Raw genomic sequence first — 142633 nt, 5'->3', positions numbered from 1 at the left:
GCCCTAACCCTAACGATTAATATTGTTTAGTACTAGAGGCAGGGTGTTTACAGTGCACATGCCCTCAAGCATGTCCCATGCTGCCTCACGTGTGGCCGTGGAAGTAGTCTAGGCCTGGACTGGGGGCCCCTTTCTCCCTGTGAGACCTTGGAAAGCCCTTTTTCCTCTCCTGGATTAGGCTGCTCCTGAAGCTGGTATTCTGAAGATCGGAACAGCACATCCCAAAAGGCCAGGGCAACGCAAAGTTAAAGCTAGCTGTTCATGATGACAGGTGGCCTTTGCCATCAGCAGGAGCCAGGGTTGCATATTTCTGGTGGGATGCCTGCCTGTCCTGCCCTTCATGGCGTGTCCTTTGCTAGCTCCATTTCAGATGTTCCCCAATCCAAGATTCTCTTTGTCCTGGACTGAGGGTTCTGGAGTGAATCTGAAGCTTGCGTTCCCCAAGGTCTCTGGTTAGTACAGTAGAATAAAAAAATCTTTTCCATATTTAATGTCTATTAAGGCTCTGAGGCCATTTAACACAGAGCCTCATTACAACATATTTTTATTGAATGAACAGAGTCACATTTCTCACACTGGTCTCATGTCTGGGATTTCCACAGAAGTGGTTGTGCAGGGGATGAACAATCTGACTCATTTAGTCTGAGAACTGTGCTGTTTGCATCTCTTGCAGAGCGAGAGGACGCTGCCCTGGAGGTGATGGAGAGCAATGCCACATCCATGGCAGATGGGGATAAACGGGTGAAACGGCGGCTGCTCATGGGTAGGTGCCTCATCCACCCTCCCCCGCCAGTGACGTTGTCCCTTTCCCTCCCCAACTTACTGCATCAGGCCTGAGCCTGGGGCCCATGTGCCCTCAGACCAGCTGAATTAGAGTCAGCAGCTCCTGTCCAGCCAGGGTGTGTCTGCTCTCCACTCACTGCTATTGCTTAGTCACCATCCAGGACCCCTGGTATTGTGGGAAGAGCGCCGGCCCAGCCATCAGAATAACTGGGTAAGCGTCATAACGCTGCTGAGACTTGCGCTGAGACTTGGGCAAACTGTCCCGAGCCGCTGTGTCCTGGTCTTGCTCTAAAATGGATGTAATACAGTTGACCTCTTAGGGTTATCAGGAAGCTCGGTTAAGACAATAATATGCAAAAGTGCCCAGAGTCCGCTGTCTGGGACTTAGTGGGTGGTCAGTGCATGTCAGACCACCCGCCCTCTGAGTAACTGTGATGAGAGAGGCATTTTGGGCAGCCCCTATTTAGCATATGGCAATTTGGCTGGGTTTTTGTCCACTGAGTCTTCTATTTTGGACTCAGCCCATGTTAATGGCAGAAGAGATGAATGGAGAAGAGTGGCACTTGGCTGGGGGACACAGGAAGGTCTGGCAGCCGGTCTGCTGGAGCTGGAGGTGACTGCAGACGTTCAGCGGTGGCTGTGAGGGTGGGCATCAGATCATTTGACGTTATTATTCTGGAGAAAGCTCAGCCTGGCCTCAACAAAACTGATCTTTCGATAGCTTCTGGATTTAATAGTCAGGTAAGATATTAAGCAGCCATTGGTTACCAGGCAGGTGACATTTCTGAGCTTTTTTCTGCCCTATTAAAATTATTATTTTTAATTGCCTTAAAATAGTACATATGAATAATATAAAAACCTTAAAAACTTAATTAGCACTATTAAGCTTGTAAAGCAATATATCATTTCCCTGTCTCCTAACTAGCCATTTGCCAGGGGCCACAATTTTCAATTCTCCTAGTTGTTTCTTCTTCTCCTGACTCCCCCTCCCACATGTTTCTGAAAAGGGAAGTGTATACAGTTATTCCTTTTTTTATAAATTTATTTATTTATTTTTGGCTGTGTTGGGTCTTTGTCACTGTGTGCAGGCTTTTCTCTAGTTGCAGCGAGCGGGGGTTGCTCTTCGTTGCGGTGTGCAGGCTTCTCGTTGCGGTGGCTTCTCTTGTTGCAGAACACAGGCTCTAGGCACACGGGCTTCTGTAGTTGTGGCACACGGGGTCAGTAGTTGTGGCTCACAGGCTCTAGAGTGCAGGCTCAGTAGTTGTGGCACACGGGCTTAGTTGCTCCGCGGCATGTGGGATCTTCCCAGACCAGGGCTCGAACCTGTGTCCCCTGCATTGGCAGGCAGATTCTTAACCACTGCACCGCCAGGGAAGTCCTACAGTTATTTCTTGATGTGTCAGGTTTTATTTGTTTTGTTTTGTTTTTGTTTTTCTTGGCCGCACTGCACGGCTTGTTGGATCTTAGTTCCCCGACCAGGGATTGAACCTGTGCCCTCGACAATGAGAGTGCGGAGTCTTAATCACTGGACCGCCGGGGAATTCCCTTGATATGTCAGTTTTAGATATTAGCTTTTGACTTCCTACCACAGAAGAATAAGTTATATCTCCCTTCTGTCCCCTTCCCCCATATCCTTAATATAGTTTTATCACAATTTACATATTATGAATATCTAAATATGATTCACCCCTGAGTCATGTAATGTGCTATGATTATCTTTTCTTTGTTTGCTTAATTTTCTTAGTACCTCTTACCAATTTTTTTTGCAAATTTCTGGCGGAGCTCTAAAACCTTTACAATATGTTCAGATACAGCAGATAACTTATCAATTCTATTTTCTTCTTAAAAAGTCCCTTCTGAGGCTTCCGCCCTGCTCTAGCAGGGCCTGAATCCTGGGCCAGCTGCACCTCTGTCATCCTGGCCTATCCCTGAGCCACAGCCTGGGAATTCCCTTACCCATGCTCCTGTTTTGGTGGATCCCATGTCTTCTCTTTTGTTAGTTTACATGGGTAGATATAGATTTTTTAAAAACTTTGCATACCTGAAAATGCCTTTATAGTCTCCCTTCACCCTTTCTTGAGAATTTGCCTCAGGATAGAATTCAAAGTTGGGAAAAATATTCCATCAGAGTTTTAAATAGCGCTCTATCGTTTTGAGCATTCAGTGTTCTTTCAAGAAGTCTAAGTCACTTTTAGTCTTGATTCTTTGTATGGAACCTACGAGAGCTTCTCTCTGGATGTTCTCAGGGTCTCCTTTTTGTCCCTGGTGATCTGAAATTTCACAACGATGTCCACACTGTGGGATTTGTCCCACTTGTTATTCTGAGCACTGAGTAGGCCTTTTCAAGAGGGACATTCGCATCCCCTGGTTCCGAGAAATTTTTCTTTTGATAACTTTCTTCACTTTTCTCTTTCTCTCCGGGACTCCTATTAGCTGACTGTTGTAATTCCTGGATTGCTCCTCAAATTTTCTTCTTTTTTCTCTTCTTGATATTTTTGTTCTACTTTCTAGGAGATCTTTCATTTTTTTCTTCTAATCCTTCTATAGGGTTCTTTTTAAATTTCAGCTTTCATATTTTAATTTTTTAAGAATTTTACTTTGGTCTTTTGTTGTAGGAACCTGTTCTTATTTCATGGATGCTTTTCTTACCTCCCTGAGGAAATTAATGATAAGATTTTCTAACTTCTCTGTTGTTCCCTGTATTATCTTTGCTTCCCTCAGGTTCCTTTTCCCTTGTTTGTTTGATTTGGTGTATTTATTTCATACTAGAGGCTTTCCTGAATGTCTGGTGATCCTTGGCTGACTTTTCTTATTTAATAGTGGAATATTGAAAAGCCACTTGGATATTCTATCAGCTGGTGGGCTTTATGCTTGGTTGACTAGGCAGTGGCTTAGTCATTTCATTTGGAGATCTTCAAATGCCAGAATCTATAGGTCTTTTCCCTTGGGCTGGTCAGTTTGGCTGGAGAGGAATCCTTCAGTCTCCTGCTGAGGGGATTTAGACTTGGCTGCCAGTGTCCTGGGAACTGGAGTGCAGAGGGGGTGAAAGTTTGAGATCTCTCTTTTCACAGTATAGACTTTCACCTGACAGCACCTCCTCTGCTGTTACTGGTGCCCTTTTCCAGAGAAGAAATTTATCTGCTTTAGTCCAAATAGGGATGTGCTGTGGGCTGTGGAATTAAGATGGGGATCTGGGAGCCTATCTGTTATACAGACTCTCAATCAATCTTCCTATTTTTAACTCCGTCCTCACCTCTGCCTCTAGACTAACTTTAGTACCTCCAGTTCCTGAGCCTCTCTGGGATTCTGTGGCTCAGATGAGCTTACCACTTGTTGGCATCACTCTGCAGACTGCTAGGTTTTTTTTTAAAAATAAATTTAATTATTTTATTTTTATTTATTTTTGGCTATGTTGGGTCTTTGTTGCTGCGTGCAGGCTTTCTCTAGTTGTGGCAAGCAGGAGCTACTCTTTGTTGTGGTGCTCAGGCTACTTGTTGCAGTGGCTTCTCTTGCTGTGGAGCATGGGCTCTAGAGTGCGTGGGCTTCAGCAGTTGTGGCACATGGGCTCAGTAGTTGTGGCTCGTGGGCTCTAGATCTCAGGCTCGGTAGCTGTGGCACACGGGCATAGTTGCTCCGCGGCATGTGGGATCTTCCCAGACCAGGGCTCAAATCCGTGTCCCCAGCATTGGCAGGCAGATTCTTAACCACTGCACCACCAGGGAAGCCCCACTGCTAGGGTTTAACTTTCTGCTATGCCAGTTACTGTTCCTGCATTGACATGCCACTTCCAGAAGATTTGACATCTTTCATCTGTTGTCTTTTATTTGTCCTTAAGGATTTATACTTTAAAAAATTTATTTACTCTCATTTTAATGAGTTTTGGTGAGGAAACAGAGATAAACATACATGTTCTATCTGTCATATTTAATCAGAATTAAGTTTACTGCCCCCCCCCTCCCTGCCCCCAAGGCTTTACAGAGGTAGCTATGGATGTAAAATCAGTTTCTGGATGCCTAAGTGCTAACCGTTGAATGAATGTTGAATAGCATTTGTGTATTACTTGGAATTCATGCATAATATACAGAAATAGAAGGCCATTAGCTTGTTATTCTTCATCTCTATAGATATGATTTAACAACTGCGGCTGCTTTTTCATGTAACTATGACAGGTCTTTCTCCTTTCAAGGAAAGGTAAACTTCTAATCTGAGTTACTTGGCAGTTGCCAGGAGGAAGTCATTGGTCTGCGGCAAGGGAATGGGTGGCGTGGGCAACGTTTACCCTCTCTTGCTTTGCCCATTACACATGGTGAATAGAGAAGGTTCAGGATAAAGGAAGGAACATCCCCCTTTGCTGTGTTCTGCATTCACATCTAGGCTGCTAGATGTGGTCATACTTGCAGGTCACTGGCTGTCGATCAACAGGAACTTTTAGTGGCTTCAAATCTGCCACTGAAAAGGCTCAGCAGGTTGGCAGAGGCATCTTTCCCCCTCTCTTACCCTGTCAGGCTTCCTCGGGAGATGTCACTTATTTAGATGGGTGCAGGGAGGAGCTGCCCCTGTTATCCCTCTAACTCACCTGCGGGTGGCAGCGGCTTGGGATATGACCATGAGGACCCCACACGCTTCCTGACTTTCATGAATTTTTGTCAAGTATTAACACTGCACCAATACCCCTTTCTTCCCAGCTGTGTGATCACTTCTTTAGGAAGCTAACTGCCTTTTTCTTACCTCCTTGGCAGAAACATGTGCTGTCAACAACGGAGGCTGTGATCGCACCTGTAAGGATACTTCGACAGGTGTTCATTGCAGTTGTCCCGTCGGATTCAGTCTCCAGTTGGATGGGAAGACCTGTAAAGGTAGCCTGTGCCTCTCCATGCGGCTAATGTGTGGGAGTAAAGCTCTTCCCCTCCACACCTCCTGAGTGACTCCAGATTTGCTTATGATTCATATTGATCAAAAGGAAGCTTTTCTTCCCTGGGCTAGTAGAAGGTTGTAACTGAGTAAGCTTAATTAGAACCAGCTTAATTTCACTAACTGTTGAGAAGGTCAGCTTCTACAAACATCAAATGATCCATTTCAGGCAGTGGCCTTATTAGAAGAAAGCAGTTGTTCAAGGGAACATTCTTTTGCAGGAGATAATATCATCATATCATAAATAACAGTCTAGAGATTATTATATAAATAACAGCCAAGATTGTTATCCAGAGAACAATGAATAACTGTACGATTAACTTGTACTGATGAATAGAGACCCCGATGACCTAGTATTTCATGGGCCCGAGTACAAAGGCTTAGTTCTTTAACGTGATAAAAAAGTAGATAACCAGTTACCAGTTGAAACTGAGAAAAGATAAAATTAATTGAGTGTCAGAAATCACTTAAAAGCATTGAGGCTATTTGATCGTGGTGTAATTTGCCAAAACAAATATTCTAGTTCCTTATAACTTTAATCATTAAACTGGAATGGGAAGTATAGGAAAGGAAGCCATCTTATCTTGAGAGACTTGTGCAAGGATGAGAATATAATAGGACATCACCGTTCTTTCCCATAGCTTGTTTCCTTAATGCTAGTCAAGGGAGGGGCAGTGTAAGTCAGAGTTCTCCAGGGGACCAGGCACTTGTCTTTCAAAATGGGTTAAACCAGACAAGAGAACATGTGTAAGTTTAAAAACATCAGCAAACATCCTTAAATGCTTTTATGGGTCTGTTTTGTTTCAGAGAATAATGAAGCACACACAATAGCACTTCAGGGATTTGTCGATAACGAGGCAAGTATCGCTGTCTGATTTGCCGATGCTTGACTGTTACAGATATTGATGAGTGCCAGACGCGCAATGGAGGTTGCGATCATTTCTGCAAAAACACCGTGGGCAGTTTTGACTGCAGCTGCAAAAAGGGATTTAAATTATTAACAGATGAGAAGTCTTGCCAAGGTATGTCCTGAAACATAGCTAGCTGTGCTGTGTAATGCCCACTGGTTGGATCGGAGAAGACGAAACCCTGCTCGGGCAGAGACTGGCTCGCTGGGCTTCTCTACGGAGTCATTAATCCAACCTCCACCCTGTGCTTCACTTATTTCATCTGTTAAGTAAAATAGAAACACTGAGGTAGCTCACAGGTATATTTTGGAAATTAAGCTGTTAATGATTAGAGAACACCTCAGTGAACCCATGTGGTGTGATTACAGCGGAGCTCGCTGCTAGAAATGGAATGGATCACAGAATGCAAGCAGGGTTGCATTAGGGTGTTGAAATTATGAATAATTTTCCCTTTCTAAAATTCCCTTTAATGTTATGGATTTTCTAACAAAATTTGGTGACAAAAAGTTGTTGATTTAGTTAACATACCTTTTCTCAGCAAAAAGTTGGGGTCAACCAGTTGGTCCCTTCCTTATAGGCCTTGTTTGAATGACCAGCCTTTGGTGTTTGGGGAAAGGGTAGGGGTGAGGGAGGGAGGGGATTAAGTTGAGGAAAGGCTGGGCAGTTCTTGGGCAGGATTTCAGACCCCTTCTCAGACACATCCTTCCCATATAAGGGGCGCAGCAAGGGAACTTCTCTGGGTAGCAGTTGTTGATATTAATAAGTGTTTTGCACAGTGATAAGCTGTTTTGGGTTGGGGGCATCATTTATATTTTCAGCTGAGCACATTTTATGCCCCACTGATATATAGAAAGAAACTCTCAGGAAAGATGTGCTGTCATTTATTTCTGATCCATTGCTGAGAATAAGAACAGCCTAACTTATTTTGTTAGAAATCCCAGAATTAAATCAAAATCAGAAAATAATATCTGATTTCACTTCATATAATAAAGATGCAACATTACCTTTCTATAATCTTATGGTGTGAATTAGGTTTCTCTCTTGTTTTTTTCTTCTTGGTATGTAATTTGTCAGACACTTCACACCCCTTTAAATTCAGCGAGTTCACTCTAGATGACTACTGCACAGTTTTCTTCTGTTTGACTTGGAAGGAAAATTTGCCGTTCCACATAATGTTTCATAATGTATAGAGCAAGAAATACTATTTAAGCTGTGTCAACACATTAAAAAGGAATTAGAAAGTGATCTGCTTATTTTTGACAAAGCAAAAGCCTGTTGTGAGCAGCCAAAGTCAGCTACTGAATGAGCCCACTTTCTCGGTAACTGGCTGATATTAATAAAAGAATTCATAGAATGATATCAATTACTACAGAAGAAGTGGACTTTTTCTCATTTTTCACTGATCAGTCTTGGTAGAACAAATATTTACACAGAACAAACTTACTAAAGAAATTGTCAGGACTTCTGGGAAAAGTTACGGATGAAGAGGTTTTGTAAGATTTTGCCCTCTTTTATTTCATGTTTTTCATTCCTCCAGTCCCTTCCAAATGTTTGTTTTTTGTTAACATAGTTTCTTGTGGCACGTTTGGTGTTGAAAAGGGATCTAGCAATGGTCTAGTTGGCTTCCACTGAGTCCTGGTTTATCCATTTGGAGATACAAGTCATAACTCTGTTAAAATCTTCCAAAGAGTTGAGGAAGTGAAGCACTGAGATTCTAGTGTACAGGAAAGATGTAAGAACCAGACCAGGGAAGAAGAGATGATTAGACTGACAAATGCAGCCTCCTGAGGCTAGTTTCCATGACCTCAACTGCAGCCAAGGATGCCTTCATGCTGAACCGGGAAGGGAGGGAACCATGGGGGAGGAACTGGAACGGAACCATGGGGGAGGAACTGGGACTGAACCATGGGGGAGGAACAAAGCCAAGGGATTGGCCAAGAGGATCCTGTTTGGTGCTTAAGCACCACATTTCAGTGTCTGCAATAGAAAATTACTGAGGATGTTAATGTTAATGCATTCTTTTAGTGCAGAGGGCATTAAAACCCTGGATCAACTGGCCTCCTGGGGCCAGAAGATGAATTCTGGCAAGACCCAAAAGAGATAGGAGCTAGATTTCTCTCCGGCTCAAGTGTTTTCTCCTTTTAATTGGCCATAGCTTATAAAATTACTATTGCTCCTTTACCAATTAGTAATAGAACAGTAATAATGCACAGGCAGCACCCTAATAGTTTACAAACCCCTTTTGGTTATGTTATCTCATTTGACTTCATTTAAATATTTTAAATTATTCAGCCCTGCAGATAAGCATGGGTGAGAGAGACCAACCGAGCTTTTAGGCAAGTGCAGTGTGCAACAGAATTTGGAAATAAGGGTCCTGGCTGTGAGTATACTTATTGTGGGCTGCTCAACACTTTGTTTAACACAAGTGAGCCGGGAGAACTGATAGATAATTTTCACTTTGTTGTTTTTGTTATTGGTCAGCAACTGGTGTTCTTATAAGTGTATTCTTCTCTCCACTGTCCCTCAGAGTTGGTTTCAGCTCCCCTCTCCCTTTGACAATTACAGATGTGGATGAATGCTCTTTGGATAGGACCTGTGACCACAGCTGCATCAACCACCCTGGCACGTTTGCATGTGCTTGCAACAAAGGGTACACCCTCTATGGCTTTACCCACTGTGGAGGTGAGTGGAATCCCTCTAGAGTCGGATGAGGCTGGGACTTATTCCTAAGGTTTCCCCAGATCAGGGCCAGTTTTTCTACCTTGGGGGCTGAACCGGACACACCAGGCCCTATACAGTAGTAGGGAGTCCATCGACTCGCGGGAAGCAGCTGCTATGGGAAATCGTCCCACATTGATCCCTTTAACTCGTCACGTGTGAAATGGAGTAGAGAGAAGAGCTGAGCTCTTGCAGTTGTGAATTCTTTATGGACTTTATTGATACAGTTGTACTCAGACAGTGGGTGGGTCTCTCAGGAGCTGGTGCCCTGTCCGCTGGAACTTCCCAAGATAGTAAAGTCATGGCCCTCGGAGAGGCTTGGCAGTGCGCCAACTGATTCCACAGCTCTGCTCTGCATAGGAACTGGCTGCGGAGCTTGGTTTGAGCTCTTTGAGCTGGTCTTTGTGCAGGTCTCTGAGCTGGAAGTGGGACCATGGACTCTGTCTCCCTGCTCTGAGCCCTTGCAGCAACATGTTCTGGTGTCTCATGACCTTACAGCTAAGTAAACTATGGCTTAAGTCAGATTTGGCATCACTCTGCTGTCTCTAATCATCAGATTCATTCAGCAATCTTTGAGAATACAGATTCTTATTCTAAAAGTCTAGGGCTTCAAGGTGATTTTGGGGATCTGAGGATGTGGGAACCACTGGCTTTAGTACTTCCTGCCCAATCCTTGTTTCCTGTGTCCTTAAGAAGAATGGATAGTAGTGATTTGCTGTAGATAGTGTTGTTTTTCTTCTCCTTTTCAACACATCCCTAGCATGGCTGAACACATGCCCTTCCAGTCCATCAAGAAACCCCGAGGAAATATTCCCTGAATATGGACGTGTATTTGGGTTTTAGTTGGAGTCACCTTCTGACCGGGACTCAGTCTCAAGTTGATGGGGATTAGTGCAACTCATTTTTCTTATCTATATCCCAACTATATGAACCGCCAAGTGGGGAGTCCTAATTCTCTCTGTCTCTCTTGGGATGTAGCCCAGGAGGATGGTGGAGTTTTAAACTGGAAGCCTGTGCAGTGTCTGAATTTGACACCTGAAAATAGAGTGTGACCCCCTTCTGAGTGTCCTTACTGGCGGAAATGTTTGGTCAAGAATGGAACTTGAGTCCATGCTGGTGAGGCTTGTGCCAGGAAGGCCACTGAGTGGGGAGTGGGTCAGCTCGTGCCAAGTGCACATTCTGAAGGCCGTCAGCACCTTCCCTTAGTTCAGTGAGCTTCAGCCGTGCGACTCACCTCCTGCTCCTTCCTTGATGGAGGGATCGTGTCAGCCAGGTCAGCAAATGGCTGCTGTGACAGGAGAGCGTTTTGCTCCACAGACACGAATGAGTGCAGCGTCAACAACGGAGGCTGTCAGCAGGTCTGCGTGAACACCGTGGGCAGCTACGAATGCCGGTGCCACTCTGCGCACAAGCTCCACTGGAATAAAAAAGACTGTGTGGGTAAGAGGCGCCGAGGCTCGGGCTCAGTGTGCGGGCTCACCGCTGGCCCAGTAGCACTCTCCCACGTCCCCCTGGTCCCACTGGACCCGGAGTGCGGCTGACCAGTCCTCCACTGCATTCTCCTCCCCCGAGCTGCAGCAGCCGTTCTTTAAATCCTTCAAAAACAGGAGATACTTTGCAGGCCCTTGGGAGTTTCCTTCTGTGCTTCTGTGTAGGTTGGAACTCACTTCTGTTTTCCTGGTTGCTTTTCTGCATGAAAAGAATAGAGTACAAGGCGCTCCTTTACCCTGGGGGAAATAAACATGGTGTCCGTGTTATGTGCTGGGCGTCGGCACTACCTTCCCTTCTTGGGGCCTTTGAGCATGGGACTCAGCCGTCCTTGTCACACCTTCTCTCTCTGTAAGTGTCTGTATTTTGTCCTGTCTAGAAGTGGAGGGTGTCCTGCCCACTAGCGTATCACCCCACGTGTCCCTGCAGTGTGGTAAGAGTGGTGGAGGAGACAGGTGCTTCCTCAGATGTCTCTCTGGCATTCACCTCTCTTCAGGTGAGTGGGTCCCAGGCCCTGGGGCAGGTCCTCATGCCAGGGCCAGGCCTTCCTGGCCTTCAGGTGTTAGATGGCTTCAAAGGGCTTCCAGGTCTTTGACCAGCTGCCCCCTGACCACTGGAGGCCCATGCTCTGAGACCCTGTATTCTGGGGGCTTTTCTAGTGGTTCACGTGGAGTGGGGTTGCGGGTGACTTGAGCTGCCACCGGGAGAGACTGTAACCTTGCTTACCTGCTGACGATCCACATTCTGTCTGTCAGGACTGCAAGAGGCCTATTCTGTCACCTGCGGCTCTTCCTCTCCTCTCAGGAGCAAACAGCAAAAATCAAATGACTCTGCTTTTGGGGGTAATTACCAAACCTGCGTGTTGTCTCTGGGGCTCACGGTGTTCAATGGGCTTCATTTGTGGGATACTGTTCTTGGGCGTTGGCTTTGTTTTCTTTTCTCCTAATCTCTTTGATGCCGCAAGCACGTTACAGGATGTTCTTACCTGTAGCCGTGGTGCCTGCAATCTGACTCGCCACATAACAGACACTTACTGAGTGTCCATTGTGTGCTGGAAGGCTCCATGCAGCCCTGGTGGGTCATCATATTGGGCAGAGGCCCACGTAGCTCTAGGACCAGGAGACGCAGGTCTTCCCAGCTCCCTGTACCATAGAGCACCTCAGAGGCTTGGCAGGAAATGTGGGCTTGGGGCACATGGCATCAGTGGAGACAGGGACATGACAAGGGGAGCAAGGATTCTGACCAGGGACAGGGGCCCAAACCCTTTATCAAAAGACAAAGAAGGACATTTAAAGCTTTTAAGAGGCCTTGTACTCCCAGATTTAGACAAGCATCTGTGATGATGTCATGTGAACATCTGAATAAGGAAATGGTTCTTGATGTCCATATTATGTATATAAGCAAAGATAGAGATGCAAAGCATGATAATAACAGCTCGTGTGAATTGATGGAGCAGTTAAAACATGCCAGCCACTGTGTTACATGTATTAGCTGATTTAATCCACACTACAGCCCTCTGGGGCAATTTTACTGTTATCCTCATTAACCAGATGAAGAAACTGAGGTTCAGAGAGGTGAAATAACATATCCAGAGCGACTCAGATAGGAAATAGTGGAGCCAGGATATTGACCAGGCAGTTTGGGTCCAGAGTCTTAAGCATTATCCTTCACTGCCCGTCTTGTCTGATGTTTGGACCCAGCCAGAGGGGACTTCACAGTCTGTTTCACCAAAATTCGTAGTGATGATCACTTGGAGATTAAGGCCACCCTAAGGTGAGCAAGCAAATAGTTAACAGTTATTCAGTTCTTACTATGTACCAGACAGTAGGCTAAACACTTTTTGTTTTGCATTATCTCATTAATCCTCACAGCAGCCCGGTAACGTAAGGACTGTAATTATGTCTATTTTACAGATGAGAAGACTGAGGCTTAGGGAGACTAAGTACCTTGCTCAAGTTCTCATCACAAGTCGAAGGGCTGGAATTTGAATCCTGGTCATTGGCTCCAGAGCCTAACATGATTAAGACTGACCATGGAAGGAGAACAGAATTTTCCATATGAGACCCTCAAAGTAGGGCTTGCTCCCTCACAGACCCTGAAAATCCTAGCCACGTTTAGTGAGTGCCATCCTTGTCTGGAATGGTGGCTCCCTCAGCCCTGTCCTCCCAGGACAGGCTTATTTAGGAGAATCTGCCCTTCCATTTCCCTCAGCTGTCTTGCTCAAATTTGAACTGGGGGATTCTGGCCTTCCTTCTTGGAAAGGCACAGAAATGACCTCATTTTTCATCTCACCGTTGAGGCTGTTTTGGGCCCTTCCTTTGTTATGTTTGAGCCCTGGATTCATCTCAGATGGAGCGATAAGTGTAACTCTTAGGAGGCTCCTGGTGCCCCCAGTCCAAGGGAACGGGCGCTCCCCAATCCCAAACTTTCTTGGTCTCAGCATAAGAGAGGGGCTCAGGTTGTACTTCCAGCAATGGACAGCTCTCCATTACCCACTGGTGTTTCCATTCCTTTGCCTCTGAAGGTAACATCTCTCACTTGTTTCTTTCTGAAGATGTCGCCACCGTCAGGACAAGTGTAACCTTTAAGCTAAATGAAGGCAAGTGTAGTTTGAAAAAGGCTGATCTGTTTCCCGAGGGTCTGCGACCAGTACTACCAGGTATGGAATCAGATGGCTGGTGCAGGGAGCTTGCCTGCATTGTGGGAAAGGGGCCTGTAATGAGCCGAGCCATTCAGATGGGATCAAACAGTTCAGAATCTCTGTGGACTCTCTTCACGAGATGAAGAAGAGCCTCACTTGGCACCTCCGTATGCTTCTGGAGTTATTCTTCAGGGTTTCCTTTGCAGGGTACAAAGAGTGAAGCTCTGGGGAAAGCTGTGAGTTAATAGGAATCAATGAGGGCTTAAGATGCATTAGTACCTTGTGATCATACTGGGTTAAATTTTCTAGACCCTAGAGTTTCCTTAAAATAATCCAAAATCCAAATCCAAAGAAATGAAAAAAAGGTTTGGCTCAGAAAGGGTAATCTTTGATGAACAAAGATGTAATATCCAGCTTTCCTGCTGGATTTAGTTTTGGGAGGCAGTGATGCCATTTGGCTTCAGCAGAACAAATACTCTCCAAGTAGACCTGGCCTTATGAAAAGAGCAGAATCCAACATTCCTCTTTCTTCCCCAGCTCACATTTCCAGTATTATTTCATAGAATAGTTTTAGAAAAAAAAAATCAGGAGTCATGTATTAGGGAGGGTTCTTTCCCCAATCTACCCTCAAATAAACTGTACAAACAAATAAATGCAAAACCACTTTAGTCACATATAAGTGCCTATTTTAAGTAACTAACCAAGATTAATTTGGGCACCTCCATTTGATGGAATATTATGCAGCTATTAATTATGGGTTTTCAAAGAATGTTTAATGACATTAGAAAATGTTCTTGTTATAATGCTAAGATGGAAAAAGAGAGAGTAACATTGTGTATATCTAATACGACCTAAATTGTATAAGAAAAAGCGTGAATAGAAGAAAAACAAAGAAAACTCACCATGTCCTTATTAGTGGGTTATATGTGGGTGGAAGGATGATGAGTGATTTTAATTTTTGTCCTGCATTTTCCAAATTCCCCACAGTGAGCATTTATACTTTTAATCAGAGGGGAAAGCATTATTTAAAAATAGATTTGGGGGCACAGTGGTAGAGAGTCTGCCTGCCGATGCAGGGGACACGGGTTCATGCCCCGATCCGGGAGGATCCCACATGCCGTGGAGCAGCTGGGCCCGTGAGCCATGGCTGCCGAGCCTGTGTGTCCGGAGCCTGTGCTCCACAAAGGGAGAGGCCACAACGGTGAGAGGCCCGCTACTGCAAAAAAAAAAAAAAAAAAGATTTGGTCTTTAGTTCACTTAATGGTATTGTACTAATGTTAATTTCTTAGTTTTGATAAAGATACGTGTAAATGTAGGATGTTAACATTAGGGGACACTGGGTGAAGAGTATATGGGAACTCTGAGTACTCTCTTAGCAACTTTTCTATAACGTCCAAGCTTATTTCAAAATAAAAAGTTTAAAAAATAGATATGGAAAAATGGAAAGGAAAACAGGTTCAGAATGAGCATCTGTTCAGTTTGAGATGTGAAGTTAGCCTTTTGAAAAGGTAAGATAGATCTTTAGGGAAAAATTAATTTGCCTTCTCCTTCCTTTGGTCCTGATGACCTGCTGATTTGAACATCCTTATAATGTTAGAGAAGAACACGATACAGATAATTCTTCAGTTCAATAAAGTAAGATTAGTTAATTGTGTGGATGGTATGCGGACCTGCTCTTTGGTTCTGGTTAACAATCATTAGTTAAAAGATTCACTGGAAGCCATGGAGGGAGGAGTGATGGCCAAAGTCAGGAATGAGGATGTACAAAGCCCTGCCTTACATAACACTTTCACTCCCATCCTACGTGCCTTCATGATATTGTTTGGTTCTGTTGATTCTTTGTGCCATTTATTGCTCCTGGTTATTTCAAACTGAGCCATCATTGTTGACGGGCTTTCCAGCTTTCCCTTTGGGTTGGAATTACTCCAAGGTCAGTTTGCCTGAAAGCAGGAGTTAATTTCCTTGCTACTCCTGTGCTCGTTCCTTACTTGAAGCCCCTCAGCCCCTGCTTGAGACATCATAGTCCAGCTTTAAAGAAACCAACTGTGAGAACATGAACACACCTTAACAAATTACCAGTCAGGAATGCAAGACGATCTTTGGTCCCCATCTTCCACAGGTGTGGCCAGTCAGTCGGAAACATCCAGCATTTATTCATGGAAATAAGTTTCAAGAGCTAAATTGTAAAGTTATATAGGTGGCAATACTGGTTCTTCAGGATTAAAGTGTCATCGTGCTGCAAGCTGAGGGCTTGCAGCGTCTTGGCATATGGAGTTAATCATCTAGTCCCTTGAGAGTTGTTCTAATGAAATGTTTACAGAGTTGTAGCGAATGTTCAGCTGAGTGCTTTGCCAGGATTTGGCTTCCGATAATTTTGTTTCTTCATACAGAGAAGCACAGCTCAGTAAAAGAGAGCTTCCGCTACGCAAACCTTACATGCAGCTCTGGCAAGCAAGTCCCGGGAGCCCCCGGACGACCGAGCACCCCTAAGGAAATGTTTATCACTGTTGAGTTTGAGCTTGAAACTAACCAAAAGGAGGTGACAGGTTGGTTTGAAAACAGTCTGTGGTGCCAGACTTCTTACGGCTTGCTCCTTATTTCTTTGCCTTTCACTTTTCATCATTCTTGCCGGGGGTGGGGGGGTGGCCGGAAATAGTGCAACCACTGAAGTATCTCCTGTTTTTTTTCACCCCCAAACTAAACTGAATTGTTTTGGAACCTGATGATTTTATCTGCTTCATCAAAACCCAAAGCTACCATTTTGGTCAACAAATTTCTGTTTGAATTGAATGCTGCCCAGCCTGCTAGGTGTCCAGCTCCAAGCCTCTCCCCATGCTGTGCACAGGGAGCTGTGGGTGTTTGTGGGTCCTGCAGTTGGTCTGGACATGCTCACATGCTGCAGCCTGACCCCTCCACTGCTGTCCCTCTCGTTTCTTCAGCCTCTTGTGATCCGAGTTGCATCATAAAGCGAACAGAGAAGCGGCTCCGGAAGGCCATCCGCACGCTCCGGAAGGCTGCCCACAGGGAGCAGTTTCACCTCCAGCTCTCAGGCGTGGACCTCGAAGTGGCTAAAAAGTCTCCCCAAACATCTGAACACTGGGCGGAGTCCTGTGGAGTGGGTCAGGGCCATGTAGGAAACCAATGTGGTGAGTGGCCTGCTGGCCGGGACATTCTTGCTAACAGAACTGTCTTGAGCTCCAAAAACACTAAGGGTAACCAAAAGCAAGTCTGTCCCATCCTTTCTCCCCAGGCTTCTTCCAGAGAACACCTGGGACACCCACGCTCATTTAAGAACTACATGTGGGTATTGGCCTTGCCTACAGGATCAGGAGCCCCCAGCACCTGGCATAGTGCCTGGCACTTAATAACTCTCTGTTGGGTTGAGGGACAGAATGGAAGAGGCAGGGTTGATGAGAAGAGGGAGTGTTGCCCCTTAAGGATCTGAGGGACCGTGGTCTTCAAAGCACTGTGGTCCCCCAGCTGGGGCAGGACTGCAAGTATAAGGCCTCCATGAGCCTTCTCGACACTCCACTATCACAGTTCCCCTATCATCCCTCTGGTGTGACACATGGTGGCAATGAACAAACTCCTGTCCATAGTTTTATGCAGAGGCAAGGCTGGGGGTCGCTCAGCTGCCTTATGAGATCCCTGAGCTATGGCCCAAGCTTTCTAGTAGTGTCAGTTCCAGTGTATGGTGGTGGTGGTGGTGGTGGTGGTGGTGGTGATGGTGTGTGTATGTATGCGTGTGTGTGCATGTATCAGAATTAAACTTGAGCAATATCAATTCTATTCCTCTGATGAAGTTCCAGGCAAGAGGAATCTGGGCAAGACGTTCCAAGGTGGTCAGTCTTGAGCTTTGTTTGTTGTGAGAGACTGTTCTGGGCAATTATGAGAGATTCTACCTAAAAAGTCTTAGATGGGGGGAAATTAGGGTCTCTCTTTACAGTAATACTGTAACCATTTGTTGAATCCTCATCTGTCACAAGCATAACACTAAGCATTATATCTGCATGACCTCATTCAGTCCTTCCAGTAATCTTACCAGGTAGGTATTATTATCTCCATTTTACAGATGAGCAAACTGGAGCTCAGAGGGATAAGTGCTCTTGCTCAAGGTCCCATGGATGGTCCCACTCCAAAGCCTGTGCTCTGGTCCCAAGAAAGGTGAATTTCGATAACCAGACCCCTCCAGAGTAAATTGGTGTCCTTTCTGTAGTGTCATTGGAATCATGAGGCCTGAGAAATGGTGCTTGAGCTAAGGAGTGATAAAGCAGTGTTTCTGAAGAAGCAAAGCTGAGCCCAGAGGCACTTGTTCAGAAGAATTGTCAGCAATAGGTCCACAGCCCAACTCTGTTGCTTTGCCAAAACATAGTGAAAATCATGTGTAAAATCAGTGTAACTGTCCACCAGGGGCTGGTTCTCAGATAGTCTTGACTTGTATTCCAGCTGACTCTCCTAAAAAAAAAAAAAAAAAGGTAAGAACAACCCAGCTGGTTGGTTGGTTCTCACTGAAAATTCTAAGAGTTCCAGTTTCCATACCAAAATGGTGATGAGAGTTGGCTGTTGCCGCCCTGCTTTCCAGGGTGAGTTGCAGAAACTGTCAGGATAGGCGGGCCAGCCTCCTCCTGGCCTCTCAGAGCTGAATTGCACCCCTTCCCCCAGCTTCTGTCCTGTGGGAAGAGGCCCTGCAGGCTCACCAGGAAGGTTTATGGGTCAGTTAAGAGTTCAGGAAAAGCTAGTGTCAAGGGCCCTGTGGAACAACTCCCAGTGAGAGTATTATTAGTACTACCATGGGGATGCTTCTGGGGAATAGAGGCCTCAGGGGGAGGATTAGGAGTTACTTAACAGAGGCCTCATGACCGTGACAGCTGGTGAAAAACACTCAGTACAAGGTTTGTGTAGCTGTTGTGTGTGTGAACGTGTCCCTGAGATGCTTATCACGCTGAGTTAAGTTGGATTTGCTTCTAAGAGAGGCCATGTATCCTGTCTCAAGAGCACCCTCTAGCACTGGATGAATTTTGTAGTCCACAACGTCAGGTTCACCCTGCCTGACAGCAGTGTTAAAGATTTTACCATGTCAAAGAAACAGCACAAGGAACTACCAGTGAAACTCCTTTCTCCTGCTGGAGGGAGGAAGTGGGTGTAAAGAGGAGTCAGGTGTGTTAGTTAGAAAGGCTTTTTACCCAGCAGACTCCTGGCATGGGCAAACCATGGTGTCTTTGTGTGTGTGTGTGTGTGTGTGTGTGTCTATTATTCCTGATCTATTTAATGGTGTTAGAACATCATGAAAAGCAGGCTTACTGGTATTTTCTGAGCTCTGATGGCACATGCAGTGGAGACAAACCTAGGGTAGTTCTTTTTAGAAATTGTTTTGTGTTTCTAGAAAAGAGCCCAAAGACTGCTTTGAGTCACTTGGAAGGAGAGATGGAACCATTATGTTTTTCCTTTAAAATATTTTTTATTTAGTTTTTAATTACCTAAGTGGTGCATATTCCAAATGATACAGAAATGTACACAGTTAGGATGGAAACTTTCCCATCAGCTCCCAATCCCACTCCCCAGAAATAATCACTGTCAATAGTTTGCTGTGTATCTTTCCACATCTGTTTTTATGCACGTATAAAAATGAAATTTTATTGACTCATTCAATAAATATTTATTGAGCACCTACTGTGTGCCAGATACTATTCTAGGTGCTGGGAATCCAATAATGAGACAAAAGAGCAAAAATCTCAACCCTCATTGAGTTTACATTTCTGGAGGTGGGAGACAGACCACAAACCAATAAAGAAGGAAATATATCCTGTAGCAAATGGTGGTAAGGGGGTGACGAACAGGTAAGCAGAGAAGTAGAATAGAAGATTCTATTTTGGCAAGGGGAGGGGTGAGGAGGAGTGTACTCCCCCAAAACATAGACTGTGTTCAGGGACAGTGGTCATTGGAAAGTGTCATTTGGGCAGAGATGTGAAGGATGGGAGGAACCAGCTATGGGGAGATCTGGGGGAAAGAGTCCCAGCCAAAGGCAACAGCAAGTACAAAACCCCTGAGGGCTGGAGAGAAGGCCAAGATGATGAGAGCTGAGGGAGGGAGGGCAGAGGAAGAAAGTAAGAGCAGTAGCAGAGGGCCAGATCATGTGGGGAGTGGAAATCCTGGTGAGGTCGCTGAATCTGAGTGAGAGAAAAGCCAATGAAGGGATTTGAGTGAAGAGGTAACAAGGTTCTGACTTAACGTTTCAAAAGGATAACTTTGGCTGCTGTATTGAAAATAGGCTGTAGGTTTATGTGTGAAAAAAACCAAAAAATATATCAATGCAGTTTTAATAGTGCTGTGTATTGTTTTTAACTACAGGGTAAATCATGGACATCTTTCCATGCTAACAGAGGAGCTACCATACTTCTTTTAAAGCTTCCTAATCTATATTTGTTTTAAGACACCAGTGTTTATTAGCCATACTCCTATTGGTGGACATTTAATCAAGTTATTCCTGATTTTTCTGTTACAAATAACGCTGCAGTGAATTTTCTTTTTGTGCACATGTCCAGTATTTCTGAAGGATAGACGTGCAGATGTCTAATTGCAGGTCAAAGGACATGCATATTTAAAACTGAATAGATGCTGCTAAATTACCCTCCAAAAAACATACTAATATAAACTCCCTCCAACATTGTATATGAGTGTTTTTTGCCCTGCCTCATTGCTAACATGGATTATATATTACTGATCTTTTTCTTTTTTAAATTTAATTTAATTTATTTTTGGCTGCGTTGGGTCTTCGTTGCTGTGCATGGGCTTTCTGTCAGTCGCAGCGAGCGGGGGTTGCTCTTCGTTGCAGTGTGCATGTTTCTCATTGCTGTGCCTTCTCTTGTGGTGGAGCACAGGCTCTAGGCGGGCGGGCTTCAGTAGTTGTGGTATGTGGGCTCAGTAGTTGTGGCTCGCGGGCTCTAGAGCGCAGGCTCAGTAGTTGTGGCGCATGGGCCCAGTTGCTACACGGCATGTGGGATCTTCCCAGACCAGGGCTCAAACTCGTGTCCCCTGCATTGGCAGGCAGATTCTTAACCACTGCACCACCAGGGAAGCCCTACTGATCTTTTAAATTTTTGCAAATCTGTTAAGTAAAAATAATAGTCATTTTAACTTGTTTTTCTTTGATTATTAGTAAGACTGAGCATGCCTTCATATGTCTGTGGCGATTTAGATTTCTTCTTCTGAGAATATCCTTATGCTTTGCCTATTTTTCCATTGAATTTTTTTGGTTTTCCAATATCATTTTTAAAAAATAAAATTTAAAGTCCCAAGTTATATCAAAGAACATAGTCACTTCTGACCAAACATTTTCTTTCTTATAGTCATTTTTATACAGTAAAGTCTCATTAATTTGACATTTAAGGACTTTGGGGACAGCCTGCTCTGCAGGTGACCTTTGTACCATCTGTGATCAATTTTAGCAATATGGCAAAAAAGAAAAATAGCTATTATATTCTCCAAGGAACAAATTCCTTAAGCTCACAGTAATTCATAAAGTCCTTCATATATAGAAGAAGAAAGAAAAGAAAAAATTAATGATGAAATGGATTTCGATTTTTCTTTCATAGCTGTTTATCCTTTCATAAAGGATACATTATTTAAGGAATATACTTGCTGAAGTATAAATTTTTTTTTTTTTTGCGGTACGCGGCCTCTCCTGCTGCGGAGCACAGGCTCCAGATGCACAGGCTCAGCGGCCATGGCTCACGGGCCCAGCTGCTCCGCGACATGTGGGATCCTCCTGGACCAGGGCACGAACCCGTGTCCCCCGCATCGGCAGGTGGACTCTCAACCACTGCGCCACCAGGGAAGCCCTAAAGTATAAATTTTTGTATTTGATTATTTTGAAAACTTGTTGAAATTTTAAAAAGACACAATCCAGGCAACTGGCAAACTGGGAAGTATCCTAGTGCCTGGGTTCTTGAGAGACTAGAAAAGTTTAATTCAACTTTTAATAGTAGTAGTGTTCCTCTGCAGTAGTTGAAAAAACTTAATTAAAACAGAATTTATTGAGATCCCACTCTGTGCCACTCTATGAACTTAGGTTGAATCAGTGAGAACATAATGGGTGAGAAGCCTGCTTTTATGAAGTTCACATTCTAATGGAAGGAGATGGACAATAAAAAAGTAAAGAGAAAGATAATTTCAGAAATTATAATTGTTATTGAAGATAATAAAACAGAAAGGGTCAGAGGGGAGGAGAGATTACTAGTCCCGACAGGGTGTTCAAGGGAGACCGTCAGAGCAGGTGACGTTTGAGCTAAGACCTAATTGAGAAGGAGGAGCTGGCCATGCAAAACTCTGATAGAGGCAGGGGGTGCTCTGATGGAGGGGATAGCAGCAAGTGCAAAGGGCCTGAGGCAGGAAGGAGCCAGGCATTTTCTTCTTAAGTTTTCAAAATTGAGAAATTATTTGGAACTGAACAGGCAGCAAATTTCTTTTCTGTTTTAAATCAAGGAAAATATAAAGTGTATATTAGCAATATAGACCAATATTAGACCAATATTTAGCACATGGACTTGGTAGGAAATGCTTTTAATTTAAAAAACATAATTTAATAAAATGTTGACATGTATTGAGCACTTAATGTGTTCAGCCCTGTGCTAAGTACTTTACATGTCTCATCTCATTTAGTCTCATCACAAGTCATTCTGCATCATGCCCTTTTTACAGATAAGGAAACTAAGGCATAAGAAGGTAAGCAGTTTTCCCAATGTCATGCAGCAAGTCAGTGGCAGAGCCAGGATTCGCATTCAGATCTGACTCAAGAGCCTATGTTCCTGACCATCTCAAATTGAATGCTCTCACGTCTCCCACATATAGGCTGTGCCCTGTGATTATCTTACTCATGCCGCACTCGTATGGAGTGCCCTGCGTGGGCCAGCTCTGTGGTGGGTGCTGAGGAGGTCTGAATAAATATGACAGCATCCCTCAAGTCGTAACCCTCCCAGGGAAGCGTCAGAGAAGCCTTCCCCAAAGAGAGAAAGCCTAAGTGAGTTTTGAAGGATGCCCAGATGAAGCATAAATGGGGAGGAGCATTCAGGCAGAGGAACAGCCTTAGGTAGTGAGGTTGAGCAAGATGTGCACAGGGCATTATTGGCATTTCAGTATTACTAACCCTGGAGTGGAAGGTAGGATGCAGTGAGCAGCTAGGCTAGTGGGCAAAACATGGCCAAGTCATGAGAGACCTTGAATATGTTGCTAAGGAGCCTTGACTTTATCTCTAGGTGACAGGTGTCATTAGAGGCTTGAATCAGGGAGCATAAAGTCATATTTACATTCTAGAAAGATCTCTCTAACTGAATTGGGGGTCAGGACTGGAGGCAGAAAAACCGATCTGGGAGCTTCTGAATGCTTTGCATAAGAGATATTGAGAACATGAAGGCACTAGATGGAGTAGAATAGAAGCAGTGGATTAGAGAAATATTTAGGAGGAAACGTGAGCAGCATTTGGTGATAAATTGGGTTGGGGACTGAGACGAGGAAAGAGTTGGGGTGAGCTCAGAGGTTTCTGACTTGGCCTCTGATCCTGCACTTGCTTCCCATATGTCCCTCATCTCACCCAGCCCTGTTTCATATGCAGGAGACACTGAGAAAAAGCCTGTGGGTTGGTTGAATGGCTAGATGAATGTGATCACTGGGGAAGAAATAATCAGAAAAGATTTATAGGAAAAGCAGAAAAAAATGGGCTCTTGAGAGGGCATGAGAAAGAACGAAAACTCAGATACAGAAAAGGGGACTAAAGGCTGAGTTTGAGAAGTGTAGGGAGGCAAGTCAAGGAGGTTTTTGAGCCAGGGAGTGAAGCAGTCAGAGAAGCACTTTAGGAAGGTGAATCTTTTTTTTTTTTTTAATTTTTAAAAAATTTTATTTGTTTTTTTTTTTGCTGCGTTGGGTCTTCATTGCTTCGCGCAGGCTTTCTCTAGCTGCGGCGAGAGGGGGCTACTCTTTGTTGCGGTGTGCGGGCTTCTCATTGCGGTGGCTTCTCTTGTTGCGGAGCACGGGCTCTAGGCGCATGGGCTTCAGTAGTTGTGGCATGCAGGCTCTAGAGCGCAGGCTTAGTAGTTGTGGCGCACGGGCTTAGTTGCTCCGCGGCATGTGGGATCCTCCCTGGCCAGGGCTTGAACCCATGTCCCCTGCATTGGCAGGCAGATTCGTAACCACTGCGCCACCAGAAGCCCCTAGGAAGGTGAATCTGATGGCAGCATGTAATAACAGAGCTGAGGCCGAGAGGAACACAGGCAAGGGAAATCACTGGAAGGTTATTGGAGTAATCTAGATACGAGATGGCGAGGAGCAAAGGACACTAGTGCCATGGGGATGAAGCATAGGGGATGGACAAAAGGGACACAACTGTAGGATGCTGCAGCAGGGAGGAGAGACGTCTGGGATAACTGTGGTTTGGAGCATTGGTGACTGGGAATATAGAGGTGCTGTTTAGAAAGAGAGTAAAGCCAGAGGGGTAGGAAGGCTTGGGAAGGGAAGAGAGAAGCATTCCCCTTGAGAAAGTTGAATTTGAGTTGCAACAAGACTCCCAGGCAGAAATGTCCATGGGCAGGTGGGAGTCTAGGAAAACGACTGCACCTCTCCATGTGCGGACTGACCCTCCTATCCTGCGTCTGTCCATACATGCTCTGACTCGCCTGCTGCTGAAATGGATGAACAGCCCACGCTCCTTCCTAAGGGAACTCCTGCACTGGGGCTCTGGAGCCCATTCCCTCTCATCATCTCAAAAACGATACTCCTGCTGTTGTCCCCACCGACCCCCATCTCAGAATTCTCCTTCTCTACTGGATCATTTCAAACAGCACGCAAACCTACCTCCTGTCTTAAAACCCACACAAATCCTCCTTTGACTTCCTGCTTCTCTCCAGATCCTGCCTCCTTTCTTTGACCCCCTTGTAAAGCAAAACTCCTTGAGGGACTTGTCCAAATTTGCTGTCTTTACTACCTCACTGACCATTTTCTCCTCCACTCTAGCCAATCTGGTTTTCATTCCCAACCTCTCCACTGAAACTGCTTTTCCCAAGATTTCTAGCAACTTCCACGTTACCAAATCCAGTTTCCAGCTGTCCCTCAGACTCTGCTGATCACTCCTTCCTCCTGGAAACCCTTGTCATGGGTTTCACACACCACACACCTCCGGTTCTTCTTCTGCTTCACCAGCTGCTCCCTTTTCATTTTCCATACTGGTTCTCCCCTAATTTCTTATCTCTAAACATCAGGGATCCCAGGGCTCAGTCCTCCATGCCCCTCGCCTATCTTCACACTCTCCTCGGTGACCTCATCCAGCGCCATAGCTTTAAATACCACCACATGCTAGTGACTCCCAAACTGCCCTCTCCAGCTCTAACCTCTATCTGAATCATGGACTTCTCTGTTCTAGAGGTGCTGAACATTTTTGATCACACATATACACACACACAGTGAAATACTTTTGAATTTGTGAATGTTTACTTATTTTAAAATTATATACTCTTACTATTGGCTAATATATTGTGTCCAAATAACAAGTAGAAGAATGAGATACAGTTTACATAAACAAAATTTCAAATAGCTGGCTAGTCTCTGAGGGACCATATTGACAACTTGGTAAGGTTCATTGTGAACAGTAGTGGTTGTAAATCATTTTTCAAATAGTCTTTTTGTTCATTACTAGTGTTTTGGCTTAACTCTTGTCAGATCTGATTAAATTGTCACTGTTTCTATCCCGTGATGTGGTTTGACAAGAGCTAGTACCAGGAGAACAAGCTGTGTCAGCGCTGCACTTCCCTGTGGTTCACCTGCACTTGCATCACTGGTTCTGCATCATGGGCCCAGGATTTCTACAGGAATTGTTTAAAGCTGCTTTCTACTTTGTGATGGTTCAGTTGGTTGAAACTAGATCATTTTAATCAGGAAATCTATTCAATGAGGCACAACTGAAATTCTTCTCGAGACACTGAAAAGAAGTGAGTCAGTCAGTACCTCCCCACCCACAGGTCTCTTTCTTGGGGACCTTGTGTCTTCACACGTGTCTCTGACTTGTGGAGATGTGGACTGACTAAGGGACTAATTTTTTTTTTGGCTGCATCGGGTCTTAGTTGAGGCACACGGGATCTTTTGTTGCTGCGCGCAGGCTCTTCGTTGCGGCGCGTGGGTTTCTCTCTGGTGTGGCGTGTGGGCTCAGTAGCACCGCAGCATGTGGAATCTTAGTTCCCCCACCAGGGATTGAACCCTCATCCCCTGCATTGGAAAGCGGATTCTCAACCACTGGACCACCAGGGTAGTTCCTAATCTTTTTTTCTTTTAAACAGAAGAACTTTAAAAAAATGATTTTTCTTTCAGTTTCATTGAGATATAATGGACATACAGTACTGTATAAGTTTAAGATGTACAACATAATGATTTGACTTACATGTATCATGAGATGATGACCACAGTAAGTTTAGTGAACCTCCATCATCTCGTATAGATACAACATTGAAGAAATAGAAAAAAAATGTTTCTCCTTGTGATGAGAACTCTTAGGATTTACTCTTTTAACAATTTTCATATGTAACATACAGCAGTGTCAATTATATTTATCATGTTATACATTACATCCCTAGTACTTATTTATCTTATACCTGGACGTTTGTATTTTTTGACCGCCTTTATCCAATCTCCCTTTCTCCCACCCCCAAGCCCTGTGCAGCTCTGGTAACCACAAATCTGATCTCTTTTTCTGTGAGTTTGTTTGTTTGTTTGTTTTTGAAATATAATTGATATACAACACTACGTTAGTTCCTGGTATGTGACACAGTGATTTGATATTTCTGTACATTTCAAAATGATCACCATGGTAAATCTGGTTTAATTGCTAAACCAATGAACCTTTCTTTACGTCTTATTTTTTAGATAAAAATTAATACACATAGATGTGAAAATGCTTTGCTCACACTCTGGATCATTTTGTAAATGTAAATGGTACCCCTGAGGTGTAGCGTTCTACCTTGGAGACCACAGGTATAACCAGTGCCTTCTCAACACCAACACTTGCGTGGCCAAAAAATATCTTAAACTTGACATGTCTAAACAAAACATTTTATTCTCCTCTCTCCCTCCAAAATAAAACCCACTTCTCCCTCATCTCCTTCATCCCTCATCTCCGTAACTGGCATCCCTGTTTGCCCAGTTGCTCAAGTTGAAAGCCTCAGTCTTTTTGGCCTCTCTTTGCTCTGTCATGCTCCTTACTGAATCCATTAGCAAATCCTGTCAGATCTGCCTTTACATTATATCCTGAGCCTAACTAGTTTTCTCTTCCTCTGTTATTACCACTCTGTTCCAAACCACCACCATCTCCTGCCAGTCTATTGCTATGGGCTCTGAATTGTTCTCCTTAGCCTTGCCTGTCTTCAGGCTGTTCTCCACACGGTAGCTAGAAGATCTTCTAGAAACATAAGTCAGATCATTTCACTGCCCCATTTGAAACCTCCAACACACTTTGAGTAAGGTCTAATTTCCTTACCATGACCTTCAAGAACCTCCGTAAGCTGGCCCTTGCTTGCTTTTAGAGTCCATATCCTATCACCCAGCCCCTTTCACTATGTTCCTGCTACATTGGCTCTTTTGCCGTTAGGCAATACCATCACAAGGCTGTTTCTCTCATTTCACTCTGCCGTCTGCTCAGAGAGGCCTTTCCTGGCTACTCTTCGAAAATAGCATTCATGCAAACTCCATCCCCACCACTCTTTGCCTTACCCTCTCTGCCTGTTTTACTTTTCTTCATTGCACTTACCTCTAGTTAGCATTCTACTATGTATTTATTTGTTTGCTCATTTATTGTTCATACCCTCCACTAGAATGAGAGCCCCGTTAGGGCAGGGCCCTGTCTGTCTCCTCTGCTGTATCTCCAGCCCCCAGAACAGTACTCTGCACATAATCAGTGCTAAGTATTTAACTGAATAAATGAGTAGATGAATCTTCACAGGAACAACAGATGAAATCCCAAGGATAGTTGCCGCCAACACTAAGAGAAAAGAGGGCCAAGGGCAAATCTTTGGGGAAATATTTAAACTGAGGGCAAAAGAGGCACTCTAGAGGAAGTGAAATCTCAGTCCCATTAACTAGGCATGAAGAAAACAGCACGCGCTGGGGAAACTCAGCAAGGAAGGTGTCAAGTCCGGCTCATCTCTCTGCCCCAACTCTAGGAATGTTTTCAAATAGCAAACTGAGCACACACCAAAAACCTGGACAGACGTGACAAATCAACCTCTCAGCCCAAGGGAGTGCTCTCTCCTGTTATCCTGAAACACTCATTTAAAAGGAGTTCAAACCAGGATCCTGAGGCCACAGCACCGCCACGAGCGCCATTGCCTCTGAGCCGTGACAAAGCAGCAGCTCCAGGAGACCCTGGGAATCCACGTGGGCTGCCTGTGGCTCTCCTTCAGAAGGCAAGGCGTGATTCTTAAGAAAACAGTCAGATGCTGGAGAGTGACCCCTTTTATTAGGTTCACCATCTTAGCCACAGAGAGACCATAGTGTTTGTCCATAGCCTGAAATACTCAAAGGCCGTGGTATTGAAAAGAGGGCCAGCCTTCAGGTCTCTTTGTCACCATTAATCCTGGTCCCCACTGGTCTCTCCCTTTTGCATCAGAAAGGCTTTCTTTTTTTGAAGGGGAGAGAAAACAGCTGTGCGGGATTTGAGAATGGGATTTTAATGGTCACTGAAGACACACAAAAGCTTTGCTGTGATCGCAAAGTGTTCTGGGGGCAATTGACTCCTTTGTCTGGGGCAGCAAAACAAGCTGGCTGCTCAAGGAGAAAAGAGAAGCAACTGGAACTGGCATTGAGGTCTCTTTAGGTCAGATCTTTAGCAGATTTGCAAAGAGCTGTTTTCAGGAGTCTCTTCATGACATTTCAGAATAGCTTTTTAGTGTTTAGCCCATTTTTACCTTGTGAAAGGAACAAATTAATCTGGAAGGTGCTTGCCATGGATTATTTCTGTACGTCTTTCTCTCTGGAAGGAAGATGGAAACTGTGAGTGACAAGATGAGCTTGTTTATGTGGAGCAGGCCTTTCACTGTGAGAAAAAAGAACTGGTGCCCTCTTTTCTGCAGGGCAGCCCAAGGGGCATTTCTCAGTCCTTTGCTCACTTGAGAAATTGCAACAGATGTGGGATATCTTGAGGCTTCACAAAACGTAACCTTGAAAAGGCTTTGCGGGGTTTCAATAGTTCTAAGAAGGAGTGGACAACCAGAGCAGCGGGAGTCCGTCCAGTTACTCTTCGCAGAGAGAACCAGGTCCATTCTTGTCCACCTATATGAAGGGGATCGTTTTCTGCCAGAGGAACAGTGATAAAACAGACCAGACTGATCCGACTCTAAGTTATGATTCATGGGGCTGTTGGAATCTTTGCCATCGTATGGGCACTGTCCCTTTAGGTGAATGAGTGTTATGAAAACAGCCGTTCCCAAAATGGACATGGCTTGGGCTAGAGGAGCTCCTAACAGCCCTGGTTTTATTTGCTTGCTGCCAGTCTTCATGACAGCTGGCTTGTTAGAGCCATGAAGGGGTTAGGCTCTCATTTACTGGCCTGCTATAGGCGCTGGGATAGTCAGGTGGAACACAGGATAAAAAGCCATGAATTCCTACTATATAATTCAGCCCAGCTTTTCATAGGAGGTGAGCTGAAACCAGAGTAATTATGGAAACCATTATCCTGTAGGGCTGCATTTAGAGACTAAGTCTGGAATTACAGGCTCTGTCTGCCAGAGCTCTGTGCATCATACCCATGATAATGTCGTTTGCCAAGAGTTTGGTTCACTTTTAATTTTTTAAAAAATGTCATTAAATGAATTAAAAATGATATGTGAATATTGTAAAAGAAAATCCAAACAATATAAAAAAGTATTAAGATTTAGACTTTAGAGTAGACTTTGACTGATATCATTTAATTGTAAAAATAATATTTGAAATGTGGCATGTTTCATCTTACTATGATTTTTTTAAAAAGCCTCAGTTTTCTTTAAATTATGGGGTAAATAATGAAAAGACATTTTTATTACTGGTAATAGAGAACTTTGCCATGTTTAACCCTAAAAGTACATATGCAAATTGCATTTGTAGGGTAGGATGAAAACCAGTATTCCCCCTTACACACATTCAAGAGCTATAATAGCTAATTTTATCATGTGATATTTTGTTTTCTATTTCTTAGCAGCTTAGGTATAAAAGAAAATGTGTTTTATTCCAGTCAGACTCCCCTAATGCCCCATAGAGAATCCTTGGCAAAGTCTGGAATTGTGATTCAGTCGGCACTTTTATTCAATGACCTTTTTCCTCTTTAAACTCAAAGCTCTTGATCTCATTGTAGGGGTATTTCACAGATTAGCTGTGGGACCTTGGCCAAATTATTTAATGTCCCTAAGTCTCTGTTTCTGTGAAATGGAGCTAATCATAGCGCCCAGCTCCTTTGGGTGTTTCCAGAACTAAATGAGATAAAGTGTGTAAAGCTCGTGGCACAGTATCTAGTAGATGGTACGTACTCAACAAACGTCAGCCATCAGAAAGCCTGCTTTGGTGGTTATGATGATGTTCTTTAAATATTATACTAGGGAACGCACTTCAGTATATTTATATTCATATCCTAAAATAAGATATGAGCCCATGTTTAACCGAGAACACCAAAATATAATCAAAAGCATAGTTTATTAATTTCCTTGTAGTTTATTCTTTCAGGAGACATTTACTAGGCTTTGCTCTTTGTCATGTATCAATTTTATTACAAATATGAAGCATGCTGTTTTGCAGAGGTCACATCTGTAAGACCCTTGAGATCACCCTCCCCACAGCCAACAGAGAGTGGGCTTTTTAAAACACAGCTTCTGGTCGTATTCTTCCCCTTTCAATGGTTCCTTTACCTGCAGGATAAAATCCAAAGGCCTGGCATTCAAGGACTTTTTCAGTCTATCCCCAACCTTCCTTTCTTCCCTGTCCTCCCATGTCAGGCGTGAATCTTTACAACCTGCCGCTCGTCCTATCTGGGGAGCTCCTACTCATCCTTCAAGGCCTGACACAAATGTGGCCTCCTCTAGGAAGCCTTCCAGGATGCCACCAGCCAGAATTAATAACCCCCTCCTCTCTATTCTTCTAGCACCAGTCCTGTGTTCAGTGAATGATTTTCACTTTTATACTCCTCCTGTGAAGTAGGGAATGTCATCAGTGCTTGTGTTCAAAAATAATTAGGACCACTGTGATCCCTGCCCCCGAGGAGCTCATGGTCTAGGGAGAGAGGACCTGTAAATGCCTCTAACAGTGGGTGACAGAGACCATGGCAGAGAGGTGTACACAGGGAACCCAGAGGTGGCACACCCTCTGTATTCAGGGGGGTTGTATGGGGGAGTGTGGGGTCAGTGCCATCTGTTTACCTTCATCTCTAGCACTCACATCATCCTTCCTTGGCCTCTGTGCCCTCACTGACAAGATCATTTCCCGCTTTGGCTAGTCAGTTGCAGGGCTGGAACATACTACGATGGAGTACAAGAACGCTGCATTTTATGTCCAAATGGAACCTTCCAAAATGAGGAGGGGCAAATCACATGTGAACCATGCCCAAGACCAGAAAATCCTGGGGCCCTGGAGACTCCAGAAGCTTGGAATGCATCTGAATGTGGAGGTGAGAATGCCCTCTGTCCCTTCTTACTCCTCCAATCTCCTGTATTGTTTAGCAGAAGGCATAAGTGCATTTCAGTGCAGACAATGCGTACTGCACCATGGAATTCCTACCATCAGGGACTGTATTGGGCTCATCATTGGCTCTCCAGTACCTAGCTCAATGCCTGACACATGCTGAACAAATGAATGAAGATCTGATAGAATACACTGACAGGAAAAAAATGTGTAAATGTTGCAATTGCATGTTTAATCACTGTAAATAAATATCCCCTGAGACCTGAGTGATCTCCCAGTGTGTAGGGACTAACTGAAAGTGTCCAAAAATGGAGGAAGTAGCACTGATTCTTTTTCTAGCTTTGGTCTCAAAGTCAGAGCTTATTAATTTTTTTAAAAAAAGTATCCATCTGGTTATTTTGTTAAAACTCTGTGAAGAGTTTGTGCGTGTGTGTTGCATTTTTAGTTTTTATTTGTTTTCTAATTGAAGTATAGTTGATTTATAATGTTGTGTTAATTATTGCTGTACAGCTCAGTTATACATGTATATACATTCTTTTTTAAAATATTCTTTTCTGTTACAGTTTATCACAGGATATTGAATATAGTTCCCTGTGCTGTACAGTAGGACCTTGTCGTTTATCCATTCCATATATACTAGCCTACATCTGCTAACCCCGCACTCCCGCTCCACCCCTCCCCCGACCCCCTCCCCCTTGGCAACCACCAGTCTGTTCTCTATGTCCGTGATTCTTTTGAAGAGTTTTTAATTGTCTCTTATAAAATGTTAACCCTGGAGCCATGCTTACTTAGGTTCTGTGGGCTTCTTTCCTATTTACTTTACTAGTAAATGTCTTTATTAAACAGGAGAAGGGCCAGCTGTACTGACACTCTGTGGGCTCAAAGGGAAGGTGTGATTTGGTGTGGCGATTTGTAGGTGATGTCCACGGCAGAGTGCGCCGGAGCTCTGGCAGCCCTGCCTCTCCTTCTAGTGATTCCCAGAGCCAGATTTAGTTCCCACCTAAATGACTTCAAACTCAAGTGCAGGACCTTTTCTGGTTTACAAATCAGATCCTCAGACTGACGGTGTGACTCCTAGCATACTTCGGCCTGTTATGAAATCCTGGGACTAACGGCAAGGTTGATAAGGAGGTACTTTGGGGCATCTGTTCACACTTGTGTGTGACCTTAATAAGATATATTTATAGTACATCAGAATATTAGTAATAATAATAATAATTGCTAACGCTTATTGCATACTTGCCTATACCAGGCATCATGCAGGCATTCATGAATAATTCCATGAGTTGTTCATATGGTTATTGTATCACTACAAAAACTTTATGGGGTTAAAGAGACTCATTCAAGGTCACACAGCTAAAGAGTGGAGGATTTGGAATCAACAGCCAGGTCTGACAGACGCCAGACTCCTCCCTCAGGTGTGTTTGTTAAATGCCATTATATCTGTACCTTATGGGTAGAAAGAAAACCATGAAAATTAATAGAGGAGAGATGATTAGGAATATAAGAGACGGCAGATTTTTATAGCATCTTGCCAATGCCAGGCCAATTCCTAAGGAATGTGTGCTTTTAGCAATCCTTTTGTTTATGGCTGTGATACTTGTCATAAACTTAAAAAATATAATAAAGTACAGTGTTTAAAGTCAATAAACGCCTCTGGGTCCCTCTGTCAATGTGGATTGGATCGGTTGCATTTAGTACACTAATTGAGGGAGGCCAGGACACGCCTTAGCATAAGGAGATGTAACTTAGTAAATATAATTGGTAAAAAGGGGAGACTCTTCCGTGACCAGAAGAGTCTTTATATCACTAGGATGTAATCAGCTGGGTGAGGGTGTACTTCTGGGTCGAATTATCACATGGACTGCAGGCAGAGAACCCTCTCTCTAGGGGCTCCTGCACTGCAGCAGCTGCCTGGGCCCTGGGTAGTCCTAAGCCTGCAGCCTACCCATGCCTGCTCCGTAATCCAGAAGGGTCCACACTTGTCTCCATCTTTGCGCTGTGCTGTGTAGCCCTGTGTGTAAACATCAGCACCCACATGCTACCTCGTCAGTGTCCGCAGCAGGGCTGGACAAAGTTTCTCTCACTGAGGTGGGAGCTGAGGTCCGCATGGGGTGACAGGCCTGACCACATCTCTCTGATCTCATCTGCAGAGAGATGGGAAAGGCTCTGCCCAGGGGCCTTGCTCACCTAAGGTCATTGATCCCCCCAGGTCTGTGCCAACCTGGTGAATATTCCGCGGATGGCTTTGCACCCTGCCAGCTCTGTGCCCTGGGCACATTCCAGCCTGAAGCTGGCCGTACTTCCTGCTTTCCCTGTGGAGGAGGCCTCCTCACCAAACACCTGGGAGCCACTTCCTTCCAGGACTGTGAAACCAGAGGTGAGGACTTGGCAGCTTGCCTCTTCCCGGAATTGAATTTCCCCTTTTGAGAACCGTGGTAAAGCCCCAGTCAAGCTCGGCCGAGGTGCCCTGTGTGGGCCCCAGTGGCAGGGAGGACAGGTCCCCACGGCCATTCGTCCCTGCTGGATGTGCAGGGAGCACAGGAACTCCCTAGATATGGTCCTCCCCTTCGAACGGGGCTGACTGCAAGACAGCCGGGGAGATGGGCAGGTTTAGTCCACAGGCTCCCTCTGCTCCTTGCTTCCAGGCCTCCTCTAGCTTCTCACCCTTCCCTAGAGTTCCCCACTCCAGAACAGGCCCTACGCCTTCTCCAGAGCCTCACCCCGCTGCCTTCTGCAGGAGCCCAGCCCCAAGCCCAGGGTCAGCTCTGCGCCCCTCCAGGCTCCCAGGCCCGCTGTGCATGAAGACAGAGCTGTGAGCATTCACGCCCGACGACATCATGGACAATGAACTCAGAAGATACACCCATACCTCGTTCCCTTTGTGTTTTTCTCAGTGTCATGAGTCACAAGTCGCACCCAAGCTGGCTATTTAGGGAATTAAATGTTGATTAGCCCCAGAGTAGTAGGAAAGCAGTACTTATTTGGGCATAGACATTTCTGTCCCAAACTGCAAAAGCTTTAGTGTTACATCTGATGAAAATAAGTCTTTTTTTTTTTCTTTTCGTTCTCTCCACCTTCCCCCACCCCTACAGTTCAATGTTCACCTGGACATTTCTACAACACCACCACTCACCGATGTATTCGCTGCCCAGCAGGAACATACCAGCCAGAATTTGGAAAGAATAATTGTGTTTCCTGCCCAGGAAATACCACGACTGACTTTGATGGCTCCACAAACATAACCCAGTGTAAAAGTAGGTCTCTCTCTAAGGCTTTTCACAGTCCTTGATTAAGAGGGCAAGCACCTGGGTCCACCTAGGGGGTGCGAGTTGGCAGGAGTCCCTGGTTCATTCAGGACCGCGGAGCCGTTGTTAGCCCTCCTCAGGGCTCTGCAGCTCAGTGCTGGACCTGCAGGCACTCACCTGTATTGGTGCAGGCTACTTCTCCAGGCACATTCACAGGCTGTACTTGCTGTAATTTGCTCCCAAGGGTAAAATGTCAGTTCAGCCCTGTTCAACAAGCACTGTTTGAGGACCTGTTATGTGCCAGGCAATGCAAGCAGAATCAGTACCTGGCCCTGCAGCAGCACAGGCTGCGGGACTGCAGAGGAAAGAGCTACTCCCTCTGTCTGGAGAGACGAGGAAAGGTTTTGATGGGGAGAGTTGGGGGAGAGTGGGAGAAAGAACTTCACGCCCAAGAGAGCAGCTGGGAGGAAGCACAGACTCAGAAAGGTGAAAGGCTTTATGGGAAGAGACCCCTGGACCTGATCATGGAATGTGCTGCAGGGAGTCTGAAGCAGACCAAGAAAGGAAGCCTTGTTGACTGAAAAAAAAAAAAAAGCACAACCTAAAAGTTGAGAGTTATGTTTTATTCGGCTCACAAAACTGAGAACTTAAGCCCGGGACACAGCCTCTCTGATAGCTCTGAGGGACTGCTCCAAAGAGGAAGGGGAGGAACCAGGATATATATGAGTTTTTGCAACAAAGACCAGGTAGTCGGAACATCAAGATTACTGTTAATTAAACAAGACCCAATATCTCAAGGTAAGGAAGTTAGCGCTTTTCTGTGTAAGGGAAGATACAAGAGTCTGGGCTCACTGAAATCGTTCCTTTGATCTGCACCTCAGCTATCTGGGGCCAGCATCCTGTGCTTTCTCATCCTGAGTCTCCTCAGGGTGCATCATTTGGGGTGGCTGCAGTGTGATGGCTTGATGGTCGCAACATCCTTTGTTTACTGACATGGCAGGCAACGTTTTTTCTTTTTTTAAATTTTACTTATTTTTATTTATTTATTATTTTTGGCTGTGTTACGTCTTCGTTGCTGTGCGCGGGCTTTCTCTAGTTGAGGTGAGTGGGGGCTACTCTTCGTTGCAGTGTGTGGGCTTCTCATTGTGGTGGCTTCTCTTGTTGCGGAGCACGGGCTCTAGAGCACGGGGGCTTCAGTAGGTGCAGCGCATGGGCTCAGTAGTTGTGGCTTGTGGGCTCTAGAGCGCAGGCTCAGTAGTTGTGGCGCACGGGCTTAGTTGCTCTGCGGCATGTGGGATCTTCCTGGACCAGGGCTCGAAGCCGTGTCCCCTGCATTGGCAGGTGGATTCTTAACCACTGCGCCACCAGGGAAGCCCAGCGTTTTTTCATTGACAGTCTTGACTGCCAGACTAGGGAGCTTAGTTTGTATTCTGTAGGAATGGGGAGGTAAATCATTCAAGGACTTGCTATTTGGACTTGGTTTGTTTGCTTCTTTGTTTTTAACTATTGTGTAAAATTCTCTAGTAAAGGCCAGCTGACAACCTCAGCTGGTTCAGCAATGTAGGGGAGCAAGAGGCCTCCCCAAACTGGAAGAGTAGGGGATTGAAGGGGGCAGTGAATCACTTGAATTTATGACTGGAAGCTTATCTGGTTTTCTCTCTATCCCAACGAAGCCCTTTTAACAACATCCTCACAAGTAGCTGTCTAGTCTCTTTTTCGTTAAATTAAAAAATTTTTTTAACATCTTTATTGGAGTAAAATTGCTTTGCAATGGTGTGTTAGTGTCTGCTTTATAACAAAGTGAGTCAGCTATACATATACATATATCCCCATATCTCCTCCCTCTTGCGCCTCCCTCCCACCCTCTCTATCCCACCCCTCTAGGTGGTCACAAAGCACCGAGCTGATCTCCCTGTGTTATGAGGCTGCTTCCCACCAGCTATCTATTTTACATTTGGTAGTATATATAAGTCCATGCGACGCTCTCACTTCGTCCCAGCTTACCCTTCCCCCTCCCCGTGCCTTAACAAGAAGCTTACTGCCGCTCATAATATCCTAGTCTGTTGGTGGATTACACTTGGGAAGTTCACAGTGTAAGAAGATTCTTTTCCCCGTCAAGATGAAATGTTTCCTTGCCTTCCCACCTCTGGTCCTTGGAGCTGCATGGCACAGTTCCTCAGGTAGCCGGTCAGGCTCGGAGACAGTTTTCTTGACTCCATGACTCTCTCCTCTCCCTCTTCTCTTCCAGGAACAAAAGGCTGTTTTTTTGGTTTTTTTGTGTTTTTTTCCTACTGGGAATAATAAATCCCAGTTACAACTAGAGAGGCCAAAGGTTATCCTTCAACATCTTCTCTTGAACAGGTTCACCTGACAGTTTTAAACATTAAGCTCCTTTAGGGCAAGAATATTTGTTGGATGAATGGAGATTCAGTGAGTGAAGTATGGCTGAGGTGGTGTGTGTGTGTGTGTGTGTGTGTGTGTGTGTGTGTGTGTACGCACAAGTGTATGCTCCTTGCCTTTGGTGCCAGAGGTGAGTATCCAGCATGACCTATACTGACTGATAGCTGAATGGAATTCTCTTCCCCACTTAAAAATAAAACATGGTCTTGACCAGAGAGGAAAGTGAAAGAGTATGGCTGTCATGTCTTCATCAAAGATCTCTAGGAAAGGGTCAAATATCCTTTGCTGAGCAGTAAGCTCTATTCTCCCTATTTTGACAGACCTACAAGTTCTGTGCCATGCATTCTCCTGGCACTTGGACTTTGTAAACAAAACAGTAAAAACTAAAGTTATCCTTTTGTTTCACAAACACCTGTCCCTGACCTTGAATGCCTTCAAGTTAATGAGAAAATGATGCCCTGGGAACCCAGAGGGGTGGGCTCTGTGTGGGAAGTTAATGTAGTCGGGCTCCCAGTGGGGGCTGTGGGCACTACAGGGCAGACTCATTCCTGCGATGATGTCATTTCCGGGGGCAATAGGGTTCTCCTCAGCCAAGCGGGGGCTGGCCATGACATCATTGTTATTATTATTTTTTGACCATGACATTATGACAGCTGTGCTGTGCCTTGGTAACTCACGGCATTTCCTCTTCCAGACAGAAGATGTGGAGGGGAGCTAGGTGATTTCACTGGATACATCGAATCCCCAAACTACCCAGGCAATTACCCTGCCAACACAGAATGTACCTGGACCATCAACCCACCCCCCAAGCGCCGCATCTTGATTGTGGTCCCTGAGATCTTCCTGCCCATAGAGGATGACTGTGGAGACTACCTGGTGATGCGGAAAACTGGTGCGTCTCACCTGTCTGCTCCTCTCCCCTTCTGAGGCCAGCTGGAAAGCCTGATGGCACGCTGCCTGGCTTTATTATTTAAAACATTTTTTATGGAAGTATAGTTCATTTACAATATCATGTAAGTTTCAGGTGTACAGCACAGCGATTCAGTCATATATATGTGTGTGTGTATATATATGTATATATATTCTTTTTCAGATTTTTTTCTCTTATAGGTTATTACATAGTATTGAGTATAGTTCCCTGTGCTAAACAGTAGGTCCTTGTTGGTTATGCCTGGCTTTAAATGGGAGAAGCAGGCCTAGAATGCCACCTCTTATTTGAACAGAGATGGGACATGAGTTTCTAGAGTTTGCCAAGAAAACAAAATTTAGACAAAAACCACAGGTTGAGGCCTCCTGTTGAACCCTAGAGGAAGCGATCCTGCGGGTCAGTCTTCCCTCTGTGCTCATTGGGAACCCTCTTCCACAAGGACACAGAGTGTCAGTGAAGCTCATGCAGGGCTGGCTTCAGGACCCCAGACACTTGCCTCACCCTGGGAAGCAACTCATGGCTTAGGGACTGACCAAGACAAAGGGCGTGGTCCAGCCAGGAGGGACCCGCCTCCCATCCTGATGCATGACCCAGTGTCCATAAAAGGATACCGTCACCAACGCAGCTTAGAGGCAGTGTCATGAGGGGGCTCTGCCTGGATCTGAATCCCAGCTCCACCTCTTACTAGTTCTATGATCTTGGGAATACGTTCGGGAACTTTCTGTGCCTCAGAGTGCTCATCTGTTAAAATGGGGATAATAATAGTTGCTACCTCATAGGGTTATCATGAGGAATAAATGCATTTTTATTTGTAAAGCACTTAGAATAATAATGACACATACTACTTAAGTATTCGCCATTCTTATTAGTGGTTACAATGTCTGGAGTCAGGTGTGGGTTTGAATCCTGATCTTTCCACATACTGGCTGTGTGATCCTGGGCAAGTAATTAATTTCTCCGTAAATGAGATAACCACTGCACCAACTTCCTCTGGGTTTGGGGGGTGGGGGCTAAGTGAGATAAAAGTCTATAAAGTGCAGAGCACACTGCCTGGTCTAAGGAACCATGCAGTGAATGGCGGAGATTATTACCAGGTTGCAGCAGGTTGGCCCTGCAATGTGAGAGCCCTGACCTCAGCTCCTGCAGTGAGTGCTGCACCCTGGGCTGCTGCCGTTTGCCAGCCATGGGCCTTGCAGTTAGCCTTCCCTGGGGCCCACAGTCACGACTGTGGCCCTTACGAGGACTCAGCTGGTCCTGAAGAGCCCTTGTACATAACTTGTTTTGTGGTGTGAGGATTTGAAAAGATGAGTGTTTATTATCTGCAGGCTCAGTGATGAGTCTTGAACCCCGTCCCCTCCAACTTCCCTTGGCAGCTTCGTCCAATTCTGTGACAACGTATGAAACCTGCCAGACCTACGAACGCCCCATCGCCTTCACCTCTAGATCCAAGAAGCTGTGGATTCAGTTTAAGTCCAATGAAGGGAACAGCGCCAGAGGGTTCCAGGTCCCATATGTGACGTACGATGGTAAGCACTGTGAAGCTCAGGCTGCAGCACGCATAAGAAGGTTCTCTGCTCTGAACAGAATCAACTCCTGGGCCAGCTGGTAGACTGCTGACAAGCACGCATGCTCAGAAAGGCAGGCAGGATACGGAGAAAGGACATCGCTGACTCACAGGTGCCAAGGTTTAAACAGGCATTTGGGGATACTGACTACAAGGATGAACAGATGTTTTAGAAAGTAAATGAACGCGAGCATAGTTTTGTGGGTCAGAACATGGGTGATGGCATCAGCCAGGTTGGGTTTAATCTCTTCTGCAACGTTGTGGATGTTACTTACCATCTCTAGGCTTCATTTTCTCAGTGTGTAAATAAGGATAATCGTAGACTTAATGTGAGAGTTCAGTAGGATAATCCATAAAGGACTGGGTGCCGTGTGTGGCACATAGTAAATACTCAATAAATATTAACCTACTACAATTGCAGCTTTTTTTATATAGAATCCCAGGGAATGAGGAAAAAGACCTGAGTTCTGGTCTTGTCTCTGCCACTAACTTGCTGTGTAACTTTGGGCAAGTTAGATGACTTCCCTGGTTTCATTTTCTTCTTGTTAAACGAAGGGGTGGCCTGTGTGAGTCCTGGGGCCCTACCAAGCTCTGAGACTTCGGTGACAAACATTGACTAGGAACACAAAATGAACTGGACCTTGTCCTGGAAGACCTCATAACCTAGCAGGGAAGAGTTATCTGTTCATCGTGAACTTATTCATTCATCCATGCCACAAATATTTAATGAGCATCTAGTATGCCAGGTATTGGGTGAGGTGCTGGAGACAACACGGTTAGTGACAGAGATACAAAAAAGAATATGGTGTCATAGATGCTACAACGGGGCATGTACAAGGCTCTGTGTGAGACAGAAAAAGGGGCAGCCATTCATTTTGCATGGGTTTTTGGAAAGAATAGAGCAAAGTCTCAAGAGATTTGGGTCTTGAAAGAATATGTAAGTTTTCTTATAAATGGGAGGAAGAACACTCAGGAAAAGGGAATGACATAGGTCAAAGGATGGAGTACCTGGCATGTTGGGGACTAATGATTTTGCCAGTTGGTAGGGTGCATGGGGCTCAGCAGTGAGAGATGAGATTAGAAGCAGGTGGGGTTAGGCTATGAAGAGTCTCGAGTGCCAAGCTCAGAAGGGTGGACCTAATCTTAAAGGGAGCCACTGAAGGTTTTTAGGCAGACAGGTGTGAAAAGTAGGTGTTTTGGAAAGACGATATTCTATGGAGTTCCTAAAAACACCTCACATAGTTTATTTCTAACATGTGACAAACTCTAGAATCATCATCCTGGTGCCTGAAACCATGTCAAACACTAAGACAAGGGCCCTTAGTCTCAGACTCCTAGGTGGACACACATGGCTCCCAGGTGGCTCTGCTGGGATTCAGAGCATCTTATCTCCCCAAAGGCAGCCAGCCAACAACCTCCCCCATCTAGGATCAGGAAGGAGCCAAAAAGCCACAGAGACTCCAGAACAAATGTCACCAAAGTTCACACATTTCAGTCAGGCTGTTCTCAACTCTGTGACACATGAAAACGTCTTGATTTTTTTCTTTAATTCAAACAAAGGGTTGTAGCTTGAACCAGGGGAAATGACATATAACCCTGGTTAGGCCCACAAGAGTGTGTCTGAAATGTATGGACACCAAGGGGAGAAGAGAGGGTGCAGGTGGGATGAACTGGGAGATTGGAATTGACATATATACACTAATATGTATAACATAGATAACTAATGAGAACCTGCTGTATAGCACAGGGAACTCCACTTCGCTGTACAGTAGAAACTAACACAACATTGTTAAACAGCAATACCCCAATTTAAAAAAATATTGTGTCTGTCACAGCAGAAAATAGTTGAAAACTGCTGTTTTGGCCGTGCAGAAGCCTTTTAGCTCTTCACCAGAGCCTATTTAATTTTTTCTTTCAACCTATATTTCAGACAGTTTTGATATCTGGTTCCAAGCCCAGAAGAACAGCAGTCACATTGAGAAGGGGCAGCTGAGGCTGCTACAGACTAGCCCACTGGCCTGGAGAGCAGGGAGCACCGTAGCTGCGGCTAACATGTGCTGAGCTTATGAGGACCAGGCATATGCCAAGTGCCCTTGACACGGCACGTTCCTCACAGCCACCCATGCAGTGGACACGACTCTCCTGATGTTACAGATGAGGCCACTCTGGCTTAGAGATTTAAGTAACTGCCTGAGAGCACAGCAGGACAAAGTTGCAGGGGTCTTTGGGACTCTTGAGTTCTTACCTACAACACTGGAGTGCTTTTCTCATGACAGTTGGAGCAAGTGAGGAGACACAATAGTTCTTTTTTTTTAATAAATTTAGTTAGTTAGTTAGTTTTGGCTACACTGGGTCTTCGTTGCTGCATGCGGGCTTTTCTCTAGTTGCGGTGAGCTGGGGCTACTCTTCGTTGTGGTGAGCAGGCTTCTCGTTGCGGTGGCTTCTCTTGTTGCGGAGCACGGGCTCTAGGCGCACGGGCTTCAGTAGCTGTGGCATGCGGGCTCAGTAGTTGTGGCTCGCGGGCTCTAGAGTGCTGGCTCAGCAGTTGTGGCACACAGGCTTAGTTGCTCCACAGCATGTGGGATCGTCCCGGACCAGGGCTTGAACTCATGTCTCCTGCATTGGCAGGTGGATTCTTAACCACTGTGCCCGACACTGGGAAGCCCAACACTGTAGTTCTTAAAAGCAGAGGAAAGATTTTTTAAAAAGACGGTGGTTTGGAAACATTTGGGATAGCGGCAAACAGCTCTCTAGAACAGTGACAAGCGTTCCTAATGGTGAACTCCTCATCAAAAGGAGCTAATTCTCTGAGGTAGAGACTCTGCAGTAGAGGAATTCAAGATTAAAAAAAAAGAAAACGTACCCTCATTCATATTTTATAGATTTTGTATTCACGAAAATGAAAGGATAAGAAGAAAGAGACCACATGAAGAGAGGACCAGCGATATTGTACATGTATTAAATTAGTAATTATGAGTATTATCCTATGAATTTCCATTTCCCATCACTTGAGCAGGAGAGACTTTTTCTCCCACACAGTTCCAGTGATGTTCTTATGATTTGTTTGGATTTGTTGCACATAATATGCATACAAAGAGACATTCTTCTCTGCCTGGAATTGAAAAAAGATTGTGTTTTGCATATGCTTGATTTGAATTATGACTGTAGGAAATAGGCTAGACTTTGAATGCATCAAGGAAGGTGAGGACTAAGAGTTGAGCAGCATGAAGGTCACTGGTGACCCCAACAAGCAGTTTTGGAGGAGTGCTGGGGGCCAGAGTCGACTGGAATGGGTGTGAGAGAGAAAGAAAGGAATCGAATTGGAGATAGTGAGTGCTGACAATTCTTTCAAGGAGTTTTGCTACAAAGGGGAGCGGAGACGTGGGATGGAAGCTGGAGGGAGAAATGAGGTCTAGAGAGGGTTTTTTTAAAAAACATTGGAGACACAACAGCATGTTTGCATGCTGGTGTGAAAGACCAGCAGAGAGAAAATTTCATCACGTAGGAAAGGAAGGGCAGAATTAGTGGAACAACGTCCTTGATTTGGTGAGAGAACATGGTAAGCAAAGTGGAGGGATGGGTCTTGGCTGGATATACAGAGGTTCATCTGAGGGAGGAACAGGAGAGATGGATGCAGATGCTGGTGGGTGAGAGGAGGTAGCGGGTGAGTCTGTGGAAGTTCTCTCTGATTGCCTTCTTAGTATCAGAGAGGTCATTGTTCTGATGGCAGCTACAGAAGGGGCATTTCTCAGAACCTTATTTGAAAAATGAAAGAGTCAGCCTGGAAAGAACTAAAGCATACAAATGCAAAATATGTCCTTTATTCAAACAGAGGACTACCAGGAACTCATTGAAGACATAGTTCGAGATGGCAGGCTCTACGCATCAGAGAACCATCAGGAAATACTGAAGGTGAGTATGCACCCGAGGTGGCCACGGCAGTCACCCCCAGGGCTCGCCAGGCGCCACCGAGGAAGGGTTTCCTCTTGCTACCTTTCAGACGCTGAGCCTGCTCTGGGCTGAGGTCAGTTTTATATCTTCACCAGACTTAGGTTTTTTTTAAAAAAAACTCAAGGGGCCATTTTTAGTGTTGTCAAATAAAGTAGTATTTTTTAGTTTGGAAATGTGTGGAGGAGCAGAGGGAAACTTGTTTATCAGAAAATCCGAGCCAGCGGCAACTCATGTTTCCATGTTCATTCTCCAGATAGTTGAGGATTCTTGGCTCCTTGCTCATCCTTCCAGCCTGAAGTCCACCAAATTTTAGATACTTATAAGTATAAATAAACACTGGCCATATCACTAACGCTACAAATATTCCCCAAATTCCAAAGTTACCACGTGGTTTAGAAAAACAGTTTTTTACACATTAAATGTTTAAAATAAAAGTAATATGTGCTCTTTATAGATACTTAGGAAACAAAAATTGGGACTAAAAAAGATAAAAATCAGAGGAGACAATTTTCACAAAGCGTTTTTCAGCTGATCAACCTACCGCCTAACAGTGGGACATTATAGTTCCATTGGCAAAATGTCATAATGTTAAAATATTTTGGCCCAGTAACAAAATTCTGTTCTTTTCAGGATAAGAAACTGATCAAGGCTCTGTTTGACGTTCTGGCCCACCCCCAGAACTATTTCAAGTACACAGCCCAGGAGTCCCGGGAAATGTTTCCAAGATCCTTCATCCGATTGCTCCGTTCCAAAGTGTCCAGGTTTCTGAGACCTTACAAATGAGCCTGCCCACGTGCCACTCAGCACAGCATTGGGCTGTGGGCTGGTGGAACACAGCGATCTGCTTCTGCAGCCAGCATAGCCAGATAACGCTGCCTCTAGTAGCAGTGCCTGGTTAGAGTTCAATTTTTATAGATAATACAGATATTTTGGTAAATTGAACTTGGTTTTTCTTTCCCAGCATTGTGGATGTGGACTGAGAACGGCTTTGAGTCTTACTCGCTTCTCATTGCTGTGGGCACATGTCTTGGATATGTCAAGGGCTGGCTGAGCGGGACTTCAGTCAGCTCAGGTGAGATGCACGTGTCCTTCTTGGTCCTCACTCCTCCTTGAGGGGGCTGCCTTGTCTGAGACTTCAGCTTCTTCCAGCATAGTCCTCCCTAAGGGAGCCCTCTGCATTCAGGTGTCGGCTCCAACCAGGCAGAGCAGGAAAGGGGGGAGGGAGGGAGGGAGAGTCCTCCAGGCATCATCTACCCACCCGGGACCTGGGAGGACTCGGTGACTCCACAGCCTTCTCCAGCCTGTGTGACCTAAGTTTGATCCCAGAAGCTTGAGTCCTAAGCAGTGATCACTAGAAATTACTTACAGCAGAAAGAATTAGAAATAAAAAGGTAGAAACTAAGCACTTCCACAGACATCGTAATGTAGACCTATCGATGGCCTTCCCTGTTGCCAGTTTCCACCTCAGAGCAAATGCACAGTGCTTGTCTTACACCTTCAGCTGTGCCCTCAGGGCAGCACTCTTCTGGGTGCTGCAGTAGAGCCTGGAGAGTTCAGATAGGATGTGATCTCCTCGATGGATGAGAATCCATCCATCATGAAAAGGAGATTTCACACACCCCGAGTCAATACCGCCAAGGGTTCTCCTTCCTCCGTGGGCTTCCCAGCACAGGGCGTGTGAGGTCCAGGTGCGACGTGGTACAGACCAGCCTGTCATGTTTGCCTTCCTTCCTCTCGCCAAGTTCAGAGCCTGACTGGGGTCCAGGGGCACGGGCTGCACGGCTCAGGGTGGTCTCAGGCCCTTAATGGTCACCCACTGCCGGAAGCACACAAATCCCGGCCTCTTAGTACCGCAGAATCATCTCATTTTCTCTTGGCACAGTGGGACCTCACAGTCACTTTCTCCCACAGGAATTTGATTTTTCAATATTATTGAATTTTTAAAAATTGAAATCTATAGGCAAAAATCTCATTACAGTGAATAAAAAAGACTTCTATCAAACAAGCTGCCATTTCCCTAATGAATGGGCTGACTACACACAACCATAGTGTTTTATTTCAGTAGCAAACTAACTCTGCACACAATCAATTCTCTACACCAAAGTACCAAAAGAAAAAAAAGATTAACAAACATTTTTGAAGAAAACAAAGATTATTTCATTTATTGTTGAATTCTCTTTTCACCTCAATGTTTTGTTTTTTAACCTATTAATAACATTGAGTTTTTAAAAGCCCAATCAAACTTCAAAAAATTTATTTGGATGGTCCTAAATACCCATTTCTAAGTCTCTCTTCAAAAATTTGAGCATCTTCGTTTTAAAAAATAATCATTAATACAAGTACTTGGAATTGGTGATGCCGGAACTTGGCTTACATTTCTGAGTCTGACCCTAAGATGAAAATTCAAATATAATACAATGTGAGTTAATGACCTGACCGATGGCAGCAGAACTGCGCCACCCCGTCCAAGCATGTTAGTAACTTTGTCCTTAGGACTGTCTGATTCTGTATTGCTGGTTTCACAAGAAGGCTAGGGATGGCAGTACACTGGGGGTTGGAAGGAGGCTGCATAAACCTGGTCTCTGTGAAGCATCCTTCAGGAGCTGGGCCATGCATGAGCCACTGAAGCCCTCCTGAAGCTTCCTCTCTATACCCATCAACCACTCTGAGAGACTCTGTGGTCCTGTTGGAAGACTGGATGGCAGGGGCTACTGTTGCTACCTGTTAAATCAGTAAATAGTTATCAAACATCTGCTCTTTGCCAGGCACTGTTCTAGGTCCTAGGGATGCACAGTGACAGGACAGACAAGGTCTTGTCATTTTAGAGTTTACATTTTAGAGGGAGGAGACAATGAACAAATCAACACGGAAAGTATCAACTAGTAGTAAGTGCTATGTTGAAAATTAAAATAGGTTAATATAACAGATGATGGTGTGGCTTCTTTAGGTTTGGGAATTGCGGAGGTTTCTCTAGGTAAACGGTATTTCAACTGAAAAATAAATGGCAAGAAGGAACCAGCCTTGGACAAATCGGGGGAAGAACATTCCAGATAGAGGAAAGCCAGGTGCAAAGGCTATCAGGCAGCAACAAGCGTGTGTGTGGATCATAGACTAGTGAGAAGGCAAGTGGTATGAGATGAGGCCAGGGAACTGGACAGGGGTCAGAGCACACTGGGCTTTGGAATTCAGAATGAGGGTTGTGGGTTTAATTCTAAATATGTCGTGCAGCTTTTGGAGGGGGTTTAAACAGAAGAGTGAGGTGACCTGATTTCTGTTTTTAAAAGATAGCTCTGGTTACTGTATGAAGAATAGGTTTTAGAAAGCAGGCACGGAGGCAGAGAACAGTTAACAAACTACTGCAACCAACCAAGCAGCCATCCAGTGAGAGATGAGGTTGTCTGGGTAAGGCGGGAGTAGTGGAGAGGAGAGAACAGAAGGATTCTGGACATGTTTTGGGAGAGAGTCACCAGAACTTGCTGGTGATTGGGTGGAAGGGGAAGGGAAGGACAGCAACTGAAGGTGACCCCTAGTTGTCTGAATAACTGGTAGATGGAGAAGACTGCAGGAGGAGCAGGTTTGGGACATGTGACAATCTAAAAACCTGTCTACAAATTCTTTGATGCTCCTTCCATGCAAAGTTGGGGGCCTTTTGCCCCTCCCCTTGAACCTGGGATCTGTGACTGATTAACCAATCTTATATGGCAGAAGTAACATTTTACTAGTTCCTGGGCCCAGGACTTAAGATACTGGCAATTTCCACTTCGTCTCCTTGGGAAACTCACTGGGACTTCTGTCACCATGCCTTGAGGAAGCCATAGCAGCTCGTGAAGAGAAACCAAGCCCTCCCCACCTCCCCACCTCCCCACAACCCAGCTGACTCCCAGGTGACAGCTAGCAAAACTTGCCAGCTAACCTTAGAAATGGATTCTCCAGCTGATGCTTCACTGAGCAGTCCCCGTTGAGCCGTACCAAAATGACAGACTTGTGAGCAAAATCAATGATTATTGTTGTTTTAGTCATTAGGCTTTGGGTGCTTTCTTATGCAATGATAAGACACTGGAAAAGAAGAGAAGATCAAGAGTTTAATTTTGGCCATTCTAAGTATGACATGACTATTAGTATCCAAATAAAGATTTCAAATAGGCAACTGGTTCTATGAAGTCCCAGGAGCTGGAATATTAATTTTAATGTCACAGAATAAAGAATGAGACGGGTTGAGGTCACCTGGGAAAAGTAGGTAGATAAAAGAAGACCAGTCAACTCTGAACTCTGGGGGAGCTGTTGATAAAGTAAACAGGAAGAGGTCAGAGCTGAGCTTTGCCTTCCTTCCGCGAGAACAAGTTTTGTGGTAGAACTCTGAGTGGGAGAGGAATCTGTACATGTCCTTCCCTCCAGCTGTGGATATTGTTCTTGAGCCATTTACTGAAGTGCTGCTTTTATGGCTTCAGCCACGTTTCCCTTGAGCTTCCAATGCTAATAAAAGAGTGCTTGCCTTTTCACACTAACGGATGATTATCTTCACTTTGGAAGATTGCTTCCTCTGAATCATTCTCTGAGCTGTTGAGTGTGTCATCTGTAGGCACTCACTGGATTTAGGTTTGCAGGTGATTTTATAATTGTCATGTGGAAACTTGGGAAAGGCAGCAGCTGCACCGCACAGAGCAAGGAATTGTGGATCTTTGCAGGAAGAGGCACCAGGGCTGCTGCATGCTGCCCACCACTGCAGACCACTGCAGACAGTGGGCCTGTGCACCGGGAAACCCTGGGCTCCCTCCTGCACACCTCGATCTCCTCCTTAACTCAGAAGACATGCCTCTTACTGGGGCTGTCAGTATATCTGCTGCTTTTCACGCGGGAGGATGGATCCCAGGAGCCTTACCCAAGTCTACATTACTCTTAGTCAGTATTTGGGAGGCACGTGGATTAGGTGAGGCTGGAGTAAAGCAGTTCCTCACCAAGTCAAGGGAGCCTTGTTACCTGTGGCCTTCTTGCTAGGCAAGCCATCAGCTGCCTCCAAATCCAGGTCCTGGGTGTTGCCACTAGGAGCCCAACCACAGGAAATTAGAAGCCTCGGAGAGGCTTCCTCCCTGTGTCATCTACTCCAGGGGCTTGTGAACCCAGCTCAGGGGTGTCCTGGATATTTGTGGTAACATGCTTCCTTCTCCGTTCAGGCAGTCCTGATCCGCCTACAGGAGACCAACATCTGGGGCTTGATGGCCCAGCGAGGCTGCTCCTGTGATTGACAGCTATCACAGCAGGGATCACTTTCCAGGGAACACAGGATTGAAACAGATTTAGAAAGTGAAACCACTCATTCACAGGCAGGTTGCTCTAGCTGAATAAAAGGGATACAAATTAAACCCACCTACTATAAACAATGATCATAACTCAGCATTGCTTGGTTTTCAGAGTATCTCATTAGGGGAATGGACTACAGACCTTAGTTACTAATAATTCTTTGTTAACGTGTTTGCTCATTCATTCATTTATACAACATGTTTACTGAGGGCTTACCAAGTGCTAGGTATTGAGGAACCGGTGATCCTGTAATGAGCAAAATGCTCTTGTGGAGTTTAGATTCTAGTGGAGGGAGACAGAAAATAAACGAACATATAGTAAAGTCAAGTGTGATAACTGCTATAAAGAAAGTTAAAAAGGGTGAAAAGAGTATGAGGAGGTGGTGGGAGGGAGCGGCTACTCTAGATAGGGTGAGCTCATCATTGGAATCATGAATCCAGCCCCCTCCCAGGGCACTGGCTCCTTAAACCAAGCCTGGCAGCACTGGCCCTGGCAAGTTCCTCTGCCCACCCAGCAGGAACTTGACAGTTTGGCTCAGGCCAGCATGACGAAAGCTCCAGCTTGTGAACAAGCCATTTTGCAATTCCTAGAACAGATGCCACCTAGTGGTTGTAAATGGAATCCACCTGTGTTTCAGTCATCCCACGGCCTTGGAGCTTAAGTAACCTTGGAGCTTAAATGCTCATAATTCAAGACAAAATGTTACCAATGGGATGTTGGGGACTAGGGCTGTGGTTTGACAACTGATTGCATGTTGCTTCAAACAGCCCTCGGAATGTATCTGTTTAGGTCTTTTCCTTCCCTCTGCCTGGCCTAATGACTAATGACCAGGTGAGAAGTCATTGATCTTCAGGTCCTTTCAAACTATCAACAATTCTCTGAATCACATCCATGTCCAAAGACACACACACACACACACACACACCACATTCATTTATTCATTGTTATGGTCTCGGCACCATGCTAGGCTGGATACATATTCCTGAGACAGGAGGAAAAAGGACTTGAAAGAATGAGGGGGGGCAGGGGGGGCTTCCCTGGTGGTGCAGTGGTTAAGAATCTGCCTGCCAATGCAGGGGACACAGGTTCGAGCCCTGGTCCAGGAAGATCCCACATGCCACGGAGCAACTAAGCCTGTGTGCCACAACTACTGAGCCTGCGCTCTAGAGCCTGCGAGCCACAGCTACTGAAGCCTGCGCACCTAGAGCCCGTGCTCCACAACAAGAGAAGCCACCGCAATGAGAAGCCCATGCACCGCAACAAAAGAGTAGACCCCGCTCGTGGTAACTATAGAAAGCCCACACACAGCAACAAAGACCCAAGACAGCCAAAAATAAATTTAAAAAAAAAGAATGCGGGGGAACAATCAGTCCCAAATTGTAATCTTGTGTGATTTTCACCACGTGTCGTTTAAAGAGCTTACACACCCCACTGACTTGGACTGTCTTATGATCTTATATTTTATCCTACCTAGGATTGAAGGATAACTTTGAGGCATAGTTTGGAGTTTTCTATCTTTTCCTTGTGCAGCGCAAAAAGCAGAAATACAAACCTACCTCAAATCTGAGCTTTGGTGCTATCTTTGCCTTATTATACACTTTGTGGTTGAAAAATAATTAATAGTTTCTGAGCAGAAAATGGAACCAATGCCCCAGGGAGGATAGACCCAGCAATGTGTGACTGACACAGTCATGGCCAGCAGAAGAGTGTGGTGGTAAAGAGTGTGAGCTTGTGGTGAACCCTGGCCGGGCCTGCTGGGCTCAGCCCTCTGCAGCCTTGTGTGTAACTCACTGTGCATGACCACAAACTGGTCATCATTACACAGTGCCAGTGCAGCTGCAGTAAATGATGCCTGTCCATTGCATAAAACTGTGGACAATATAGCCAGATGGTAATGGTGGCAAAGGAAAAATATGTGCTCAGAATCCCAGTGTTAGGTCCAGGTGACTTGGCTTGAGGAAGGCAGCTTTAGCAGCCACATCAGGCACCAAAGCTGAAGTTTTGAGTGATGTGGGTGCAACTATAAGAGGCTTGGTAGACCCTCACTCGGGGTTTCCAACGAGGAACTAAGGGGACTCAAGCAGCATGACTCACCCAATATTCCCCCTCTCAGTATTCCTAATGTACTTTTCCGAGCATGCATTCTTTCTGTTTATCTTAGTGAAAGATTTCTCAAAGATTTATGTTTCATAATGTTAATTTTCTCCAAGACTCCCATTATGTCCTCTGCAGTACCTGGATTTGTATCCCAGCTCTGCCACTTAATAGCTGTGTGACCTTGCACAAGTTACTTGACCTCTCTGTGCCTCAGTTTCCTCATATAGTAAATAAAGAAAAAGATAGTACTTACTGGATAGGGTTGTTGTGAGAATAAATGCCGTCACAAATGGAAAACTCTTAGAAAACTACCTGGAATGTAGTATGGGCTCAATAAATGTTAACTATCATCATCATTATCATCTTCCACCACTTCAGACTAGAGAAGTTAAATCCAAGATACACTTAAAAAATGGGTTCATACTCTGCTAGTTTCTCCCATTTCACTGAATAGAGAATCCTTTAGTTTCAGGCTTTCTAGTAGGATGTGTTTGTTCTAGAACCAGAAGAATTGGAGCTTGAAGTAGGAATGAAAGGCCATAATGCCTGACTAGGGTTCTTCCACAGGACCTTCTGAAAACCCTTATTCTCCTGAGCTGGAAAGGAGAAATGTGTTCTTCCAATCTCCTAAGACTATCTCTCTCAGATCAGAAACAGCACCCATATACAGAGACCTGTCAATCCAGCATCTTTCCTTATTTTCAGTCCTCAGCCTCTGATGTATGAAGATGGCAGTACATCTCCTTGCTGAGCTCAGAATCACACATTCTTCAGAGCTGCTCATCTCAGGTTTGATGTTTCCAGCATGACAAAGTCCAACCTTTGACCCCAGAGAAGCAGTGCCCAGGGCCGTAGGCAAGTAAGGCCGATGAACACACTCACTTTGTCAGGGTGTGAATTCAGGTTCCAAAAATGAGTAATTTGCATGAGGCTTGTGGGCAGTGGGACAAAGTCCCTGATGAGAGAGGAGGACATAGGCCTGGCCAAGGTGGGTCTGACCATCATGTGCCTCAGAGAGCACAGAACTCAAAGCGAAATGTGCTAGTGGAGTGTAGACAGTCTGAAAAGAGAGAATTTCATCCTTTTTTTTTTTTTTTAACTTAAGACAGAATTTTATTCTGTTACGGTTTTCCTTAGTTTGAAGCGATCTTTATGGTATGTGAAATACCTGCTTGGGAGTCTATCCTGTGTTTACTTTTTTTTTTTTGACATTCCTCATGGATCGCTTATATCACTGACATTTATTTTTTCATATATTTCAACATTTTTATATTCAATAGAAGATGTATGTTTTTTCACAAGTATTCCACATCGATCCTGCCATGCTATTGCACTTTCATGGAGTTTGAAACTGAATGCATTCAGGGACTTCCCTGGTGGTCCAGTGGTTAAGACTCTGTGCTTCCACTGCAGGGGGCATGGGTTTGATACCTGGTCGGGGAACTAAGATCCAGCATGCTGCACAACCAAAAAAAAAAAAAAAAAAAAAAAAATTGAATGTGTCCATGGGACTCATTTTGGGCAATGAAATGTGTGTCACTCTTGGTCACCCAAGAGAGACTTGGGTCCCTTCTAGATCGACATTTTGAGAAAACAGCATGTGCTTCACCACCCTCTCTTTTCCATATTGAGGATGGAGTAGAGTGGTGCCTCCTGCCCACCTTCAAACAACATGTGGCAGAACCAAAAAGCACGTCTTCATTGCGTCACTGCAGCGTAACTGATAAACTTGAAAATTCTTTTCTTTTCTTCTTTTTTTCTCAGTTATACATATACATGTATGTATTCTTTTCAGATTCTTTTCCCATTTAGGTTATTACAGAGTATTGAGCAGAGTTCCCTGTGCTATACTGTAGGTCCTTATTGGTTATCTATTTTAAATATAGTAATGTATACATGCCAATCCCAAACTTCCAATCCCAGTTATTTTTTTATTTCTCTAAAACTTATTCAAAGTTATTCACCTCACTGTTAATAAGATGTACAGTTAATGCTCTGTGCCAGTATTATTAGGCCTGCTCATTGCCGGCAATGGACTTTGACAAAACCCATTTCCTGACACCCCAAAATTAAATTACTCTTTTCAAAACATACCAAACTCGCAATACTTGCAAAAGTATTATATGCATTTAAACTCTAAAGTAGTTCTGTGTAGAGAATATCACTATAGTTTTGAGTGTATATGTGGGTGCTGGTAATTTTGTATTTTCTTTGGGAGTGGAAAAGGAAAACAATTCAAGCTGAAAAAACTATTCTTAAATATTCATTTTTATAAGTTTTATTAAAGAATTTTGTTACACCATTGGGAAAAGAACTCCCAGTGCTTTTTTAAAGAATATGAATGGGAGAGGAAAAAAACAAAGCCAGTAATTGTACAGTAAAGAAATCAAGCAATACCTTGATGAGATGATCAAAATTAGCATCTTCAATAGAAGACAGATGGACAACATGTGGCTCCAGATGTGATACCCTGAGAGGAACATAACATCACCTACACAGTACTCAGACCAAGAATGAATAACCTCAATCCCAATACAAGAAAACTGGATAAACACAAAATGAGAAATACTCCATTTTTTAAAAGGGAAGAGAAATAAATTTCACACCAACGAAATTAAAAACTTTTGTGTTTCAAAGGACACCATCAAGAAAGTGAAAAGGCAGCCCATAGAATGGGGAAAAAATTTGCAAATCATATATCTGATGAGAGACTTATAGCTAGAATATATTAAAACTCTTACAACCCAATAATAGATAACTCAGTTTAGAAGTGAGAAAATGATCTGAATAGATATTTTTCTAAAGAAGATAAACAAATGGCCAATAAGCACATGAAAAAGGTGCTCAACATCTTTAGTCATCAGGGAAATGCAAATCAAAACCACAATGAGACATCATTTTACACCCACCCATTATAGGATGGCTATAATCAAAGGGACAAGTGTAGGTGACGATGCGGAGACGTTGGAAGCCTCATACATTGCTGGTAGGGATGTAAAATGGTGCAGCCACTCTGGAAAACAGTTTGTTAGTTCTTCAACAGTTTAAACATAGAATTACCATGTAACCCAGCAATTCCACTCCAAGAGAAATGAAAACGTAAGTCCATACAAAAACACGTACACAAAAGTGCACAGCAGCATTAGTCATGATAGCCAAAAGGTGGAAACAACTTAAATGTCCATCATTTGTTGAAAGGATAAACGAAATGTGAGAAATCCATAAAATGGAGTAATATTTGACATAAAAAAATGAAATACTGATGCATGCTATAACATAGATGAACCTTGAAAACATGCTAAGTGAAAGCAGCCAGTCACAAAAGAAAATATATTGTACAATTCTAGTTATATGAAATGTAACAAATCCATAGAGACAGAACCTGTAGATGACAGCTTGCCTAGGGCTGGAGAGTTTAGGAGGAAATGGGGAATGACTGCCCAAAAGAAATGGGTACATAGTTTCTTTTGGGATGATCAATAGGTTCTAAAATTGATTGTAGTGATGGTTGCCCAGCTCTGTGAATATATTAAAAAACACTGAATTCTACACTTTAAGTGGTAAATTGTACGGTATATGAATTATGTCTCAGTGAAACAGTTATTTAAAAATTAGAAATGGAAAAGAAGAAGTTACAACAGACACCACAGAAATAGAAAGCATACTAAGAGACTACTGCAAGCAACTCTATGCCAATAAAGTGGACAACCTGGAAGAAATGGACAAATTCTTAGAAAGTTAAAACCTTCCAAGACTGAACCAGGAAGAAATACAAAATATGAACAGACCAATCACAAGTAACGAAGTTGAAACTATGATTAAAGATCTTCCAACAAACAAAAGCCCAGGACCAGATGGCTTCGCAGGTGAATTCTATCAAACATTTAGAGAAGAGCTAACACCCATTGTTCTCAAACTCTTCCAAAAAATTGCAGAGGAAGGAACACTCCCAAACTCATTCTATGAGGCCATCATCACCCTGATACCAAAACCAGACAAAGATACTACAAAAAAAGAAAATTACAGACCAATATCACTGATGAATATAGATGCAAAAATCCTCAACAGAATACTAGCAAACAGCATCCAGCAACACATTAAAAGGATCATACACCATGATCAAGTGGGGTTTATCCCAGGGATGCAAGGATTCTTCAATATATGCCAATCAACCAATGTGATAAACCATATTAAGAAATTGAAGAATAAAAACCATATGATCAAAAAACAAAAACCATATGATCATCTCAATAGATGCAGAAAATTCTTTTGACAAAATCCAACACCCATTTATGATAAAAACTCTCCAGAAAGTAGGCATAGAGGGAACCTACCTCAACATAATAAAGGCCATATACGACAAACCCACAGCAAACATCATTCTCAGTGGTGAAAAACTGAAAGCATTTCCTCTAAGATCAGGAGCAAGACAAGGATGTCCACTCTCACCACTATTATTCGACATAGTTTTGGAAGTCCTAGCTATGGCAATCAGAGAAGAAAAAGAAATAAAAGGAATACAAATTGGAAAAGAAGAAGTAAAACTGTCACTGTTTGCAGATGACATGATACTATACATAGAGAATCCTAAATGTGCCACCAGAAAACTACTAGAGCTAATCAATGAATTTGGTAAAGTTGCAGGATACAAAGTTAATGCACAGAAATCTCTTGCATTCCTATACACTAATGATGAAAAATTTGAGAGAGAAATTAAGGAAACATGCCCATTTACCATTGCAACAAAAAGAATAAAATACCTAGGAATAAATCTACCTAGGGAGACAAAAGACCTATATGTAGAAAACTATAAGACACTGATGAAAGATATTAAAGATGATACAAACAGATGGAGAGATATACCATGTTCTTGGATTGGAAGAATCAATATTGTGAAAATGACTATACTACCCAAAGCAATCTACAGATTCAATGCAATCCCTATCAAATTACCAATGGCATTTTCTACAGAACTAGAACAAAAAATCTTAAAATTTGTATGGAGACACAAAAGACCCCACATAGCCAAACCAGGGAAAAAAACAGCTGGAGGAATCAGACTCCCTGACTTCAGACTATACTATAAAGCTACAGTAATCAAGACAAGGTGCTGGCGCAAAAACAGAAATATAGATTGATGGAACAGGATAGAAAGCCCAGAGATAAACCCACATACCTATGGTCAACTAATCTATGACAAAGGAGGCAAGGATATACAATGGAGAAAAGACAGCCTCTTCAATAGGTGGTGCTGGGAAAACTGGACAGCTGCATGTAAAAGAATGAAATTAGAACACTTCCTAACACCATACACAAAAATAAACTCAAAATGGATTAGAGACCTAAATGTAAGACTGGACACTATAAAACTCTTAGAGGAAAACATAGGAAGAACACTCTTTGACATAAATCACAGCAAGATTTTTTTTTCTTAGTGTAGAACATTTATTTATTTATTCCATGAAATACTTAAAGTTTTGGTCAGTGGGAAATAAAGCAAGATCTTTTTTTTTTTTTTGCAGTACGTGGGCCTCTCACTGTTGTGGCCTCTCCCGTTGCAGAGCACAGGCTCCGGACACGCAGGCCCAGTGGCCATGGCTCACGGGCCTAGCTGCTCCGCGGCATGTGGGATCTTCCCAGACTGGGGCAGGAACCCGTGTCCCCTGCATCGGCAGGCGGACTCTCAACCACTGCACTACCAAGGAAGCCCACAAGATCTTTTTTGATCCACCTCCTAGAGTAATGGAAATAAAAACAAAAATAAACAAATGGGACCTAATGAAACTTAAAAGCCTTTGCAAAGCAAAGGAAACTACAAACAAGATGAAAAGACAACCCTCAGAACGGGAGAAAATATTTGCAAACGAATCAACGGACAAAGAATTAATCTCCAAAATATATAAACAACTCATGCAGCGCAATATTAAAAAAACAAACAACCCAATCAAAAAATGGGCAGAAGACCTAAATAGATATTTCTCCAAAGAGGACATACAGATGGCCAAGAAGCACTTGAAAAGCTGCTCAACATCACTAGTTATTAGAGAAATGCAAATCAAAACTACAATGAGGTATCACCTCACACCAGTCAGAATGGGCATCATCAGAAAATCTACAAACAGTAAATGCTGGAGAGGGTGTGGAGCAAAGGGAACCCTCTTTCACTGTTGGTGGGAATGTAAACTGATAAAGCCACTATGGAGAACAGTATGGAGCTTCCTTAAAAATCTAAAAATAGAATTACCATATGATCCAGCAATCCCACTACTGGGCGTATACCCAGAGAAAACCACAATTCAAAAAGACGTATGCACCCCAATGTTCATTGCAGCACTATTTACAATAGCCAGGACATGGAAGCAACCTAAATGCCCATCGACAGACGAGTGGATAAAGAAGATGTGGTACACATATACAATGGAATATTACTCAGCCATAAAAAGGAGTGAAATTGGGTAATTTGTAGAGATGTGGATGGATCTAGAGACTGTCATACAGTGTGAAGTAAGAGAAAAACAAATATCGTACATTAACACATATATGTGGAACCTAGAAAAATGGTACAGATGAACCAGTTTGCAGGGCAGAAATAGAGACACAGATGTAGAGAACAAACATACGGACACCAAGGGGGGAAAGTAGCGGGGTGAGGGTGTGTGTGTGATGAATTAGGTGATTGGGACTGACATATATACACTAATATGTATAAAATGGCTAACTAATAAGAACCTGCTATATAAAAAAATAAATAAAATAAAATTCAAAAAAAAAGATTCAAAAAAGATGGCTGACTATAAAAATAAATAAATAAAGAATAGCATCTCTTTTTTGAAGCGACCCTAAGTAACAGAATTATTGGTACCCAGAATGTCATCCCCCCATATCCTAAAAGATGGAATTCTAGAATGAAATTGCTCATATTTATTAAAAAAAACAGTTATTTAATAAAAAGATGGAGTGCTGTATTCTTCAAAAATGTCAGTGTCATAAAAGACAAAGCAAACTGTGGAGAGGTTCCAGATTAAACGAGGCTAAAGAGACATGACAGGGGACTTCCCTGGTGGCACAGTAGTTAGGAATCCACCCGTCAATGCAGGGGACACGGGTTCGATCCCTGGTCCAGGAAGATCCCACATGCCACGGAGCAACTAAGCCTGTGCACCACAGCTACTGAGCCTGCGCTCTAGAGCCCGCGAACCTCAGCTATTGAGCCCGCGCACACAACTACTGAAGCCCAAGCGCCTAGAACCCGTGCTCCGCAACAAGAGAAGCCACCGCAATGAGAAGCCGACTCACGGCCATGAAGAGTAGCCCCCGCTCGCCGCAACTAGAGAAAGCCTGCGCGCAGCAACAGAGACCCAACACAGCCAAAAATAAATAATTAAAATAATCTATAAAAAAAAAGAAAAAGAAAGAGACATGACAAATACAACCCCTGACCCTAGCCTGGATCCTGTACTAGAGGAATATGTCATGAAGAACATTATTAGGTCAATTGACAAAACTGAAACACGAACAATAATAAATAAAAGTATTGTATCAATGAAAATTTATGAGGTTTATATCTGCAGTGTTATATACGAGAAAAATTCCTATTCCCAGGAAATATATAATGAAATCTTAGTGGTAAATGGTCATAATGTATGTAGCTTATCCTCAAATAGTTTAGAAAAAGTGTTTTGCTTGGGTGTGTTTGTTGTGTGTTTGTGTTGAGGGAAAGCAAATGATATAGCCAATGCAGTAAAATGTTAATGATCTGGTTAAAGAATATACAGGTGTTCTTTGTATTGCTTTTATTTTTGCAAACTTTGGTAAGTTTGAAATTGTTTCCAAATAAAACCTTTAAAAATAATCACAAGGACTTATCTCCCCAGGCAGTACAGAGCTGTGTGAATATAGGTCAGTGAATGCTGTGTGAGTGTGAGTGTGTGTGGTGTGTAGATGTCTGCACGCCCAAGCACAGAGCCCTTGGCCTCTCTGCTGCCATTGCCCACAAGCCAGAGCTTGCCCAGTGAGGGCCACTGACCTGTCACTGTCACAGGCAAGCCACATGCTTAGTTCTTTTGGGGGAAGGCAGTGGAGGCCTCCGTGCTCCTGAGGTAGACAGAGGTAACCAGGTGCTCTGAGCTGCCCTGCAAGCCCTCTTACCTCTGGCTGGGTGTGACAAAAAGGGATTTGGAGCCAGCCTGTCAAGCCAAGGCTGTGCCGCATTCTCAGAAGTTTGCCATCTTCACAGGTCTGTTTCCAGACGGTAGAGCTCTCCCCTGGCCTCTGTTCTCGCCCTTTCTCCAGGTTCTCTACCTATGTTGGACAGAGGAAGGAAAGAGGAACAGGGCTCATATTTATCGAGGGCTCACTTTGTGCCAGGCCCTTTGCTTTACATATTATCCTATTTAAACCACACAGAGCCTGGCCAGATGGATAAACTGAGGCTCAGAGAGCTGCAGAAACTTGGCCATGGTCCCACAGCAAGCAAGGAGCAGAGCCGGGATTCAGTGCCAAGCCTCTTTCCACCAGACATTCTCACTTGAGATACTGAGATCCCCCCCCCACTTTTCTGTCCTCTTTTGCTATCTTATTTGAGATTACATCCTGTTCTCATGCCAGGAAATGAAACAAAATCACTGCTGACAGGAATGGATCCAAAAGACCCAGCCAACTTTGGAAAACACCAGCGGGGCTGCCATCAGTCTTGTTTTATGAGGCTATGGTGACACTGGCAATTACCCTGAAGGAAGAAGACAGAAGTAACGCTTGTCTTTGCGTTAACCTGCCAAAGTCGACCGTCTTCAGGGCTGGGTGTCAACTTGGGGGCAACGTGTAGCCAGAGATCCTGGTAGACATACAACACCTGCAGGGGACAGCTGTTTGAAGAATCTTCCTGCCAGAGGGATTTGGAGTGGTACTAAGGGCACCAGAGGAAGAAGGGGACTCTGCAACTACAAGGATGGAGATGGTGAGTGAAGGGTGAGCCGGGCAGTGGCCATTACTTCCAGTGTGTGCCCAAGGGCAAAGTCAGAGCAAAATATGCATGGGTAGCAAGGGCAGGGGGATGAAAGTTCCTTGACTATTTCCTCTTTCTCCTCTGATCTTCTCATCTACTTTTCTGGACTCTCACCCCCAGCACTCATCCTGTAGACCATTCTCAAAGGTCTCCCTGTTACCTGAAGACCCAAAAGAGAGTTTCTAGGTGAACAGATTATAAGCCTGGAGCTGCTGACAGCCATCACACTAGAAGAGCCGGCCTACAGTGGCATCAGCTCAGAGTTGAAAGACAGTGTTAATGTTGTTTGAGCCCCTGGATTCAGCCATGCCTGAAACCCCTGCACTTTTAAATTAAGGGGACAGTTTTCCTTTTCTTAAAAAAAATTGAGGTATAGTTGATTTACAATATTGTGTTAGTTTCAGGAGGAAAAAGTTTTCATTTTTGCTTAGGAAATTTTCAACTGGGTTTCCTGTGACTTATAATAAGAACAACATGAATAAAATCCTAACTGAAGCAGCATCAGCTTATCTAGCATAATTTTCCAGGACATACCCTCTATAACAGCCAAGGCAGGATGTTAGGATTTTAGAACAGAATTTAAAACAGAATTTAAAGCAGAATTTACTTCACATGGTAAATTCAGAATCCAGAGACACCACAGAGAGGAAGAGAGGAGGCCAGCTGCTACCCCAGGAGGCCTTGGTTCCAAGGAGGGGGTGAGATGCTCAGGTCTGTAGGGAGGCTTGGAGGAAGCATAGGCCAGGGCCCATTCTGAGGCTCAGCAATCCTGAGACTGTCCCAGGTAATTACGGTAGCTACCTTCTGCTGAGCCCTTACTACATGCCACAATGTGCTATGTGTATTATTATTTCATTTAATCTTCACAGCAGCCCTGAGAGGTAGATACATTACTAGCATCATTTTCTAGATGAGGAGCTAAAACTCAGAGTGGCAAAGTAACTTAGTAGCTTACTAGTTGCATAGCTAGTAAGTAGAAGAGCAGGGATTCAAACCTAGTGTATCAAACTCCAAAACCTGTGCTTTTCACAACTATATTATAGTTTTTTCTAGATGGGTCAGTGGGGCAGGGGAGGTTGGCTATATGGAGAATTAATAATGACCTTTCCTTGGTACAGCCTTCCAGAGTTTACAAAGCCCAATTTTATAAGCAATCTTGCTGCATCCATTTTACAGATGTGGAAACTGAGGCTTAGAGGTAGGAAGTGACTTGCTCAAAGTCATTTGGTCAAACGGGATAAACTGCCCAGAGGTCTGCAGTCTGCAGAAACTCATAGGGTGTTTACAGGGAGTGGGGTTGGCCTCATACCTTGCCCCATGCTTAAGAGCAGTGATGGTATCAGTCTGGCTGAGGAAGATCTCTGAGAGATGAGGGGACCAGTAGGTGTTGGGGCCATAGATCCAATTGCAGAACACAAATCCCACTATAGCAAAGAGCTCTGCATTCACAAAAAGACTCTCATCTCCAGCCAAGGCTCTATTTATTTTCCCATAACACTTGATATGCACAAATTCCAGTTCAATCAGAGACATTCAGCTCCTGGTTTTCTGGGTAGGGGTGTCGGGGGAATCTCACTATGAAAGAAGCCCATTTCTTCTGTCGGGCCATCCCCAACAAAAAGGCTGCAAGACTGAGCTGAGCTGCCTGCGGATGGGGAGTTGGAATCTGCCTGCCTGGCTTCCTCTCAGAGGAAAGTAGCTGTCCTGGCCGGAGCCCCAGGGGCCCTCACTTTTGGACCTGTCCTGATGTTTTGCTGAGCTCAGAGGCACCTATCCTAGAGAGACAAGGCAAGGCTGTCTTTTACCATTCCCTGGGCGACTCAGGCCTGGAGGAGTGACTAGGCAGGGATCCAGGCGACAGGACAGAAGGGCCCAGGGCAGCCACTGTTGTTCACTGCTGGAAGTGTGCCAGGGAACTGGAAGGTGAGCTGCAATCCCACCCCCCCCCCTTTGCCCCCCTCCAGGTGGCTGCGCGCTCAATGTGTGCTGGGGGACAAGGAATCCCTGGGGCTTCCTTGAAGCCAGGTGAGCAGCCTTCTGACCTTCTGGATTTATCTCCCCACAGGAATATGTGAGCTCTGAATCTAGGACAAGTGCTGAAGGCAGGAACTGAGGGAAAGAAGCAAGGTCAAACCCAGCCCTTCTAGGTCTGGGAAGTCCAGCACAGGTTCTGGGGGCAGACAGTCTGAGGTTAAAATCCCAGCTCTACCTCTTGCTTTCCTCAGATAAGACCTTAACTTCTTGCTGTACTTATACTAGTATTTACTGAGTGCCTTCTGTGAGCTAGGGATTCAATGGTAAGCAAAAAATGGACTCAGTTGCCTTCTTGGAGCTTACAGTTAATTAAGGAAATAAATATTAACCAAACAACCAATAACGCCCCCACCACTACCACCAAAAAAAGTGGAACGTCCGGGAGAGATGCGTAGTTTATAATTAGGAAGAACTCACTCCCTCTGGGAGGTTAGAGAAGGCTTTCCTAAAGACATGACAGTGGAATTGAGGTCTGTTTACTACACAGGTTTGGAGGGGACATTCCACACAGAGGGAACAGGATATTCAAAGGTCAGCCATTTGGAGGGAGAATGGCTTCTCCAAGGAACTGGAGGAAAGAAAGCTCATGAGGCTGAAGTACAGAGTGGAGATGCAGGTGTGGGGCAGACCATGCAAGAATATGGGTCTTTTGAGAGCAATAGGAAGACTTTTGTGGTGCTCTAAGCAGGGAGGTGAGATGATCACATTTGTAGTTTGAAAAGATTATTCTGGCAGCAGGGAACAATGGATTGGAAGGGAACCAAGGCACATTCAGGAGACCAGTTAGGAGGTCTCAGGCATTTGCCTGTAAAATGGGAATAATGATACTATCTCATAAGTTATTGCCATGATTCAATGAAAGACTGCATTTTAAGTATTTATTCTGGTGCCTGGTGCATGGTAAAGGCTCAGTAAATGTCGTTATTCTTACTTTTGTTGGTTCTCTTCAGGGAGCAGATCTTTCTATTTCATGCCTGCTCCTGTGAAATGGGGTGGGAGAGTGCAGTGGTGTTAGTTTCTAGAGTGGAAAACGTGGTTTGTACTAAGTCACAACGTCGAGGCCAGGACCCAGGATGCCTGAAGGCCCGATTGGAATGGCTTGAGAGTATGACAGATTCACAAAGAAAACCGGGTTCCAGTTGCTCCCGGAGTCATGCTGGAGAGAGCCCGAGTGTTGGCTGAGAAAAACGTGCTTTTCTGCCGGGTGTTCCGAAGAGCAGGTGTAGGGCTCGCACTCGTGTGCAGTCGTGCGGAGGCGGGGACCCTCGCCACTCCTCAGCCCCAGGGTGACCCGCAGGCATCCACCAAGCTCTGCTTCCCTGGCTCGGATGTGCGGGTCCTGGGTCCGCGGGCAGAGGGAGCAGGGAGGAGGGAGGGTCCCCGGAAGGCAGATTCCGGCCGGCCCGCAGGGGCTGCCCCCTCCCCAGTCACGTGGGCCTGGTGGGTGGGGACCGATCTGAAGTTGGAGAAATCCCTAGCAATCCAACTTCGGAGTGCGCCGCCGGTCCTCGGGAGCCGGGGCTTTGGGCGCTAGGGCTCCAGGAGGGGCGCGAAAGTGGGAACTGGTGAAGCCGAGCAGCGGCGCAGGAGGCAGGACTCGGGGCATGGCCCGGCTGTCGGTGATCCCGGGGTCGGCCACGGCGTGGACAGGTTAGTGGGGACCAGGAGGTGGCGGCGGCTGCCGTGGGAGAGGCCGCTCCTGCGTTGGCCTCCCCACACTTCATCTCGGTCCAGGGGATGCGGGGCACCCACAACGCGAGGGACCGGTTGGGTAAAGCTGCCGCGGTAGACCTTGGCGCTCGGAGTCAGTCTCGCCAGCGCCACTCCTCCTCTCCCGCCCCGTGCCCCAGTGGGGTGGTGCGGGTGTGGGCAGCGGCCCGGGACTCTGGGAAGCAGCGCGCAGGCTGGGGCGGCCCCGCCCCCCGCGTGTACACTGGCTGCTCCCAGTGACGTCACGCTCGGCTATAAAAAGGGCGGCGCGCGGTTCTCGCGGCGCTGGAGAAGCTCGAGGCTGAGGGCTGCCGGGGCTCCGGGAGCGACCGGGACGCTGGGCCGCGGGCGCCTCAGCGATGTTTTACTCAGGACTCCTCACCGAGGGCGGCCGCAAGGAGACGGACAGGCGGGAGGGGTCGTCGCTGCGGCAGCAGCGCCGGATGAAGCAGGCCGTGCAGTTCATCCACAAGGACTCGGCCGACCTGCTGCCCTTGGACGGCCTCAAGAAGCTGGGCTCGTCCAAGGACACGGTGAGCCCCCGCGGCCGCGCCCGCCTCGGGGTCCCCGCGCGCGGCGGCCAGTCACCATCGCGCTGTGAGGTCTCCCGGGGCCCGCCCTTTGCAGCTTTCACTGAGTCAGCGGCCGGGCCCCCGCCGGCCGCCGGCCGCTGTCGGCTGTCTCGCTATTGCTCTGTTTCGGATTCCTCTCCATCCAGCATTCCCCTGCTTTAGTTTCTCTCGGGATTCCGTCGTAGCTTTTCCAGCTCGCCCTCCCTTCAGCGCAGCTTCCTCCCTTCGTGTCTCTCCTCTGGAGCAGAAGAGACCCAGCCCTGCCTTCTTGCCCTCAGGTCCCCTTTCCCTCCCATTTTTCGCAGTACCGAGTTTGATTGCTTGGGGCTTGAGCCTCGCAGCCAGGGTAGCTCCCGCTGCCTCCCAGGCTGCTTGGCCGGGCCCGTGACCCAGACAGAGGTGACTCCTAAGTGGTGTGAGAAGGAGAGAACGAAGTGGGAAGGGGGCTTTCTGGGCAGTCACCACATCCAGATACACTTGACTTTTGTTGAATCCATTTCCCCTCTATGCAAAATCTACTTCTCCGTTTGATTTTGGTCTCACCTACCTTTGACCTTCCAACAGGAGGGCGGGGGGCGGGGAGAGAAACAGTGTGGACCTTGAAGGTTTCCTGAGCCCCAAACCTCTCTTCATCATCTTCCTCTCCTGCTACTCCACCCCCAAAGAGTGGATAGAGGGAGGAGGCCAGGCTGCCCCAGCTGCTCCACCGGCTGATGTGTGGAGCTGGAGCTGGGGCTGGCGCAGTCTTTTTTTCTAGCAGGGTTGTTCTTGGCATTAAGAAGGAGAAACTCCAGGACTGGAGGTCTGAGTTCAAAGACCGTACTGTTCTCTATCTATAGGAGGGATCCTATGGGGGCCTAAGGGTTACTAGTTTAAAGAACTGTATCTGACTCTTATATTTAAGTCACTGGACCAAATTGATGTTTAGCTTTGTAATTTTATCTGGAATTTTCTTGTAGTTTAACTTGTTTTCTTGAATTTCACAATCACTTTATTCATCTAGGCAATAATTTGTGAAGCATTACTTAAATGTCTTAAATGAAGTAGATGCTCTGTTTAATTTTTCCAGTATTTTTTGAGCTTTTGGAATGTTTAATTTGTCAGGGAAGCGGGGTGTCAGCCTGGGCCACTGAAATTGCCATTTCCCACCACAAGATGGGTATGGAGGGCAGAGCTGCTGAATCTACTTCTTCTTCTTCTTGTTTTAATCAACTCTAATGGCACATAGATCCCAAGATCAGATTTGCCCTCCCCCATTGTGATAGAGAATTATTTTTAGTTATTTATTGTACAGGGGATGTCTACTCAATTATCTTGCTCTGTTTTTTAAAAGGTATTTTACCTGCACAAGCCACAGGATAGTTAATCTGATTCATGCTAACTCAGAGTGGTGAGTGACTGAAATGTATTCCTAGAAAAGCGATAACTGTCTTTCTTCCCTCCTTTCACTTTACTACAGTCTAGATTCATTTAGCAAATCAGGTTCAAGTCTTCTTACCTTCAGACCACAATAATCCTAGTTCCTGTCACAATAATCCTAGTTCCTGGAAGCCTCAGCCAATAAACAGTAATAGGAAAATAAGTACAATGTGGCATTTTTTTCCCCTTCATGCTGGATTTAAGATATGATTGACATTTGGTTGTCCTGGGATGTCAAGGAGTTTCCTAGCCCTGAGGAACTGCCTCTCCATTCTTCTGCCTAGCATTCTTTATACTGCTTCATCCTGTGTAGGAAGAACTCCATCTGCTTTTCTGACTCCAGTCTGTCTTAGTTGAGCCACACAGGAGCTGATAGCATAGAACATAGGCACTAGGCTGGAAGGAAGAAGCTTCCTCAAGAAGCAGGTTATTGCTGTGGATGTGACACACAGCAGTTTATTGTGAGACCCTGAACCACGGTTTACAATTTCTCTCCCCTGCCTCCCCCCACTGCCATGAGTTGATGTCCCTCTCTCACTGTTCTCACACCTGTAATGTGCAAGTGATTGCACAGAAGAGCTAGAACAGGTCACAGATGCCAAGGCAGACTGAGGTAGGGCTAGGAGAGCTCTGAGTACTGGGGTGACGTGGCATGCTTAAGCTTTCTTGGAACTTATGCTGCTGGATCAGGATAATCTTAGAAATAACCTTAGAAGTACTATATCACTTCATATATATGGATATATATATGGATAGATCTGGTAGTATAGACCAGTGCTGACTCAGTGTTCTCTCACCAAAGTGAAATTTTTGAGGATACAAAAATTGACTGTATAAATCTATAGTACAAACTCAATAAAAGAGGGACAAGAAAAGGGAAGGGATGGCATCAGAGGGAGATAGCGGGGAAAGGACAAATTAGTTTTCATTGATTCTGGGGTTTGTGCCAGTGAGAAGATTGTGGGTTGTTTTCCTCATACTAGTGACCTATATTAGAATTATACTGCTGAGTTTTCTGAATCATCTACCTTTTACCATGCTGTTTCTATAACATTCACTATTTGAATCCAGCCTGCCAACTTTTTTTGGATTGGCAAAGAGCATCCATGGGCAGTGAAATGTGTTCTTGTTCTCTTGACCCTAGGGAGGTGCCTTTGCCCTTTTCCTGTTTGTGAGTAGTTGGCTGCTACAAAGTCTACTGTGGAAATTAATTTTATTTCTTATGTCTGGCTGTCTTATTTTGTTTGTCCTTTTATCTTGTGCTCTTTTTTGTGTATTAGATTAAGAATCAAAATCAGAGATATGAGTAATATTTTATTTCATTTATTATTATTTTTTAAGTTGATGAGGGTAGAGAAAAAAATCACTCTTGGAGTTTTGCGTATTCTAATTTCTTTTGTTTTAGCTACCAGGTTCATAAATGTTCTTCTCATTGAGGTAAGGACTTTTTAATTTTTAAAAACAGTCATATCATGGGATATTATGCTGTCTTTCCTATATGATAATATTACTGACCATCAGGCTATATCCTTACTTATTCAGCAATAGAAAGACAGTTTTGCTTTCCTATTTATGATTGATTCTGCTTCTAGCCAAATGCTTTAGCAAAACTCACTAGAATTAGGAGAAGGCTGGGGGAAGGATGGTGTAACACAGCAAAGCCAACTGACCATGAAATGACTAGCCCTGTACTCCTAGTATCTGATCTACCTGATCAGAATTTCTGTCAATGAGGGCAGCCCTGGGTGGTATCCTGTAGATAAGTTATTCATAATGCCACAAGACATCCATAATGCTATAGATTTTGGACCAGAGAACTTGGGAGTCTTAGAAGAGGAGCATGAAATACCAGTATAACATCAGGATCTAGTGCAAACTGAAGATTTCCAGAGCCATGATCGAATCCTAATTACAGCAAACATTCTTTGAACACTTGCTATGTTCAGGACACAATGCTAGGTGCTAGGATCACAAAGAAGAAGACAGCAAAGTTTACCTGTACAATGAGTTTATAGATTAGGGGGAAGGATAGGACTGATTAATTAATTTATTCCCCAAATATTTATTGAACACTTATTACATGTCAGGCATGATCTAGGTATTGAAGATATAGTAGTGAACCAAAACGGAGTTCCTGCCCTCATAAAACTTACGTTCTTGTGGTGGGGGGGGAGAAGGCAGAAAATAAATCAAGTAAATATATAATATATCAGGGTGTAATCAGTGCTATGGAGAAAATAAACCAGGATAAGGGAATAGGGAGTGTAATGGCCAGGGTAGGATGGAGTAGAGCCCTGTTATTTTATCTAGGGTGGTCAGGGAAGGCCTGTCTGATAACATTACATTATACGAGATATTGAAGGAAATGAGAGAGCAAAATATCTTGGAGAAGAATGTTCTAGGCAGAAGGAACAGCAAGTGCAAAGGCCTGAATTGTCAGTGTGCTTGATGTGATTAAAAAACTGTAAGAAGGCCATTGTGGCCAGAGCAAAGTAAGCAACAGGAGGGCGATAGGAGATAACATGAGAGAGATAGTGGGAGGCCAAACTACTTAGGGCCTTATAGATCATTGTACAGATATTTGACTTTTAATCTGATATGGGAAACTGGTGGAAAATTTTATGCAGAGGGGTGACACGACATGACTTATTTCACAAAGTAGACTACTGTGTGGATTTCACTATAGAGGGCAAAAGTAGAAGCAGGGAGACTGGTTAGGAGCTGTTAGATAGTAACCCAGGTGAAAGATGATGGTGGCTCAGAGCAGTGTGCTAGCAGTTAAGGGGACAAGAAAAGATCAGACTCTCAGGTTATTTTGAAGACAGAGCTGACAAGTTTAGTTGAGAGATTGGATTAAAGATCTGAAAGAAAGAGTAGTCAAGAATGACCTCAAGGTTTTTGATCTAGCAATTGGAAGAATAAAGTTTCTCATTTACTGAGATGGCTAAGAATACAAGAGGAGTGGGTTAGGGATAGGGAATAAGAATCAGGGGGCCTCCCTGGTGGCACAGTGGTTGAGAGTCTGCCTGCCGATGCAGGGGACATGGGTTCGTGCCCCGGTCCGGGAAGATCCCCCATGCCGCGGAGCGGCTGGGCCTGTGAGCCATGGCCACGGAGCCTGCGCGTCCGGAGCCTGTGCTTCGCAACAGGAGAGGCCACAACAGTGAGAGGCCCACGTACCGCAAAAAAAAAAAAAAAAAAAAATCAGGAATTTGATTCTTGAAGAAGTTAAGTTTGGGATGTCTATTAGCTATTCAATTGTAGATGTTGAATAGATAGTTCCATGAAAATGTAAATAATACCACCAGGAAGCCTATGGTAGTTGTCAAGATATTATAGTCAATAAGCGCTAGAGGAGTTCAGTGGAAGCAGTGATTACTCTGGTCTGGTGTGACAATAGTGATGGTGACCAACATCTGACTAGAGTTTCATCATTCCCTGGTGAGTCAACTGACTATGAGATTATGTGGAGAGGGGGCTGCTTCGAGTGTGCCCTATAGAACCTCAGAGTAAGAAGAACTTTACAGGTTATCTGGTTGAAGTCCCTGCAGTTGTGTGAGTCCTTTGTAACAAAAATGCAGTCTGCCATGGGCGGTTGAGAAGCCACCATCTCACACCAGCAGGTAACAATCAGGAATAAGGCTGTTCTCTTTGAAATAACATGTCTATTGGGTCATAAGGTAAAGGCAGAGAGAACACAGAAGTCCTGGGGCAGTGTGACAAGACTGCCTTAGGTAGATTCCATGTGCTTTTGAGCAGCAGTAAACCTAAGGACAATCTGTCTATGATCCTATGGTGATGAAAGGGTCACGTGTTGTATATTCAGCTAGTAAATAAAGAAGAGAAGGCACAGATATTAGTGCCCTTTTAGACTTCCAAGACCAGACAGAGACATGTATATTGGGCTTGAAGTGAGAGTCAGTCAGGAGCCCATGTCTGTCTACAAACTGTACATGAGGACAAAAGTGGAGTAAGATGATTTCATGCCCTTTTAAGAAAAAAAAAGTGAATGGTAATCAGCTTCAATTTTAAGCCGAGCATGAGAATTTAAAATACATATGTACACATACATATAATTATTAAAATTTAAGTGCTTACTTTATACCTGACATGGTATTAAATGCTTCGTACAAACCATCTCATTTCATCCTCACAAAAGCTCTGCAAGGTGGTTACTAACTTGAACTGAGCTCTGTCTGACCCCAAAGCATATATAGTTTAAACAATACTCTAAGTCAAGGGTTGGCAAACTTTTTCTGTAACGGATCAGATAGTTAATTGTTTTTGGCTTTGCAGGCCAGTCTCTGTCTCAACTACTCAATTGTGCTGTTGTAATGCAAAACAGCCATAGGCAATACAAATGGGGCTGATTGTGTTCTTATGAAACTTTATTTACAGAAATGGGCAGCAGGCTGGGTTTGGACTGTGGGCCATATTTGCTGACCCCTATTTCTAAGTGGTTCTAGTTGTAGTTCTATTGGAAGCTAGAAACCTTGGGTTTCTCCTCTGAGAGTAAATGCTACAAAGAAAGCAGACTTCTATAATTTCTCCTATTTTCCAGTCTGACCCATTCTGTGGACCACAGAAATCCATTAGTTTGATTCTGTCTGGATTCAGTACAGCGTAGGTAAAGGGATTGAAAAGGTGGCCTTAGAAGTTCTTGCTCAAATCATGATTCTGTGGTATCCTGCAGTATAGCCTGTTTCCTCTCACCTCACTTTTCTTCCCACTTTATAGCCTGGTTAGAAGAGATATTTAATCAGACTGGCTCCTAGATTGAGGAACCTCAGCTCTGTCTACCTGGAATACAGCATTGCCCACTGTGCCCATTTCTTTCAGAAGCTCCCGATGGTGATAAAGGCAGCACATTTGAGTTTGCCTGCTTAGGATTTAGATGCCTAAATGCTGGTTAGGGTTTAGCAGCCACACTGCAGGAAGAGTAGAGAACCTGTGACTGCTTAGTGTTGCCTTGTTGAGCTAAAGCATAAAGCAGGATCCATGTCAGGAAGATGACATAGCTATGTCCAAAAGGCCACCAGAGTACCTGCAGCACCTATCTAACTAATACTGTGTATCTTGAAGTACACCTGGAAAGTAGAAGATAGCCCTTGGAAAGGCAATATTTCAATAAACAAAAACAAACCACTTAAGCATATTTACAAAGCAACAGTCAAGGAATGGGAATGCAAGTAGTACAAACTATGTAATGTATGAGTACTGAAGGGATTCTGAAGGAAAGAACTGGATGATATTAATCAAGAAAGGCTTTTTGAAGAAGTAAAGGGCAGAGATTTATTCATTTGGTATTATGCTAAGAGCTGGGATATAGCTGTGATCAAGACAATGAAGGTCCTTGCCCTTGTGAAATTAACACTCTAGTGGGGGAGTGAAATAATAAACAACTAGAAAAGCAAAATAATTCTGGACTTATAATTACTCTGAAAGGAATAGTGGGATATGTTAGTAACTAAAGAAGTGGAGTGCCTACTTTAAATAGTATGGTCAGAGAAGATGTTTTTGAGGAAGTGATGTTTGAGCTGAGAATTGAAAGATGAGATCAAGCTACCTATTTGAAATATTAGAGGAAAACATTTCAGGCAGAGGGAATGGCAGGTGCAAGGGCATTAGAATGGGAAAGAGTTTTTGAGCAAGGAGGTGTGGATGAATAAAGGGTAGAGTGGTGTGTATATGGTATGTATGTGGAGGTTGGAAAGATAGACAGGGACCAGATGGCACAGAGCCCTAGACCGTGGTAGGAAGTTTGAATTTTGTCTGAAGAACAATGAGAAGCCATTGAAGGGCTTTTTTTTTTTTTTTTTTTTTTTTTTTTTTTGTGGTACGTGGGCCTCTCACTGTTGTGGCCTTTCCCGTTGCAGAGCACAGGCGGACTGCATCGGCAGGCGGACTCTGAACCACAGTGCCACCAGGGAAGCCCCACTGAAGGGCTTTTGAGTAAGGGAATGTATTATCTCACTTACATTTTTAAAAGCTTACTCTGGCTGCTGTGTAGAGAATGATTTGGAGAAGGGTGAAGGAAGAGGTGGAAGACAAGTTAGGAGGCTGTTGTAGCACAGATAAGAGATGATGGTGGCTTGTATTAGATTGGAAGTAGTAAAGATGAGGAGAAGTAGATCGATACCAGAAAAGTTTTGGAGGAAGTAGCAACAGTACAGATCTTCCTCGACCTATGACGGAGTTATATCCTGATAAACACATTGTAAGGTGAAAATATTGTTAAGTTGAAAATGCATTTAATATACCTAACCTACTGAACATCGTATTTCAGCCTAGCCTACCTTAAAAGTGCTCAGAACACTTAACATTACCCTGCAGTTGAGCAAAATCATCTGACACAAAGCCTATTTTATAATAAAGTGTTGAATATCTCATCTAATTTATTGAATACCATATAGAAAGTGAAAAAACAGAATGGTTGTATGAGTACAGAATAGTTGTAAGTGTATCAGTCGTTTGCCCTCATGATCATGAGGCTAACTGGGAGCTGCAGCTTGCTGCCTCTGCCAGCATCATGAGAGAGTGTTGTGCTGCGTATCACCAGCCTGGGAAAGGATCAGAATTCGAAGTACAGTTTTTACTGAATGTGTATTACTTTAGCACCGTCACAAAGTCGAAAAATCATAAGTTGAACCATTGTACATTGGGGACTATCTATACTTGGGATGGAAGTTTAGGAAAAGAAAAGAATCAAGAATGGATGGGCGTGTAGTGATGCCATTTTACCAGATTGGTGTAAAGGGAATAATCCAGAATGTTAAAATAGAACAGGACTTTGGAGCTCAAACCTCTTTTATTACTGATGAAGAAGGTGAGACTGAGAGAAAAGTAATGCTTAGAGAGATTAGTGATTTGCCCAAGGTAGTATGTGATAAGTGGTCCTTTTGCTAAAGTAGAACGCCTTCATGGAGGATTAAAGATAAGACTGGGGGGGCTTCCCTGGTGGCGCAGTGGTTGAGAGTCCGCCTGCCGATGCAGGGGACGCGGGTTCGTGCCCCGGTCCGGGAGGATCCCACATGCCGCGGAGCGGCTGGGCCCGTGAGCCATGGCCGCTGAGCCTGCGCGTCCGGAGCCTGTGCTCCGCAACGGGAGAGGCCCGCGTACCGCAAAAAAAAAAAAAGAAAAAAAGAAAAAAAAAAAAAAAAGATAAGACTGGGAAGGAGGATGAATTAGTGGAAGATCTTAAATGCTAAATTGAGTATTTTGTGTTTGATACAGCTGGCAAGGGAGCCACTGTAGGGGAAGGAGACCATGAACATAATGTTTTAGGAGATTATTTGAACTTAGCAATAACAGCAGAAATGGAGAGGAAACTACAAGGTGTTAAAGAGGCAGAATTTCACTCACCAAGACGGAGAATACTGGAGAAAGTACAAGTTTTGTGGGAAAGATCAGTGGGACAAGTTAAGTTTGAAAGTGCCTGTGGGGTGTCTAAGTGGAGAAGTTCAAAGAGGCAGTTGGTTCTATGGGTCTGAAACTCAGAAGTGAGGGCTGGGCATGAGATGGAGTCATCATCATAAGGGTACTAATTTATACAATGAAAGCAGATAAGATTGCCCTAAAAGGTTTTGTAGAGTGAGAAAGGGACCTAAGATAGAGCAACAAGGAACACTAACATTTAGGAAATGAGCAGAGGCAAAGGAGCCAATAAATGAGACAGATGCAGAATAGACAGAAAAGTGGTTTTAGAAGCCAGTGGAGGAGAGTTTCAAAAAAATGGAATGTTGAGTTTATTGAAACATTGTTTCTAATGGCAAACATGTAGAAATAATCTACATGTCCATTAGTAGTTAAATAAACTGAGGTATGTTTGTACCACAGACTCATAGGTCTATAGATGATGTGCTATTTTAAAATGCAGAAAGCGGGGCTTCCCCGGTGGCGCAGTGGTTGAGAGGCCGCCTGCCGTTGCAGGGGACACGGGTTCGTGCCCCGGTACGGGAAGATCCCACATGCCGCGGAGTGGCTGGGCCCGTGAGCCATGGCCGCTGAGCCTGCGCGTCCGGAGCCTGCGCTCCGCAATGGGAGAGGCCACAACAGTGAGAGGCCCGCGTACCGCAAAAAAAAAAAAAAATGCAGAAAGTAGGGCAGATGTAAAAAAAATAGGTGCTAAGGTGGTTGGTTATAGGGTAACCTGACATTACATCTGCCTAAGTTACATTGTTGGTGTGTGCGTGTATGTGTGTGTGCACACATGTACACACACTTCAGTTTTTGCATGATTTGGCAAACACTGTTAATTGGCTAAATCATCACCCATTTTCAGCCCTTTTCTATCTACCTGACTCCTCTACGCAGAAGCTAAATACACCCAGACCCCCTTGCAGTTAGAAGTGGCTGTGGGAATTCTGACCAAGAAGATATAGGCAGAAGACTGCTGAGGGAACTTCTGGGAAAGCTTTTGCTTTCCTGATAAAAAGGATAGATGGCACAGAGTTCCTTCCTCCTTCCTTAGATGTGGATGTAATGCCTGGAGCTGGGGCACCCATCATATGACCATGAGGGAATATCCAAGAGAATTACGGAAACAGTAGCCCTGAAATTGTTAAGCTGCTGAATTAATGCCAGCAGCTGCCTACCTCCAGTCTTCTTGTTATGTGAGAAAAAAATACACCTCCATTTAAGCCATCATAAGTTGGCTTTTCTTGTGGCTGTATGCTTTCTTAATGTATAGGGTATATTTTTAAAATTTACTTTTTATCAAAAAGCACATGTATATAATTTAAAACTTAAAAAAAATTTAAACTGTTCCTTAATTCTCTTATACCTTCCCATCATGTCCCCTCTCCTACTATATTAATATTGTAATATATTAGTAACAATTAAATAGCTATCTTGGGTCAAATCAGCATTTACTGCTTACATTATTATGACTATATTCATATTATTCACAGCTGAGTCAAATACTATACCATAATTATGTTTCTTTCTCATACAAATATTTATTTTTATCAAAATTAATAATTGCCTAGTTTTTTCCCTTTGTTTAATTTTCTATCTAAAATTTAAATCTCCTCCAAGTACCTTAAAACTGCAGATGATCTAGCAGGTGTTTTTTTTTTTTTTCTTGGAGACATCCTTCCTGGAGTGCTCTATCCTCGCATTTCATTTTGGACTGGTTGCTCTCACGGCCCACTACACAACCAATATCCTGGACTTTTTCTTCAACACCGTTTTCAGAATTTCTCTTGTTTCTCTTCTCTATTGTATACTCTATTTCTTGGATCCTATGCTTTTTTCTTTGTTTGTTGGTTTCCCTCGCTTTGGTGGAGTATATCCTTCAGAAGCTGCTTAAGGATTCTTGGGAAATAACTTTCCTGAGTCTTAATTGATAGCTTGGCTAGGTTTAGAAATTATGTGCTGTCAGATTTGTTAAAAGTATTATTCCATTGTCTTTTAGCTTCCATTATTACCACTGAATAGTCCTATGTAATTCTGGTTCCTAATCCTTTGTATTTGAAATCATCTTTTTCTCTTTGGAAACTTTTGGAATCTTTGTCATCCATGATATTCCAAAGATTCTTAATGATGTGAAATCTTGGTTTGGGTCTTGTATCTTTCATTATGCAAGGCTCCATGTGAGCCCTTCAACTCATATTCTTCAGTTCTGGTATAGTATGGCACTCCACTCTCATTCTTAGCTGTTGAAGGAATCTGTCCTAAGCCTAGCCAAACTGTCAACCAGCCAGAGTCTTTTGATTTACTCTTACAAAAAGAATAAAGTTTTGGCATTCTTCCCAGTTGTCTGGATCAACTGGGAAGGAGTCTTATGCATAGGAGTCTTATGCAGGCTTTATACTAATCTCTTTCCAACCCTAATCATACCCTCCAATTGTAGAGGTTCTAATACCTCTAATTCCTCAGCTTTTCCAGGGTTTTAGTTTAAGTAGGAAAACTGCTTTTACAGCTAGACCCCCAAGTATAAACTAGTTCAAATATAATAGTTTATTTTTTCTTAGGTAAGAGTTCTAGTGGGAAGGTCAACAAGACAGCCCTCTTCCATGTAGTCATTTAGTGACCCAGGCTGACAGTGAGTGGCTCTTCTGTCTTCAACACGTTACCTCCAGGTAGGTTACCCTAAGGGTCATCTCCATTCCAGCCCGTCAGAAGAGGAAAAGAATATGGAGGAGTGTACACAGGAGAGGTTTACAGGCCAGGCCTAGAAGTGGTATGTGTCACTTCTACTCACATTCTGTTTGCCAAACTCAGTCATATGGCCTTGCCTAACTACAAGGAAGGCTGGGAAACATAATCTAGGTATCTTTCCAGAAAGAAGAGGAGATCATGGATTTTAATTAGTAACTGGCAGTCTCTGCCACTCCAGTGTTCCATGAAGTAAAATGGTGTGAAGCACTTAGCTTTCTCTAGTCTAGGTCAGTTACCAGTTTTTCGTCTGCTATTTAGATTCCAAAATTTTGTCAAAATCTCTTCTTTTGTTATTGTTGTTGCTTACTTTACTATTCTCTTTGTTCTTATAGTTTTAGGCCTTTCTTGTTCCTTGACTATGATTTTAGTGAAATTTTCGTTGGGAGCAAAGGTAAATGTGCAGTTACATTGTCATTTAAAACATGAGGGCAGGGACTTCCCTGGTGGTCCAGTGGTTAAGACTCCACACTTCCAGTGCAGAGGGTGCAGGTTTGATCCTTGGTCAGGGAACTAAGAGCCCATATGCCATGTGGTGCGGCCAAAAAAAAAATTTTTAAACAAACAAACAAACATAAGGGCATAATTAAATAGCTACAGAAGAGCATCTCTGAGGTTCATATGAGTTAATTGGCTGTGAATTTTCAACTCCTGAACTATACTATGAAGACTTGTAGTTATAAAAGTGAATGAAAAGAATTATATGTACTGACATAGAAAAATGCCTTTCATATATTAAACAAAAATTAAAAATTTAGAAGAGTGTTATAGTATGATCCTGTTTTTATTTATGTTTGTAGATGTATTAAAATTTTTGGAAGGATGTACTTCTAAATTTAATGGTTGTTCTTTGTAGGGAGTAGAACTGAGAAGGTTTGAAGGGTTGCAGAGGCTTTCCCTTTTTTTTTTTTTTGCGGTACGCGGGCCTCTCACTGTTGTGGCCTCTCCCGTTGCGGAGCACAGGCTCCGGATGTGCAGGCTCAGCGGCCATGGCTCACGGGCCCAGCTGCTCCGCGGTGTGTGGGATCTTCCCGTACCGGGGCACGAACCCGTGTCCCCTGCATCGGCAGGTGGACTCTCAACCACTGCGCCACCAGGGAAGCCCGAGGCTTTCCCTTTTTAATTGTATATACTTCAGTGACATTTGAATATTTTATATTGAAGATGTATTACGTTTGAACCTTTTTTGGGTTACTAAATAAAGGAATAGTCAGCAGGGCCAAACACCCTAGAGAAGTCAAGTAAAATGAAAGCTGAAATATGTCTGTCGGATTTGGAAATTAGGAGATCGTTATTGGTGTTGTGGGATCAGAAGTGATTTCAGTGAAGAAAATATAGGATATCAGGAAATTGACTAGTGATTTCGACCTTTTTTTAAGACCGTTTAAGGCAGGGTTGTGGTTAGGACGTGGCACTGAGGAGGCAGGGTCTGAGGGTTTGTGGAGGTGTTTTCTTCCCAGTGTGTGAGAACTTTGAGTATGTGTATAGCCTGTGGAGAAAGGGTAGAGTAGGAAAATTCAAAGAGAGATGACTTCAAGGAAAACGATTTCAGAACCTTCCTCGTTTGCCTGATCTGTCCAGTGATGATTAGACTCCTCTCAAGATTCAGAATAACCAGGTAAAGTGGTGTTGGGCAAGACCACTGTAGAAGGAAAGCCTCGAACTTTAGGTTATGAGGGCTTTGTTTAGATGGACTTTGAAGTCCCTTCCAGTCTTCAGTTCTACAAATCCAGCTTATCTGAGTTGGTCATGCTAAGCATGGACCTGACAGAAACAAACACCTGCTTTAGTATGAATCTAGACTTATTAGTGAGAGAGATAAGAATGAAGAATTTCTGTTTCTTTTGAGGAGCAAAGCATTCTCCCAGGGTCCAATCAGGAAATCAGAGTTAGCACTTCCTCCAGCTCCTTGTCAAATTAAGAAGCTCTCATTTTCTTTTAAATGCCCCTCTCTCTCCTTTTCCCAAGAATACTAATTTAAAATCTGCCTTGCCAAGAGTCAGTGTATTTTGGGAATCCATTTCTTCGCCTCACCAGGGTTACAGCGAGTCATGGCTCTGACTCCATTCTTCCTCAGAAATCTGTAATATGGTGGAAATGAAGACCTCCTGCACTTCTACCCACTTCCTGGGGAAGGTTCTAGGCTCTGGGCTCTAGGAGTAACTCTCTTCCCCCCCTAGAATTGGAATGCCATCTAGTATGTGTCACATAGAAACTTGGGGTTAGACTCCATCCTTTGAGGGATTTTCAATATTATTGTAAACTAGGAATAATATGCTTTTGTATAGAAATTTCTCAGGTCAAATGACTTTAAGAGGTGGCTTACACCTTCTGGAGGCCACTTTGAGTAGAAACAGTAGAGCATAGATATATCTGCCCTAGTAACTCTCCTAAGCTCTATTAAAGAGCAGACTTGATTTCATATTCCTCATTCTTCTTCCTAACCTTAGGTATCCTGGCACAGATATAAGGTCTAATTAAGTCCCCTGCTTCTTGGTCAGTTTCTGTCCCTTTTACACTCCACTTTTGGCCCATTGAAGAGAGCGGGAATGGATGACAAGCACATGGCAGGAGGAGCCTTATGCTCCTTGAGGTCCAGAGAATAACAGTAAGGATGATTCCTCTGGGTTCTGCCAGGTTCTAAAGTGTGTCTTCTAAGAGGATTATTCAGCAGGTATGAATCCCTGTCTTCCTACCTCATCCACCCATGGATAACTCAGCCCACAGGAGAGCCACGTCATCAAGGCACATGTATTTGGGTCCAAAGGATAACACTGTGAGGGAGTGAGACTTGAAACAGAAGTACACAGAACTCCTGAAAACCAGTGCTAAGAAGATTTCTTTGGCCTGTGAGAATTAGCTGCCCTTTCTATAAGTCCCCTGGAAAGATACATTTATTCCACATAGACTATGGCCACTTGCCTCCTGAAATGCCCTTGTAAGGGAAGGGAAAGCAGCAAGCCCAGGTAGTACAAATCACAAGGGTCCCTTAGTTCTCTTTAGCCATGGACTATTAGCCCTGTCCACGCTTCCCAGGGTCCCACATTGCTCTTTCATTCACTCAGGGTTGCCTACTGCAAATTGGTTTATAGTTCCTGCTCTGATAATACCCATGAAGTCCCTACTTGAAGGAAGGATAAATAAGAAGCAAAGGTAGAGCTCAGTTATGGGCAGCTCCTTCATTATTTCTGCAGCACCTGGGGGACAATGAGAGAAGGGGGGAAATGACCTGTCATTAAGAAGCCTCTGCTTTCTGTTCCTCAAGCAACCTCATAACATTCTGCAGAGGCGCCTCATGGAAACCAACCTATCAAAGCTCCGAAGCAGTCGTGTCCCTTGGGCCTCCAAGACCAACAAACTCAATCATGCCAAGTCTGAGGGGCTAAAGAAGTCTGAGGTTGATGACATGATTTTGGTTTCTTGCCAGGTAATGTTCTGAGAATAGCTTTTCCAGGTTTTCTGGAGAACAGGATTTGGGCCCATTATCCCAATAATGGGGACCTCTCCTCCAAATTGTATAGAATGTGGGTCTTATCATGGAATTCATAAATGAGTTTTAAGGGGGGCACTCAATGCAACACTGGAAATATATGCAGTAATTTGTATGCATGTGCATCGTTATGGGGAAAAGGACTAAATGTTTCGTCAGATTTGCAAAGGAGTATGTGATACACACACACACAATTAAGAGCCACTTGGTGTATAGAATGAAATACCCAAAGTCCTTTGGGATCCTCTGTAAGCTCTAGCTTCAGCAGGAAAAAGAACCCCTCAAAGGACACTCAGCAATGGATAAAGATGGGACACTACCAACCCATAATTGTGAGGATGCTCCCCAACCCTGCCTTTCATATGACACCTGCTGCTTGCTCTTTGGATCTCCCTTCCCTTTTGCTTCTCTGGCTCCTATTGAACAGTATGTTTCCTCTCTACAGTGTGCTGGAAAGGATGTGAAAGCCTTGGTTGACACAGGCTGTCAATATAATCTCATCTCTTCAGCCTGTGTGGACAGACTGGGGTAAGTAGTCACTTGTGCTGGAAGTCAGATGCTAATACACTCTTTGCTTGAATTTATTTTGAAGTCCAGGCTTTCCATTAACTCCCACCAATTAAGTTTTGAGCAAAGACCTTTGGGCTCCGGAATGAGAAAGTATGAAATCCTTGGCTCATTGCGTGCCATGCCCTGATCCTGATTTGTGCCCTGCCCAGACAACAAGTTAGAAGGATCTGCCCTGGTGGTGTACCCGAGAGAAGTAAAATCAGGGATGTGGTTGGCCTTAGCTTACTTGGGGTCCTTCTGGAGGCCACACTGCCTGTCCCAAGAAGTATCAGTCAGACCGTGGAATAGAGCTGCTATTGCTGTTGGGCCTGAACCATCACAGGGGTGATGAGTACCTTTCCTCTCTGCAAATAACAGGTAAAATCAGCTCTTACTGCTGCCCCTGCTGGGGCCTGGGTGTGAGGCAGACACCTCATATATTGAATATCTTCAGTTCTCTAACAGCTGGAATTGGGTTCTCCCTCTTTTTTAGTCAGAGAAAGCCATTTTGTATCTTTCCTCCTTTTCACTCAATCTGTACTTTTATTTCCTTTCTTCTTCCTTCTCTTTCCTCCAAAGTACCAGATGGGCCCTGAGGTCTAGCCCAGGATTGGGAGGATCAACCCAATATCCTTTTCCACTTCTCTAGCCCTAAGTACAACAGAGCATTCCCCAGCCTAAATCTCTGTATTGAAACAATCACTAGGGTAGATGTAATGGCCCATTTTAAGATACTTTCAAAATATCCCTATTAGGCAGGGCTTGCACAAGTCTTGATTTGTATAATCAGTGACCTCTGCCACATGTTCTGTTCCTTCTCATTTCTACCTTCTCCTCACCCCTCACCACAACTGTGACTCTTTGAAGCTGGCTCTATGGGTTTTGTGCATTGCTGTTTAGGGCGGTGGACGGGGTGGGGTGGGGGTGGAGTCCAAGGACACAAGTGCTCCTATGAGAAGAATCCTGAGCATTTTTATGGGGTGAAGAGATGAGCTGTAGTGCAACATGATGTTTCCAGAAAGACTAATAATGTCCTGGTGCATAATTAGGCAGAAGACTGCCATGATTCCAGAGGAATTAATAACCATCTGTAAAATTGCAATTATTTTTCTTTTGGATGGGCTATAACACCAAAAGAGAGGAAATGGAGTAAAGCAGAAGTTTTGGCACAGAAAGTCCGTAATTAAGTATTTATCCACCAACTCATAATAGCTCGGTGCTAGCTGTTCCAATCAGCTTACATAACTGTGTGAAACCTTGGTGCTGTTCTTTCCTTCCTCCCCTAGACAGACAAGTTAAATTAATTAGGACTTTCTCCACAATATGCCTTGCTGATGCCACTATCAATGCACTTAACAAATAAGTACCTGCCTCCACCATCCTTATGGCCTCAGACTAAATGATGAGGATAGACTAAAATAGACAAAGAGAAAATTAGACACTGAACAAAGCATCTTCTAAAATTAGGATTTACCTGCCCTCTCTGAGATCTGTTACCCACAGATGGATAAAAGGATATGTTAACTAAATTGCCTTGCACATAGGTGGGGATGTTGAGATGCAGAAAAGGATTCTCTGAGTGTGTCAACTCTCATATTCCACCAGTGCAGATAGTGACATAGCTTTTTGAGAATAGGAGCTGAATCTTTAGTTTTTTATATCTCCTGGCATGTTTAGGATAAAGTGCTGAAACAAGAATTGTAGACTAGCATTTTTTTTTGGTAAATTAACCCAGGAAATCTCTGGAAAATTCCAGCTGTGTGTCAGAAGGTAGGCATTGCCAGATTCCACCAGAAACTTCTGCCAAGGGGATTCTGTTATTTCCTCTCTGGTGCAGACTCAAGGAGCATGTCAGATCTCACAAGCATGAAGGAGAGAAGCTTTCTCTACCCCGACATCTGAAAGTAGTGGGCCAGATTGAGCACCTAGTGATCACTCTGGGCTCCCTCCATCTGGACTGCCCAGCAGCCGTGGTTGGTGAGTAGAATGGGGGACTGGACCTATGGACCCCTAAGTTAAACCCTCTCCCTCCTTCCACCAAACGCTCATGGGATTTTATGCCTGTAAATATTGACTTCTTCAAAATCCCAGGTTTCCACTTTTTTGTACTATAAATCTTGTCCCAGTTTTTGCCTTCTGAAGTACCAGATGGGCCTTGAGCTACATTCAAGACATATTGAGAATCACTCAGAGAATAAAAAAATTCAAGGGGTAAGAAAACAAACATTTCTGTGTGCCCCTGAGAGCTTTCTGTGGGCTAGTTGGAGGTAGAGGGCAAGATCCTCTTACTCCTTTGCCATAAATCCCTTCATAATTTCCCACCAACTCCTATACTTTCCCTCATGTACTCTATTCTAGAGAGTACTCTAAGTTCCTGATTTTTGTCCAAAGGCCTTTGTCCTTTAGAGTTAAAAAGACTTCAGTTTGAATCTTGACTCTATCACTTTTTAACTATAATGATTTGGGAAAATTACTTAATATAATAAATGCTCAACAGATGTTTATTGGATGGATGGAAGGAAGGAAGGGAGGTCAGGTTGCATAGAACCTAATGGTGATAAGGCTGACTTCTAAACCAACATGAAAATGGTTAAATCTTAATTTTTTTTATTAGAGGACAATGAGAAAAACTTGTCCCTTGGTCTCCAGACTCTCCGATCCCTGAAGGTAGGATTGATTCTATATTCCCATTGGTACTTCTTCTCTGAGGCAAGGGTCCTCTTACATGGAGACCCCATAGTGGGATCATTGAGGGTAACCAGTGATTCTTCTTTGTTTTCAGTGCATCATAAACTTGGATAAGCACCGGCTGATCATGGGGAAGACAGACAAGCAAGAAATCCCTTTTGAGGAGACAGTTTCCTTGAATGAAGACAAGTGAGTGCCCAAATGGGTGTGGTCAAGTAAAATCCATTGGTCATTAACTGGAGGGGTTCTCACACAGGATATTGGGTTGTATCCTGCTTTTGACCGTCAATCATTCCACAAGTATACCCCTCCTCACCCCCAGAGTTCACAATCCCACAAAACTATAGCCCACATTTCAGAATGAGCAGTGATGATACTGCATAGAGTGGTGGGGAAGATGAGTAGCTTTTAAACTAAAATTGTACTTGCGTTCAGTCTAACTTCTTTGAATTTGGTATCATTTCTTTTATTTCTTTCTCATTTCAGCGCTTCAGAAGCATAACTACAGCCTGCAGCATGTCTGCACGTGTGCACACATACCAGGTTGACAGATTAAGAAAACTGGGTTTGAACCAAATGCAGTAGCAACTTGCTTTGGACCAAGTCCTCCCCTCTAATAGAAGCTCCAGGGGGTCCTTCCCACCCAGACCTCTCTAGACTTTAGTCTGTGCTTAGAGATCTTGTCTGGTTATAGCCGTTGTTTTTTACTCCTTTGATCACTTAATTTATAGACCTTTTTGACACTGCCAGGTCCCACTTGTGGCCTATTTCTCTGCTTCTTCAAGGAAATTGCTTTTATTAGTGAAGTATAGGGGCTGCTAGGTTCTATTTCTCCATAGATACACTTGCTTCTTTTCCTGTAGTTAAAGTGTATAATGAACAGGAATCTGACCTTTACCTCCTTTCAGCTATTTCAAAGAGATACAGGGTACCTATGGCTCAGAATTCGAATTTCTTCTAATTCTTTCATTGATTTCTCAAGTATGAATTAATCTGAAAGAGCCCAGAGAAATCGTCTAGTCCAACCCTTTCATTTAAAGGTCTGGAGAGTCCATTGAATTGTCTAAGCTCATATACTGAGTTGGTGGCAGAGGGGACCTAGAATTCAGAGCTGACAAGCCAAGGCCAAGGCCATGTTCATTCTCATTTGTTGCGTCAAGCCTCGAGAGGAGGATGAAGAGGTGAGGATTTGTAAAAAGGCAGAGTAGGGGAAGGCTATGCTTTGGGGATGGATGCCAGAGGATCTGGGAAGCCCTCCCTCCTGTGTGCTAAGCCCACTAGAAGTCCCCTGACCCAGACTGTCACATTTAGGTGCTTATCTTGGTGCCTAAAAGCCATGGGTATAAAGATGAATGAGGTGGCTTCTCACCTTGAACGTCTTGGAGGGTAGGAGGAGGAAGGACTCACAGACAGAAAAACATTAACCACTCTCTGAGATGGAATGGAAGGCTTCAGTAAATAATCTGGGCATCATTGTCAGGTGTTGATAACCCCAAGATCCAGTCAGTGTTTCTGTCTAGCCTGTTATTTGTCTGCATCAGACTCAAGTAGCTGGGAACAGGAGTGGGGAAAGGAGATGAAAAAACCCAGAGCAGGTCCAAAATAGAAGGATAGAATCAGTTGGTGGGAAAGCCTACCTAGGGAAACATTTCTGGGATGGGGGCGAGGAATGAAACTTCCTGGCAGGGAATTGATGGTTGGGAAGCTCTTCAGTTCTGTCCTGGAATAAGGAAAGAGGCAGGGCAGGAGCCTGCCCAAGAGTTCACAACAATTTTTTCTGACTCCTCAGTATTTCCTGACCCCTCTCAAAAAGGTCATGGGGTTTCTTGAAGCCTTTCTGTTGGGGTGTCAGTTGGGCACATAGATACCTGTAATGGAATCTCCCCTTCAGTTTGGTCAGAGATGTGCTCAGAGAAGTCAGAAAAATAGCCAGCTGTGGGTGTCCCTTTAAGAGATTCCCAAGTCTACCCTTGGTTCATAGCAGCAGTTCCTCGAGTATTTAATGATCCTACTTCAAACTTTGCCAGATCCCACCAACAATCTTGTCTAGCGTTAAGCTACTGTCTTTATCAAACAGTTTTTTGGAACTCTGTTTTCAGCTTTTCAGAAGCTCCCTAAAGACTAGGAACTTGGTGACGTGACCCCCATTTGAACAGCTAGGCAGCCATACTGTAGCCAGTTGTCACTGCGTCACCCCCAGGCCCTTCTTATCAGCCTCTACAGAGAAAGCAAGATGGAAAACTAAGCACAGCCACAGTAGGAGAGGCCACATCTGAAGCTCAGCAGAGGTGATCCCATGTTACCAGCCTTCAGTGCCCCCTCAAACTACCCCCATTTTCTTACATGGGGGCACCTGCACCTTTCCATTGAGGCCTCTCCACTCTGCTCCCTTACCTATCATGGAACCACTTTGGCCTGCTTCTCATCCTAGGACTGAGTTGAAATACTTCACCTTTTCCCTAGTTGAAAGTTCCACTCTGAGCCTTGATTCTTGGCCACAAGTGAGGCATGTTAGAAGTTCCTTGGCCTGGTTTATCCTTATTTAGATTCCCTGTGGACCAAGTGAGGCCAGGAATTCTCAGGTGCTAGAAAGATGCCACTGATTTTGACCCTTGGAGTTCAGGATTATATAGCATCAGGGGGTTGATCAGGTGGCCTTTAGTGATCTTTCTGGCCTCTGAAAATCAGTCAATGACGTCCCAGTTTTGGAATAGAGACAGTTGGGGTGATCTGAGCTTATGGTATCATAATGTCACTCCATGCAGTCAGACCATTTGAATTCACTAACCGAATAATTGTGCTTTAAACCTCAGGCTTGATAGAGGTACCTAAAGTTGTCTAAAGATAATTATAGGAAGTCTTGAGCTTCATTAATTTTCTTTAAATGCTTCCAGGTTGATTACTCTGATAGCCCATATCTCCTTGATATTCATGAGGAAGCACTGGTCCACTTTTCTGAGGCTGGCTAGCTAAGCAGGGAAGGTCATTTCTTCCCAGAATCCTAGAAAATTCTCTCTGGTACCTCTGATTGAGGGTGTGGGAAGAGAGTGTCTACTCAGGTCACCGTTCTGAAGACAGGTGGTAGCAAGAAGTAACCCTGTAGAACTGTATCCCTCTCATTCCTTATTAGATGTCCAAATAAAATACAGGGAGTTTGAAAAATATTGTCTTTGTCGTTTGGTATTTCTGTGCCTGACTTATTTGAGGAAAAAATGTTTTCTGACTTTTCTATTTCCTTGCCCTGCACAGACCCCACCTGTTAAGATTTTCTATTCCTTAGCTCAAAGTGTCTATAGATGGGTTGCTTGGTATGTCAGCTGCCCTTACTCTTGTATAATAGAAATATCTTTCCAGGCTGGGCACATGGAGGAGACGAACTGGATTCCTCCCTCCTTCTGTTGCCAGGCCTCTGCATTGGCACTTTATCTGCTCAGTGTTCGTGACTGTGTTGAGTTTATTTGTGAGATTAATGTAACAATAAAGTGAAATCTTCCCCTCTGTGTGCTTGTCTGACAAAATCTTTGTGTCAGGTCCCCTGGAAGATGGCGGAGCACAGGCATAGCCCAGCTGCATCTGTGTTTCTCTTAAAGGATCTTCTGAACACAAGGCTTTGTGGTCCTCATTTCCTCCATTGCTACTAGCTCTTTTGCTCCCTCTTACTGGCTGTATGTCCTTGGGCAAATTAGTGAACCTCTGTGAGCTTGGCTTTGTAATCTACAAAACAGAAGTGATAATAGTACTTACTTCACAGTATCAAATGAGATAACCTGTGTAAAGTGGTTGGCTTATGGTAGTCCCTCAAAGATTTAACTGTTTGTGAGAACAATCTTTTATGGTGGATCCCCAGTGTGTGAGAGAACATTTACTTCTAGAAATTTTGTTTACGAATTTACTTTTTATAAATATATTTATTTATTTAGAAAGGAAATATTTATTTGGTTCAAACAAGAGGTTTGGGAAGGGGAAGGGTTGAATGAACCTTAATATATAGTTAAAGTTAAGGTCTAAATGATGTTGCAAATAACTGCATTTTACAGATGATAGAAACTTACCTTTTAAGTGTTAATATTTTTAGTATTTAAACAGTGTAGTTATTAGTCAACAAGAAACATTCTATACCTATGACAGTGGTTATCACAATCTAGAATTATGTTTCTACCACTACTCAGATGATATTATCATTCCACCTCAAAAGGTTTTCTGTCTTACTTTTGTCCATTTATTCTAAATATAATAAATGTAAAAAGACTTAACCAATCTGACTCTTAAACAATGAGCAACAGAGCTTCCCTGATGGCGTAGTGGTTGAGAGTCCGCCTGCCGATGCGGGGGATGCGGGTTCGTGCCCCAGTCTGGGAAGATCCCACATGCCGCGGAGCGGCTGGGCCCGTGAGCCATGGCCGCTGAGCCTGTGCGTCTGGAGCCTGTGCCCCGCAACGGGAGAGGCCACAACGGTGAGAGGCCCGCGTACAGAAAAAAAAAGCAAAAACAAACAAGCAATGAGCAACAGAATCAAGATTCATAATCACCTTAATAGAATGAAGCCAACAAAATTGTTTTAACAGAGTTTAAAAAATATATTCTGACTTCCATTTTTAAAAAATCTATTGCACTTGCATAGTGGGGGAGAACTTGGATTAACAGAAATTCCTGTGAAGATGATATTGGTGTTTAGTTGATTGCGCATTCTCTGTGTAGAAGTATCAAGGACTCTGTGTGTAGGAGATGTCATTTGTAAGACAGGGATGTGTATATAATCTGTGGAGCATCCAGAAAAGGGCAATGGTAACCTCATTATGGTCTTCAGAGTTGTCATGTGGAAAGTGTTCTTTCTGGCACCAGAAAGCAAGCATTTCCAATAGGTGGAGGTTGCAGAGAGGCATATCCTGACTCAGTTGGAGGGAAGCATCTACTTTAATCCAGGGACTATATTAATTAATACAAAGAAGGTAGTAGTGTTCACAATTTTGCAGAAGGAAAAGCTAAGGCTCAGAGTAGTATCAAGACACAGTTGCTTAGCACAATTAAATGGACTGTCTCTAAATTCTCTTTCACTGGGAGTGAAAGGTGGGAGATCATTTCCTAGCAGTATTGGAGAGAGATTTCTGCATTGGGTGGAAGGTTAGATAAGGAGACTTCCAAAGTCATTTCTAATGCCAAAATTCTTTGATTCTAGGACATATTTATTAAATGGGATTGTGAATCAAATGTAGTTTATTTTTGACTCATTGCCATCACTACAAACATAGACTCATTAATTTGGACTGAAATTATGAGCTTTTTATGCAGCTTTGAAGAGTTGCAGGCTACTGTTCTCAAGAAATCAGAAAGCAGAGACGTACTAGTCTGTGTGTTATAGCTTGGACTCCTCTGTTAGCCGCTACTTCTTCCTTCCATTATCAGTGCATCCTAAACTATGCTACTATCTTATTTTATGCTTGCTTGTCTGGTCAGTGACCTACTGGCAGCTGTTTCTCACATGGTGTCAAGCATGTGGGCATTGTGACATCTATTTTCTCAGAGACCTTTTTATTCAAGGGTTGTGGTATGTTTCAGAAGACTGGGGCTGCCAGATGCCTGACCAGAATGGAGAAAAAGCTGGGTCTTTACCTGCTTTTAGGTAGTGACTTGTCCCAAGGTTCTAGCAGCCTGATGACTACAAGCCCTGTTCTTTCTTTTCAGCACCTTTATCACACTCTTTCCTGGACCTATGCCCCTAACCAGCAAAGCCCAGCCACCAAAATCAGAGAGGGGAATTCAATCCTGGCATTGTTTTTACTGGAGGCAGAGTAGCCTTCCAGCGTGTAACTAATACAGAAAACCTAACTCTTCAGGGGACCCACATACTCCAGTGCTGACGTACTCAAACCCTTGAACAGGAGAAATAAGCTGGGGAGATGGGGTGTGGCTGATCTAGTAGAGATACTTGTGTTTGCCAGAGGAGAGACTTCGAGGACAAAGGGAGTGGAGACATATTAATCTCCTGTGCTGTGAGCCTGGATAACGGGAATTTAACTTTGCTTTCATCATTTGGCAAACTAATATGAGATATCTTGGAATTCTGTTGTGAAATTCTGAACTCCTTGGATATACTGGATGCCCTTGTACTTGGGGGCTGCTATAGTGGTTCTCATCTTAACTTATTTTGAAAATGGGTAAGGACATGAGAATTTCATTGTTTCTGGGCTGCCCATATGAAAAGTCAACTACTCTGTTTTGAAGGTTCTACAGAAACTATCCCCCACGTGTCTGAGTTCATAACAGTTTCTCTGTGGTAGATAAGAACCGGTTGGAGAATAGAAAGTACGTTAAAGTGAATAGATTTCATAAAGATCAGTTCAGTCACAGGGCTGTATGAAGGGGGTCTGTCCTAAGGTCTGAGGAAGGGTAGCCAGAGAGGAGAATCCAACTGGTATGCCCCATGGAGAGTAGAATTTCAGATATAAAGGCTCAGTATCAGCAGGTAAGGGCTAGGAGGAAGGCCAGGACTTGAAAAGAGTGACAATTAAAGGGAAGGGAAAATGGGTGGGAAGCTCAGCATCAGCCTACGTTGATAATCAAATAAGGGGCACGAATACTGAAGTAGACCTAAATTAACAAACCATACTGTATAACTCATATTTGACTTATACATCTCATAATAATTTTAATTTGCTCTGTTTCATGGTGGTAAAATACACATCACCAAAGACTCCATTAGCCACTAAAAACAAGATGATTACTCGAAAGACTATAAAGTAAATTACACCTGAGATCCTCACCCCTTAGTCATTCATTTGTTAATTTGTTTATCCCCTGGAGAAACTGAACTAGTTGGAGCCACCAGGAACAACTGGCAGCTGAGAGGAGGCATCCTACTGAAAATGGGGACTTAAGGTTCAGCATTCTGAAGCGTCAGATACCTCTTAAGCTGACTTGGATCCCAGAACCCTGAAATGTGGCTGTTCTCTTAGGACAGTGCTTTCACTGCAGCTCTCTCAAGGTGGTTTTTTCTCCCACAGTTCTATTACTGGTCCTAGAGATGGGGTAGATGGTCTCCTTGCTTCTTACTACTTCTTGCAGACATTTCTCCCTCTGCTTTCCCTTAAAACCCCCCAGCTTTGAGCCTCATGCCATCAAATTATATCAATTCTGTCCCTTCATTGTTGCTATCATCTACAAAATCTACAAGCCCCTGGGTCATTCCGCCTCAGTTTTCAATAAGTTTAGCTCTTGGCTCATTTCACTCCCCACAACACTACTCCAGATTTAATTCTTCGTAATTTAATTACATAAATGGATGATCCTTTCAACTCCCTGACATATTGGTTCCTTGAATAAACAGTCTTCCACTGATTTTATCCTTTACCTTTCCCTGCCATTTACTCCAATGGTCATACCTTAGATCTTGTTATTACCAAAACCTATAACCGTTTCATGATCTCAGGCTCATGTATCTGACTCTCTGACCACCAGCTCTGTCTTCCAGATATCTCCTAGCAACTTGATTGCAACACTCCCTTGATTATCACCTTTCATTGTCCCTAACCTGAGTTTCTCTCCTCTCTTCATAAGCAACTTAAATCCCTGGGTCAATGGATGTAATGATTCACTTGCATATACTTTTAACTCAGTTTACCTTCTCTTTTTGTCACACTCACTTTGCAAAACCACAATTCCAGTCAGAGCCAGCTCTTTGCCTACCCCTATGCAGCAACCATGCTGACTGGTCTCATTTTAAACTCATGTCCATAACTCCCAGGCCCTTAACACTGCCCAACAATCATATTTCCCTAGTCATTCACCTTTTTATTCTAGATCAGGGGTCTGCAACCTTTTTCTGCAAAGGGCCGGATAGTAAGTATTTTAGGCTTTTCAGGTCATACAGTCTCTTTCACGACTACTATACTCTGCCATTGTAACAAAAAAGTAGCCAAAGGCAATATATAAGCATTGCCTTACATATTGCCATACAACTCATAAAATTTGAATTTTATGTAATTTTTATGTGTCGCAATTTAGTATTCATCTTTAGGTTTTTTTCCCCAACCATTTAAAAGTATAAAAATTATCATTACCTAGCAGACTGTACAAAAACAGGATTTGGCCACAGGCTCTAGTTTGCTGGGCTGTGTTCCTAAGTTATTTCACACCTTCTCTTTCTTCTCAAGTCTCTAATACTGCCTTCTAATACTGCCAGATGATGGCCTTGCTTTCTACTTCATTCATGAAATAATCAGAACATTCACCACTCCTACCACATCTAACCTCTTACCAGCATCTCTATGCATGAATTCAGCTTTCCCTTGTTACTGTGTTAACCATAGCACAAACCCAAAATATTGTATAACTTACTGTGTTTATTGTCTCCCCGACTAGAATGTTAGTTTCAGGAGGGCAGAAAGTTTTATCTGTTTTACACCCTGCTGTATACCAAGTACCTAGAAGAGTGTTTAGCATGTAGTAAGTGCTCAGCAAATGCTTGATTGAACATTGGCTACCAGACCAGCAGGTAGGAGTTTAGAGAATTTTTCTCTAGAGAAACTTACCTCTCCTTCCAAAAGAAAGAAACTATGCATCTTGGCAGTTGATCTTGAGTGCCCTAAGTGGTATTTTTTTCAAACTTCTTCGAGAAAACACCCACAATAAGAAATCCCCATTTTATGGACTTGACCCAGTACATAATATGTACATATGATGTATATGTGTGTATGTGTGTGTATGTGAAACCAAAGTTTCACAAAACAATTTCCTTTTTATGTGTGATATATTCTGACATAGTATTTTCTATTCTGTCTTTTGGGAAAAAAGTTTGTAGCAAGTGATTAAATTGATTTCACAAACCACTAATGGGTTTGCAACCAGAAGTTTGAAAAATACCGCAGTGTGTTCTACTAATCACAAACCCTGTCTATGTACACAGAGCTTCCAGTCAGTTTTCTAATGCCTAACTCTTACATGTGATTAGATAGCCAAGGATCTCCAGACATTTAAGGAAAGCTTCTGAGAATTCCCTGGCTGTCCAGTGGTTAGGACTCTGTGTTTTCACTGCCATGGCCTGGGTTCAATCCCTGGTCGGGGAACTAAGATCCTGCAAGCTTCATGGTGTAGCCATAAAAAAAGCTTCTAACAGAAAAAAAAACCCAAAACACAGCCACGGAACAAAGACTGAAAAACTCATAACATTAGAAATATTGTCAGAGAAATAAGATGCTGTATTCCCAGATGGAACAGATTGCTATTTAAAAGGGGGCAGGGCAGTCAAGAAAGTAGTAAATTTAAAACAGGATAACAGAAATGTGAAAATTCAAAAGAAGAGTTGGAACATAGAAGCCTTTCAGAAAAACAAAAAGAGGTAGAAATGGGGAAGAAATGATAAAATTATTCAATTATTCTAGGGCAAAACCTGTGTAGTGGGCTTAAAGAATAACTAGTCCAGAATGAAGGAGGATGATGAAGCCCTGGAGGGTTGTCTTCAATTTTAAAAAAAATAACTAAACTGATAGGCTACCTGATATGTTTGAAAGTATTGAGAGTTTGGGATAAATTAATTATAGATACTTGAATGCTAAGAAACATGGAAAAAGAGGCAATGGCTAACTTCGGTCAAAAAAAGGAAATGAAATCATATTATGCTAATTTATTCAACCGTGAATAAATATGTACACAGTTATAATAATGTAAGGAATAGTGATTTACCTAAGTAAGATGATATAGATATATTGAGGGATGGAGGATGGAGAAATAATACATGTGTTTATGAGAGGACATTGGAGTGTAAGTACATAGCTTATTTCCTATAGCAAGAAGTAAGATAATAGCCCAGACTGAAAAATCAAGAACTAGAGTATAAGCATGCTATTAAGAAATAGGGAGAAAATCCCAGAAGAGATTTATCTTAAAAGAAAGAAGTTGTCTCTGGGGAGCAGAAATTCAGAATGTAGAGTGCTGGGGTAGGGTCAACTGTGAAGTACCATTTGATATCTTTAAATGCACTATACTGGGGACTTCCCTGGTGGTTCAGTGGTTAAGACTCCGTGCTTCCACTGCAGGGTGCACAGGTCTGATCCCTGGTCGGGGAAGTTCCGTGTGATGCGGCCAAAAAAAAAAAAAAAAATACTATATTGGTAAAAATAAAGATGAATACAAGTAGTATAGTTTTTCATTTATTTGAAAATCTTAGCAGTCAGAATGGAGGAACTGTTTCCCTTAGGTATTGTAAGATATAAGATACTGGGAAACCAAGAATACTGATTTAGCACCCTTCTGAAAGAAACTTTAAAAATTCTCCCTGCTTTGGTACTAAACCTTGTGTTGCTTTGTTATTTTACAGTCTCCAGTAACTTGTCAGCTATTGCTGATACCAGCATCTCTAGGAACAGAAAGATGTAATTCTGGCCTCATACATTGTTATTACCATGGTGGGAGCCAGCAAGTATACTTATGTGGCTTTACAAGTAGCAGGGGGCAGAAAATCTTACTAAAGGGGGCTTGAGTAGGAGTAGGAGGGAGCACCCTGGCAATGCACATGGTAAAGGAGAGGGCTCACATGAGACATTCCCAGGGTATGCTCAGAAGAACTTCTGTGTGTCCTGCTGTAACCACTGGAGACATGATCCAAGGAAACCATCATATTGATGCTGTGCATGACTCCATTTGTTCTCCTGGACTGCTGTGGCCTGGGAAAGTGCTGAGTAGATCAGAAAGGATGAGGTGGAGAAAGAAGACTGGGGCATCCAGAGAACTATTTGAGCTCTGGAGGGAAAAGGGGTGAGGGGACTGCAGACAGAGCTAGCAAAACCTCGGTCCCAGATACATAAATTGTCACTTCTGCTTCCTAACCTTCTGACTTCCACACTTAAATTTAGAGAAGAGTCTTCTTACTCTTCTGACGATCCCCCACCAGGGAATTTTTTAGGCCTTACAAAGAAGTGAGAGGGCGCATACCTGGTAGGAAGGTGCACCTGGACTTATCACTCCTTAAGTGGAATAGAGTAAGGAAACGTAGTCACAGGGAAGCAGGGAAAAGAGTGGGTACTCACTAAGGCGAGTCTTGTCTGTAAACAGAACAACTCTGATGTGACCTGAAGGTCTAGGAAGACCCTAGGACAGAAAATCTCCCCTCTCCTGCCTACTGTGGTGCCCAGATCCCATCTGCACTTCTTTGGGCATCTCAGCATTGCCCTCTCATGATAATAAAGGAATAAAGTAGGGATTCAAGTAGGTACCTGATTCTTGGAGACTGACCAGAGGAGCCTCTCCCATTCCTTTTCCCTTTTCCAGGTCCCCACAAACATTTATTGGTTTTTACTCTGTCCCAGTCTCCAGGTACAAAGATAATGAACAAGGCCACTGCCCTCAAAGAGTTTGCAAAATTTTGATGGAGGTTGGGAGTATAGAGGCAGATATGAAAACATAATTTTATCCTAATGGGTTAAGTTTGGAAACAGATCTGCACAAATACAGATGGAAGTGCACCTAAGTCAGGGAAGGCTTTCTAGTTGAAGAGACTCCTGACCTAAGGGGAAAGTAAGAGTTATCTAGGCATGAGCAGGGCAGAACAAGAACTGACTCCTCCACTTCCACTGTGTCACCTGGAATTACATTCCTTGTTTAGTGACATATACCCCCCCAACCTCAAACCTTTGGCTCTAGCTGTGCCAGTTCAACTCTGTCACCCATCTCCTTACCCAGGCCTGAGTCTTCATTCAGACTCTAGCCAGGCAACTAACCATCTTATTACAGTCACTCTACTCAAGGCAGCAACAGCCTATATTCTAGAACAGCTATATCTAATATAAATATTAAATTTTCTAGTAGCTACATTTAAGAAGTAAAAAGAAACAAGTGAAATTATTTTAATAACATATTTTATTTAACCTAATACATCCAAAATATTTCAACCTTAATATAAAAAATTATTGAGATATTTTGTTTTTCATATTGTCTTTGAAATTCAGTATATATATATATATATATATTTTTTTTTTTTGGTTGCACTGGGTCTTCGTTGCTGTGCGTAGGCTTTTCTCTAGCTGTAGCGGGCTACTCTTCGGTGCGCGGGCTTCTCATCACGGTAGCTTCTCTTGTTGCAGAGCATGGGCTCTAGGCGCGTGGGCTTCAGTAGTTGTAGCACACGGGCTCAGTAGTTGTGGCTCGCGGGCTCTAGAGCGCAGGCTCAGTAGTTGTGGCACACGGGCTTAGTTGCTCCGTGCATGTGGGATCCTCCCGGACCAGGGCTCGAACCCGTGTCCCCTGCATTGGCAGGCAGATTCTTAACCACTGCGCCAGCAGGGAAGCCCAAGATTCAGTATATTTTACACTTACAGCATATCTCAATTCAGTCACACTTCAAGTGCTCAATTGCCACATGTGGTTAGTGACTACAATATCGGACAGTGTAACTCTAAAATTCTGCCCAGACTGAGTGTACTTGGTGAGGCACTATTATATATTTCCACTAGGTCTCTGTACCCCGAGTCAAAGCCCTGAGAACAATTTTGAAGAACGGGAAGGCCTGTGAGGTTTCAGCCAAAGAGTAATCACTCCCTTCAGATGCTAGACCTAGACAACTAACCCAAAACTGATCTCAAACTTGCTGATAAGACAGCTTTTAGCAATCACAAATCCACAAGTGCATCACAGTCAGACACATTTGACCCCTGGTGTCTCCAGATTGTCCTCTGGCGAGCAGGACACCCGCTAAGAAAACCTGATAATTAACTAACGTAACAGCATCTTCAGAAGGCAGCCTGGAGGGGCCTTGGTGAAAAGTCATCTAGTCCTGCCATTCTGGTTCTGGTTGGGACCGGGAACCACTTGCCATGTGGGACTGAAAGGGGCTAAAAATATTTGGCGTAGCATCAGACACCTTGTGTTAGAGTCTAGCATCAACAAGAATCACATGGGAGAAAAATATTGAGAAAATTCTATCCGTTAATTAAACATTTCCACAAACTAGGAAAAGACCACCTTTTAAGTTTTGCTTAGAGAAAGGAAACACGGGGTATTCCATGAAAGCAGAATTTGAAATCCATAGGTAAGTGTTCAGTCACCTCATACTGAGACCAGAAAAGGGAAGTGTTTGGACCAAGGTCATTCAAAAAATCCGTAGAAGTTATGATGAGCCCCTGCATCCTTTCCACTACAACCCCACTGTCTCTACTAACTGAAAAATATTTTAATTGGAGACACTATGCCATCTCCAAGGTTATCCTAAATTACCCTTCAGGATGACCCGCTCTGGGAAGGATGTGTCAGTGCTCCCCGTCTTCTGACTTAGGGGACCAGCCACCTTGAATAGGATTGTAGCGCCGCGATCCCCCACCTTCTGGAATCGTGGACGGAGGAGGCTACTGGGGCGGTTCTCTCGCCAACTCCACACCTTCCGGAGGCAGGCCTGGCCCAGCCCAGCCCCTCCGCTGTTTCCCAGTTCCTGGCGGCAGGCTGTGCTTAGGCGGTCAGACCCCCAGTGGGAGGCAAGCGGGGAGCCCCAAACGGAGGCCACACCCAAGAAGGCAGCTCACAGACTGTTAGCAACTTCGCGGGGAGTGGGGTCCGGGATGCGAGTGGGCCGCAGGTCAGTACCCAAAGGGCCAGAGAGGACCTCTCGACCCTCTGACTGGGGGTGGGCATCCCAGGAAGCGATGGCTCGGCCAGTCCCATACCTGTCCCCACGCCTCACACCCGCCCCGCCGGCGCCGGCCGGGACGGGCCGCCTCTCAGCAATTCCTGGGGCTTATTAGGCTCACTCTGGGTCCGGCAACGAACTGCTCCGGCCTCGCAGGGGTCGCTCTGGCCCCGCCCCCCGTCCCCCCGCTGACAGCCCGGGCTTGCTGGGGGGTGGGGTGGGGGTCTCCCTGGGCTGGAGGACCTGCTAGTGCACTGGCGGCCCACAGCCCCGCAGCCTCGGTGCCGGGGAAAGATGGCCTATCACCTCAAAGCTCCGCCGGACCCACGCTGCGCCCCCGAGAGGCCGCCTTTGCTTCTGGGGCACCGCGCAGCCTCCCGGCCTTCGCACCGGGAACCGTTTCCGGGGCGAATGCTTTTCGTAGCTAACCCGGCGCGGCCCGTGACGCGAGGGCCCAGACGGAAGTGCGGGCGGAAGAGCCGGAGCCCGAGCCGGAGCCCGACCGAGAGCAGGTCTCGGGGGCTCCGGCTGTGGGGACTGCTGGGGCTGGCAGCGATGGCGACCCTGTGGGCCGGCCTCCTTCGTCTCGGCTCCATGCTCAGCCTGTCCTGCCTGGCGCTCTCGGTGCTGCTGCTAGTGCAGCTGTCGGACGCCGCCAAGGTGAGTCCCGCCCCGCGCTCGCCCCAGACCGGAGCTCCTCCCCTGCCTCCGGCCTTGTCCACCTGCGTCCCACCCAAGTCCTCTCCCATCCCTGACAGCCCGACCCCTAGCTTCACAGCCCTGACTACCACCCGGAACCCTCCCGACGGCCAGGGAGCAGTCCAGCCTTCCCTGCTCCAGCTGTCTGACGGTCCCCGCCCGCACCCCTCCCACCCGCGGAGCTGACACCCCGCCCCAGCCCCACCCGGCCCTGACGGCGCCCAGAGTCGGGACAGCATCTCCGCCTCCTTGAATTTCCCTTTCCAGCCCCGACAGCACCCCTACTCCCTCAAACTTGACAGCCTTTCCAACTCTAAGAGCCTTTAACTTAATACACTTGAGCTCTGACAGTCCACCGCCGCCCTCCACTGGCTTCACAGACCACTGCCCCAATTCCCCAGGCCAAAATGATAGGAAGCCCGCATCTCACAGCTGTCTTCCCTCTTAGGAACTAACTCCTCTCACCTCACCCCTGAACTCATCCCTTCCCACTGTGGGAACTTGCTTCTCCTGGCAGCCTTCCTTCTCAGTACGACCTACAGGAGGCTCTCTCACTGGCCTCATATCCTCACCTGACTCCCTCCAGGACCTCCTGGCCCCTTTCTTGCCTTCTCTCTTCTTGATAATTTAGAGGGTAAGGGAGGATCCAAACTACAGGAGAGGTGAGGTTGTGGCCTTCTCCCCTGCTCCATTTCTTGGCCCTTCTGGTCCCCCTCATGCTGCTATCTAGTCCCCTTCGTGCCCATACCCTCCAGACCTGTCCTTGATGAGCTAGCTCATTACTAGGGAAAACAGATGGCCTGCACATTAATGTGATGGGAAAACAGAATGACATTTTTCTTTTTTAAATTGGAGCTTTACTCTATAATACCTTTAAATATAGGGGCTGGGAAAGATGGGTGACAAGTATACAGATCAGGGGGGTTTTGGTCAGGGGTTCTTTTTTTATTGAAGTATGTAGTTAATTTACAGTGCTATGTTAGTTTCAAGTGTACAGCAAAGTAATTCAGATTCTTTTCCATTATAGGTTATTACAAGATATTGAGTTTAGTTCCCTGTGCTATACAATAGATCCTTGTTGTTTAGGTCAAGGGTTCTTTTTGAAATCTTCCCTATGTCCCTCCAGAAACAGGGGCAGCGGCAAGTCTCCTGACTTTCAAAACACTGCTGGCACCCTCTGCATATCTTCTGTCATCACTCTAAGTGGTATATTGTAACCATGTACTTGTCAGTCTCCTTTACTTGAGCATGTCCTAATTCTGGGCAGGAACCATGTCTCACACTTATCTGAATCCACCTCATTGTACACAAGATCTGGCACAGGACAGATGCTCACTGAATAGTTGCTCAATGAGTAAATGAATTAGCAACTCTGCCAGATATACCACCATATATAGGAGTTTTGGACCTGGTCCTCTGGAGACTAATGAGCTGCTGCCTTCTCAGATTAGATTCCCCTTTGTTGGGGAAGCATCTCCTACTCCCTTTATTCATAAATTTAGTCACCCCTTCCTCCACTTCTTGAAACTTGCTTTATCAGTAGTTGTCCTCTCTGTCTCCCAGGGATTAGAAGCAAAGTTTCCTGGGAAGGGTAGACCAAACTGATCTCAGCTACACTCACACTACTTCCCTTATGTATTGGGTTGGCCAAAAAGTTCGTTCGGTTAGTGGACACGTTCAATAAAGTTCTCTGTGAAAATGAAGAAGGTGTGTTTTATTTTTACTTTAAACCGAACGAACTTTTTGGCCAACCCAGTACTTCCTTTCTAATTATAGCTGAGTGCCTCCAAAACTTCATCCCTTCTATAGGACACTGGCCCAACCCATTTTATCCATAGCAATACCTTTCTACCAAAGGGTGAAAGGATGGTGAGTAGAAGAATTGTGATTTGTTTTGTGAGTAATTTTTAGTTTGATATTTCCCCGTCCTTCTGTAATCAGCATTCTTATCTGCAGGCGCAGCTGTCTGTCTACCTCGTCTTTCTACTAGCAGGTAGATGGTGATAACATTAGCACAATTTGATTGTCATGTGACACAAAAATGTGATTAACAAGTCACAGATACTAGATGTTATTTCAAAATAATTTTATGTAGTATATAGTCATTCATTAGCATTACCAATGGCTTTTAAAAACTTGTATATCTCACAGTTATTTAAAATTTTAAATGAATGGTTTTAGAATACTTGGCGGGGATGCTTAGCACAATGTGTAAGTTGCAGTTTTTAAAAATATTGATGATAAACTGTCAACAAGTTTCTATTTTGGTTATAGAATTCTGAGGATGTCCGATGTAAATGTATCTGTCCTCCCTATAAAGATAATTCTGGGCGTATTTATAATAAGAACATATCCCAAAAAGACTGGTAAGTATTCTGGATTACTGAATTACCTGTCAAACTTCTTTCTTTGGTTGCCACTGTTAGCCCTGGATATTCATCCAATGTATTGTTTTCTCTTTAAGCAAAAGTGTTGAATTCCATTTCTATTTGAAAAAGTGAGAGTAAGGCCCTGAGTGCATGATGTAGGCCTAAAAGAATGTAGCCAAAATCCCCAGGCAGGGAGGCTTTTACATTGGGATGGGGCTGAGTTTGTGGCACCCAAACTACCCATAGCTACCCTTCTGTGTCCCCTTAAATTTTGGTCCTCCCTCTTGCTTCTCAGTGGAAGGTAAGCAAGCCTCATTTATCTGGGTCAGAGCTTTTACAATTTGTAGGTTTTGATGATATCTTGTCAGATATAGGAGACTATGTTTAAAAGTGTCAACAGGAAGGAATGGGAATGAGCCATGAATATCAGAGTTTACCAATTGGTGTGCTATTAATAGGTTATAGGTGTGCCAAGTCATTGATCCCTTCAGCCCTTGGCATATAATCAAGTAGGCCTGTGATGACTGGGATCCTGACTAGCTAGCCACCAGCAGCCTTCCCTGTTTATCCCAGTGGACCTTACAAATAATAGCTTTTTCTACATGTGCCGTAAAATGATTGGGAAGCAGTTATTTTGTAGCAGGATAGGTGGGCTCCTTACTCTGGACTGGGACGTTTTATGGTTTGTAATGGAAGGTTGCCAGGATAGGCCTAGAAGAAAAATAGCTCCAAATGTTCTGTACTTTCACATGTGCCCGATTTCACAGCTAAATAGCCCCGAAAGTTTGAAAGCAGAATTAAATTCATTCTGTTACAATATTCCAGGCTGACTTTGAACAAAAAAAGGCAGCCTTTGAGCATGTTTAGCTTTTCTGATGTCATTGTCTGTTCTTCCCATGATGTGCATTTAGGTTCAATCCGACATTTGGTGAGTATATTCTGGAGAACTTCTTGTGAGCTTTTGTGTTCTACTTTAAATTGTCTCATACTACAAAGTGATTTAGCTATTCTTCTAGGTTTTATATCAGCAAGTTACTTTATATGAAAAGAAAACTCAAATAAGTTATTCCTATAAATTTTCCAAATATATTGAGCACTTACAATCAGTTTATTTTATTATCAGTAATAGAATATGATGCCTGTTACTTGAGTGGCAAATGAACTCACTATTCAAGTGTTTAGCACTAATCTTTTCACTGACTTTTTGTTTTTCCAGGTTCACAGAGAACTGTATATCATTTATCCCTGTTTATTGGTGAAAATAGGGAGCTTTGAAAATAAACAGTTGAAAACTAGGCTTGCTTTGGAATTTTTCTTCCCTCTCTCCCTTGCTTCCTTCCTGCAGCTTAGCCTTTTACTAGGGATAGGTTCACAGATGTCACTGAAAGTTTTTTAACTGGCTTTAGAAGGGTAGGCAAGTTATGACTAATCAAGATGTTATGGCTTTGCGAGGCTTCCAATATCTTATCTGGCCCTATATATATTTTTACCTCCTGGCCTCTCCATTTTGTCCAGTTGTTAGCTTTAATTCTTCATTGACCTATACTGTCTAACTTAAGAAAAATTTTGAGTTCTCTGGTTTGTGTTTGAGGCGTGATTTGAAGCTGATAATGTCCTCCTTTTGGCACTAGGGGGAGGTGTCGCCTAGTTCCTGAAGTGGTTGTGTTCTGTATCTGGGTTCTGTGTTTACAATGAGTGGCCAGCCAGAACCAACCTTCCTGCTTCCTCTCCCATCCTGCACAGCACTCAAAATCTCCTTGTTATTAAACTGTATTTGTACTTCCAAAGAAATACTCAACACTTAAATTCCCCAAGTAATTCTTAAGTATTGTTACTAAGGCTTCTGAAGCTGAAATAGAAAACTAAGTAGGAGATAAGTCTCATTTTCCTGAGGTTCAGAGAGATACAGGGGGGCTGTCCTAGGAGGCAGGAGCCCTGGATTCTGGTCCTTTTACCTATTACTTTACTCTGACCTGTACAGGTGACCTCTCCGAGAGTGCTGGGCTGGATGACTTCTATGATTCTGAGCTAGATACCCCTGCAGTGGGATTTAGCTTCCTCTGCCTATTTTATGCCTGCATCCAGCTGGATACGTTCCTGGTCTTCTGTACATTTGGAACAAATATCACACACTTGTATGGTGTGAATTGTGGGACCTTACTCTTATTTGAAAGTCTGCCAGTTGAGACTTATTTTTTCATTACTACCTTTGTTAAAATTAAATTACCTGTTAAGGAAAACTGACTGAACTTTTATCATTTATGCCATTTTGGGTTTTCTTTCTTACGCCACAGCTCAGAGGGAACAGAACACAAAAAAGTACGTTCTGATAGGGCAAAGGGAAAGAATCAGCCTGGAGCATTGGATACCCTCAAGAAGGTGGGTGGAGTGAGACAGGATGCTGTGGTAGAGTTCTTGAGGCAGCCAGACATGCCTAAGGGAGAGAGCACAAGAGGGAGGGAAACTGCCCAGCAGCCTGCAAAGCTTTGCCTGCCTTTGCTGAAGGTGATCAGGGTAGTGGGCTCTTAATAGCTGGGGAGAGTAAGAATTTAATTATTTCCTAGAATTGACAGATTTCTGGGAAAAAGATTTTTTGGTTAGGGTTGCTTATCATAAGCTGTAAATAAGTGACCTGGAAAATGGGGAGAAGATAAACGTCCAACCACAAAAACATTCAGCCTGTTATTATTTTTAGGTACTGTTGCCAGGTAGTGTTTTCATTTTAAAATATTTTTGTTGTCCTAATCCTACTTCTCCATGCTTTTTAAATAGACTTTTGCTCATTAAGAAAAGTAATTGTTTCTTACTCTGGTGTTCAGCTTTTAGAGTTTCATAATTTACCAACTGTTATGTGTGATTAGCCATTCATATACCACACTGTGGCAGTTTAGATGATATTAGTTAATTCATAAAAGAGGTAATCTCATATTTGAATAATGCTTCAGGTCACTTTAAATCATTTAAGGCAGTTTTACTTGCTAAATGAACAAGTCTAAATATGACTTGATCTGCTAAGTAGTTTTCAGTCCCATTTGGGATTTTTCCCATTTTTAACTATAAATAGCACTTTTGAAAATAGCTGCTACATATGTGTCTTTATGGTTTCTTAGACTGTTAAAGCTTACCAAATTGCTAATGTTTAGAGAGGAAATGATTTCCCTTCCCCTACTGATTATTCGTTCCTTATATTCATTCTTTCATTGGGAAAGTTCAGTGATTATTCCGGATTTCAGGAAAGGTTTGATCAGTGCAAGTAGAAAATCCAGCTAGGTTTAGGCAGTATTTTATCTTTGTTTTTCCAGCGATTGCCTTCATGTTGTGGACCCCATGCCTGTGCGGGGGCCTGATGTAGAAGCATACTGTCTACGCTGTGAATGCAAATATGAGGAGAGAAGTTCTGTTACGATCAAGGTAAAAAAACAATAATCCATCTTTTCTGCTTCTGGAACAGTTTTTGTTGGTATCTAGACAAGAAAGAAAATTTTGGACATTTGAAATCTATTTAGTTACCTAAACTATTGCTCTTCCATCCTGTTCCCCAGCACCCTCTTACCCCCTCCTTTCTCATCCCCAGCCCGCACCCTAAAAGGAGCAATGGGCCTGCTCTCCGCCTGCCTCGTTGAGATGCCTTGTGCATTAATTAGGATACCTTAGATAGATGTGATATATGAAATGGCACAAAAAAAGCCCTAAGTATAATTAGCATTTCCCAGAAAGACATTCCAGCTTCTCTGCGGGCCATGTACGCCAAAGATTAGTGAGAAAGCAGGATGATTAGACCTTCTTCTTCCTGCCCTCTCAACCCTTAGAAAAAGTTATATATAGAGTGACTGCTCTATCCTAGAAAACATCACTTCTGGATTTTAAGATTTCCTTTCTTTATCTTTTATAGGAAATGGAATGTAGATCACTCATCACAATTTGGACCTCTAATGAGTTCAGTTACTTTATTATGGTGGCTAATAGTTCTCCCCAATTTTTTTATATGGAGGTCCCCATTCCTGTTGAAAAAAAAAAAGCCTCAGGGGAATCTGGGGTGCTCAGCTATGCCAGTTACAAAGACTCCTGTTGTGATTGACCCTGTGGAGAGCTCCTGCTCCAGCAGGGTACTGTCCCATAGAGAAACCATCATTGTACTTTTCTATTTTTAAACAAAATTTTTATGTATAATTTCCATACCCCGAATGTCACTCATTATAAGTGTACAATTTTATAAATTTTAGCAAATTTAAAACCAATTTTTAAAATCCAGTTTTAGGGACTTCCCTTGTGGTCCAGTGGTTAAGACTCTGCACTTCCAATGCAGGGGGCACAGGTTCAATCCCTGGTTGGGGAACTAAGATCCCACATGCCCCGCAGCCAAAAAATAAAAATAAATAAATACTTTGGGTATTGGCCCTGATAACTTTCTAAAAAAAAATTATAAAAATAAAATCCAGTCTTGGAACATTCCCATCACCCCAAAAAGATCCCTCATAACCATTTATAGTTAATCCCATTCCTACCCCCAGCCCTAGACAATCACTATTCTGCTTTGTGTGTCTACAGATCTGGACATTTCATATAAATGGAATCATAAAATATGTGGTCTTCTGTGACTGGTTTCTTTCACACAGACCTCAAAAACATGTCTCTTCATGTTGTAGCATGTATCAGTACTTAATTCCTTCTTATTACTGAATAGCATTCTATTACATGAACATACCACATTTTGTTTATCCATTCATCAGTTGATGGACATTTATTTCCAGATTTTTACTCTTATGAATAATGCTGTCATCAATATCTGCATACATGTCTTTGTGTGGATGTATGTTTTCCTTTCTCTCTGGTAGATTCCTAAGAGAGGTAAGTTTATATTTAATTTTTTTTTTTTTTTTGCGGAACGCGGGCCTCTCACTGTTGTGGCCTCTCCCGTTGCGGAGCACAGGCTCCGGATGTGCAGGCTCAGCGGCCGTGGCTCATGGGCCCAGCCGCTCCGCGGCATGTAGGATCTTCCCGGACCGGGGCACGAACCCGTGTCCCCTGAATCGGCAGGTGGACTCTCAACCACTGCGCCACCAGGGAAGCCCTATATTTAATTTTTTAAGAGACTGCCAGGTTGTATTCTAAAGTAGTTGTACCATTTTACCTTCTCACCAGTAACATATGAGGGTTAAGTTTCTGTACATCCTCGCTAACATTTGGTATTGACTGTCTTTAACTGTAGCCATTCTAGTGGGAGGTATCACACTGTACTGCTTGACACCGCACGAATTAAGATCTCAAGAAAGTCATGTGCCTAAAATGTATTTTTGTATATCTAAATTGATCTAAAGCAGTATGCTGTTGAAATTCATCTGAATTACATTTTCTGTTAGGGATCCTAACAGAAAGTGGTTTTGACTGCAGTGCTGTTGAATCTAGGACACTGTATTCAGGTGAAAAAAGAGAACTGCCGTGCTAGCAGTGGTGCAAATGATTAGCAGTAGGTGAAGATGGAATTTGAAGACTCGTGAAAAGATCCCAAAGGCAAAATGCTTTCTTTCCTTTTTTTCTATAAATAATACTTTGGTGAAGAGTTGAGTTTATTTCTTATGTTGGAATCTGGTTTGTATAGAAATCCTATATGCTTAACAGATCAGTCTTCACTATGGCTTCAGCATTATTATACAAAATTCAGATTTCTTGGCTTGAACAGAGATACAACTTATTTTCAATTTCCTTTAGGTTACCATTATAATTTATCTCTCCATTTTGGGCCTTCTGCTTCTGTACATGGTATATCTTACTCTGGTTGAGCCCATACTGAAGAGACGCCTATTTGGACATTCACAATTGATACAGAGCGATGATGATGTTGGGGTAAGTTCTTAGCATGCCCTAGGTGTTCAAGGCCAGTCTCTGTCATCATCTGATATAAAGTGCATGTAAAGAGTAGTTACATAATAGATGTCCCTATCTGGAGCAGATCCTGCACCAGAGAACCTAAAGACAATTCTAATATTAGTGTTTGTCTCTTTATGAGGAAATTGCTCTGTAAAGCCATAAATGTGGTGGTTAGACCGATGATCCTTGGTGAGTGTGCTGTACAAGGCTTTGCCTTTCACTACCAAGGGCACAATTTTCATTGCCTTTTCCTGTTTACATTGAGAAAAGCATCGGAGATAGTCTTCTTCCTAGGCTCCTGCCTGAACACCTTTCCTGTCAACATCACCAAATATTTTAAAAGGCAAAGAGGCTTTAGTGAAGGGAAGCATGAAAACCATAATGTTCTTTACTTAATGAAGTACAGCTTGATAACCTGCTGATGTTTTATATTTCCTATTTTCCTCCTTCTTTAAAAAAATCTGTGATCTTTAACTCTAGAGAAAAATAAAACCATCACTCCTGATTCTCTTCCTATCTTTAAAACACATTCATATTTGTATATATAATAATATTACTTCACTCAAAACCTTTGAGAAATTGACATAGTCCGCAGATTTGTTATTCAATATGGCTTAGAGAATTATATTGTTTGTTTTGTCATTATCCTGTTTGGGTTTGCTTCCAAATTTTCCACTATTTCATTATTACGTATATAATATTCTTTAGAAATTACTTTTTATTTTGGATTACTTTATTGAACTATGTTTCTTAAAGTGAATAAAATTTAGTAGAGTGTCAAGAATCAATTCCAAAAGCCAAAGCCAGGATAAAGCCTTGCCAATCACAGTCAAAAGTCCTTTTACTCTGGAATGGCTTGTGGACCCATTGGTAAAAGATGAGAAAGGGGATCCTGAATGAATGGCTTAAGTTATAATTACAGAGCCTGCTTGTCTCATGAATATCGATATTGAATACTCAACTTAATTTGAGCAAGATTTCATTTTTGTTTTGTGAAGAACTTTCATAGAAATACCTCTCTTTGCCTCTTTTCCCTTTGCTTCCTTTAGTAATTCAACCAACACATAACAAGTAACTTTTCCATATCAGGAAGAATTAGAGTCTCAAATACTGTCCCCATGTTAATTTTCATTCACATACAACATTTCCCATTGATATTTTGGGTCAGATGATTGTTTGTTGTAGGGAGCTGTCCTGTTCACTGCATGATATCTAATAGCATCCCTGACCTCTGCCCACTAGAAGCCTCATCCCAATCATGACAATCAAAAATGTCCACAGATATTGCCAAATGTTCCTGGGAGTCAAAATCACCCCAGGCTGAGAACTACTAACATATGAAGACGTTATGTATCAAAGGCCACCTAAACCGTTTCATTATAGGCACAGAGACAGAAACTGTGACTTAAACTACATCCCTTATAGCATTAAATATCTGGTTCCTGATTTTAGGGATAGACAATATTAATGTAATACACAGAGCATAAAAGAAATGGATGTACAAATGTATAGATAAAAACATGTAGGAAAGGCATTTGATGGGACCATGTGCTTAGTAACCATTTTGTTCACCAGAGATTGATTCTGTGAGCATGTCGATCATGTGAGAACATTGTCTTGAGAGGCCTGGCTGACTTTTGCATATCAGTTAAATTGATTCTGGGCAGAGAGAGGTTTTCTAAACACAGGTATGAATTTATGGTAACAACTTCGTTCAAAAAGAAGTTCAATTTAAATTCCTACAGTTGTTGCTAATCCAAGATGATAGTTCTTCACTCTTTATGTGCCTTTATACGTGCTTTTGTTAAATTCTCAGTTAAATTCTGTTTTAATTTTTTCCATTTTTGTTGGGTGTAGAGTACTTTGAATCAAGTGAGAGTTAGCACAAATAGTTAAGAAGCTCACTGCAAGTAGTCACAATAGTTACTATGTTATATATCCATGACACATCATTGCTATTATCAAAGCATTACATTAAAACATGTTTTGTACTTATTGTAATTTTATCAGGTATAAAAAGTGCAAACATATATAAAGAGTAAATCTCTATTTGCATTCTCCTGGCATCCATGACTATGAGCAGCTAGTTCAGTCTTGTTCTGATGGATGGAGAATAGGCCAGAAGGATTAACTGTGTGTTTAGTCCTTTAAATTTGTTCCTTAAGAAGATGTTTCTCTCCCTACCTTGAAGAGTAGATAACAGGACTATGAAATTGAGAAGCACTCTGCTGGTAAAGTACATCCTTCTTCCCAGTCTTGTTTATGTCAAAACAAACCAATGGTAATAATGTTTTATATACAAGTTCACTGAAGCACCATATTCGGATAGTGTCATTTTAATCTACCTGAACAAAATCAGTGTGTTAAGATATGACACCAAGTCACGTTTAGGGAAGCTAAGACTTGTGCTTGTGCTCATTTGTTAGATGACCTTGGATCGGTTTATTTCCTCATGGGAAATAAAGTAATCCAACAACATTAGCTGCCTTCCTCTTTCCTAATGTTCTTTCTTACATCTTTGAAACATTTGAACTTTGTGGAATTGTTTTTATTATTTTCATTTGTAAGGTTAAAAAAAGAATGGGGTTTGCACAAGATATTACCTAAATTAAGTGAAAAGTTGAAGCAATTTCGGTAAAGAAGGCAGGGATAGATTCTTTACAGAAAACTCTTTGATGTCTTTGAAATGTCGACATTATATAAATATCTTGCTCTAAAAAGAAGACCAGGTGTTAAAACACTGTTTAGTTATAGTTTTATATATATAGTTATGCGGTTATGTATAGCTTTCCATAGGCACGCTGACTCCTGCCCTGGGTATATAATAGAGCTTTTGCAAGCATGCAAAACAATATTGTTTCTTTCTGAGAGGCGAAGTTTAAGAGGTCTAACTTGTGACTTTTATCCTATGTTGGAACATTTAGGAGCTTTGCTAACCCAGGTTCAGGAAAAAGAGATCAAGGAAAAGGCAAACAAAAGCAATAAATTAGTACTGAATGCCTTTTGTCATTTAGGCAGCTGTGTTTATATCTCATTCATAGATAGATTAGCATGGTGGTTTCCTGTGTAATGACTACAGACATCAGTGGCGTTGGTTTACTTTGACCAGGATAGGTTCGTTTTCTACAGATACCTGGGTGACCCTTCAATGGCCTCTTTCCTAATGCGGCAGCTAACATGGAAGCTACTGTGTGCTTAGCAATGAAAGATTCAAGTCTTTACCAAATAGAAATGCTGAAGTAATAATTCCTTACTGTCCTTAGCACTAGAGGGTAATTGTAGCACTTGAGCTATGTCTCTGTTCATTACAGATTGGGGAAGGGGGGAAATGTAGGTGTTGAGGGCATAAGAAGAGATGGAAACCAACCAAGATAGGATCCAGTCAACTCATCTCCCAGGATGAATGTGGCCCCAAGCTGGCAAGTAAAAATTCTAATATAATGGGAGTCAGGAAATTAAAAGATAGGAGTTTCCTCAGCCACAGATTAGCTATATAGTATTGAATAAAACAAGGAAAAGCCCCACTTTCTGTATCTGTAACATATAGATATTAACATGCAAAATAGATTTTCTTTCCACCACTCATCAAGACGGGCTTCTCTTTAACGTAAATGACCACTGTCTTTGTCTTGATCCCAACTTCTTAAGGGAATGTCTTTGGAAATGGTGACTCATGGGAACTTTGCACAAATACCTCCTCATCACTTATTTTACTTGAACCAACTATTTCTGTAGTTGAGTTCATCCTGCTTCTGGTAGTTGAGTGCCTAAGAGTGCTTGGCCAAATTAGATGGTCTGTTTGAAAAGGCCAGCTGCTCCTATCTCCGTGGCTGGATAACTGTGTGTGTGTGTTTTACACGGACCATACTGTCTGATGTTCTCCATTTCTGGACTTTCAGGATCACCAGCCTTTTGCAAATGCCCACGATGTGCTGGCCCGCTCCCGCAGTCGAGCCAATGTGCTGAATAAAGTAGAGTATGCCCAGCAGCGTTGGAAGCTTCAAGTTCAAGAGCAGCGAAAATCCGTCTTTGACCGTCATGTTGTCCTCAGCTAATTGGGAATCGAATTCAAGGTGACTAGAAAGAAATAAGGCAGACAATGGGAAAAAATTGACTGAGTTTTCCTGGGTTTTGTTTTAATGCCCTGTTGATTTCACTAACTCTTGCTGGAAAATTCGAAACTGGAAACAAAAACATGCTTGGTATTTTCTTTTCTTGTTAATGTATTAATGGAGGCATTTTTTAAAGCACACGCCTCAGACAACGTTAGCCTTTTCCTATTTGTGACTTTTACTAATAAAAATATGTCTGCCTGTAAATTATCTTGAAGTCCTTTACCTGGAAAAAGCACTCTCTATTTTACCACACAGTTTTAATTTGGTTTTCAAGATAATTTTCAGGGGTGGTTTTTGTGTGGTGTTTTTTGTTTTTGTTTTTGGCAGAGTAGGGGAGGGATACGTGGGAAGTGCTTAACATAACTTTTCTCAAGTCACTTTACTAAACAATCGTTGTAAATAGACTTTGCCTTTTATTTTCAAGTTTCATTTATATTTTGAAGTCTGCCAGCCTCATCAAAGCCCTGACTTACCTATTTGAATTTTGCACTGACTATATTATCTGGACATCTGGTTGACCTGTGGCTGCACTTCATGGTAAATTGGATCTGAAATGCCTGGTGGCTCTTCATAAGATGCAGATTTTCTTCATGTACTGTGATGTCTGATGCAATGCATCCTAGAACAAAGTGGCCATTCACTAGTTTACTCTAATGAATAAACATAGTCTTGGTGTGTGGTCTTTCTCATCTTCTTCTAGTATCTTTAAGGATGAATCCTAAGGACTTGGACACTTGCAATAAAGAAATTTTCTTTTAAACCCAAGCCTCCCTGGATTGATGACGTACACATATTTGTCAGCATCTCCAGTCAGGTTGAGAGGCAGCTGTTTGAGCTGTAGTGTGTGCAGCTTTGAACTAGCACTGGAGTTCCAGTTGCCTCCCTCTGAAAGGTATAGCAGTTATTGGATAACTGGCTTTTTTCTTCCTATGTCCTCTTTGAAATGTAACAATAAAAATAATTTTTGAAAAACTTTTTTTATATTCTTTTCTATTATGGTTTATCACAGGATATTGAATATAGTCCCTTGTGCTATACAGTAGGACTTTGTTGTTTATCCATTCTATATTATAATAGTTTGCATCTGCTAATCCCAAACTCCCAATCCATCCCTCCCTCACTCCCCTCCCCCTTGGCAACAACAAATTTGTTCTCTATGTCTGTGTGTCTGTTTGTTTCATAGATAAGTTCCTTTGTGTCATATTTTAGATTCCACGTGTAAGTGATATCATATGGTATTCAGACAATGGAATATTATTCAGTGCTAAAAAGAAATGAGCTATCAAGCCACAAAAATATGTGGAGGAACCTTAAATAAATATTACTAAGTGAAAGAAGCCAATCTGAAAAGGCTATTTACTATACGATTCCAACTATATGACATCCTGAAAAAGGCAAAACTATGGAGTAAAAAAAAAAAATCAGTATATAATATGTCATTATACATTTGTCAAATTCCATAGAATTGCACAACACCAAGAGTGAACCGTAATGTAAACCATGGGCTTTGAGTGATAATGATGTGTCAGTATTGGTTTATCACTTGTAGCAAATCTATCATTCTGGGGCTGGCTTATTGGTAGTAGAGGAGAATGTGCATATATGTAAGAGCAGGAGGTAAATGGGAACTGTGTACTTTCTGCTCAGTTTGCTGTGCATCTGCAATTGCTCTGAAAAATAGTTTATTTAGAAGGAAAAAAATTTTAATAGATATATAATAAAATGTAGGTTTATACTGAGCTTCCTGGTTATGGCCTTAATCTCTGTTTTAAAAATATTGGCGAATATTTGCACATTATGAGATTATTACTTAAAGATATTTTCCATAAATAATTTTGATATAAGATTATATAACTCAGATAAATGGGGGGGCATTCTTTTTATAAAAGAATTTGTTACAAGAGTCCAATTTTGCAAGCAAAGCTTTCTATTTAGTTTTGTTGTATGTTGTCATATCTACATATTAGGTAGAGAAAACAGATAAACCAGACTGAGCAGTTCTGTTTAACTGTAAGCTATTTTGCATGTTGTTACTAAATGATCACCTATAAATCAGTTTAAGTCTGACTCAGCCCAAAGTACAGCCTCTCGGCAACAAAATTCAGGTAAGAGACTCTTCTCCAGAGTGGCCCATGGGGGAGAATAAAAACATGATTTTTAAGAAAATCCCTAGGCACGGTTGATAAATGATGAATTTTTTCAGCTATCTGATTATTCCATTATCTTAAACTATCAAATATGCTTATATGTTGAAAGAGTCAGTTTTGCTGATGATTCAGTCATCTGGAGGAGCGGAAAGTGTTTTTGGGTTTGGAAGTCAGGAGATTTAGGTTCTGACCTCTGCTCTGCTACTAGCTCTGCAACAATTATGAGGGATTGGATAAGAGGATTTCTAAGGTTTCTCTAGGCCTAACGTTCAGTAATTCAATTATATGTGCAGTTGTAGCTTTTTGTTTTTTCCATGCTAGATATTTGTAATCTCTCAGAAAGTTGAAGCTTTTATGCTCAGCAGAGCATCCAGAATCTCTTAGGATTTTATCATTAAGACCTCATCATTTATTTCCCAGAAGAGTTCTAAGACAGACACCTGAGATTTTCCCTAAAAGGCAGGTGCATTTGTTAGCTATGCGTGTATCTGGCTTTGGAGCCACAGCATTTACAGCCTGTGTGGCTCTCTGTTAAAACCTTTACTCAGTGTCTACAAACATGTCCAGCTGCCACTAGACTTCCTATCTTGATCCTCTTCGCTACTGCCTTTTTCATTCTATCACTGTTGTTGTTAAATTTTCTTCTTTGAATAAAGGATCATTTAAATGCTGCTACATTGATTGGTGAACTTTTTGGAAATGCTCAATAGAAAAGGCTTTCTCATCAGTGTGTCTCCAAAGACACCAGGCTCTTTTTCCAAGAATTATGCAACGTCTTGTTAAAACCTAGAAACTATTAATTACCTGTTGTGTATACAAATTACTCAGACTTCATCTGGGTCAAGGCTTAAGATATTGTTAAAATTATCAGTCAGGATGAACTATACCGAAAGAATTCTGTGTGTAATTAGCTTTGATGACATCTGCTTTACTTTTTGGTACCTTGTTGTATCAGTTCTGGCTCGTTAGCTATAGGCAGAAATAAGGTGCTGATGTTCTCAGAAATGTAGTAATAGGGGCTCCATACCCATTGTGCCATCATTTCCCAACTTCTGCCATACACATCCTTTATCTCTTACCCTCTAGAATTCTTGGCTCGAGAATTTCCCAACTCTTTTTCTCAGCAACTTTTTCTTTTTGGCAGAATCTTGGCTAGTTTGTAATCCAGAGATTTTCATTTTATGTTAGTTATTTTAGGCCATTGGATCAGTAATTTGGAATCTTTCATTTCCTCTGTTTTGATTTTTAATTGGACCTATGGCACTTATCTCATTCCCTCACCACCACACTTCTATTAGGAAGAGCTTTTCCTGGCATTTATTCCTTTTTCAGCCTTTTTCACCATGACATTATAACCCTCCCCACCACTCACATTTCCCACCCCTCATCCGCTATCCCCCATCCCCTACTGCTCTTTCTGGTTCCAGAGTCATTTGTCTTTTCTGTAACCATACTTGATAGGATAGGTTTTTTCACAAGAATTGTAATACACTTTATTGCACTTGACTTCTGGTGCTTAGAGACTGCTCCTGTCATTACATAGTGCAGCCTGCAGAGTTTTGTTTTACTCAGGTAGAGAAACAAGTGCCAGTGTTTACCTAATCTTGCCCTTAAACATTAGGGCTGGGTTTTTTGTGGAAAAAGAAAGCCACCTTTCCTTCTTTTCTGAAAGCCCAAAATTAGATTTCATGTGGCTTTTCCTTTTCCATTTTGGGTGTGTTCTTCATCTCTCAACAGATGTGCTTTGGATAGATCAATGTTTGATTTTCCAGTGTTAGGGAAAATATAGGCCAGGTTTTCTATAAGGTGCAGGTGAGAAAGGGATGCTGCACAAGTATTCATCTGTTAACAAACGAAACAGGAAAAGAACTAATACCTAGTGCATTATGTATTTTTTTTTCATTTAATCCTCACAACCACCCTGCAGAATAGTTGATATCTCAGTTGGACATAGGAATAAGCCAGAGCTCAGAAAGGTTAAGAAATTTGCCTAAGGACACACAGCTAAGAAGAGGCAAAGCCAAGATTGAAACTTGAGAATGTTAATGATTGAAAGAAAAACGCTCTTTTCCTACAGCACTTCCTTGACTTCCAGTTAACTAGTTACACTGTAATGTTCCTGTGAAATCCGTTGTGACCACATTATTACAGTCAAAGGCAAAAAGTAATGGTAGTGTAATAAATAAGCTGGATGCAGGCCTATTCAGAAGAAGGGAATGTGTTGATATGAGACATCTTAGAGTATTATACTTTAAGTTCCATGGAAAAAAAAACCTAAATACAGATGCACTTAATATATTTAAAGTTCTAAGTAAAAATATGTTAATTGACCATGTTTTAAATGTGTTAGAGGAGTTTCTCATTAAGGGAATCTTACAGTGAATTTTTAAGAGCAAATGATTCCTTTTTTATTTTTATTTTCAGTTTTGCCCCCGGCATATCAGGTATCGTTTAAGAAGGCTATGCCTGTGAGGTTGCATGATCACTAACTAGTTTGTAATTTCTCCAACACGTATTTGAATATTGTGGTGTTTCAGTGTTTCCCAAACATCAGTATTTGCATACACCTTCACAATCTTCATTATATTAGTGTTCCACCTGTACTGCTATTTACTTACTATTTTTCTGTAAATCAATTTACATTTTTTACTCAAGTAGCTTTATTTTTAAAAGAGACTTTGTATCACTACTGTAAATGTGAAATCAGTATAATTCACAATAAATAGAAATTAATAGTATAATATTATTAGATTCTAGCTAGATACTATTCCTGTTGAAGGCTTCCATCTGAGGAGGATTAGAAAGCATTCTAGTAGTATGGAAAACACACTCTCATCAGACTAAAGATATATCCTTGTAATCATAAGGACTGAAAGGAAATAACTTTCTCACAAGGCAAGTCAATGTTATTTCATGCTGTTTCTGTGTACCATCAAAAATCCTACCCAAAGAATGTTGTAACCCCATCAAGTTTTCAGAATGAGCTCAGAAACTATTCATCAAAGCAGAAAAGTCTCTGATCTCTGTCGATATCTGTTCTCTTTTGATCTGGCCAAATTAATAAACTTGGTTCTGTTTCCAGGCTAAAGAGGAAACGATGGACAATAGAAGCTACTCCAATCTGCCAGACAAACTGCCTGTCTCCTCTGATTCCACCCACTTGCCACTGACCAGGTCCTTCTATCTGGACCCCATGATCATGTTCCACCTGTACCCTGAGGGCCCGGTGCCATCTCCTTACTCTGAAGACCTGCCATTGCTGCCTTTTTCCAGTGACTCTCTGATCATGGAAGATTATGGGGAACCCTGCGCCTTCTCCTTCCCAATGCCTTATCCAAATTACAGAAGGTGTGAAGACTCCTACAGGCCAGCCTTTATCCAGAAAAGGAATGAGCGGGAAAGGCAGCGTGTGAAATGTGTCAATGAAGGCTATGCCCAGCTCCGACATCATCTGCCAGAGGAGTACTTGGAGAAACGACTCAGCAAAGTGGAAACCCTCAGAGCCGCAGTCAAGTACATTAATTACCTGCAGTCCCTTCTGTACCCTGATGAGGCTGAGGCCAAGAATAACCCAGGAAAGATTCCTCCGTAATGGCAGCCACCAGCCGCCACACTGACCCCATTTTCAGAATCATTTGATTCTGTGTTTCTAAATAGAAACAAATAATTTCACAAAATGTGGTCCCTTACATCATTTGATAGTTTTCCTAATGGAATCTCTGGGTGGGCAGATAATAGTTCAAATGCAAAGCTGTGTTGGATATTTCTTACCTGGGTTTCAGATGTACTAAACTATCTTATGTAGATTGAGAAAACGCTTCTTAACCTTTGGTAATTTCTTTCAAGAACTTTAGGGAAGCAGGAGTCCCTAGAATTCTCTATATCTCTCACCTTGCCCTTCTCGCACACTTTGCCAGAGTCTCAGCTGTGAGAAACTCACAAAAGTATTGTAAGACTAATGACTATTCAATGCCTGTACTGCACTTTGCAGACGCTTCATGCTAAGCAATCACAATGAACCTCCCTGGATTTGTCAAAGTTTGGTGGGTTTTATTATTTGGAGTTGGCAAGAAATCTATACCTCACTCATAATGTGATGCGGAAGTATCTTGGGGCTAAAGCAAAAGTAGTTAACAAAACCTTGTTGTCATTTGAAATTACTTCAGAGTCATCTTTTTCCTGCATGCAGCAGACATCCTCAGGTAGCTTAGTTTGCGCTTAAGAGTGCAGGCTCCACGTCACACTGCCTCCGTTTACATTCTGACTCTGCTGCATCCCCACTGTGTTTTCTCAGTTCTTCATCCACAGAATGAGAATTATAGGAAAAGCAGCTACCCCTTATGTTTATCATCAGTATTAACAGTGCTTGTGAAACATAATGAAAACATTATGTGAAAACATAATGTGAAACATTATGAAAACACATAATGTTTTCATAGCCATTATTTTTAAACTTTATTATCCTCTTTTTTTCCTTTTTTGCCCATGACATCAACATTCTTCAGGTTCTCCAGGCCAGAAAATGTGGGAAGGACATTGACGTCCCCTATCTTGGAGTCTGCCTTCAAAATGTTTCTATTTCTGTTCCTATGATGAGCTTCAGCTCTTCCTTCTTCCTTAACTCCCACGTCCCCTCTGTCACCAAGCCCAGGCAGGACTTCCAACACACTGTCACATTCATCTCCATTGTCAACTCTCTGTGAAGTCTTTCCACCACAGCTATTACTTGTTCCTTTATTTTGAACACATATTTCCTTGCCGTTCTTATCCTGCTATCTTTGCACACCTATCTCTGTCTTCAGTAGAGTGTAAGCTCCTTGAAGATAGGGGTCAGTCTTATTCATCCTATATTCCTAGCACCCAGCAAAGTGATTCAAGTCAGGTAGGCATCAGGAAATATTTGGTGGTGTTATTTTCCTATTCCCATCTTGTCACATTGTGTCTGGATAACTCCGAGGCCTCCTGGGCTCTGTTCTCAACTGGCTCTATCATCACTCTGATATTCTTTCTTAAAGTGTTTCATGTCATTTCATTGCTCAAGCCCTATGACAACTTCCTTTCGACTATGACATTGTTGACATTTATCTGCTTGGTTTTCAAAGCTCCCATCAATTTGGCCCCTTCCCAAATATCCACACTTGATTTTCCCATGACACCCCATTCCCTCCACCCCAAAAAGAAAATCACAGTCTTGCAAATGCATCCTTCTGTCTTAGCTCTTGCTTCCTACCAAGACGGAATGGAATATTCTCCTTCTTCCTTTCACCATTGAAATCCCACCTATCTTATTCAGGAAGCCTTCTCTCATAGCCAGAGACTAAATCCCTCAGCCTTTAGGGTAACAGTCATTCTCCTGGCTGCAAAATTAAGCTCTGTGAGGGTAGACATCAGTTAGGATGCTTTCGGTGGCAACCGATACAAAAATCTGATAAAAATTGGTGTAACCAATAAAGGGAATTTATTGGTTTACATACCTTAACTTCTAGCAGTAGGGCCGCCTTCAGGCAGGGCTCAACACTGTTCCAAGAACCTGTTTTCTTTAGGTCTGTCCTCTCTGGGAATAGCTTCAGTGTCCCAGAAAGACTGTCAGAAGCTCCCAGAACCTCAAGCTTTCTTATTTATGTATAGGAGGAAAAAGAAAGTTTATAACCCAGGATTTCCAACAGATTCATTCTGATTCCAGAGGCACGGGAACATGCCCATGCCCTAGTGGCCAGGGGATGGAATGTGCTGATGGACACTCATGAATCGGGGGGTACAGTTAGCCTCTCCTAACCACACAGAGCCACAACAGAAACAGGAACTGGTGGAAGGCAGGGATGGATGGGGTAGAGACAACCACAAACGTTCCTACATACTTTTTTGGTCTTCTGCACTGAACACAGTGCTGGGCACACAGCCAGTGCACAATGACTGTGAGATGCTTCAGATACCAGCCTCCTCCTCTGGATGTTCAAATGAGAGCAGAATCTAGACTTCTGTTCCTTTGGTCCCCATTGTCCACTCCCACCACCCCAAGTGATCATTACACCTCTGCTCCTCAGCAGTCCTGTCTGTTACAGACAAACATGCCCACACTTTTGGTTATTTTTTTTTTAAACTAAAGACAAATTCTAGCTTAGGGTCCTTAGGCCACCCAGTGGTTCCCTCCACTCCAGCCTCCTGCCCGCACCGGGTGAAGGCAGGTCAATAGCCTTGAGTCTCTGGGGGACCAGCTCCCCCCATCACGAGACTCTCCTGGGATCCGTGAGGGCTGCACACCGTGACGGACTCTTCTGGCAGAGGGTGAAGCCCGAGCTATTGGGGAATTGAGGTCGCACTGGCCTTTCCCGCCAACACCCCCTCCCCAGAAAGGCGGAGAACTACCCCCTACCCTCTCGCCCCGCGCATGCGGCCTAAGGCCCCAGCCCCCCTCTGCACTTGCTCAGTACACGCCCTCGGCCCAGCTGGCTCGCATCCATGGCAACCTGCTAGGCAACCAGGAGTCAGTTGGTCTGAGGCCGTGAACTCCCAACTGTTGGAAGGGGCTGAGGCTGAGGTGGAGTTTGAGGCTGTGATAAGTCCCTTTGGGGTCAGAGCTGTGGACTTGGGCAGGAGCAGACTCAACAGGGCTGTGGTGGGCTGGGCCAGCGGAGTGGTATCTCGGGCCCTGGGTGGCCCTGTCGCCTCTGAGCACGTCTACGGAGGCCACAGCCCTGGGCTCTCAGCTCGGTCTAGTCCCGCAGGTGACTGGGTTAGGAGGGAAGTCTGTGGCTTGGGTTAGGGGTCAGTTTGTCACCAGGACTACGATTTGCGAAGGGGCGTGTGGTCTTACCCCCGAAGCCCCTACAACTGGGGTGGAGATGGGGGAAAAAAAACTAACGTATGTTGAGCTACTTAAATATGCCAGGTGCTTTCCATATCTCATCTCCTGGGCGGTAACTGAAGCACCGAGGTGAAGTGAGCACGCAGCCAGCAGGCTGTGAAGGATTTACTACAGCTAGATCCTTCTCTGAAATCCCAGTTCTTGCTCTTTCAACCCCTCCCCTATTTCCTGAGCTGAGCCTCCCCGGGCAGGTGATTCTGGGGACACCCTGCGCGTCGGTGGGACCGGGTGCGCCCGCAGAGAGGCCGCAAACCGCAGAGCTGAGCCCAGCCCCGGCCAGGCGCCCTCTCCTGGGCTGTGGGCTGCAACTCAGATAAACAGCAACTCAGATAATAGTGCCGCTTGTTCTCAGGTGTTTTCTCCCAAGGAAATGGACTCCTCCCCAGGGCCTGGGATGCCTTTGCCCAAATACTGCAGCGTGGCCACAACCCTGAAGGCCCCTGCCTGGGCCGGCACTGCTCCTCCCTGGGAACTCTCCTTCGTCTGCCCTCTCACCTCCCAAGCACCCTGGCTCACCCGGCAGAGGCCTCTCACCAGGTATCGATCTCGGCTTCCTTTTTCCTCTCTGTTCTTGGTTCTAGATGGTGGGAGAGATGGCCCAGGAGGGAGAGAGCTTGCTTCCTGGGAAGGCTGAAAGGGTTCTTTACCGTGTGGGCTCTGAGTAGCTTGGGGTTTAATATTCCCCTAGTCTAAACTGCACTCCCAGTGACATCAAGGGTTGACCTGGCTTTCATCCCACCTTTTAGCGGAGTGGCAGATGTCAGAGTTGGCATGTGTGAGGGAAGGCAGTCAGGCATCATCAGTTATAAACTTCTAGCTCATTTTACCATCAGCTCTGAGACTTGCCATGGGACTACATGAGCAATTAGGGTTTCTGCTACCAACCGCTAAGGTGAGGTCTCCAGGTCCCTCCTCAAGTTCCCTCAGTATCCCTCAGTTATCCTGGCTTTTTGTGAATGGTATCTTTAGTTGGCTGTCTACAGTGTGAATACAAGAGGGGAAAGGAACCTCAGCCTGTAAGCACATACAGGTTGTGCAAGTCCCAGGGATTCATGTCCGTGCTATTCAAGTCAGTCTGCCCAGGTTAGAGACATGCCAGCCTGAACACTTTAGCCCCTTTCTTGATTCACTTGTGTGGACCGTCTCATTCAAAGCCTGTATCCGGGCTTGCCCACAAAGTAAACAGTTTTTTTCGGAAACCCAACCCTGACTCAACAATTCCCTACAGCTTGGTCCTGTCCACAAAATTTCCCAGAACTAGCTTCTCCTTTTTTCTGTCTCACAGCCTCCTAGTCAGCTCCTCTGTGCTTCCTGTGCTCAAACACCTCCTCCTCTCTTATTACCCCACAGTGCTCAGCCTTCTTGCAATTTTGCTCCTTTGGCATCACCATCCAAGCCTCCATGCCTCATCGTGGAATCCCACACACCGCCTCAGAATTTCCCTTCCTGGAAGTCTTTCCTGGCCTGCTGTCTAGTCTCAGACCAGCACTCATAACCAGAATATATAAAAGCTAATCCCACCCTGATTACCTTGAAACAATTCCCAATCCTCAAACGACGGTTCCCTTCACTCTCCTCTCCTTCTGCCCCTTCCAGTAGTTTACCTTATCTTACTGGAAGTCACAGATTGCCACTCTTTACATGGATTTCTGTTCCATATTGCCTTATCTGTCATGCACACACCATGGCGCTGCTCAGATCTAACTCTGAAACGTGTTTCTTGATGGTTTTAGGGCTTGGTTTTCTCTACTCCCTAATTCCGTTTGCTTTTTCCCAGATATGCATCTTATGACCCGTGTCTCCACATTGCTGACCCAGCATGGCAGGGGCCTGGCTGGCTGAGAAGAGGTGGAGATGCTGCGGACGCATGGGTCCTGGCAAGAAGGGAAGCAGATGGCTTTTATTACAGGGCTCAGATAAAGGCTGCTCCCGAGGCAAGTCCCTAAGTCCCAGCATCTCCCCATATGCTCCTCTGGATGGCCCTGTCATACCTGATATGCCTCAGCTGTGTGTGCCCAGCAGTTCAGTTTCTTGGATAAGCACAGATCTTCCATGGTCAGGATGCAGAAGTGAAAATGTAATGTCAGTGAGTGCATTAATTTGCTAGGGCTGGGTAACAAAGTGGCACAAGCTGAGTGGCTTAAACAACAGAAATTGTCTCTCGGTTCTGGGGACTGGAAGTCCAGGTGTTGGCAGGGTTGGTGATTCTGAGGGCTGTGAGGGAGGATGTGTTCCATGCGTCTTTCCTAACTTCTGGCGGTTTGCTGGCAATCTTTGGTGTTCCTTGGCTTGTAGAAGCATCCCCTGATCTTGGCCTTCATATTCACATGCTGTTCTCCCTGGGTGCATGTCCGTGTTCAAATTTCCCCTTTTTGTAAGGACACCAGTCATTGGATTAGGGACCCACCCTACTCAGTTGTACTCAGTGTGATTTTGTCTTAAGTCGTTACATCTGCGATGACCCTATTCCCAAATAAGGTCACGTTCTGAGGTACTAGGGACTAGGACATCAACATATGAATTTGGTGGGGTAACTATTCAATCCATAACAGTGAAGAAAATATACAATAAAAGCACTTTGTTCAGGAAAATTCAGTGTGTCAAATGATGGGCGCCAGCCTAAGGGAAAGAGGAGCAAGATGTGTGTTCCTCGTGTAAGCCTGTGTCCCTCCACACAGGAGCACGGTGCCTGCGTGCTGGGGCCAGGCCTGGGCTTTACTTTGGTGGTTACTTGCTTCTTTGGTATTTTTGTCTTCCCACAAAGAGTCAGACTTTGTGAATGTGGATCCATAGAGGGAAAACAAGTGTGATTTCTAAAAATATATATAAATGATAGAATTTCCAATCAAAAGTCATTTTGTCATTTTCAAGTAACTAATATGTAATTTCAAATGAAATATTAACAGGGTTTTGCTCAAATGTAGATCCTGTCTAGTGGTTTGATAAAAGTCAATTTGTAAGCTTGTTCTTTTAATTAGCTTAGTATTTCTCCTGCCCTCTCTGCCAGGCTGCTCATTTGCTTCCTTTGCCCAGCCTCCCCTCATGGACGTAATGGCAGTGCAGAGGGCTGCTCCAACAGCCCCAGCCTGTCCTCACCCGAGAGGGCCTGTGGATGATACCCCACCCCTGGCTGGCCGTGGACACAGGGACAACACTTCCTGGGAGTGCTGGGAGGAGGGGGTGTGCTTGGGGAAAGATCCAGAGGACCCAGGTTACTCCTGTGAATTGCAGGCCAAATATAAAGATAGCAGAAAAACAAAACAAAACAGGAGGGCTTCCCCGGTGGCACAGTGGTTGAGAGTCCGCCTGCTGATGCAGGGGACACGGGTTCGTGCCCCGGTCCGGGAAGATCCCACATGCTGCGGAGTGGCTGGGCCTGTAAACCATGGCCGCTGAGCCTGTGCTTCCAGAGCCTGTGTTCCGCAATGGGAGAGGCCACAACAGTGGGAGGCCCGCATACCACCGAAAAAACAAAACAGGAAAAGGAAGAGCACAGGACAGGAAAGGCAAGAAGTGATAAACAAGAGTTGCCACGGCAAGAAGCAGAGGGAAGAGCGTCCGCCTCACAGCCGGCCTGTCTCTGCCATAGTGGGCTCCTGAGCAGCGCCTGGCCCTGCCCTTTCCCTAACCAGCCCTTGCCGCATGCGAGGGAGACCCTGGGTCTGGCCCTAGGCGTTGTAGGGAACCATGGTGCTCCCTGTAGTACTTCCTAATGCCAGGTCTCATTCTGAGTGTTTTCTTTCCCACAGCTGGAGAGGCAGGGGTTCCTGCTGGTGGAATTTGAGGCTCCCCTTGTCACATGCCCAGGGCTGCCAGCCCAGCGGCAGAGCGTGGTCTTGGAGGAAGATGTCATTCAGTTCTCGCCATCCGTGGAATACTCACTGCGCCTTGGGGACAAGGTGCTGGCACTCTGGGGACCAGACCAACAGTGCTATGGCCCCGGCACCATTCCTTTGGGCTTGGAGGCAAGAGACCCCCAGAGAGGTAAGGGAGCGCTCTGGCCTCCCAGTCCCCAGGGGCCAGGCTGGTGATCAGGCTGAGGAGAGAGCAAAGGGTGTCTCTCCAGCTTAGGGGTCTTAGAGGCTTAAAAAATCCTTACCCTTTCACCTGCAGCTTCGTCCTGAGGGTGGCTACAGAGAGACAAATCATATTTTTCAGATTATAAAATATTCTTTATCAGGGCAAAATAGCCCAAGGCTACTATGTCTATGTTGGTTACTTAACCCATGGTGTGGTGAGGTTATCCTGGGGTCACACCAGTACTCGTGACTGGTCCCCCACCAAGTCGTCCAGGGACTGGGGCAGTCCCCTTGTGCGAGGCCAGCCAGTCAGCATCGTTGTGTTCAGAGAAGCGACAGAAGGAGGTTTCTCCTTCCCTTCCCCCACCTGCGGATGCATCTTGGTTTTGACGTGAAAACCAAGACATGGCGGCACAGGAAGGGGTAGTAAACATGGGGCAGGTGAGGAATGTCCCTGGCAGGCTCTCCAGGGAGAGGTGCACACAGGCGGAAGCAGAGCAGAGGGGCTGTGATGAGGCTTTGCTTCTGGGGAGAGGAGAACCCTTATCCCATGATATGAAAGAGGCGGCTGTAACAAAATTGTGACCTTTTCTGTTATGTAGCATCCAAAGAAGAAGAAATTACTGTTCACTTCTGGAATGGCAGGACAGCTCCTGTGCCTCTTGGAGGGGTCAGGTGGGTGCCCCCAGCTGTCTGGAAGAAGGCTGTGGACAGGCTGCACAAGGGTTTCACCACGGAGCACCCCAGGCCCCTCCTCTGGGCCCCTTGCTGCTCTCTGGTGGGGCCGGTCGCTGGATGTGTCACCGGCGGGCTTCCTCTGGGCGCTCCATTCCTGTGCCCTCCCTGCCACCCGCATGCCTGCTGCCAGCTGCTGGGCCAGGGCTGCCTCTGCTGCCGCCCCTTGGCTGGACCCACCTGGTGGCCTCTAACCAGAACCTCAGGGGTCACAGCCAGAGAGCATCCAGAGACGGAGCTGAAGCCCACGGCACAGCTTTTGCCCCTTGAGGGTCCTAAGGAGGAAGAAGTAGCAGTGCAGGCTCCCATGGCTGTTTCTTCCTCCTCTACCTCCTCTTCTTCTGAAGAGGAGGATCTGGAGAATGAGCTGAAGATGGGCCTTCCCCAGAGGCTGCTGGTGGACAGCACAGGCAACACGGCCCCCATCCTTCTTGAGGAGTCTCCAAGGAGGCAGGGTGGCCTCTGCCAGCCGGAATGGAGGTACTGGAGGAGAAACGGGTCCGAGCCGCATCCCAGGAAGCCAGGTAGACCTTTTCCTAAGGCAGGGCTGAGGCCCCTGCTCCCTTCCCTCCCATGTGTCTCTCAGGAATCTGATGCACATGTCCGCTGTGCTGGGATTGGAAGTAACACTTAGTCATGTCAAAGGAGGGGCTGTGATAAGAGGGAAACGTGGGTTTTATTGATTAAATGGAAACCTAACAAGAAAGGATGGGCAGATCTTTGTGCTAAGGTTTGCATCCCTATTTGACAACTGTCTTTTCTTTGTTCACTAGTCTCTACCGGCAGGACTCTGCCACTGTCCATTTCTACCCTCCCCTCCCTCATTTTACTTGGAGGCATTGATTTTTCTCTGGATGTACAGTCAGAATGCCTCCAGGTGTTGACTGGAGTCTTTCAGCACCCTGAGAAGCACAGAAACGGGTCTTTAAACACTGGCCATCAGACCCTACTCTCCAGATGGGCCCCTTAGGAAGTCAGAGTGGGAGGAACCAGGCACAGCCTTATGCGTCTCACTCTACCACTGAGAGGGGAGGCAGTGTCATTGTCATCGGCAACCTGCAGCCATCCCCAAACTTCTCTACCCAAGCAACATGCCCGTGTAGGTTTAGAGCAGTGTATCATTGATATGCCTCATGCCGTGCGGTCTAAATTCCCAGTGGGGCCCAGAAAGAGCAGACGCCTAAGGCAGCCGGCAGAGCTTTGTGAAGGAGGTGACTTGGATAAGCCAGCCCTAGACTAGATTCTTGGGGCCCTGAGCTGACTAATTCAACCTCAGTGAACTAAATGAACATCCACTCTGGGGCAGGGATACTGAGGGCTAAAGAATACCACCGCTAAGGGCATAAGGATCTGTAGGCACTGCCCACACTGGGACTCATTGTGGGTCCCCATGGGAAGCCATTGCCCTATTTTCAGGACAGCTGCTCAACCAGAAGGACCTCTTAGCCCACGAGGATTTTAACCTTACACCAGGAGTAAGGCCTTTATTAGTCTTCAGTTCCAGGAGGCTGAGAAATTGTTTCTACACTGAGAAACCTTCTTGGGGGACTCCTCTGGACCCCAGGGCTTCGGAGTGGGCAGGGATGGATGTGTTGGCTGCTGTTGTATTTTAGATGAGGTTCCTCCCTTGGCTTTCGAGGTGTGTGATCTTTCCCCCACCTCTGAGAGGGAAATAAGTAGAGGGACGAGAAGCTATAGCTATGACTAGCTGGGCTCTTCCTCCCCTCCCTGAGAGGACACTTTGTATTGAAAATATAAAGGTAGGAGCAGGGATAGGTGTTCCTGGGCCTCCTTCCTTGCAGTGAAAGGCCTTGGTAGAAGCTGCTTGGAAGCAGCTGTTTCTACAGGGTATGCCCTCCAACAAGTGATAATATAAAGAAAATGGTGCCAAAGTCTAGAGTTTTCAAGCTAAATTCTCCATAGTTTCCACTGCCCTCCTGCTTCAGCACAGACTGGAGAAAGAAAAGCTGTATCTCGGGCTTCCCTGGTGGTGCAGTGGTTGAGAGTCCGCCTGCCGATGCAGGGGACGCGGGTTCGTGTCCCGGTCTGGGAGGATCCCACATGCCGCGGAGCGGCTGGGCCCGTGAGCCATGGCCGCTGAGCCTGCGCGTCCGGAGCCTGTGCTCCGCAACGGGAGAGGCCACAACAGTGAGAGGCCCGCATACCGCAAAAAAAAAAAAAAAAGAAAGAAAAGAAAAAAAAAGAAAAGCTGTATCTCTCCAACAGGGAGGAGTCTCTGGGGCAGCAACTGAGGTGGCATGAGACCAGTCTCAGGGAGAGGAATGCCAGTGGGGTAACCAGAAGCCATGGCGGTCAGACCTGCCCCAGACTCCAGGCCTGCATTCCCATGGCTGTGGCCTGCTCCATGGCGTTCTATCCAGACTGGTTCTAAACCTGACTGAGGCCAAACAAATCTTCCCTGGCCCCAAGCATACACCGCTCTTATTGCCACTACCCACGCACCCACACCTACATTCAGCCTCTCTCCCCGCATCACCATATTTAAACAGATCCACTCTAAAGTTCCCCCGCACCCAAATACATTCTAATAATTGGCTATAAGGAGAAATATAGTATCTTCAGGTACTTGGCCTGGCTTTCCTCTAGGTACTGGATCATTTGTTATGCTCTGGGCAAAGGTTAATTCTTGGAGCTGAACCATGAGAATCAGTGAGCCTGCCTTCTGCCAGGTCCTATCTCTGCACCCAAAGCTATGGAGAGTATGCCTGCATGGGGCGTGGAGAAAGGGGCATCTCCAACCCCCGTCCCAGATGGAGTGCTGCACACCACACTAACTAGCGAGGTGAACTGGTGAGGTGAAGCTTGTAAAACGACGTGTGTGCCTGGGCTAGAAACAATGGCAAATACCAGAGCTTTTCTTCTCTCCCCTCCAGATCTTGTATCCTTTTAAGGAAATGTGCTGCTTTGCTTCTCCTCACTGCGCTTGATTGCCATCAAGCACTGATGCTTCACAGTCTGGTCTGAGGCTCTACCTCTTAAGGATCCTCTTGTATGGGTCCTCCGCCCTCCACACTTTTGGCTCCTTTTAGTTGCAGGCAGTGAGGTTACTGTCTGAGACTAACCTAACAGTCCTAGAGGGCCAGGATTCATGCCAGCAGTCATGCTGCTCTCCACCCTCGCTTATGACTGAAACAGGCTTCAGACAGTTAAGGGATTCTGTGATCCTTGATACACTTCTACATAAGTCAAGTCTAATCCCATCAAAATGGTGGCATATTCAACTAACTGAATTTTGGGTTTAGGAACAAGACTTTGCAACATCGGGAAAGAAGAGAAGGGCAACAAACAACAGAAAGTGAAAACTGCAGCAGCGGGGAGTCCCAGGGAGCTGGTCCTGGAAGCCACTGGCATGAAGCCACTACAGATCTTGCCAGAGGAAGCTGAACACAAAAAACTGAGTCGGGGTACTGCGGCACATCAGGAGACCAGAATTCCCCCTAAACGAAAAGCCCCAAGGATCTAGGTAAAGCAGATGGCTGGGAAGGGGCTTCTGAAGGACTCTTTCCATGGTTGTTTGACCTTCTGGGGTCATACCACTTTTGAGAATGATAAAACCAATGGCCCCTCTTCCCAGAAAACTGCACACACCCACAGTTTTGCATATGATTTCAGAAGGCTTACAGAACCCACGAATTTCATCACTAGGGGTGCAAGGATCCCCAGTTAACTGACCCCTCTACCCTATGGTGGTGGGCATGGGCCTGCTTTACTAGGCCCTCGGTCCGTGAGAGTCTGTTCTTTGCTAGGAATGCGAATACAGCTCTACTTAAACCTTTGTATTCTTTTTTTTAGATATATATATTTTTTGATGTGTACCATTTTTAAAGTCTTTTATTGAATTTTTTGCAATATTGCTTCTGTTTTATGTTTTTTTGGTGCTTTGGCTGTGAGGCATGTGGGATCTTAGCTCCCCGACCAGGGATAGAACCCGCACCCCCTGCATTGGAAGGTGAAGTCTTAACCACTGGACTGCCAGGGAGGTCCCCAAACCTTTGTTTTCATCATATAAAATACTGGCCTTTTTTCTGAGGAAAGACATGTTCAAAATGAGGTGACTCCCTAGGCAACTAAACTGAGAGATGCAACAATACTGTTGGTGTGGTAGCTTAAAGATGTTTAGGACACATCAATGACTTTGTAATTTTAAGGATAGCAAGTCACTGATTTTAAAATCAAAATAAGACACTCAGGATTTTTTTTTCTCTTGTAGGAAGCTAAAGAGTAGATACCTGAGGAGGAGTTAGTTACAAAGTGGCTGACACAAGGCCTTCTTCTACGGAAATGGTACAGTGCAGGCCACAGGTGATAGTCCAATAAGCAGCAGCATCTTCACCCCAGGAAGACATCCCTGCAGATAAGTGGCAGGAAGGCACCTGTCCTAAGGGGCACAGGAGTGTGGCGGCCCTGGCGAGGGCTCCCTTCCAGGGGCCTGGTGCGATCTGCTTGAGGATGCCTCTTCCACAGAAGCTACAGAACATGGTTGGCCTGCTTTGGGCAAATGTGTCCACAGCCTCTCTGCCATCTTTTCATGAAGCCTCAGTTGTACATGAGCAACATTTTGTTTGACTTCTTAATGCCAATAAAAAGGAATTCTCTTCATTTCCAAATTTCTCACTTTATTATCATAATTAACCTTTACTTGGAAAGCAAGCAGTAAAAACTATTCAGACAGCATCATTACATTATTACTTCAGGCAGAAGAGGGTGAAGGGACTTTCAAGTTAAAATAGGCACTGAAAGAGACAAACTCCAGTTCCTAGGAAGGCTGACCCTCTACAGTCAGCATTAAAAGCAGGATTAATGTGTAAACTTTAAAAGGACATATGGTAGCTTTATTCTTCTTGATACTTAAAAAACAAACAAGAAAAAGGCGATGTCTGTGATGGTCAACATCATATGGGGAAGACCAAGTCCACACTTTGTCCTGAATCAACTGCTACCATGTAAGTCTTCTTGGTCAAGTCATTTACACCCACAGTGATGGAATAGGTCCCTGGATATACTTCTATGTAGAGGTCCTTAGAGATGTTCTCAGCCTGGAAGGAAAAGTGGATATTAGCAGTTTAGAGATTTTATGTACCAGTGCCGTCAGGTCACCTCCACCCGGCTCCCTCTGTGTGTGATGGAGTGAGGTACTAACGTGGGAGAAGGAGGTCCTGCTTTCAAGGCTTGGCTTGGCAACGTAATAGGACTGTCATTTAGGCCAGTCTCAGCCTCTCCTTATGCTTGTTTCCTTATTTCTAAAATTAGCTCACAAATAAGCATGTATGTGAAAACACAAAATTGTTATAGGAACATGAAGGATCATAAAAGGAACACTGTGGTTGGAGCAGAAAGGTTAAGAATCAGGTAGAGGGAAAGGCTAATGACGATTGCTTTGGGCTCAAAAGTAGGCAGTGGCACTTGTTATCACAGATCAGCAGTAATGGCAAGGCGCTGTGGGATAATGAGAAGTATTCTTTTTAACTGTGCTTTGCTAAGTTCATTATTAGGAGGATGGAACATTCCTTTTCACCTAAAGCTGAGAACACTATGAGTAGATTCCACTTTGTCATGCAGAAAGTCAGCTGGCTGGCTAAAGCCCTCCCTTGGGAGACCGGTTCTCCTATGCAGATGGTCCCCGACTTATAATGGTCAGACTTACGGTTTTTTGATTTTACGATAGTGTGAAAGTGATACGCATTCAGTAGAAACCGTACTTCCAATTTTGAATTCTGATCTTTTCCCGGGCTGGTGATGTGCAGCACGATACTCTCTCGTGATGCTGGGCAGCGGCAGTGAGCGATCTCCCAGTCAGCCACGAGGATCACGAAGGTAAACAACTGATACACTTATAACCATCCTGCACCCATACAACCAGTCTGTTTTTCACTTTCACTACAGCATTCAATAAATTATCAATACATGAACTATTCAAAACTTTATTATAAAGTAGGTTTTGTGTCAGATGATTTTGCCCAACTGCAGGGTATGTAAGTGTTCTGAGCACGTTTAAGGTAGGCTAGGCTAAGCTATGACGTTCAGTAGGTTAGGTGTATTAAATGCACTTTTGGACTTCCCTGGTGGTGCAATGGTTAAGAATCCGCCTGCCAGTACAGGGGACACGGGTTCGAGCCCTGGTCCAGGAAGATCCCACATGCCACGGAGCAACTAAGCCTGTGCACCACAACTACTGAGCCTGTGCTCTAGAGCCCCCGAGCCACAACTACTGAGCCTGCATGCCACAACTACTGAGCCTGTGTGCCTAGAGCCCGTGCTCTGCAACAAAAGAAGCCACCGCAATAAGAAGCCCATGCACCGCAACAAAGAGTAGCCCCTGCTCACTGCAACTAGAGAAAGCCCGCGTGCAGCAACGAAGACCCAACGCAGCCAAAAATAAATAAATAAAAATTAAAAAAAAAATGCACTTTTAATTTATGATATTTTCAACTTACAATGGGTTTATCAGGACGTAAGTCAAAGAAGATCGATACTACAAAACACTGGAAGCTGGAGTTAGTGGAAAGATTTATGTTTAGAGCTGAGCTGAGCACAAGCCATTCTCCAAGGACAGACTTCATGCCCGGCTGGTAAGTGGTCATGGCAGATATGCAGGCAGAGGAAGGGTCTCAGCTCAAATGGCCAAAGAGCAGAGTCACAAACCAGAAAAGAGCCTGTAATTAAGAGCCAAAGCGCCTATCCCACAACTGGGAGACCACTACCAATGCTTACTCAATGCTCAGAAGGAGCCACAGGCAGAAGCTGTCATTTCTACACCACCCCTGGGGGTGGGGGGCAGGTGGACCAAACTACTGCCAGTAAATTCTGCTAGGAGGAATAAATGATAATATTTATACTTTTATGAAACTTCCTCTCTTTCCATCTTGCAAATAGATTTGAAGCCAAGGTTTTCCGAAGCTGCTTTATGCTATATCCTTTCATGCCCAGTTACTGCAAAATTGGAGGCTTATCATCATTTAACTGACGTGAATGTGTATGACAATGCCACAACTATTTATTAGTCATCAACTATGAAAATAAACAAAAGGTTTCAGAAAATACAGCTGTATCAGAATTGCAGAAAGCCAAGGATGCTTCATTTGTCTGCATAAAAGGTGCAAGATTGGCCTCTGTGATTCCTACACTGTGAACATCAGGAAGATTAGCATTACCAAAATACAGTAAGTATTAGAGGCATGTAAGCCTAACAACTTGTACTAAAAGCAGAATAGTCTTAGTTGCTACTAACTCTAGTATATTCTGAATCCTGGCTAGTAGCACACTGTATGCAAACAAAAATTAAGCAAACTATTGCAGCAACACACCAGAGTTCCATTCCTCAGAATTCCAGCTCTTCCAAGTTCCAAAAGATTCCGTGGGTTCATGAACTAATGAATATTTTATCCTAAAAACATCACTGTATGTTTTCACAGAGAAACATTTGCGGAAAATGGGAACAAATCCCTTCAAATGTTTTGGAACCTGATCTAACCAAATGTATACGTTTCAGAATTTCAGCAATGGTTTTCACTTTGTAAGCAGGAGGGTCAGGCCCCTCCTGCTGCTTGAACAGATGGTGGAATTCCAACAGGACCCAGTGCCAGCCCAGCTGAGCTGTAGGAATGGAGATATGAATACTTTGCATTCTTTCCAACCGCAACTATGAGTTCAGGCACAAAGAGTATCCCTGAAATTTCAAGTGAAGGAAGGATACCAAGAAAACATAATTTTACACTGAACTAAAATGTTGTACACTGTCCCCAAGGGTAAAAATATCCCAACTTAAAAATACTATAGATCCAGTACAAAGAACCCTATAGTAACCAGATCAGTTCATGGAATTGCAGTGGTGGTGGAGCCCAGTACCCTAGAAGTTCTGTACTCACAGGCTGGGATGCCTCTAGCGCACACTCTGACGTCTGACGGATGCCTCCGACACCAAGGGGGGTGTCTTTTCTCTGAAGAGTGAGGTAGAAACATTGATTAGGGCCCAAACTTTGACTTCTGGATGGTAGAAAATTTTTCCTACTTAATTAGGAACTAACAATTGTTCTGTCAGTGTTTTCCAAGTTGTCACCTAAGTTCTTAAGGCTTTTAGTGAATTCTGCAAAGTATTTTTAGTCAGATGTTTACCATGATTACCTTTTATCCTTACATGGGCTTTGGACTCAGATAGACCTGAGTTTGAATCCTATCTGTGTCATTTACTGAGACGGACAGATTAATTTCTCTATGCCTTGGTTTCCTAGTCTATAGCTTCGGCATACTACGCTGTAAGGAAGATCTAAAGTGCAAAAGTGATTGACATTTAACAGGCTCTCAGAAAATAGAATTCTCTTCCAAGGTTCTCCCAGCAGTGGGAGTACTAGAGGGGAAGAGGCTGAACTGAGAAAGTCAATTTCCCTTAGAGGCACCAATTTACGTCTTATAGGAAGGGATGGGAGGGATACGAATGACTCTTGCCCACATGTAACTCCCTTAGGGTCAAGCACTCTTAAGAGGGCCTAGGCCAGGGCAGAAGAGGAAGCCCAGGATCCAGGCTCTGGTGCTACCCCTTGTACCCCAGGCCAGGGAAACAGGATGGCTCACATCCCTGCGGCCACTCTCCCGTCCCTTCCCTAAACCCACAGGCCAGAGAAGTCAGGAATCCAACCTGTGGATTAGACTCTGAACTTAAGTTTGCTATCTTTGAGTACAACCAGGGGAGTTTAAAAAGAAAAACAAAAGCAAAAAAAGCCTACTCTCCCCAGAAACAACAACAAAGGACTCCTGTTGAATCAGTTCAACAAGTAGAGTCTTTGGCTTCCCAGAGTGACATGTGGTAAAATACAGGTAATTTGCAGTGAGAGGCTTGTAATTGTTATCTTTAGGAAAAGCATTTTGTTAAAAGAAACCCCCACCTTGCATTTCCTTTTTTAAAATTACCAAAGACATGATACTTATCACTACCTTAGAGTGAAATATGTGATTATTAAAAATCTCTTTCATATCCCTAGATGCAGAAGAAGATATTTGAAAGGCCTTTTGTTAAGCCTGTCCAAGAATCCCTTGGCCCAGGACTGCAGGTTCAACTGAAGATCCGACAGTGGCATTAATATCTTATTTTGGACAAAAACTCCTATTTCATGTTCATTGCTGTAAGTTCTCTAAGGCTGGGAGGTGATAGATTTCTGTGGAGCGCTGTAATGCTGAGTCACCCAGGCATCCAATAATACAATCCAGCAGGAGCTCCAAGATGTAAGGCCTCCTATCTTGGGAAGCTGAGGGCACAGCACAGCACAGCTGAGGATACATACCTGACCATTCCCAGTGTCCGAGCACAAGTGCAGCTTCGACTTCCCTCTGTGATAACGATAGACGTGGGTTGCCCCTCCTTCCTCTGGCACAGATGAATAATATTTCTAGAGAAGTAATGTGAAAGATGCTGGGTAACCAAATAGACTGGTCAAATTTTCAAAAAACTCCTTGTTACTTGGGCAAATGTGGTTAAGGAGGGAGGCAAGAGAGCAAAGGTAAATTACCTGCCCTCTTGAGAGGCCTTTGAAGTCATATAACAAATCTTAGCCCGTGTAAAGTGGCTGCAGAGAAGGAAACTGCACTTCGCCTTACTTTGCTGCCATCTGCTGCCTCTGTAGGGCAAGAACTCTGGCAACTCAAGCTGGGTAGGACCATGCTCTCTGCCAGGTTAAATAATTTTCACAACATCCTCACCCCGAGGTCAAATACACAAGCCCTTTCATCTCCTCTCATGACAAGTTCTGACAAACAGGTCTGGGTTTACTAAGTCTCAGACAAGGACAAGAGAAGAGAGAGGTGCATCTCCTTGAGATTTAGAAATGCAACAGGAAATATAACATAAACCCAACAGCTATGCAGCTGTTCTCCCCATGCGGAGGAGGGGAGGGAGAAGACTCCGATTTAAGCAAAAATAATCCAAAGGATCAGAATGCAGTTTTTTTCTTGTCTACTTCCTTCCTCCCCCTCAAAGTTAACCTTAGACTTGCCCCTGATTGTGACTAATGATGAGGACAACATAAGCCTGCTTGCTTTGAACAGAGGGTAGGGACAATGTTTAAGGCAAGAGACCAAAAGAATGAGAAGCTGGGGAAAGCATGTCAGGACATGACTCTAATGATGTAATTTAGGGGATGCTCCAAAATTCTGAAAGCAAACTCAAACACTGTTCTTAATTCTATTTCTAGAAAGCTGAGAGGTTCTGAGCCTCCATTCCTTAATGGAGATTTGAACTAAAGCATGAACTGAAAACCAAAACGAAGAACATCAATTTGCTAAACCTCAAACCAAAGACAAATATTATTCCTTTTACTGAACCATGAACCAAAGTGTTTAACTTGATCACTTTATAGTAGAGCCAAAGTTATGGATTTTTCTAAAACCATTTAACAAAATAATAACATAAAAATACTCTCTGAACTGTATCTCACTGGTTGGAATCCTATTTTTGGAGTCACAAGGATTTTATAAAAGACGTAGAAATATTAGAGATTTTTTGAAACTTAATATTCATTATGAAATTGAAAAGCAGGACAGAAACAAGGTATTCTCTTCCTTCTGCCGTACAGACCAAGCACCCTTACAAACACATAAGAATCATAAAATGTTAAGGCTGGAAGAGACCACAGAGTCTGTTTTAATTCCTAGAAGACAGAGAGTACCTTCCATACAGGTGATTTTCTTGAATGTTGGCTGCCTGCCTTCAACATTCCCTGAAAGTACTTAAAGATGACCTTAGTGTATGGTTTTGAGAAGAGGGCCTTTAAAACCTTTGTTCACCCACTTCAATGAATGGGACCAAAAATCTCACATAAGTACCCTGTGCTACAGTTTATGACAATTTTCTGGTGTTCATCTCTCAGTGGAAACCAAAGAAACAGACTATAAGGGCTGGAAAGGACTTGAAACATCATCATTGTACCATGTGGGAAGGTAAGGCTGAGAGAGACTAACTAGCCTAAGGCATTATAGCCAGAAAGTGGCAGAACACAGGTCTGATTCCTGGGAGGCTGCTCCTGCCATTAAGCCACATTACCTCTGATGAGGGCACTGCATCTGTGCCACATAACCACCTCTGTGGCCAACAAGTGATATGGACCCAAAGGGGCATACTTAAAAACTACATTACCAGGGGGACTTCCCTGGTGGTCAGTGGTTAAGACTCCGTGCTTCCAATGCAGGGGGTGCAAGTTGGTTGGGGAACTAGGATCCCACATGCTGTGTGGCCACACACACACACACACACACACACACACACACACACACAAAAGCACTCTACCTTATCAGGGACTTGGAACAGAGATTAAGATCTAATGGAGGGATTCTGTTTCAGTTTTTGCTTTGAAAACAGAGAGGCTCGGTTCCAGTTTAGAACGATCTTACTGATTAAAAAAAAATTTCAGTTCAAAGTTTTAAATACCGCTAATATTCGGACTTGTTTTGGAATTCAGCAAATAAGCCCCGCCCCCCCAAACAATAGTGAGGGCACATCTCTTCTGGCTTGTGCATTGCTGTATCCTCATAACAGTTAAAGTTAGGCATCCAATATTTGTTGAATGAATTCTAACCTGGATTTATCACCTGGTTTAAACCCTTGGCTGATTACAACCTGCCCACGAAGGCAGGGCAGGGTGAACAGGCAGTCTCCAGATTCTCCCTAAATTCCACAAAAATCCACTTTGTGATCCATCAGCAGGCAGATCAGGGGCATGACTTTGGCTTACACCAACTTACCCCACACTGACTTGAGGTATAGTCCATGAATTCAGCCATTGTTCTGAAGGAAGCACTGAGGGTTGGGTGTCTTTCTTCTCTCTATGTGAATAAACGGCAAGTCACAGGTGAGATCTGTATTCCCTACTGGAGAAGGAAGTCATTTTGGGAATACCTTCCTTTTTACTTTTTGAAAGGCCACGGCTCGTTTAAGTCAGTAAAAGCCTCTTACTGAGAAAGAATTCCAACTCTAAAAGGAATACACAGACATGCAATTTTTCCAGGACAAAGACAGGTTTGTTGGCTTTCCTCTAATATCAAACGGTAGCCTGTAAGAATTGTTGTAAAAAGTAACCAACCAGGGCCGAGCACTAGCGGTCTCCAGCGGTATCCTAAAGCTAGCCAATAGGAATCTGTCAAACGTCAAGAGTTTTCAAAAGGCTTTCCGGTTCACTGTCCTGATACTTAACAGCTTCCGCCAAGGACAGGATCCCTCGGGTGCTGCTGTGTGGCGTGCCCTGGTTCTCAGCAAGCCGCTGCTGAGCGAATGAATGGTCTGGTCCCGCAGCACTGGGGCCCTCACCTCTCCTGGGAGAAGGCGATGGGGGCCGGCTGCCAGCCCTCTTTCTCTGTAGGGCCGCTCCCGGGAAATGACCCCCACGCTGCCTTTGGGAAGCTCCACCGAATGCCAGTCCACCGCCCTCCTTTTGGCCCGCTCCAGCACTTCTTGACCCAGCCTAGCCGAGCGTTGCAGGGAACGTCGGTCTACCCCGTTCAGCGCCGCGGCCGCCAAACAGTTCTCCATGTCTCCCTGCGAGGGCACATAGACACAAACACCGGCGGGTTAGCGGGCCTCCGGCACCCCGCTCCAGCTCGGGGTCGGACCCAGGGCCTTGATCTCCCCGGCGACCGCCGCCCCCGGCTCCGCCCAACGCGCTCTCTAGCGGGCTTGGTGTCAGGGGCGAAGGCATGCGCGCGGAGACCCTCCATTTCCGTCTCCCCCTCCCTCGCTAAGAATCCCTCACCCAACCGGCCTCTCAAGGCGCATGCGCTCAGCGCACGGTCGTCGAGGGAGGGCTGGGCCTGGAGCATGCTGCGCCGGCGCAGCAGGCCATTGGCGGTGCGGGGTCGAGGGGCGTGGCGGGGGCGGTGAAGCGTGCGGCCCTCACAGGACAAGCCTACTGTGTCCCGGCCGCTGCTCCTGTGAGCGGGTTGTCGGCCTAACTGCCAGAGCGTAGGGGGCGGGGCGGGGCCTGCCAGCTGGCGGGTCGCGGGAACCGGAGTCGACCCAGTGGCGGAGGCTGTCTGTCCACGCTGTCGCAGGAGGCCCTGGGTCAGGATCTGGCCCTTAGAGGTCGTCTCCGCCGCCCAACGCGGAGAACCTGGTGTAAAGTCAGGTGGTCTGTTGGGCTAAGAAATCGTGGGGAGTAAGACGCGTGCCTCCAGGTGCCTATTAATGCCTGGTCTATATTTTGGGATATCGCTACTCCAAAACCTCTTTTGTTTGGGAGATGACTAGGATAGGCCAAACAGTGCGGCCGCCACAGTGGCGTTTGGAGAAGGGAGTCTGTCTGGCCAGCAGGCTGTGGGCTGTGGGATGTCCGCCCACAGGGCCAGGGGTGCCTGCGTTGTTTGTTGGGTCTCTCGTAATCCCCTCGTGGTTGCTTCCTCACTCCTCCGGTGAGAAGTATAGACACACCTTTTTTGGAGGCCGCTTCTCTCGGGGGCGGGGGTTCACCTTTCGAGAATAGTTGCCCCACGTTTAAATAAGGAGCCGTGCGTCTTTACCTTCCATTCCACGCCACCGGTTATCTGGTAGGAGATACAGGGTCTCATTGAGAATTAGTGACTTCGCTACACCATCCTGGCGCGCAGCGAGGCCTTGTTGCTCAGGAGGGACCACTTTAAGGGACACGAGGAAATCCTCAGTGCTGAGCAGGTCTCCTCAGCAGATGGCTTGATTAGCAGTTCTGAGCTATCAGGTGTGTATGAGAATACTACTACAACCTCCATCTGCGCTGTTGCTCATTTCCTGCTTTCCTCTCAGAGCGAAATTGAATGGAAGTCTTCATTATCCTCGGGATAGTTTTCATTGTAGGAGTTTTCTAAAACTTTTCCTTCAATAAGTGTTTCTTAGGTGCCTCCTTTAGACCATAGTGGTTTTATGCACAGGGTTCCAAATATCCAGTCTGGAGAGCTGAGTTTGAATTCAGACTCTGCCACTTTTTTGCTGTGTGATTCTGGGCAAACAAATTAATTTCTTTGAGTCTCACTTTTCCTCATCTCTATTCTAGAGGATACCAATAGTACTTCTTCATAGACTGTGAGCTTCTTGAGGACATGGACCATATCTGCCTTGTTTACTGAGTTTAAGAGTCATCTAGTATTTTATTTGCCACAGAAGGGACTGAAAATAGCGATTGAATGCTTGAATAGGGTTGCTGTAAGGATTTTGTGAGAGAGTTCCTGGAAAATACTCAGCACGATGCCTTGCCAAGAATAAGTGCTCCATAGATATAGCTACCATTAAGTGCCAGGCACTGCCCTAGGAGGGGTGGAGAATACAAAGTATAAAGGAGAACTTAAAAGAGGGAATGATGCACATAAAATCCGTAATGCTAGGAATGAAATATTAAGATTTTGTTCATATGCTGTTTGCTGTAAGATTGATCCAGATAAGTGCTACAAAGCTTAGAGGAGAAATATATATTGTTCAGCTGGGGGATCAAGAAAGGTTTTGTAGGAAGGAAACATTGGAGCTGGGCCTTGAAGGATGGCTTAGGAATTAATGGGAGAAGGGGTAGTTAAGATACCTGTTAATTGCTCTTATAATGAATGTAGTTAGGGGTGAGATAGAATTTGTTCTTCTTTTATTATTTATGGATTTCAAGATCCTGGCTCCATAACTGTTATCTGTGTCTGTGTAACCATGAGCAGACTACTTAACTGTTCTATACCTCAGTTTTGCCATCTATAAAATGGGAATAATAACAGTACGTTCCTCATAGGGTAGTTGTGAGGATCAAATAAGTTAATATATGTAAAGTGCTTTAAATAGTACTTGGCACATAGTAAATGCTCAATAAATATTAGCTAGTATTATTATCTTCATCAGACTTCAGCCTTCTCTCCCAATATGCCCTCACTCATCTGAGACTACATCTACACTGCACCCCACTTGACTCTCTTCCCCAGGATTCTGTTACTACTCTCCACTCCCAATTCCATTCCAGTTGAAGCATTATCTTTTTGTCAAGGGAAGTTTTTGAAATCTTGCATGATTCCCAAGTACAACCTGTGTTTTCATGGCTTTTTTTTTTTTTAATATTGTGGTACTGATTTAAATTATATGTAGTTCTGATTAGTTCTCTCCTATCAGCTTATAAACTTCTTGAAGGTGGAAACTGTTCCTTATTTGTCCCTAAGTATCCAGGGACTGTTGAGCAGTAGGTGTTCAATAGATATTTGTTGAATTTACTGATTGAATTTTTAGTTTAAATAGATTCCTTTTAGGCCAGATAAGAATTGGCTTCTTAAAAAAATCCACATACATACACTTTAATGAATTCAATGAATATTCAGTTGTAACTAATTTTTCCAGAATTTAACATTTAGAAATATATGGGAAAGAAGTTGCTTGGAATGAAACTGAAGCCTGAAGACTGACATGAAATTAAATCTTTGTGTTTGTCTTTATGTTTATAAATATATATATATATATATTTAAAAATAATTTCAACGTTCGTACTGTAAGCCACAGATTGAGCGAATCCTTTTTCTCTTTTTTAAGATTGGATGGAAAAAAGTGATGGAACATGACCTGCCATCAGGACCCTTGTGAATCAAACACAGCCCAAGCCAGGTACTCCTGAAAGCCACTGGTAGAGACTTAGAAATAGACCGAAAAATAGAGGGAGGGCATATAATCAGGAATGTATCTGATCATTGATGGAGAAAGAAACCATTGGTATAAGTCTTCCATGATTTCTTTCTTCATAAGGGTAAATTCATTACAGAGAACACATAGAAGTTATTTGTCTATGTTTGGGGGAATAGATGACTGGAGGAAGTGTTTATTCCTGAGATCTGAGGAAAGAGATTGATGCCGTATTTGGGACTTTTTGAGGACAAAAAACAAATCTAGTGAAGAGCAGTGTAAATTCTGTTTCTCTATGTGGAGGGGGCAAAAAGTGTTAAAAACGTAGGATGCAAAAGTGGGTGTCATGCCAGTTAGACAATGATTTATACTGCACATACCGAAGAATGTATAAATCATTTTATCTGACAGGTGGTATTTTTATTTCTTCAGGAGACTTAGAGAGCTTTAGAATCATTATAGCTTTGTAAAGTAGTATTACAGTCGTTATATCATGACTGAGTGAGTCATTAGATCATTCATTTTGCCTGATTACATCAACTCATTGGGTTACTGGGGAATGAAAGAAACTCATCAAAATTGTCATCTCAATTATATAGATTAAAGAAAATGAATCCAACTTCTGAGAATTAGCTTTCACAAAATGTTAAAAATTGACTGGAAGTTAAAAAATTGATTGCAGAGCAGGAATGATTAGTGAAAAGTTTTGTCATTTTAAAAACATCAGAGATTAAAGGAATAGTAATTTTGGAAGATATAAATAGTTGGAATCCATGTAGAGTTTTTTAAAAACTACTTTGAGGCATAATTTATATATAAAATTCACCTGATCGAAGTATACAATTCAGTTAATTTATTTTAATTTTAGTTAATTTATGCAATCATCACCACAATCAAGTCTTGGAACATTTTCATGACCTAAAAAAGAACCCTAGTGTCCACCATGTGCAGTCAGTCTTAGCTCCCACCCCTAGACCCAGATGAACACTATTTTGCTTGCCATTTCTATAAATTTGCCTTTTCTGTCCAGTTCCTATAAATGCATCATATAATATGTGACCTTTTTGTCTGGCTTCTTTCACTTAGCATGATGTTTTTGAGGTTCATCCATATTGTAGCATGTATCAGTACTTCATTCCTTTTTATGGCTGAATAATATTGCATCACTATATTAATATACTACATTTTGTTTATCCATTTACCAGTTGTTCCAGCTTGGGGCTGTTATGAATAAGGCTGCTATAAAAGATTGGGTATAAGACTTTGTGTGGATACAGGTTTTCATTTCTCTTGGGGAGATACGTAGGAGTTAAATTGCTGGGTGCTACAGTAAATTTATGTTTAACATTTTAAGAGACTGCCAAACTGTTTTCCAGAGTGGCGGTACCATTTTACATTTCCACAAGCAATGTATGAAGGTTCCAATTTTTCTACATCCTCCTCAGTGCTTGTTATTGTCTTTTTTTTTTTTAATTTGGCTGCGTCGGGTCTTAGTTGTGGCATGCGGGATCTCTCGTTGCAGTATGTGGTTCAGTAGTTGCGGCTCACAGGCTCTCTACTTGTGGCATGCAGCCTCAGTAGTTGCAGCATGTGGGCTCTCTAGTTGTGACGCATGGGCTCCAGAGTGCACAGGCTCAGTAGTTGCAGTGCATGGGCTCAGTAGTTGTGGAGCGTTAGCTTAGTTGCCCAACGGCATGTGGGATCTTAGTTCCCCAACCAGGGATTGAACCTGTGTTCCTTGCATTGGAAGGCAGATTCTTAACCACTGGACCACCAGGGAAGTCCCTGTTATTGTCTTTTTGATTATAGTCATTCTAATGGGTGTGAAGTAGTATCTCATTGTGATTTTAATTTTCATTTCCTTAATGGCTGATGATGTTGAACATGTTTTCTTGCGGTTATTAGCTATTCCTATTTCTTCTTTCATGAAATGTCTATTCAAATCTTCTCCATTTTTAAATTTTTTTTTTTAATTGAGTTATAAGAGTTCTTATTTTTTTTTATTTTTCAGTACGTGGGCCTCTCACTGTTGTGGCCTCTCCCGTTGCGGAGCACAGGCTCCGGACGTGCAGGCTCAGCGGCCATGGCTCACGGGCCCAGCCGCTCCGCGGCATGTGGGATCTTCCCAGACCCAGGCACGAACCCGTGTCCCCTGCATTGGCAGGCGGACTCTCAACCACTGCGCCACCAGGGAAGCCCAAGAGTTCTTATTTTTAACAAGAATTCTTTATCAGTCATATGATTTATAAGTATTTTCTCCCAGTCTGTGTCATGGCTTTCATTTTCACAATAGTGTCTTTTGAAGCACAAACATCTTAAATTTTGATGGAAGTCCAACTTATTAATTTTTTTCTTTTATGGATTGTACAATATTTTTGGTGTCATATCTAAATATATCTTTCCCTAACCCAAGGTCTTGAAAATTTTTTCCCTATGTTTTCTTCTAAAAGCTTTATATTTTAGTTTTTACATTTAGGTTTATGCCATTTTGCATTCATTTGTATGTGTTATGAGGTAAGGGTCTTTATTCTTCTCTTTACATGCAGATATCCAATTATCTTAGTACCATTTTTTGAAAAGACTATCCTTTTCTCATTAAATTGCTTTGGCACTTTTGTTAAATATCAATTATTTAACAAATTAAATATAAGGATCAGCTTTTGGATTTTTAATTCTGTTCCATTGATCTGTGTTTGTCCTTATGTCAGTATCACACTGTCTTGATTATTATAGCTTTCTAGTAAGTTTGGAAATTGGCAGCTATGAATCCATCAACTATGTTCTTAATTTTCAAAATTGTTTTGGTATTCTAGGTCATTTGTATTTCCATAAAATTTAAATTCAGCTTATCAGCTTATGCATAATTATTAGGATTTTGATAGAGATTGTACTGAATCTATACATCAATTTAGGAAGAATTGTAATCTTAACATTAGGTTTTTGAATTCATGAAAACGGAACATCTGTGTATTTCAGGTTTTTTTTTTTAGGTTTTTCTCAGCAATGTTGTATAGCTATTACTGTACTCTTGCACTTCTTTTAACAAATGTATTAAATACTTATTTTTTTATGTCATTGGGAATAGAATTGTTTTCCTGATTTTATTTGCAGATTATGTACTAGTATATAGAAATATAGTTGAATTTTACATATTGATATTGTGTCCTGTGACCTTGCTGAATTCATTTGCTGGTACTAGTAGGTTTTTTGTGGATTCTTGTGTTCATTGCACTTGGAGTTCATTACACTTCTTGAATGGGTAGATTGTTTTTCCTCATATTTGGGAAGTTTTGGGCCTTTTTTTCCTGCCCTTCTCTCTCTCTCTCCTCCTTCTGGGGCTCCCCTTACACATATGTTAGTATGTGTTTATTTTTCTTCATCGTTTTTCCTTTCTTTTCTTTAGATTGGATAATCTCTATTGATATATCTTCAAGGTCACTAATTCTTTTTTTCTGCAATCTCAAATCTGCTGTTGAATCCCTTGGTGAATTTTCATTTCATATCTTTTCAACTCTGGCATTTGTTTTGTTTTATAATCTCTATCTTTTGATTGATATTCTCTATTGAGTTGTTGTCATACTTTAATTAAAAAACTTGTCTATTTTTTCAGTTCTTTGAACATATTTATAACAGCTGCCTTGAAATCTTTGTTAAGTCTAACATTTAGGCCCCCTCAGAGCCAGTTTCTATTAAGTGTGTCCTCTTTCTGTATATAGGCTTCCCTTTCCTATTTATTTGTATGTCTCATAATTTTTTGTTGAAAACTGAACATCTTAGATCAGGGACCAACAAATGTTTTCTATAAAGGACCATACAGTAAATATTTTAGGCTTTGCAAGCTATGTGGTCTCTGTTGTAATTAAGTAACTCTGCTGTTGTAGTGGGAAAGCAGACATAGGCAATATGTAAATGAATGAGCATAGATGTCTTCCAAAAAAACCTTTATGTAAAAAAAACAGGCAATGGGCCATAATTGGGCTGTGGACTATAGTTTTCTGACCTCTGTTTTAGATAATATAGCAACTCTCGATTCTGATCTTCCCCCTCACCAGGGGTTGTTGCTGCTACTGTTGTTTGTTGGCTGTTTGGTAACTTGCCTGGACTAAGTATGTAGAGTCTGTTTCCCCTGCAATGTGTGGCCACTGATGTGTCTCCTCAGTTTTTTTTTTCTTTTAATTCTTGTTTTTATTTTTAAGCCTGACTTCCTAGGGATTGTCAGCATAGTTTAGTGGTCAGCTAATGATTGGTAACAGGTTGTACTTAAATATCTTGAGCCTAGTTTGGCTTTACCCTTTGCTGAGTATCTGTGTATGACTTGAGCAACACATGTAAAGTTCAGTCAAGTCTGCTGTGACTTTTATTTTCTGTATA

The 142633-nt window shown here is 43.7% G+C and overlaps 6 protein-coding genes across 14 annotated transcripts in view; 5 read left to right on the top strand and 1 right to left on the bottom strand.

The window, feature by feature from the left end:
* The window catches only part of SCUBE2 (signal peptide, CUB domain and EGF like domain containing 2), a 67724-nt gene extending 20022 nt beyond the window's left edge, over window positions 1-47702 (top strand). For 4 of the 7 annotated variants that reach the window (XM_082660439.1, XM_082660442.1, XM_082660441.1 and 1 more), the window contains 17 exons: window positions 674-763; window positions 5523-5639; window positions 6594-6716; window positions 9168-9284; window positions 10638-10760; window positions 11188-11304; window positions 11564-11650; window positions 13363-13467; window positions 15840-15995; window positions 16389-16595; window positions 30938-31108; window positions 33335-33502; window positions 34218-34379; window positions 37465-37662; window positions 39072-39224; window positions 43095-43174; window positions 43844-47702. In XM_082660439.1, coding sequence (XP_082516565.1) covers window positions 674-763; window positions 5523-5639; window positions 6594-6716; window positions 9168-9284; window positions 10638-10760; window positions 11188-11304; window positions 11564-11650; window positions 13363-13467; window positions 15840-15995; window positions 16389-16595; window positions 30938-31108; window positions 33335-33502; window positions 34218-34379; window positions 37465-37662; window positions 39072-39224; window positions 43095-43174; window positions 43844-43996 — 2327 coding nt within the window. In that variant the 3' untranslated portion in view covers window positions 43997-47702. Of the gene's footprint in view, window positions 1-673; window positions 764-5522; window positions 5640-6593; window positions 6717-9167; window positions 9285-10637; window positions 10761-11187; window positions 11305-11563; window positions 11651-13362; window positions 13468-15839; window positions 15996-16388; window positions 16596-30937; window positions 31109-33334; window positions 33503-34217; window positions 34380-37464; window positions 37663-39071; window positions 39225-43094; window positions 43175-43843 lie in introns of those variants that run through there. The other 3 variants (XM_082660445.1, XM_082660444.1, XM_082660443.1) reach the window with 3 other exon arrangements.
* A 16013-nt stretch (window positions 47703-63715) lies between these two features.
* NRIP3 (nuclear receptor interacting protein 3) lies at window positions 63716-88025 on the top strand (the record flags this gene model as incomplete). Its single annotated transcript, XM_082660934.1, is given in 8 exon segments — window positions 63716-63889; window positions 78771-78932; window positions 79441-79523; window positions 81382-81521; window positions 82159-82211; window positions 82327-82421; window positions 87915-87933; window positions 87936-88025. Coding segments are annotated over 8 exon segments (816 nt in total).
* Window positions 88026-95695: 7670 nt separating this feature from the next.
* Window positions 95696-108832, top strand: TMEM9B (TMEM9 domain family member B; the record flags this gene model as incomplete). Of its 3 annotated transcripts, XM_082661313.1 has the most annotated exons (6): window positions 95696-95790; window positions 96266-96501; window positions 98815-98906; window positions 102212-102320; window positions 104619-104753; window positions 108677-108832. In XM_082661313.1, the coding sequence occupies exons 2-6, from the start codon at window positions 96397-96399 to the stop codon at window positions 108830-108832; spliced, it is 597 nt and encodes a 198-aa protein (XP_082517439.1). In that variant the 5' UTR covers window positions 95696-95790; window positions 96266-96396. The 3 variants fall into 3 exon arrangements, with proteins under 3 accessions (XP_082517439.1, XP_082517438.1, XP_082517440.1); XM_082661312.1 differs by having other exon boundaries at window positions 95740-96501; XM_082661314.1 differs by lacking the exons at window positions 95696-95790; window positions 98815-98906 and having other exon boundaries at window positions 96383-96501.
* A 5304-nt stretch (window positions 108833-114136) lies between these two features.
* ASCL3 (achaete-scute family bHLH transcription factor 3) lies at window positions 114137-115044 on the top strand (the record flags this gene model as incomplete). The annotated part of the gene is made up of 1 exon (XM_082661315.1): window positions 114137-115044. The coding sequence occupies one exon, from the start codon at window positions 114137-114139 to the stop codon at window positions 114629-114631; it is 495 nt and encodes a 164-aa protein (XP_082517441.1). The 3' UTR covers window positions 114632-115044.
* A 3221-nt stretch (window positions 115045-118265) lies between these two features.
* LOC309826893 (uncharacterized protein C11orf16) lies at window positions 118266-127190 on the top strand. The gene is made up of 6 exons (XM_082661311.1): window positions 118266-118441; window positions 119682-119838; window positions 121654-121888; window positions 122526-123182; window positions 125922-126142; window positions 126890-127190. The coding sequence occupies exons 1-5, from the start codon at window positions 118275-118277 to the stop codon at window positions 126140-126142; spliced, it is 1437 nt and encodes a 478-aa protein (XP_082517437.1). The 5' UTR covers window positions 118266-118274; the 3' UTR covers window positions 126890-127190.
* A 121-nt stretch (window positions 127191-127311) lies between these two features.
* Window positions 127312-135454, bottom strand: AKIP1 (A-kinase interacting protein 1). The gene is made up of 6 exons (XM_082659571.1): window positions 135411-135454; window positions 134969-135196; window positions 134407-134487; window positions 131955-132059; window positions 130545-130616; window positions 127312-127715 (listed from the first exon to the last, which is right to left on the bottom strand). Exons 2-6 carry the CDS (start codon window positions 135188-135190, stop codon window positions 127572-127574), a joined length of 624 nt encoding a protein of 207 aa, XP_082515697.1. The 5' UTR covers window positions 135191-135196; window positions 135411-135454; the 3' UTR covers window positions 127312-127571.
* Between the last annotated feature and the right edge of the window lie 7179 nt (window positions 135455-142633).

The sequence above is a fragment of the Grampus griseus genome, assembly GCF_964374135.1.
Source record: "Grampus griseus genome assembly, chromosome: 8".
NCBI lineage: Eukaryota > Metazoa > Chordata > Mammalia > Artiodactyla > Delphinidae > Grampus > Grampus griseus.
The sequence above is the reverse complement of the archived record's forward strand: the minus strand, read 5'-3'. Positions and strand labels throughout refer to the sequence as shown.

Excerpts from the sequence above, each read along its gene's own strand:
- AKIP1 (XM_082659571.1), bottom strand. The coding sequence starts at position 135,190 with ATGGAGAACTGTTTGGCGGCCGCGGCGCTGAACGGGGTAGACCGACGT. Across the intron at positions 134,488-134,968 it reads ATCGCCTTCTCCCAGGAGAG|AGAGAAGAAAGACACCCAAC; the intron begins GTGAGGGCCCCA and ends TTATTCACATAG. Across the intron at positions 130,617-131,954 it reads CGGACACTGGGAATGGTCAG|AGAAAAGACACCCCCCTTGG; the intron begins GTATGTATCCTC and ends CTCACTCTTCAG.
- LOC309826893 (XM_082661311.1), top strand. The coding sequence starts at position 118,275 with ATGGACTCCTCCCCAGGGCCTGGGATGCCTTTGCCCAAATACTGCAGC. Across the intron at positions 118,442-119,681 it reads CGGCAGAGGCCTCTCACCAG|ATATGCATCTTATGACCCGT; the intron begins GTATCGATCTCG and ends GCTTTTTCCCAG. Across the intron at positions 119,839-121,653 it reads AGATAAAGGCTGCTCCCGAG|CTGGAGAGGCAGGGGTTCCT; the intron begins GCAAGTCCCTAA and ends TCTTTCCCACAG.